The 123,801-nt window shown below is 64.4% G+C and overlaps 3 protein-coding genes, 2 long non-coding RNA genes, 2 other non-coding genes and 1 pseudogene across 13 annotated transcripts; 4 read left to right on the forward strand and 4 right to left on the reverse strand.

Moving 5' to 3' along the window:
• The first annotated feature begins 36,858 nt into the window (after positions 1-36,858).
• LOC109258809 (uncharacterized) lies at positions 36,859-40,206 on the forward strand. Of its 2 annotated transcripts, XR_002076428.2 has the most exons (4): positions 36,859-37,517; positions 37,859-37,948; positions 38,649-38,760; positions 39,473-40,206. It is a non-coding gene; the product is annotated as an uncharacterized LOC109258809 (long non-coding RNA). The 2 variants fall into 2 exon arrangements; XR_008424400.1 differs by having other exon boundaries at positions 37,859-38,760.
• On the forward strand, positions 37,649-37,782 carry LOC128778736 (small nucleolar RNA SNORA17). The gene has a single exon (XR_008424462.1). It is a non-coding gene; the product is annotated as a small nucleolar RNA SNORA17 (small nucleolar RNA).
• On the forward strand, positions 38,821-38,956 carry LOC128778734 (small nucleolar RNA SNORA43). The gene has a single exon (XR_008424460.1). It is a non-coding gene; the product is annotated as a small nucleolar RNA SNORA43 (small nucleolar RNA).
• A 1,243-nt stretch (positions 40,207-41,449) lies between the features above and the next one.
• On the reverse strand, positions 41,450-49,820 carry DIPK1B (divergent protein kinase domain 1B). The gene is given in 8 exon segments (XM_053908534.1): positions 41,450-41,957; positions 41,960-42,302; positions 42,304-42,348; positions 42,947-43,033; positions 43,035-43,124; positions 43,233-43,340; positions 46,097-46,231; positions 49,536-49,820. Coding segments are annotated over 8 exon segments (1,290 nt in total). The 5' UTR covers positions 49,599-49,820; the 3' UTR covers positions 41,450-41,538.
• A 7,816-nt stretch (positions 49,821-57,636) lies between these two features.
• On the reverse strand, positions 57,637-57,822 carry LOC128778762 (U4 spliceosomal RNA; annotated as a pseudogene).
• Positions 57,823-59,746: 1,924 nt separating this feature from the next.
• Positions 59,747-62,602, reverse strand: LOC128778665 (uncharacterized). Of its 2 annotated transcripts, XR_008424402.1 has the most exons (4): positions 62,387-62,602; positions 61,722-62,250; positions 60,070-60,875; positions 59,747-59,930 (listed from the first exon to the last, which is right to left on the reverse strand). It is a non-coding gene; the product is annotated as an uncharacterized LOC128778665 (long non-coding RNA). The 2 variants fall into 2 exon arrangements; XR_008424401.1 differs by lacking the exon at positions 62,387-62,602 and having other exon boundaries at positions 61,722-62,328.
• A 3,044-nt stretch (positions 62,603-65,646) lies between these two features.
• On the forward strand, positions 65,647-78,288 carry AGPAT2 (1-acylglycerol-3-phosphate O-acyltransferase 2). Its single transcript, XM_053908535.1, has 6 exons — positions 65,647-65,981; positions 73,803-73,936; positions 74,349-74,524; positions 75,416-75,511; positions 77,049-77,121; positions 77,942-78,288. Exons 1-6 carry the CDS (start codon positions 65,800-65,802, stop codon positions 78,115-78,117), a joined length of 837 nt encoding a protein of 278 aa, XP_053764510.1. The 5' UTR covers positions 65,647-65,799; the 3' UTR covers positions 78,118-78,288.
• Positions 78,289-79,117: 829 nt separating this feature from the next.
• EGFL7 (EGF like domain multiple 7) lies at positions 79,118-86,617 on the reverse strand. Of its 5 annotated transcripts, none has more exons than XM_019435886.2 (9): positions 86,527-86,617; positions 82,867-82,988; positions 82,631-82,747; positions 81,614-81,729; positions 81,294-81,389; positions 80,990-81,154; positions 80,209-80,273; positions 79,517-79,679; positions 79,118-79,357 (listed from the first exon to the last, which is right to left on the reverse strand). In XM_019435886.2, exons 2-9 carry the CDS (start codon positions 82,944-82,946, stop codon positions 79,335-79,337), a joined length of 825 nt encoding a protein of 274 aa, XP_019291431.2. In that variant the 5' UTR covers positions 82,947-82,988; positions 86,527-86,617; the 3' UTR covers positions 79,118-79,334. The 5 variants fall into 5 exon arrangements, with proteins under 5 accessions (XP_019291431.2, XP_053764514.1, XP_019291434.2 ...); XM_053908539.1 differs by lacking the exon at positions 86,527-86,617 and adding an exon at positions 85,517-85,595; XM_019435889.2 differs by lacking the exon at positions 86,527-86,617 and adding an exon at positions 85,374-85,490.
• Positions 86,618-123,801: the final 37,184 nt, after the last annotated feature.

A 123,801-nucleotide genomic window follows, 5' to 3' on the forward strand; every position in this document is an offset into this window, starting at 1 on the left:
AGACCGTGGCCGCGACGCATCCCGACCCTGGAGACAGTGGGTCAGGTTGTGCACTGGACGCCTCAGGTCTCTAGCTCGCAGGGACCCAAAGGTAACACAGGGAGACCCAGAGACAGCCGGTCCAGCCCGACACCGCTCTGATCTGACCTGTGCGGTCCCATGTCCCCCCGTGTGTGTGTGTGTGTGTGTCTGTGTGTGTGTGTGTCTGTGTGGAAGGAGGGGTCGAGTGTGGATGGCCCACCCGAGCAGGTGCAGGCTGATGAAGGGGTCAGATGCCTGGTGAGCGGGTCAGGCTCACACTCGGTCAAGGCTGGTTGGGAGGGACAGGGTGTGCTGGGGTGGCCCTCTTGTCCCCGATGTTCATCCAGAGCCCTGTAGGTGGATGTCACTGTGTCCCAGGTGCAGGTCTATGCACACTCAGGTCTGTGTCCAATCTGGGAGCCATAGGTGGAGAGGGTGGAAGGACACTGAGGATGGCCGGCCGGGGCTGTGATGTCTCCGGGCCATCCTCGGGTCACTGTCTTTACAGAAATCAACTGATGAAATTGGGAAACGTCTGGCCGAATCCCGATACACAAGCCCTACAGAGTTGTGCGTGTGCCCCGTCGCCCAGGAGGGCCACCCTGGACCCAGGGAGAGAGTGGCTGCAGGGAGGTCTTGGGAAGCAGAGCCTGGAGATGACCTGGGAAGGCCTCCTTCACCACCCTGGCCCCTCCACAGGGTCCTGGTTCACCGGTCCTGGGATCAGGACCCGGAGCCCCCGGAGCCAGAGCCTGAGGGTGAGAAGGCTGGGGTGGGAGATGTGTGTTCACGGGGTCCGGGCGGTGCTGGGCCACCCAGGGAGGAGCCCCCGGGGGCTGGTGTGGGGCCAGGAGCAGAGACTGAGAGCCCGGGCTGCGGCCTGCAGGGGGGCAGAGGTTCTGGTGTGGGTTCCTGGCCGCGGCTTCTCGGGGAGGCTCTGGGGTGAGTTGTGTGTCTGCAAAGGCCCTTGGAGAGGCCGTCGCTGGGTGGGTGGGGGGCGGGGGGAACTTCCCTCCTCTCACCCTGAGGCCTTGGAGCCACTGCAACCATCACTCTGTTTCCTTCTCAAGAGTCCGGGGCAGTACCAGAAGCCGGTGCGGCTCCAGAGCCCGACCCAAGGGCATCCGGGTCCTCGGCGTCTCTGCAGGCAGGGGTGGAGTCTGGGGCGACTCCTGCAGGGGCCGGAGAGCCAGCAGGTGACCTGGGACCTGTGCTGGGACAGCGGGCACCTGAACAGTGTCAGCTGGTTCCTGCTTCTGCTCCCGACACCGTTCCTGCCACCGCCCTTGTTCCCGTATGGATTCCGGCCACAAATCAAGGGCCCAAAGGCCTTCGAGGGGTGTTTATTGTATTTCTAATTGTTGCTCCAGTCCCAGTCGCCGATTCCGCCACCAGAATGACTCTTCCTCTTCTCCCTTATCCTTTCTCTCCACTACATTTTAGGTGGTACTTTATTTGTTCATGGTTTGTTTAAAATCCACATTAATCTTCAATAAAAATTTATTTATTTTATATTGTGCAATTCCTGAGCACGGGGTACGCTCACGACTCTGTGAACCACGCCACAGAATTTTGTTGCAGAATATCTCGGTCCCCAAGGGTCACCGTGTACCCGCAGCCCTCACTCCCCATTCGTGTCCCCTCCAGCCCCTGGGAACCCGAGTCTGTTTTCTCTCGGTGTTCCGTTACCTACTCTGGAGGTTTCCTTCAAGTGGAATCTCGCCAGAGATACCTTTGGGTCTGAACCAACTTTTCAGACGAGACAGATTCATTTTTGTACTTTGTGTTCGTTTGAAATAGACTTTTTGTCCTTTGATATTGAAATCACAATGGATTAAAGATTAGGTGGGTTAAAAGAGGCCCCTTCGGTTACAATGGGCACAGTCTCAGGGTGGAGACCCTTGTTTGTGCCATGACACCACAGCCTGACATGAGACTGGACACGGCTGGTCCTCCCGTGGCCCAAACAGAAACCGGGAGATGCAGAAGGCCGGACGGTCACATCACGGAGCGGAGAGCATCCCTCATGACCCAGGGCCCGAACGGTTCACAGGCTTCTGCACCAAATAATGCTCCAAAGCCAGTGTGTTCCCCGGGATGGAGGCCAGACCCGTCCCAGTCCAAGGGGAGGCAGCCCCCATGGGAGCAGGCGTCACAGATGCGGAACGTCCCGGGGAGGGACTCGGGCAAGTGAAACCCAAGGGACGCAGCGCTGGGCACCTTCAGACGGGCAGGTTTCTGGTCTGGGGACCCGCAGCCCAGGTGACAATGTGAGGAAGCACAGGCCCCAGCCGATCCACAGCGAGAAGTGTCACCGGCACCCCTCTTTTGGACAACAGAGCGCAGGCCCCATCCGCGGCCACAGGCGCGGACCCTCCCCCAGCAGGGCTCGTCCCAGGACCAGCGGAGAAACTCTGGTGCAGCGTGTGGGGTGAGGCGGGGGCCAGGTAGGTGCTCTTCCCGAACCAGCTTTCCCCGGGGCTGGGTGCTGGCCACTCAAGTCTCTTCCTCTGCATCCTGTGTCCCCACATCAGAATTTCCAAAGCGCCCCAGCCCTGGAACATGGGCCGTTTGTGAGTTTTCACTCCCAGCTTCCTCAAGGGATCAACTGTGTGCATAAATCTCTCCTTTTTCAGGACACAAGCCGTCAAGTGGACTTTCTGGGTCAAATTTTATATCATTTGTCAGGTACAAGCCTCGGCTTTCAACCTCCACGGTCTCCTGGGCCACTGAGATCCTTGCTTGGGAAAACGGGGGTGCAGAGCCCCGGGACTATGATCTCCAGGAGGGATCGGGCAGGCGAGCTCTGAGTGGAGTGACCAGGGTACCTGGGGTGACCGGCCTACCAAGGACCGTCCTGCCCCCCAGCCCCATACCGGCCCCCACGACGGTGGCAGTTGAGGAAGGCGCGGACCCTCGTGTGGGTAGTTCCACAGCTGGTGCTGGAGCTGCTCTGGCTCGAACGGGGGCTCTAATCCCGGAACTGGCCCCAGGGCTGAAGCCGGAGCCGGCCCCATCTCTGCAGCTGGGGCAAGAGGCGGTGTTGGACGTGGCTCCAGCTCTAGGGAAGGTGCTAGAGCCGCAGGCACCTCCAGAGAGGACCCAGACCTGCTTCTGCAGCCGGATATGGCTCTGGAGCTGAAGCTAGAGCTTCTGCTGTAGACTCTGGCTCTGGCTCTGGCTCCGGAGCGGGTGCTGAAGCGGCTCCAGCTTTGGCCCCGGAAGTGCAGCTGGCCGTGCAGCCAGTGCGAGCGACGCAGCTGGTGCCAGAGTCCCGGGGGTTCCGATCCCGGAACCGCTGCGGGAGCTGTCCATGGTGCTGGAGCTGCTCCGGTTCGGAGCTGGCTCTCGTCGCGGCTGCGATGCCGGACCCGGTGCCGGGGGCCCCGCTTGCATCGCCGGTCCTGGATCTGGCCCTCCGGCTGGTGGGGAAACCGGCGGGGGAGCCGGTCGGAGCCCCGGCGTTGGCTCCACCTGCGGAACCGGCGTCCGGGCGGACGCCGACACCAGAGCCGGCGCTGGAGCGGACACGGGCTCCGGCACGGGAGGCGGTGACGGAGCCGGTGCCAGAGCGGGACGTGGCTGGGATGTCGGTGCCGGAGCTGGTTCTTTGTCCGGAGGTGGCATCGGCTCTGCGTCTACCACTGGTGCCCAAGGCAGCTTTCGCTCTGGAGCTGGCGCAGCAGCTGGCACTTGCGGGGGCTTCTGCTCCGGACCCGGTATGAGAACTGCTGCTGTTGCAGGCTCTGACCCTCAACTCGGTCCGGACTCTAGTTCTGGAGCCGATGCTGGAGCCGATGCTGGAGCCGATGCTGGAGCTGTCTCTTCCTTGCACCCTGGCACCGGCGCTACATGGGCCTTGAACAGCTTCTCTCTCTCAAGTGGGCACTGGAACGACCACCGGGGCTGACACTGCAGTTGGCGAGAGAGCGGCCGCCGTCTCTGGAGGCAGCGCTACAGCCGGCATCGAGCCAGGGCTGGCTGGTGGGAGAACACCGACCCTGACCTTGGACCTGGCACCGCAGCTAAAGGTGGAGCGGCCTCGATCTCGGCAGTTGAATCAGTGCCGGACCTCGAGTTGACTCGAGCTGGGAAGTGGCTTGACCTCGGGCTCTGGAGCCGGTTCTGGCTGTGGTTCTGAGCTGGTGACAGAACCGGCTGTGGCAGTGGCTCAGACGCAGAGGCCGGGGCTCAGACTGACTCTGGGTCTGGAGCTTCGGCGGGAGCTGGCTGGCTCTGCAGGTCTCTCAAGCTCTTGAGCCGGTGCCGGAGCTGGCTCTCGGGTGGGATCTGGCGCTGAAGCCACTTCCGGTGCTGACGCTGGCTGTGGAGACGGTTCCAGCCCTCGAGATGCCTGTAGCTCTAGTCGTGCTGCCGGGAGCGATGAGGACCAGGTCTAGTTCGCTCCTGCCTTGTCCGTTGGTCTGGAATGTACGTCGGTCCGACCCACCCTGCAGAGCTGGCTGGTGCCGGACCTGGCAAGTCGGTTGACGACAGAGCTGCCTCTGTCTCTGCAGCCGGTGATACCGCCGGTGCCTGTGCTGGTTCCAGCCCTTCCGCTGGTCCTGGAGCCGGTGCTGGAGCTGGCCGTGGTTCCGGGGCTCTCACGTGAGCCGATGTTAGAACAACAGCTCTGGACTTGACACTGGATCAGGTGGGAGAGCCGGCCCGCGCTCCCTACCTGCCGCTCTATCTGCTGCTGGGCTTGTGCCGGAGACGCCCCTAACTCCGGATTCGGTACCAAAGAGCTGGCCCTGAAGGCGGTGAGAGCTTTGGAGCCGGGGGTCGAGCCGGCACCGTGGTCGGCACTGGTGACGCAAGAGGATGAAAATTGGCCACGCGAGCGCCTTCCCACGTGCCTTTGCAAAACCAGAAAACGTTCCAGCGCCGCGCAGAGAAGCCCCAGCCCGAGGATCCACCCCAGGGCGTCTTCCTCACCTGTAGACCATATGCGTGAATATCAAATACCTTTCTTTTCTTCCCTTCCTTCTTATCGTGTAACATCTTATCGTGTAACATCGCATAAGATGCATTAATAACGGCTCACTTCACATCATAGGATGTAAGTCACAGGATATCGAAGACAAGCGTGGACGTCCCCTGAGAGCTCAGCATCCTCCTCGGGGAGAGGATGTGTATGGTTTGAACTGTACGTGGGACAGCTGTGCTACGTTACGAGGGAGGATGACTTTCTCACTCTCTTTCTTTGGAGCTTAACCTGGAGAACCTCAACTACCACAGCGCTAAACTGCCTTCCCGTTCCCACTTTAAGAGTCCCTGTCACTTGCGGGCCTTAGAGACCGAGCGCCACGCGGCGTGCAAAGTGCCTCCCCGGTCCAGGCCTCGTGCTGCGTACTGGGCTCTGCGGGCACCTCCCGGGAATGCCGAGAAGTGCGTGGCTGATGCTTTCCTGGCTGAGGACACAGGTGACCCCCCAAGCCCTCTTACCTGGAAGAGGCCACGTTGTGGGCTCAGAGCTGCCGCTCGCGAGACCGGCCGGAAACACCGTCAGCACCCAGACTCCCGGAAGAGAAAAGCGGGCCTCCCGACGCGAGGCCTCAGAAAACAAGCCAGAAACGGTCTTTTCGGAACGTGGACTTCCACAAAGGAAGTCAGTACAGAAGACGCTGTATTCCCTCTGACATGCGTCTCGGGTGAGCAGGGGTTTTTGCCTCCTTGTCATTACCCGTTAGGACACATGCTTGATATGCTCTGTTTCCCATACAGTCGTCTCCATTGATGCTAAACATTCTCACTCTATAGTCGGAACAGAGAAGAGGAAATTATGGCATACGCATGCCAGAGGCAGCCACCACCTGGAAGATTATCGTTACTATTTTGATGTCTAGTTGTCCCTTGTGGGGCGTGTCATCTGAAGGGGCCCACCCCCAGGCACACAGCGGCCCGAATGAGCATAACCAGGACCAAAGAGCTCCCATCCGGATCCTGATGAGCTTCCAGAGAAGTTCTGTGTGTTTGTGTGAGGGAGAAAGACAGAAGAAGAGGGAAAGCGACACGACTTCGTGGTTTTCAAGCTGCTGTAACATCCGATCGCCACTAAGTACAGAAAACGCTTGACAGCATCCAACACCATTTCGTGATACGAACGCTCAAAGCAGAAACAGAAGGGAACTTCTGTTCCCCAAATATCATATCTCCTTTGCAAGTGGGATCTTAAAAACAGAGCTCAAAGAACTCACAGACAGAGCGATCACACTGGTGGTTGCGAGAGGCAGGGGCTAAGGGATGAGCGAACCGGGGAAGGTGGGCGAAAGGTACAAGCTGCCGGTGATAAAATAAATAAGTCTAGGGACGTGATGTGCAGCGTGGTCACTGTAGTTAATACTGCATTGCACGTGTGGAAACTGCAAAGGGGTAAATCTGAAAAGTCTCTGTGACAAGAAAACATGTGCAACTACGTGTGCAGATGGACATAACGGGACCTGCTGCGTGATCACTCGGCCATACACACAGCTACCCAATCATCGAGGTACATACGGAACTGACTGAATGCCACGCGTCCGTTCAACAAAATCGGGGGCGCCCGGGGGGCCCAGTCGGTTGAGCGGCCGACTTCAGCTCAGCTCACGATCTCACAGTTCGTGGGTTCGAGCCCCGCATCGGGCTCTGTGCTGATGGCTCAGAGCCGGAGCTGCTTCGGATTCCCTGTCTCCCTCTCTCTCTGCCCCTCCCCCACCTGCACTCTGTCTTTCTCTCTCTCTCTCAAAAAGAAACACTACAAGTAGGTGAACTGAAAGACAGCATCCCGAAAGCTAGAAGGCACCCTACTGAATGGGACAATGAATCGGCTAAGGACATATATCCTAAGAGACTCGCATGTGGAATGTATATTAAATCTTACAACTCAACAGGAAGAAACTACGCATCCAATTTAAAAATGGGAAATGCAGGGGTGCCTGGGTGGCTCAGTCGGTTGAGCGTCAGACTTCAGCTCAGGTCATGATCTCATGATTTGAAGAACATGATCAGGCTTGAGACCGACTGAACTCCCGGTCCATGCCGCACTCACGGTGAACCTCGACAGCATCAGCTGCATTAAAGGAGCCTTCGGAAACCAGCACATCTGCGTTATTCTGTGTATAGAAAAGGCCCAACACAGCCTCCCTAGCTACAGCTGGGCACCTGCTACCAGGTCATTACAGGAAAAATGACCTCAGGTGTGTCCCTGCCCCCAGGCGCCCCGAGGGGGTCGAGGGCAGTGGTGGCGGACGGTGCTCCCCTTGGTGCCGAGGATGCGCCCTCACACCTGCTGGATGACGGGGGTCCCCGATCCTCCATGGAGGGACGGAGGTCTCCAGCCGGTCCCTTCATACACAAACAAGGACAGTGCAAGACAAAGGCCTGGGGACAGGCAAAGGATCCCCGGTCCCCCGGGGCAGCTGGGCAGTCGAAGGGCACCCAGACCTGCCCCAGCACCGGAAAGTCCTAAGTGGACTCTGGGCACCGGCTGAGCCCCGTGCAAGGGCTGCAAACTGTGGGCGGGCACGGGTTGCCCTGCAACAGGTTGCGCACACCCAGTGCGCACGACGAGGCCCCACAGTGGCCGGAGGAACCCTTCCAACACCCCCACGGACGTGCGCCATGCGGGACCAGGAGGGGCGGAGTCTCCGGGGCGGGGTGCGCGCCCTCCCGGCTGGGTCCCAGGACTCGGCTAAGTGAGGACAGAGGCCCGCGACCTGAGCCAGAGCCTCCCTTCCCCTGCCCCAGGCCTGCGTCTCCTCCCCTGCCCTGGTTGGAGGGCCCCAGTCCTGCCCCAGTGTCCCCACCCCTGCCTCCGGCATCCCCACCCCCTGCCTCCTGCTACCCTCCAGCCCTGCTGAGAGCCCACACTGCCCCCAGGCTGGGTGAGCGATGTGGTTCCACCTCAGGCCCTCGGGGACAGTGGGGAAACAAGCCAGGAAAGGCGGGCACTGGCCCAGGGCAGCTGTAGGAAACACCTGTGCGCTCACTCCTCTGTCCCGGCTGTTGCTGGCCATGTGAAATTCTGGAACGAAAGGTTGGGCCAGTTTCAGGTGGAATACAAAATGTAGACACTGCGGGGAGGGCTGAGACCCAAGAAACACAGCAGGTTTCCGGGGGAGATGTGCGTCCCCCAACATCCCCGCCCCCGCCAGGCGGCCCTGCCGCCCCAGACCCTGCACGCCAGCCACGGGGTCTCCCGCCGGGGTGCTGGCCGGGGTCCAGCGTCTGCCAAGACCCTCATTGTAGAGGATCTCGTTTCAGAAAATCTAGAACAGGGTGTTATGCAGACATCGTGTGTGATACCTTGTTCCAGTTACTGGCATATTTCCTACAGGATGTTAGAAATGAGAAAAAGAACAGTGATGGGCCCGGAGACACCCCATAATCCCACCGCTGACCTCCACCTCCCCTGGCTCCCAGGTGGGTCCTGGGCGTTTGAGTCGGCATCAGACTGGGAAAAGGGTGCTTGGCTTTCCGCGGCATCGCCCTCGGACGCCCCAGTGTCGGGGCTCCAGGGACTGACCGGCTAGAGGTCACCTGCTTAGCCCCCACGCGTGTCCAGACGGGCAGGCTGCAGGCCCCGGGCGCTTCTCCCTGCCCCTCCGCGTCAGCTCTGTGCTTGCCCCTGCCCCTCGCCTGGGGGCCGTGTGGACTCCGCTCCCTCCCGCTACTCCCTCTGCTGCAGGCCGGCGGCCACCACGTCCCCAGCCGGAGAGGGAGGGCCGACGAGAACACCCGCAAGCGAAGTATTTCTGACGTCTATGCCCGGCTCGAGCGGCACCCGCTCCGGTCAGCCCCAGGCGCACACACCCCGTCCCGTTCCCTGCTGGATTCTCAGCCCTCAAACTGTGCCGGGTGAGGACTAACACTTCACATCTCGCTGACTCACTGGGACCGTCCCCGAGCCGCATGACGCGGGCCCCGCTGTTCACAACGACAGATGGGAGCCGCAGCCTCGTGTGCATTCATTCATCCCTGCACGCGTCAGCACCCGTGTCTGTCTGCTGCTGTGTGCAGGCACCCGCACACGATGGTGAAGCCCAGACACCACCCTGCCCTCGAGCTCACAGCCTAAGCGGTGGGACGGCGTCTCCCCCACAGTCAGCTGCTGGGGGCCACAGAGGCAGAGCACCCCACCCTCCCCGACCTGCAGTGACCCCCGACTCCGGGCCCGACATCCGGCGCCCTGCGTGAGCTGGTCCAGACGCCCTCCCCTGTGGGCAGTCCTCACCCCACTCCGGCCTCCCGAGGGCCTTCCTCCCCCAGGGAGCCCACGGAGCCCCGGCCCCTCAGAGGCCCCTGCCGCCACCGCCCCTCCCATGGCCCCCACCCAGGACGTCCTCATCTCCAGGGTTGGAGCCTCCTCAGGCTCCCGTGCGAGCTCAGGCTTTGGGTCAGATTGTCCGGGGGGCTAACCCACAATAGGGCCATGTCCCAGCCCTGTGGCCCACAAGCTCACGTGGTGGGGGTCAGAGCCTCATTTTCTTCGTTGAAAATGGGGTCCGTGACTCCCATCTCAGGAAGCTGAGCAGGAGGCACGGGGGTCACCTGGCTGGGGGAGCCCCAACCCAGGACAAGACCTGTGATGGTCAGGGCAGGGCTCCATGAGGGTGAAGACTGAGTCCCTTGTTCCCGTTCACGGCTGGCCCTGGTCACTCAGAGCTGAGTGCCCTTGATCCCGGGGCCGCAGTTCATGTATAAGAAGGGGTGAAGTCAGTGAGCACCCCGGGGTGTCCCTAGCAACTCTAACGACCCCCAACACTCAGACATCCCCACGATGTGCCCCCTCCTTCCTGGGCTCCCTCCCACCCCTCTGACCCGGCCAGGGCTGCAGCCAGGGACAGGCTGCCCCTTGTGTCCCGGGTTGTGGCAGGAAGACCGTGGGAGGAGGTGGAGAGAAGGAGGGGGAGGCGGGAGGTGACAGGCCGATCCTCTCCTTGCCCGTACTTGGTGTCCACCGTCTCCTCCAGGCCCCCTGCCCCGGCCGTGCACCCAGCTGGACCCTGGGGGGGAGCGTGGGGTCTGTGACAGCTGGGACGGTATAGGGACATTCGGCGACCCTCGTGTACCCGCGTGTCCAACCCACCCGGCCCTCAAGTCTGCAGCCCACTGGCTGGGGTGAGGCTGATCCGAGGGCTCACAGGATTTGGGGTTACAGGGCAGCGGTCTGGAGGCAGGGTGCACACGGGATCAGTGGCACGGAGCCCCCCGGGGAGGGCACACAGCCGTGCCAGGCCGAGGACACGAGACCCAGCTGCCCTTTGCTAGGGAGGCCTGTGTGCCTGGCACATCTCCTCTCCATCCACCCAGGAGGAGAGCCTGGGCCCTGTCCACGCTGACGTCACTCCACGCCCAGCCTCAGGGCCAGGTGGGAGACTGAGGCCAGGGACCGGCCCAGGATACGTGAGGTGGGCAGAGTCCAAGCAGTGGGGGTCTCCGTCCTAAACCAAACTCAGTCCTCCCCTGGGGATCACCCTGGGAATGAGACCCCTGAGATCCCATCGGATCCCTATCAACCCCATACGAGGTGGGGCTGTTATATCTGGATGTCCCCAGACCGTACAGGCAAGCACACGCACACACACACAAACACACACACACAGACACACACACACAGACACACACACAGGCACACACGCACACTGACCACCCGGCAGCGGCTCAAGGGGAGTACACCCTGGAGGGGGGAGGTGACACCGGGGCAAGAAGAAGGGGACTGAAGGCAGCTCTGCCACGGGGCAGGGGCGCCCAGTGGGCTGGCAGCATGACCAGGGCTCATACGTGGGGTGGGGAGACGTGCCAGTCTGATGACCAGCCGGGTCTCCAGGGTACCCAGGGGGCTGCCTGGGCTGGGAACTTCCCCGGGGCACCCGGAGAAGACGGGGTCTGGGGTCCTGTGTCCACCACCAGCCTAGAGCTAGAAGGAGACACCCCCCTACTGGGAGGGGGCTACGGGACAGGCCTCAGCTTACTCCTTTGTAAATTGGGCTGCATAGACGTGGTGTCCCAAGGGTCCCACAGGCTTGTCTGCTGGCCCTGGACCTCCACCCCTGCCCCAAGATGCTCCTGGTCCTGGGAAAATGCTTTCTCCTCCCTCAAGGTCCTTCTGAGCAGAGGGCAGCCTGAGGGCTTGGAGGACCAAGGACCTGGGTTTGCAGCACATGGCCAAGCAGCGGACCCTGGTGTGGGGACCGAGGTCAAGACCCTCCTTGTCGGAGCCCCGGGGCCTCATTAGGAAGGGCTTCCAGAGGCAGTGCCCTGGCTGGGGTGAGGAAGCCTTTGGAGTGAACGGGGCACCGGGACGGGAGAGGTGGAACAGGGGACAAGGCAGGCTCCTGAAGTCCTCACATCGCCCCTGGAGCCCGCAGGTCCTGCCCCTGTGCCCCCCTAGGGCCAGGGAGGGCTGCTGCCTTGACTACACCCAAACAAAGGTGTGTGTTTTGTTTTCTGGTTTCCCTGCCTGGGGCTGTCATGCCGGTGCTGACCACCAGGGGGCAGGCTGTGTCCACTGCGCTCACTGAAGCCTCGGGAGCCCGAAGGGACCCTCAGGGGTCAAGCTGGGCGTCCCCTGCCCCCAACCCAACATGTACCTCTTACTATTAGTCTGCATGTCCACAGCGTGAGCTGCTCAGAGGCAGGTAGGGACTCTGAGATCCTCTCTGGACGCATTCAGCCCCTGTGCCTCTCACCCTGAGCAGGGGCTGTTGGGCCCCGGGGGTCGGAGTCAAAGGTCCCGCGAGGTCCCAGCCCTCCAGGAGCTCACAGCCGAGTGGGAGGTCGGTCAAAGCACAAGAGCAAATCCGTGTGAAAGGAAAGACTAAGCGGCCAAGCTGGACCGGGAGCCCTGGCCTCCAAACTCCGTCCTCGACCTCCCTACCACCCAGATCCTCCCGCTTGATCCCTTGCTGTGACCTCCGCCTGAGATCCCGGAGGAGGCCCGGAAATGTCTCCCAGGAAGGAGGGGCTACGTGGTCGAGCATGTCTTAGAACCCTGGAAGGAGCAGGAACAGGGCTCCCCAGACCTTCATCTCCAAGGGCAGGTGGAGGCAGGGCCTCTAGCCCAGTGAGTGCACGCACCTCCCATTTGTTACCGGAGGGCAGAACCTTCTGTCTGGAGCAAGGGCCAGCGTTTTCCCGGGAGCCCAGCAGACGGCTCTGGAGAGCTCAGGGTAGACCCAGACATCCGTGTCAGGCCCCGCGGGGCCTCGGTACCGGGACTGGGCGACAACAGGAGACGTGTCTCTGTGGACAGATGCCAGGTCTCAGGCCACCTGCCACGGGCTCTGCCCTCGAAGTTCTGGGTGACCTTGGACAAAACCTCGGTGTTCCCTGCTATAAAAAGAAGCGATGGGTTCCTCATGGGCTCGTCAAGCTGTGCTTCTGGGATTGGAGGTCGGGCCTCTAGGGGTCGTGGACGTTCGGGGAGTCCATGCCTCATCCCGGTGTCACCCTGAGCAGCTCTGTCCTGTGTTTGCCACACAGGGCTTCTGCCTTAGGTACCGTCGGGACAACATAGGCCCGCCCCCATATAGCTGAGGTTTAAAACCGTAAGGGCAGGTGAGCCCTGGGCCAAGCCTGTCCCTCCGGGTCTCTGCTCCTCTGTTCCTTGTTGTCCTGTGCGCTCAGGGGGGACCAGTGGGTATGCAGTCTGGTTGCTCAGTCTACGGGAGTCCAGCTGAACCTGCAGGTCATTCTTTCACCAAATCCCATCGTCCCGCACTCGCTAAGTCCAGGCCTCGACCCACAGCCCCCATCCTGTCCCTGATCCCACGCTGGTCATGGGGATCAAATCGGCAAGCTCTTCTGAGACCAGCAGGCCGGGACCCCAGGAGCAGACCCAGGGAGAGGAGAGGGCTGCCCCTGCATCCGGCAGAGGAGCTGAGGGTGGGGCAAGGGGCCCAGACCCACATGTGAACGAGGGCACGTTCGGAGGGGCCTGTGTGCCCAGCAGGCTCACCCTGGGCTGGAGAGAAGGCCTTGCCCTTTGGAGAAGGCTGGGAGGGACGAAGGTCCAGCCTCCCTCATCCACTGTGCGGGTTGGGGCCGCCTTGCCGTTCAGGCTCCACAGGCTGGGACCTGGGGCAGGTGGTCTGGACCTTCTGGACTCGTGCTTCCTTGCAGGCACATGTGCAGAGGCCTCCCTCCCAGACTCGCCAGAGGGGACACAGCGCAGGAAGATTCAGACCCTGCAAAGGAAGATGCCACGTGGGGGATCCTGTAGAGTTGTGTTCATTGATGAGGTCACAGTGCTCGGCACACGGCAGGCACGTGAGTTCCCCAGCTGAATTAGGGAAGGAGGAAGGGAAGGAGGGAGGGAGGGAAACCATAGAAGTGGGGTCCACACCAGGTCAGGTCAGAGGTCCCGTCAGAGGGCGTCACAACTCGGGCCCTGGAAGGGGGCACGGGACACGTCCTTCTGTCCCTCCAGCGCTGACCTGCCTCCACGTGGGACCTGTTGACCTCCTGGATCGTCTCCACCTCCTCCGCAAACAACGCTGAGTGTTCCCAGAAGGGGGACAGCGGGCAGGGGCCAAGGAGGGGCTTCCGGAATCCAGTGCCCTGGGGGACTCTGGGACAGCCTTCCAGGTGGCCCTTTATGTCCTCCAGGCACCAGGCCACGATTCCACCTCATGTCTCAGGGAATGCGCCCACCCATCTAGAAGGCCCGTTACGTCCACAAATCACAGATGGGGACACCGAGGCTAATAGCACAGCCTGGGTCACTAGTAAGACGAGCTGGGTCAGGAAGCCCATCTCCTTGACTTTGGATTGTCCTTCCTGGAGGCCTGCATCTTGGCGTCCTGGGGCTCAGGGTCCCTCCTCCTGGGGGATCTCACCACCCGCCGAAAGCCCCCCCTCACTGATCTCAGGGGAGCAGAGCTGACCAACCTGCCTGGGGCCCCACATGGGGCTGGGGAAGGGTCGACTCCGGGCTCTGGGGACTCTCCCAGTATTGGGCCAGCCGGTCCCCTGCAGGACAAGGACTTCTCGCTGAGGATCGGCTGGGGCCTCGGCTTCCTCACGTGGACACCTAGGCTGCCGGTCCCCAGACCAGAAACCTGCCCGTCTGAAGGCCACCAGCGCTGCCTCCCTCGGGTCTCACTTGCCCGAGTCCCACCCCGGGACGTCCCGCATCTCTGACGCCTGCTCCCATGGGGGTCGCCTCCCCTTGGACTGGGACGGGTCTGGCCTCCATCCCGGGGAACGCACTGATTTGGAGCATTATTTGGCCCAGAGGCCTGTGAACCTTTCTGGCCCTGGGTCGTGAGGGATGCTCTCCCCACTGTGGTGTGACCGTCCAGCCTTCTGCATCTCCCGGTTTCTGTCTGGCCCACGGGAGGACTAGCCGTGTCCTGTCTCGTGTCAGGCTGTGGTGTCACGGCACAAACAGGGGTCTCCACCCCGAGACTGTGCCCATTGTAACCGAAGGGGCCTCTTTTAACCCACCTAATCTTTAATCCATTGTGATTTCAAGGTCAAAGGAGAAAACGTCTATTTCAAATGACCACAAAGTACGAAAATGAATCTGTCCCATATGAAAAGTCGGTGCAGACCCAAAGTATCTCTGGCGAGATTCCACTTGAAGGAAGCCTCCAGAGTAGGTAACGGAACACGGAGAGAAAGCAGACTGGGGGTTCCCAGGGGCTGGCGGGGGCACGAATGGGGAATGAGGTTTCCGGGTACACGGTGACCTTTGGGGACCGAATTATTCTGCAACAATATTCTGTGGCGTGGTTCACAGAATCGTGAGCATGCCCAGCGCTCAGGAATTGCACAACGTAAAACAAATAAAATTTTTATTGAAGATTAATGTGGATTTTAAACAAACCACGAACAAATAAAGTACCACCTGAAAAGTAGAGGAGAGAAAGGATAAGGGAGAAGAGGAAGAGTCATTCTGGTGGGGGGGCGGAGACTGGGACTGGAGCAAGAATTAGAAATACAATAAACACCCTTTGTAGGCCTTCGGGCCCTTGATTTGTGGCCGGAATCCATACGGGAACAAGGGCGGTGGCAGGAACGGTGTCGGGAGCAGAAGCAGGAACCAGCTGACTCTGTTCAGGTGCCCGCTGTCCCAGCACAGGTCCCAGGTCACCTGCTGGCTCTCCGGCCCCTGCAGGAGTCGCCCCAGACTCCACCCCTGCCTGCAGAGACGCCGAGGACCCCGATGCCGTTGGGCCGGGCACTGGAGCCACACCGGCTTCTGGTCCTGCCCCGGACTCTTGAGAAGGAAACAGAGTGATGGTTGCAGCGGCTCCAAGGCCTCAGGGTGAGAGGAGGGATGGTCCCCCCCTCCACCCAGCGCCGGCCTCTCCAGGGGCCTGTGCAGAGACACAACTCACCCCAGAGCCTCCCCGAGAAGCCGCGGCCAGGAACCCACACCAGAACCTCTGCCCCCCTGCAGGCCACAGTCCAGGGCTCTCAGTCTCTGCTCCTGGCCCCACACCAGCCCCTGGGGGCTCCTCCCTGGGTGGCCCAGCACCGCCCGGACCCCGTGAACACACATCTGCCACCCCAGCCTTCTCACCCTCGGGCTCTGGCTCCGGGGGCTCCGGGTCCTGATCCCAGGACCGGTGAACCAGGACCCTGTGGAGGGGCCAGGGCGGTGAAGGAGGCCTTTCCAGGCCAACTCTAGGCCCTGCTTCCAGAGACCTCCGTGCAGCCACTCTCTCCCCGGGTCCAGGGTGGCCCTCCTGGGCGACGGGGCACATGCACAACTCTGTAGGGCGGGTGAATCGGGATTCCGCCAATCGTTTCCCGATTTCATCGGTTGATTTCTGTAAAGACAGTGACCCGCGGACGGCCCGGAGACATCACAGCCCCGCCCGGCCATCCTCAGTGTCCTTCCGACCTCTCTCCCCGCTGCTCCCAGATCGGACACAGACCTGAATGTGCACAGACCTGCTCCTGGGACACAGTGCCCCATGGCCCCACTGCCTCCAGCCTTTCTCTTCTTTCCCCCGTATTACCCACCCCTCCCAGTGTGGACTCCCCTCTGATCCCCAGCTGGGCAGTCAGTGTCAGCGTGTGTGTGTGTTTCTGTGCGTGTGAGCCTTTCTGGAGATGCCCAGAGGTCACAGCCTCACACGGACGGGGTGGATAGGGAAGCACAAGCCTCTCAGGGGCTCTCATTCCCAGGGGGAATGCCATGTGGGGGTAGAGGCTGGCCTAGGACTGGAGACCAGCCCTGCTCCTTGGACCATGCAACCTCGCATGTCCTGGGCCAGTCCTTGCCTCTCCTGACCTCAGTGTCCCCACTGTCCCTGAGGATCAGATGGGGAAGTGCATCAGCATGCACCTGCACCTGGCAAGCTGCGGTGACCCCGACTCCTTACCTGACATCCGGAGCCTCCTGAGAACTGGTCCAGATGCCCTCCCCAGTGTGTTCCCCTCCCCCCTCCCTAGTGTTTTCCTCCCCCAGGGAGCCCACCATCCCTGGCCCCTCAGAGCCCCCTGCTACCACTGCCTCACTTCATGGCTCTTCTTGTTCCCCGAGCACAGAAGGGACCTAAGGCTGTGAGTGGTCCAGGGAAGCCAGGTCAGCGTGATGCTGGGCGCCCGGCCTGGCAAAAGGAGGGGTCCTGGACACAGCTGCAGTGTAGGGCTGGCCTGGGATGCCAGCTGAGGTAGAAATTGCCTGGAAGCCTCATCCACTCCTGTCTGTAGTTGCTTATCTACCCAACAACCCAGACCTGGACAGTGGCCCTGTGGATGTCTGGTGTCCACAACAGGTAGAAGGTTCCTCTGGGTAACTAGAAAAGAGATCAAAGGCAACCTAAATATCTTAGATCGAAAGAAATTATAACGATAAAGGAAACAGAGGAGCCCTCGAGAAAATCGGTGAAAACAACATTCTTTCTTCTAGAGATTTACAAAATTGACAGAATAGACAAAAACTGAACAATTTCGTACCAAGAAATTGGCTGAGACGAAACGCATCAATTCTGAGACACACACAAACTACCAGAACTGACTCCAGAAGAAATGGAAACCGCGAGCAGACCTGGAATAAGTGCAGAGACTGAAGCGGTACCAAGAGCTTTCCAACAAAGCCAACCCCAGAGCCTGACGCTCTCACTGGTGCTTTGGCCCACGCCGTTCAAGAAGGATCCATTGTTGCAGGATGAGCTTTGACAAAATCTACAACCTTTCATGACAAGTGCTGCCAATGAAATAGAAATAGGAGATTGCATTATGACAAAGGGTATTTAGGAAAAAACTCACATGTGTGTCATTCTCAGTGGTTAAACACTGACCGTTTTCCCCTTATGATGGTGAATAAGGGAAGGATGCCCTCTTCCAACACCTCATTTCAACAGCGTAATGGAAGTTTGGTCACAGCTACTACACCAGATGGATAATTTAAAAGTTCTCGAATGGACAAGAAGGAAAATACGTGTATATATTCCATGACCTTACGGGCAAAATATCATGGAATAAAAACATTCTGTGTGAGATTATAATACTTTCACCAAGCTATGGGCAGAGAAGTCCAACACATATGGATCAATGGAATCCAACTGGGAATCAATGAATAAATCCGTACGGGTATGGTCACTTGTTTACGAACATGGGTGCCAAGACCGTTCCGTGCGGTAAAAACGGAGTATTCGCAAACGGTGTTGGGAAACCAGATTCCACACAGAAAAGCGTGAACTCAGAACATTACCTGAGACCACGGAAAACAATGATCTCCAGGGGCACCTGGGTGCTTCAGGCAGTGAGTGGGTCATCCGACGTCAGCCCAGGTCATACCTCACAGTTCAGGAGTTTGAGCCTTGTAGCTGGCTCGTTGCCATCATCATGGACCCCGCTTCGGATCCTCTGTCCTCCCCCCAACCGCCGCTTGCCCACTCATGCTCTCCCTCTCAAATATAAGGAAAACATTTTCTCAAGGGCAAAAATCTTAACGCCCCAGAAATCAATAAAGAGCACTTAGAGGGTAATCTTCATTCCCTTGGGTTTGGCAGTCGTGTCTCTAATGTAGCACCGGAGGCAAGGCAACCAAGGAGAAAAGAGACACACGGGACTTCATCATTGCCAAAACGTTTTGTGAATGACTGACAATCTCAAACGAATGTAAAGAAAACCCAAAGAATGGTAGGAAATGTTGGCACACCGTAATTCTGATAAGGGTATTGCATCTGGAATATACAAAGAAAAGGAAAAGCGACCCGACACCACACCACCACAGTAACACCCCTTCCCACACCCACAAGGAGGGGCTCTACTGAATACACCGACATCACACCTGTTGGGGAGGATTTCGAGAACTCGGAACCCGCTTACGTAGCCGAGGGAGACGTAAAACGGTGGAGCCTCTGTAGCAGAACGTTTGGCACGTTCTCGAAGAGTCAGGCGTACGCGTATCATTTCACCCAAGTTGTCTATCGTATAACCAGAAGAATCGAGTTCGGGTGCTCTAACGAAAGCCTGTACGTAAATATTCATAGCAGCACCATTCACAATAACCCTTTATTCGTTCGGGCACAAAGGACTGAAGTGTGGATACGGGCTACAGTGTGATGAACTCGGTGTTTGTTTCGAGAGAGAGAGAGAACGTACACACGGTGTGAGGGGCAGAGGGAGAGGGAGAGAGACTCTGAAGCGGGGTCCACGCCCAGCACAGAGCCCGTCTCTGGGTTCCACCTCGTGACCCTGAGATCATGACCTGCGCTGCAGTCAAGAGTCTGATGTGTAAGCAACTGAGCCTCCCAGGCGCCCCCGACGTAGGTGAACTAGAAAACGTTATACTAAGTGGCAGAAACCAGACACAAAATACCACACGCTGTAGGATCCCACCCGTGTGAAAAACTCATAATGAGAAGTAAAGAAATAGTGACGGGAGCCACGTCGCTGGTTGCCGGGGAGCACGGGGGGTCGGCAAGAGCAAGCGCCTGACCCCTCGGCGGGGACCGGTTTTCTGCCTGGGGTGATGCGGATGTTCTGGAACTAGACAGTGGTGATGGCGCCCGGCAGAGGAAGCGTAGTTAAGGTCAGGGACTTGTACCATGTTAAATGTTTAAAACGAGAAAGTCGAGGGGCACCTGGGTGGCTCCGTCAGTGAAACGTCCGACCTCGGCTCAGATCATGATCTCACGGTTCGTGAGTTCGAGCCCCGCGTCGGGCTCTGTGCTGACAGCGTGGAGCCTGGAGCCTGTTTCAGATTCTGTGTCTCCCTCCCTCTCTGCCCCTCCCCTGCTCGCACTCTGTGTCTCTCTCTGTCTCAAAACTAGACGTTCAAAAAATTAAAGCGAGAAAGTCCATTTTATATTACATTTAAGACATGAATACACGTACTCGTGAAAAGAAACAAACCAAGAAAAGAGAAAGAATGCCTTCCCGGGTGAGGACGGGAAGACTCCGGTCTGGAGCTGGCACTGGCCGTGTCTCGTAAGCGGTGCCGAGGCAGGCGGGAGCCGGGTCTGGCTCTGGAGCTGGTGCTGGCGGGGGTCTCGCCGTGTCGAGGGCACCGGCTCCGCGTCAGGAGGGGATGCGAGAGCGAATGCGGGGCCGGCTCTAGTCTGGGCCTTTGGCCGGCTCTGTCTCCGCGAACGTGTCAGAGCGGGTCACGGCCCTGGAGCTGGGAGCCCAGCCGACACCGGGGCGGGTGACAGAGCGTCTCTGTCTCTGGAGTCTCCGGGCAGTGACCTGGGACCTGTGCGGGGACAGCGGGCACCTGAGCAGAGTCAGCTGGGTCCTGCTTCTGCTCCCGACACCGTTCCTGCCACCGCCCTTGCTCCCGCATGGATGCCGGCCACAAATCAAGGGCCCGAAGGCCTACAAAGGGTGTTTATTGTATTTCTAATTCTTGCTCCAGTCCCAGTCTCCGCCCCCCCCACCAGAATGACTCTTCCTCTTCTCCCTTATCCTTTCTCTCCTCTACTTTTCAGGTGGTACTTTATTTGTTCGTGGTTTGTTTAAAATCCACATTAATCTTCAATAAAAATTGTATTTGTTTTACGTTGTGCAATTCCTGAGCACTGGGCACGCTCACGACGCTGTGAACCACGCCACAGAATATTGTTGCAGAATAATTCGGTCCCCAAAGGTCACCGTGTACCCGGAGACCTCACTCCCCATTCATACCCCCGCCAGCCCCTGGGAACCCCCAGTCTGCTTTCTCTCCGTGTTCCGTTACCTACTCTGGAGGTTTCCTTCAAGTGGAATCTCACAAGAGATACCTTTGGGTCTGCACCGACTTTTCATATGGGACAGATTCATTTTCGTACTTTGTGGTCGTTTGAAATAGACTTTTTCTCCTTTGACCTTGAAATCACAATGGATTAAAGATTAGGTGGGTTAAAAGAGGCCCCTTCAGTGACAATGGGCACAGTCTCGGGGTGGAGACCCCTGTCTGTGCCGTGACACCACAGCCTGACACGAGACAGGACACGGCTGGTCCTCCCGTGGCCCAGACAGAAACCGGGAGATGCGGAAGGCTGGACGGTCACACCACAGAGGGGAGAGCATCCCTCACGACCCAGGGCCAGAAGGTTCACAGGCCTCTGGGCCAAATAATGCGCCAAAGCCAGTGCGTTCCCCGGGACAGAGGCCAGACCCGTCCCAGTCCAAGGGGAGGTGACCCTCACGGGAGCAGGCATCAGAGATGCGGGCATCCCGGGGAGGGACTCGGGCAAGTGATACCCGAGGGAGGCAGCGGTGGTCACCTTCAGACAGGCAGGTTTCTGGTCTGGGGACCGGCAGCCCAGGTGACAACGTGAGGAAGCAGAGGTCCCCAGAGACATGTTTGACAGGCTCCCGTCTCCGGGAGAGAGTCCTCAGGCAGAGAGGAGGGACCGGGGGTTCCAGGGGGACGCTGCCAGCCTGCCGGGAACCAGCCCCTCCGGCTGCAGGTGCACCCAGGTGTCGGAGGGGAACTGAACGGGACAGCAGTGCGTGGCCGGCCTCGCTTTCCCCATCCAAGGCCAACGTCCTCTGCAGCCCTTGCCACTCCGCCCCTCGTCTCAAAGCAAAGTGGTCTCTTCACTCAGGTTCCCTGGTGCCCGTTCAGGACAAGGATGTCTCCCGGCAAGAAAGAGGAGAGCCGGCGGGGCTCACCCAGCCCGGGGACCCTGGCAGACAAGCCGGCACTGGGCCTGTGGGCCACGGCCCTCTCCTGCCCCCACCGGCACCGTCTGCCCTCTGTCCGTTGACCCCCACCTCCCAGGAGACGAATCCAGCCCGAAGACCGCCTCGGGGTTGGCCTGGGAAGAGCTGGGTGGAAGGACAGGTGAGGGGAGACACAAGGGGTGTTCTCGACTCCCAAATCTGATGACCCAAGTCTGGGAGGTGAGAGGAAGATGGGAGGAAATGCAGGCTGTGCATTTGCACGTCTTCCTAACAGGAGAGGTGGGTGGGTGACGCAGGGACTCGGGCAGAGACCTGACGCCTTCAAGGGAGCCGGGAGGAGGATCCGAGAGAACCAGAGCAAACCCACAAAAGCACAGGGGCGGCGGGAGGTGCCGCAGACATACGTGTGCAGGTCCTCCAGGGCCCCCACCCTTTGCTCTACGTGTGTGTGTGTGTGTGTGTGTATGTGTGTGTGTGTACGATGGTTAAAAACCTTGGTGAATATGGCTTACGTGTCTTCTTAGGGTGAGGAGGGCCATGGGACGGCGCTCCCCCTTGCTGGCTGTGGCCCAGAGCCCCTGGGTGGGGTTCGGGGCTCGCTTGTGGGATCCAGGTGCGTGCACACAGCGGGGAGCAGACAGGGTGCTGAGGGCAGGCAAGGACGCATCCACAAAGGAACAAGGACAGAAGCGGTTTCTGCTCTGGGGGGTGGGGCAGAAGCTGTTAGGATCTTGTGCTTGGATTTGGGGAACTGCGGCTGGCAAGGCACAGCTGTCCCGGTGACGCTCCCTCAGGGCGCCCGAGTCCACCTGCCCCTGGGGGAGCACCTGCGACCCTCCGCTCTGCCTGAGGGCTCTGTCCTGCCCCAGGGGCGCCTCCTCTCCTGCCAGCCGGGGCCAGCCTGCCACCTGGGAGCGCAGGTACCCCGAATGCCCTGGGGACAGGGCCAGTCCGGGTAGGACACCGTCTCCCAGCGGACTCGAGCGCCAGGCCGCCACGGTGCTCCCCCTCCTCCTCCGGGCTGCGTGGGTCCAAGTCCTCCTCTGCTCAGGGACCACCCTCTGTCCAGGCTCCACACGCTGGCACTTGGGGCAGGTCGTCTGGACCTTCTGGACTCGTGCTTCCTTGTCGGGAACGTGAGCAGAGGCCTCCCTCCCCGACTCGCCAGAGGGGACACGGCCAGGAACATTCAGACCCTGCAAAGGAAGATGCCACGTGGGGGACCTATCGGGTCGTGCTCACTGAAGAGGTCACGGTGCTCAGCACACAGCAGGGACCTGAGTTCCCCAGCTGACTTAGGGAAGGAGGAAGGGAAGGAGGGAGGGAGGGAAACCATAGAAGTGGGGTCCACACCAGGTCAGGTCAGAGGTCCGGTCAGAGGGCGTCACAGCTCGGGCCCTGGAAGGGGGCACGGGACACGTCCTTCTGTCCCTCCAGCGCTGACCTTCCTCCACGTGGGCCCTGCTGACCTCCTGGATCATGTCTACCTCCTCTGCAAACAACGCTGAGTGTTCTCAGAAGGGGGAGAGCAGGCAGGGGCCAAGGACGGGCTTCCGGAATCCTGTGCCCTGGGGGACTCTGGGACAGCCTTCCAGGTGGCCCTTTATGTCCTCCAGGCACCAGGCCACGATTCCACCTCATCTCTCAGGGAATGCGACAACCCATCTAGAAGGCCCGTTACGTTCCCATGTCACAGATGGGGACACCGAGGCTAATAGCACGGCCTGGGTCACTGGTAAGATGACCTGGGTCAGGAAGCCCATCTCCTTGACTTTGGATTGTCCTACCCGCAGGCGTGCATCTTGGCGTCCTGGGGCTCGGGGTCCCTCTTCTTGGGGGACCCCACCACCCGCTTAGGGCCCCCCCCCCCGAACTCAGGGGAGCAGAGATGACCACCCTGCCTGGGGCCCCACATGGGGCTGGGGAAGGGCCGACTCCGGGCTCTGGGGACTCTCCCAGTATTGGGCCAGCCGGTCCCCTGCAGGACAAGGACTTCTCGCTGGGGATCGGCTGGGGCCTCTGCTTCCTCACGTGGACACCTAGGCTGCCGGTCCCCAGACCAGAAACCTGCCCCTCTGAAGGCCACCAGCGCTGCCTCCCTCGGGTCTCACTTGCCCGAGTCCCACCCCGGGACGCCCCACATCTCTGACGCCTGCTCCCATGGGGGTCACCTCCCCTTGGACTGGGACGGGTCTGGCCTCCATCCCGGGGAACGCACTGGCTTTGGCGCATTATTTGGCCCAGAGGCCTGTGAACCTTCTGGCCCTGGGTCGTGAGGGATGCTCTCCCCTCTGTGGTGTGACCGTCCAGCCTTATGCATCTCCCGGTTTCTGTTTGGGCCACGGGAGGACTAGCCGTGTCCTGTCTCGTGTCAGGCTGTGGTGTCACGGCACAGACAGGGGTCTCCACCCCAAGACCATGCCCATTGTCACCGAAGGGGCCTCTTTTTTCCTACCTAATACTTAATCCATTGTGAATTCAAGGTCAAAGGAGAAAAAGTCTGTTTCAAACCGCCACAAAGTACAAAAATGAATCTGTCTCGTCTGAAAAGTCAGTGCAGACCCAAAGGTATCTCTTGTGAGATTCCACTTGAAGGAAACCTCCAGAGTAGGTAACGGAACACGGAGAGAAAGCAGACTGGGGGTTCCCAGAGGCTGGCGGGGGACGAATGGGGAGTGAGGGTTCGGGGTACACGGTGACCCTTGGGGACCGAGATGTTCTGCAGCAAAATTCTGTGGCGTGGTTCACAGCGTTGTGAGCGTACCCAGTGCTCAGGAATTGCACAATGTAAAATAAATAAAACTTTTTATTGAAGATTAATATAGATTATAACTAATGAACAAATAAAGTAACAGCTAAAAAGTAGAAGAGAAAAAGGATAAGGGAGAAGAGGAAGAGATATTCTGGTGGGGGGTCGGGGTCAGGGATTGGAGAATAAATTTGAAATAAAACATAACACAAATAAAGTAAAATAAACACCCCGTGTAGGCCTTCAGGCCCTTGATTTCTGACTGGCATCCATATGGGAGCAAGGGCGGGGACAGGGGCAGGGAGAAGGGCATTGACAGGGGCGGGGGAATGGGCGGGGAGAAGGGCATTGGCAGGAACAGTGTTGGGAGCAGAAGCAGGAACAGTGGAAACAGGAGAAGCAGGAGCAGAAGCAGGACCCAGCTGACTCTGTTCAGGTGCCCGCTGTCCCTGCACAGGTTCCAGGTCACCTGCTGGCTCTCCGGCCCCTGCAGGAGTCGCCCCAGACTCCACCCCTGCCTGCAGAGCCCCCGAGGACCCCGATGCTGTTGGGCCGGGCTCTGGAGCCACACCGGCTTCTGCTCCTGCCCCGGACTCTTGAGAAGGAAACAGAGTGATGGTTGCAGCGGCTCCAAGGCCTCAGCATGAGAGGAGGGAAGGTCCCCCCCCACCCAGTGCCGGACTCTCCAGGGGCCTTTGCAGAGACACAACTCACCCCAGAGCCTCCCCGAGAAGCCACGGCCAGGAACCCACACCAGGACCTCTGCCCCCTTGCAGTCCACAGCCCGGGGCTCTCCGTCTCTGCTCCCGGCCCCACACCAGCCCCCGGGGGCTCCTCCCTGGGAGGCCCAGCACCGCCCAGCCCCGTGCATCCCATCCCCCACCCCCAGCCTTCTCACCCTCAGGCTCTGGCTCCGGGGGCTCCGGGTCCTGATCCCAGGACCCGTGAACCAGGACCATGTCGGGGGGCCTGGGCGGTGAAAGAGGCCTTCCCAGGCCATCTCCAGGCTCTGCTTCCCAAGACCTCCGTGTGGCCACTCTCTCCCCCGGTCCAGGGTGGCCCTCCTGGGCGACAGGGCACACGCACAAATCTGTAGGACAGGTGAATCGGGATTCCGACAGTCGCCTCCCGATTTCATCGGTTGATTTCTGTAAAGACAGTGACCCGCGGATGGCCCGGAGACATCACAGCCCCACCCGGCCATCCTCAGTGTCCTTCCACCCTCTCTCCCCGCTGCTCCCAGATCGGACACAGACCTGAGTGTGCACAGCCCTGCGCCTGGGACACAGTGACATCCACCTACAGGGCTCTGGATGAACCTTGGGGACAAGAGGGCCACCCCAGCACACCCTGTCCCTGCCTTCCAGCCTTGACCGGGTGTGAGCCTGACCCGCCCACCAGGCATCTGACCCCTTCATCAGCCTGCACCTGCTCAGGTGGGCCCTCCACACACGACCCCTCCTTCCACACAGACACACACAGACACAGACACACACACACACACACACACACACACACACACACGGGAGGGGACCTGGGGCCGCACAGGTCAGATCAGAGCACTGTTGGGATGGACTGGCTGTCTCTGGGTCTCCCTGTGTTACCTTTGGGTCCCTGCGAGCTAGAGACCTGAGGCGTCCTGTGCACGACCTGACCCACTGTCTCAAGGGTCGGGAAGCGTCACGGCCACAGGCTCCCCTGAGCCGGCAGCCACGGGACATGGGCACACAACAGGAGAACATGTTCGTCAGGCACAGATGTCCCAACGAATGAGCCCAGTCAGGCGCTGTCTCCAGAAGGTGGGTGCCTGGTGACCCGGGTTGTGAGTTCAATTGGGCTCTGTGACCAGAGGGGTGAGGTCACTTCCTGGGGCCCCCTTACCCAGCTTCCTGCTCCTACAAGAGCCCCTCCCAGGCTGCAAAGGGCTCCCCTCCACCCCATGCCCTGTCCCTGCAGTGACACCAACACAGCCCAGACACGTCCCCCGCGAGGCCTGGTGCGGCCGGTGCCACGGCTTTGGGGCCACAGAGCTGGGTTCAGACCTGGGTTTTCCTCCTGACCTGTGCTGGGGCCCTGCACAGACCCTGTGCCTCCCGGGGCCCCCCGGTCTCCCCGTCTGCACAGTGAGGTCCTTGTGGCATCTACTTGTAGGGGCGCCATCAGGGAGCCACCTGTAGACACGTCCCGTGCCTGCTATCCCAAGAGGCTCGTGGGCACACGTGGCCGTGGAAGGATGAGGAAGGGGTGGGCCTGGCACAGAACACACTCACGCGGGCCTGGGTCTGCTCCGGGTCCAGACACAGCCACCCCTCCTGCCTGGGTCCCGGGCCCCGCGGAAGGTGGAGGTGAACTCGTTCAGACCCTGTGCCCTCCGGACACGCACTCCAGGGGCTCATTGCATTTGGGCTCGGGTCCCGTTGCCTGGTCTGGGCCTAGGTGCTGGGCGGTCCCCACTGTGGCTCCCAGCCTTCCCGATTCCTGGTCCCACATCCCTCTGTCACCCCCTCCCCTCCCGGGTGGACGGCCTGTGTGACCGGGTTTAAGGATTAGTATATAATGACTGGGTGTCATTTCCGGGCCAATTCATGGAATTTCTGGTTTCCTCTCTCCTGGGTCCATTCTCTGTCTCTGCCTCGGACTCTGTCTCTCTCTGTGTGTCTCGCAGGAACAGGGCCTTTGGGCTCCAGGGTCCAGGTGACAACCCTCAGAAGCCTCCCTTGTGGCCCGTGTCGCTCCCCTGGCCCGGTGCTCAGGTCCCTCACGAGGCCTCCTCGCCCCAGCCAGGGCTCTGCCTGGGGAACCACTTCCTAATGAGGACCCAATGCTCCAACAAGGAGGGTCTTGACCTCGGTCCCCACACCAGGGTCCGCTGCTCGGCCACGTGATGCACACACAGGTCCTCCGTCCTCCAAGCCCCCATGCTGCCCTCCGCTCTGAAGGACCTTGAGGGAGTAGGAAGCATTTTCCCAGGAGGGGAGAACAGAGGGCCAGGGATGAAGATCCCAGGACACAGAGTCGTCTATGAGCCTGTGGAACACTTGAGACACTGTCTACGCAGCCCAGTTTAGGAGGAGTTCTGTGCTGTAGCCCCATCCACACCTCCTAGCTCCATGGGCTCAGCGTCGTGGACACAGGACCCCAGACCCAATTCTACCCTAGTTCCTGTCAATCCCCCCAGACACTTGTGGACCCCCTGACCCTCAGCCGGCACATGTCCCCTCCCTATGTGGTGGGTCCCGGGCTATTGCCAGGAATCCTGATGTCCCTGCCCCATGGCCCCGCTGCCTCCAGCCTTTCTCTTCTTTCCCCCTATTACCCACGCCCTCCCAGTGTGGACTCCCCTCTGATCCCCAGCTGGGCAGTCAGTGTCAGCGTGTGTGTGTGTTTCTGTGCGTGTGAGCCTTTCTGGAGATGTCCAGAGGTCACAGCCTCACACCGATGGGGTGGATAGGGACCCCCGAGCATCTCAGGGGCTCTCATTCCCAGGGAGAACCCCATGTGGGGGCAGAGGCTGGCCTAGGATTGGAGACCAGCCCTGCTCCTTGGATCCTGCACACCTCACTTGTCCTAGGCCAGTCCTTGCCTCTCCTGACCTCAGTGTTCCCCCTGTCCCTGAGGGTCAGATGGCGAAGTGCATCAGCGTGGCCGTGGTCCAGGCTCGCCCCCAGGGGTAGGTGGAGGGGAGGTGCCCTGGGTACACAGGCCTCCCTCCCCAAGGCCAGCCGGGTCTGTGTCATGGCCAGGTATGCCCAGGGACCGGCACTCAACACCTGTGGATGATCCAGAGGTGACGCTGACGTGCATGAATCCAATCGCTCCCCGTCTGGCTGGTCCCCCATGTTCCCACCTCCGCCAACTACTCTGGAACCCCAACCTTCCTGAGCCCCAGAACCATGCCCTCCCCATCCAGGCAGGCCTCAGGGTGCGAGGCCAGGTGGGTTGGACATCTGGGGACACGATGGCCAGTGACTACACCCACCCCACCCAGCTGGCCTGGACCGCAGACTCCACCCCAGGGTCCAGGTGCTTGGACCCTGGGGCATGGCTGGGCCAGGGCTCCTGGAGGCAGCAGTGGAGGCCGACTCAGGGCAGGGAGAAGTCGGTCCTCCCCTTGCCCTTCTCCTTTCCTCCTTCTGCCTTGTCTTCCTGGCAGGACCTTGGACAGAGGTCCATCCTGTGCCTGGCTGCAGCCCTGGGCGGAGTCAGAGGGTGGGAAGAGGCCCTTGGAGGCCAGGGGCCACCTCCAGGATGACCAAGTGTCAGGGGGCTACTGTAACTGGCCATCCCCCGGGCACTCAGTGATTTCAGCCCTTTGTATACATGAGCCGCGACCCCGGGACCGGGTCCCGGCCCCCTCTTCATCCCACGAGGCCCGCATCCTCCCCAGCCGAGGCCCAGTCGGTGGCCGGCTCTCCCTGCAGCCCCAAGAACTCCGCGGCTCCAGAGGCTCTACATCTTTCGCGGCTGGAGCCCGAGCAGCCATCAGGGGCCTGGATCCGGGCCCTGGAGCCCCTCAGGGAGGACAGGTGAGACCGGGCAGGAGCCAGGAGAGGGCCGAGTGGAGGCTCCTCGAGGTCATGGCCTCCTGCTCAGCCCAGACCCAGGTGTGTGCTGACCCCTAGGGCACCTGGACCCCAGCTGCCGGGCAGGCTCGGGGACAGAGCCCACAATGTGGCTCCTGGTAGCTCACAGGTGTCCCTGTGCCCTGTAGCTACACCTGTCCTACCAGCTGGACTCCCTCCTGCTCGGCCAGCAATGTCTGTGGCCAAAAGGAACAGGCCACCGTCAAGGTCTGGGAAGAATGAGTGGCCAGGCAGAAGGGGAAGACTCGCCCTCGGCTCGGGGGCTCCCTGCCGGGCTGGCGGGGGCTCCGGAGGTGGTTTTCCAGCTCTCTGCTGACCAGCCCTGTGCCCAGAAACACCTGCCTCCCTTCTCTGGGCCTCACTCTCCTGCTCTGTGAAATGGGTGATGCAGACTGACCCCTCCCATGGCAGGAACAAGGTGGGACCCCAGGGCCCGGGCTGTCCTCCCGGTCCTTCCCAGAGACTCCAGGGCCTGCGCTGTCCTCCCAGCCCCTCCCAGAGACCACAGGGCCCGGGCTGTCTTTCCAGTCCCCCCCAGAGACCCCAGGGCTCAAGCTGTCTTCCCAGTCTCTCCCGGAGACCCCAGGGCCCGGGCTGTCCTCCCAGTTCCCCCCAGAGACCCCAGGGCCCGGGCTGTCCTCCCGGTCCTTCCCAGAGACATCGGGCTTCAGCTCAGCTTCAACCGCCACACGCCCCGGGGCAGCCTTGGGCCCTCACGAGCTCTGTCTCTCAGGGTCCGCAAGCACAGCTCCTCACTGCCCCTGACCCCCCAGCCGGCGGGCGACACCGCATCACCGGTGCCGGCCTGGACGTGACGATCAGCAGCTTGGACGAGAGCATCCACCGAGCTGGCAGGGGGCGCGTCCCTTGGTCCCCTCTCTGAGACCTCTCCGGGTACAGACCTCACTTGAACAACGCCTCTGACAGGAGACCATCTCTGGACCTGTCGGGGAATCCAGCCCCGGGGGGAGATGACGACCTGCTCTGCTCTACAGAGGGGGAGACTGAGGCAGCATCGTCCTCCCAGGCCGGTGCCTGGGAATCCACGCTTGCCTGGGGGCAAATACCAAGCCCGCGAGCTCCCTCCACATCTAGGATGCCGTGGCTCTGACGACACTGCCTGGTCAGGTCCCCTGCGCCTGGCAAGCTGCGGTGACCCCCGACTCCTTACCTGACGTCCGGAGCCCCGAGTGAACTGGGCCAGATGCCCTCCCCGGGGTGTTCCCCTCCCCCCTCCCTAGTGTTTTCCTCCCCCAGGGAGCCCACCATCCCTGCCCCTCGAGCCCCCTGCTCCCACCGCCCCGCTCCATGGCTCCCGTCCAGAACACCCTCACCTCTAAGGCTGGCTTCAGAGGTCACCTCCTCGGGGTCCTGCCAAAGCCCAGGCTTCGGGTCAGAGTGACCCGGGCTCACACCCAGAGCGGGGCCACGTCAGAGTCCTGTGACACACAAGCTGTATGCCAGCTTCTGGGACCTCGGTGCTCTTTTTGCAGATGGGGTTGGCGGCTCCCACCTCCGCTGGGTGTGTGGGGGATGAAAGCAGGGAGGTGAAGATTTCCGAAGTGGGGGAGCTTGTGGGGGGAGGGGCTCTCGGGAAGGCAGGGGAGGGGATGGGGAGGAGGGAAAGGCGGCCTGACCTCCCCCCTTAGACTGGTGTCCCCCTCCCCCTCCTCCTGGCTCAGCCACGCGCCCGCATGAACAGTGGAGTGGAGTGTGGGGGCCAGGTCAGCAGGGTGGGGGTCTGTCTCGTTTCCCTCTTGCCCCCGTGTCTCCATACCCGCTGCGTCCAGCCGCCCTGCCTGGGTGGAATGGCCGTGGGCCCAGGCCTAAGAGGATATGAGGGTCACTGAGCGGGCGTCGGAGATCGGATACGTGCGACCCCAGGTGTCGTGGGCTCCTGCCGCGAGGTGGTCCCGTGCGCGCAGTCCCGTGGTCCCGGTGCACCTGCTCAGGCTCCACCTGCCTCGACCTTTGGTGGGAGCACCTCCCCGCCCCCGAGGCTCCCGCGCCACATCCTGCCCAAAGGTGGGAGCCAGGGGCCACTCTAGCCGGACTGGTGAAGCCCCTCCTCCAAGCGCTCATGGAACAGTCAGGAAACTGAGGCAGGAGAGGCAGGCACTGGCCGGGGACCCAGCAGGTGAGCAGAGCCTAGAGGGGCTGGGGGAGGTTTCGGGTCCTAGGCCAGGGCTTCACTTTCCCAGGGGGTTTTCGAGGGAATGAGAGCCTCTAAGATCCTGGAGGACCACTGAAGCCATCCCGTGTGGGGTCCTTTCCTCTGGGCATCCCCGAGTGGGCACAGGTCCACGCAGTTGCATGAAAACACAGTCCCCCGTCCCCCAGTAACTAACCACCCGCGTGGGGGTCAAAGGATGAGTGGACCCTGGAGGTGACAGGGGTCGGGGGAGACAAGAGGTGTGGGGCGGGGACCTTGTCTCCAGGGAACATGCCCATGAGGGGAGCCACAGCAGGCCGATGGCCAGGGGATCCCCAGATACCCCCGTGTGTATCACAGGCACCCCCATTCTAGAGAAGCACCCCAATCAGCTCCCGTGGTTGGAGACCTTCGAATGCGCGACGTGTTCTCATGCTGTGTCCTGATATCTTGAGGCTGTGGTCTCAGGAAAGCCCACAGGGAGAGCCTTTTCCCACCTGCAGACGGTGGGTCAGGTCTCACCCCCGAAGGCTGTGGTCATGTGCTCGGAGGGACGCAAAGGTGACACCGGGAGGCCCAGGACTGGCCGGTCTAGCCTGACATGGCTCTGATCCGACTGGTGAGTCGCACGAGCCTCCCTGTGTCTGTGAGTGTGTGTGAGGTCGTGTGTGTTTGTAGGGATGGGACGTGGGGGGGAAGCCACCAGAGCAGGAGCAGGCCGATGGGAGGGTCATGTCCACACCCCAGGTCAAGGGTGACAGGGAGGGACAGGGCGAGTTGTGTAGAGCTACAGGACACAGGGACACATTCTGGTGTCCGTCCCCGAGCCCGGCCGGAAGCTGGGGTCCAGGTGCCCTAGGGGTCGGAACACACCAGGGTCTGGGCTGAGCAGGAGGCCATGACCTCAAGGAGACTCCACTCGGCCCTCTCGTGTGTTCCGTGCCAGGCGCACCCCTTCCTCATCCTTCCACGGCCACGTGTGCCCACGAGCCTCTTGGGATAGCAGGCACGGGACGTGTCTACAGGTGTCTCCCTGATGGCGCCCCTACAAGTAGATGCACAAGGACCCCACTGTGCAGACGGGGAGACCGGGGGGTCCCGGGAGTCACAGGGACTGTGCAGGGTCCCAGCACTGGTCAGGAGGAAATCCCAGGTCTGAACCCAGCTCTGTGGCCCCAAAGCCGTGGCACCGGCCGCTCCAGGCCTCGCGGGGACGTGTCTGGGCTGTGTTGGTGTCACTGTAGGGACAGGGCATGGGGTGGAGGGGAGCCCTTTGCAGCCTGGGAGGGGCTCTTGTAGGAGCAGGAAGCCAGGTAAGGGGGCCCCAGGAAGTGACCTCACCTCCCTGGTAACAGAGCCCAACAGAACTCGGAACCCGGGTCACCAGGCACCCACGTTCTGGAGACAGCGCCGGACTGGGCTCATTCGTTGGGACACCTTCGCCTGACGAACATGTTCTCCTGTTGTGTGCCCCTGTCCCGTGGCTGCCGGCTCAGGGGAGCCCCTGGCCGCGAAGCTTCCCGACCCTGGAGACAGTGGGTCAGGTCGTGCACAGGACGCCTCAGGTCTCTAGCTCGCAAGGACCCAAAGGTAACACTGGGAGACTCAGAGACAGCCAGTCTAGCCCGACACCGCACTGATCTGACCTGTGCAGCCCACATCCCCTCCCGTGTGTGTGTGTGTGTGTGTGTGTGTGTGTGTGTGTGTGTCTGTGTGGAAGGAGGGGTCGTGTGTGGAAGGCCCACCTGAGCAGGGGCAGACTGATGAAGGGGTCAGATGCCTGGTGGGCGGGTCAGGCTCACATCCCCGTCAAGGCTGGAATGGAGGGACAGGGTGTGCTGGGGTGGCCCTCTTGTCCCCAAGGTTCATCCCGAGCCCTGCTGGTGGATGTCACTGTGTCCCAGGGGCAGGTCTGTGCACATTCAGGTCTGTGTCCAATCTGGGAGCCACAGGTGGAGAGGGTGGAAGGACACTGAGGATGGCTGGGCGGGGCTGTGATGTCTCCGGGCCGTCCGCGGGTCACTGTCTTTACAGAAATCAACCGATGAAATCGGGAAACGTCTGGCCGAATCCCATTATACCTGCCGTAGAGAGTTGTGCGTGTGCCCCGTCGCCCAGGAGGGCCACCCTGGACCCAGGGAGAGAGTGGCCGCACAGAGGTCTTGGGAAGCAGAGCCTGGAGATGACCTGGGAAGGCCTCCTTCACCGCCCCAGTCCCCAGACAGGGTCCCGGTTCACGGGTCCTGGGATCAGGACCCAGAGCCCCCGGAGCCAGAGCCTGAGGGTGAGAAGGCTGGGGTGGGAGATGTGTGTTCATGGGACCAGGGCGGTGCTGGGCCACCCAGGGAGGAGCCCCCGGGGGCTGGTGTGGGGTCAGGAGCAGAGACTGAGAGCCCGGGCTGCGGACTGCAGGGGGCAGAGGTCCTGGTGTGGGTTTCTGGCCGTGGCTTCTCGGGGAGGCTCTGGGGTGAGTTGTGTCTCTGCAAAGGCCCCTGGAGAGTCTGGCACTGGGTGGGGGGGGACCTTCCCTCCTCTCATGCTGAGGCCTTGGAGCCGCTGCAACCATCACTCTGTTTCCTTCTCAAGAGTCCGGGGCAGGAGCAGAAGCCGGTGTGGCTCCAGAGCCCGGCCCAACAGCATCGGGGTCCTCGGCGTCTCTGCAGGCAGGGGTGGAGTCTGGGGCGACTCCTGCAGGGGCCGGAGAGCCAGCAGGTGACCTGGGACCTGTGCTGGGACAGCGGGCACCTGAGCAGAGTCAGCTGGGTCCTGCTTCTGCTCTTGCCTCTGCTGCTTTCACAGTTCCCGCTGCTGCTCCCAACTCTGTTCCTGTCACTGCCCTTCTCCCCGCCCCTCCCAATGCCCTTCTCCCCACTCCTGCCCCCACCCCTGTCACTGCCCTTCTCCCCACTCCTGCCCCCGCCCCTGCCACTGCCCTTGCTCCCACATGGATGCCAGCCACAAATGAAGGGCCTGAAGGCTCTCACGGGGTGTTTCTTCTATATCTAATTGTTGTTCCATTCCCGGACCATGACCCCCCACCAGAATGTCTCTTCCTCTTCTACCTTATCCTTTCTCTCCTCTTCTATTTAGCTGTTACTTTATTTGTTCATTGTTTCCTTATAATCCACATTAATCTTCAATAAAAATTTATTTATTTTACGTTGTGCAATTCCTGAGCACGGGGTACACTCACGACGCTGTGAACCACGCCACAGAATATTGTTGCAGAAAATCTCGGTCCCCAAGGGTCACCGTGTACCCCGAGCCCTCACTCCCCATTCGTGCCCCCGCCAGCCCCTGGGAACCCCCAGTCTGCTTTCTCTCCGTGTTCTGTTACCTACTCTGGAGGTTTCCTTCAAGTGGAATCTCGCCAGAGATACCTTTGGGTCTGAAGCAACTTTTCAGACGAGAAAGATTCATTTTCGTACTTTGTGTTCGTTTGAAATAGACTCTTTCTCCTTTGATATTGAAATCGCAATGGATTAAAGATTAGGTGGGAATATGGAGGCCCCTTCGGTGACAATGGTCTTGGGATGGAGACCCCTGTGCATGCTGTGACACTACAGTCTGACGCCAGCCAGGACAGGGCCGGTCCTCCCGTGGCCCAATCACAAACTGGGAGATGCATAAGGCTGGACGGTCACAACACAGACGGGAGAGCATCCCTCACGACCCAGGGCCAGAAGGTCCACAGGTCTCTGTGCCAAATAATGCACCAAAGCCAGTGTGTTCCCCGGGATGGAGGCCAGACCCGTCCCAGTCCAAGGGAGGCGACCCCCATGGGAGCAGGCATCAGAGATGCGGGGCATCCCGGGGAGGGACTCGGGCAATTGAAACCCAAGGGAGGCAGCGGTGGTCACCTTCAGAGGGGCAGGTTTCTGGTCTGGGGACCGGCAGCCCAGGTGACACGTGAGGAAGCAGAGGCCCCAGCCGATCCCCAGCGAGAAGTGTGACAGGCTCCCCTCTCTGGGACAACAGAGCGCAGCTCCCATCCACGCCGCAGGCGCAGACCCTCCCCCAGCAGGGCTGGTCCCAGGATCAGCAGAGAAACCCTGGCGCAGTTTCTCAAAGGTGTTGTTTTGGGGGTGTTCATCATAGCAGTGGTGAACATAAGGGATTGGGAACAGTGATGGGACCCTTGGTTCTGGTCCACGTTGGGGAGAGAAATGAGTTGAGCAGTAGAGTGGGTGTGAGGTCTCTACGTGCGGAGTGGGAGACCTAGGGGTCATCTCCTGTCAGACCCATTGTCTGTGTCCAGGATGTGACCTGCCAGCCCAAAGCCAGCTCCACCAGCAAAGGCCCTCCAGCCTTTTCCTGGGGCTGCAGAGACCGGAGTGAGTGAAGAGAAGCCTCACTGCCGGGGGTCCCCTCCCAGCCAGGCTGCTGGACGCAGCGAGCACCTGAGCTGGATACGGGGACGCAGGGGAGCCTCCTTCTGGCATCGGCGGCCCAGACCCGCCGTTCCGTGGTCCCAGTCCCGGCTCCACCGTTGCGAACCGGGCGGCCTGGGCAAGGTTGTTAACCCTGGGGCCTCGGTTATCGTCCGACTGTGGACAGGACACTCCCCGTGCATCCGCTCGGATGGGCTGTGACCATTCCAGAAGGCAAAACAGATGTAAAGCTGGATGGGATCTGGCCCGTTTGGGGACCGAGGGGGCTCCACGGCTCGCCTTCCTCGCATCTGCCCAAGAGGCTCTCAGGCCACAGCACCGATCAGGCAGTTGACGTGAACCTGACTACATGGGAGACAGAAACGCAGCCCTCAGTGCAGCTGCCACAGGAAGTGTGCCGCTGAGCAGGGGACCGGTGGGGAGGGGGGTGCAAGGATGGCCCTGCCCCCTCCAGGCGGGTGGTAGGAGCTGCCTTCTGGTGCTTGGAGGAAGTGACATGCCGCTTCCCTTTCGGCCAGTGTGGGGTCCCGGTCATCCTGTGTGGGGTGTTCTCGGTGGGCAGGAACAAACCCAGGGCTTCCCCTACTCTTGAGGTATGTCTTCAGCTTCCTGAGCTCAAGCTCTGAGCAGGGACCCTCCCTGGAACCGGGGGGACCATGGGTGCCAAGCTCTGGGATGTGGCAAGGCCTGCTGGCACTCCCCCTGATCCCCAGATGCTGTTTGAGAAGGTGGCACCCTGCCACCACCTGGGCTCCATCCGGTCCCAGTGGGACAAAAAGGGAAACGGGCAGCTGGCTCCCACGGTCAGTGCCACGGTCACCCAGGTCAACAGCGTGGCCTGCTGCTTCGAAGACCAGAGTGTGACGGCCGGGCACAGGGCCGGGGTGCTGGAGCACTGGATCCGAGTGGCCAGAGCGTAAGAAACTCCTCTTTTCCTCAGAGTTAGGCCTCCAGCTAGAGTTGGCTGGTCCCTCCCACTGGGACGGAGCCTCCCGCAGGCTGTTAGGTAAATGGGGAGCGGGGAGGGTGTACTTCCTTCCCCAAAGCAGCCCAGAGCTGCCCAGAGCTGCCCAGAGCGCTCACAGCCAAATCGAGCTTGCGGCAAAAATGGACATGCCTGGGGCGGGCCAGGTCTGGGGGCACCCTGGGACTCCCCACTCTGCCCCCAGGGCACGGTAGCATTCTTCGTGGATCTGTCCTCAGTCCCCAGCAGTAACTTACCCTGACTTGACCCCGGCTCCACAGGCCACGCCCCATCGGCCCCAGTTAGCGGTAATTTGTTAGCTGGGGAGAAGCACCAGGAGGCTAATGAATCCCTGGAGGGTCCTTCCCGACCCGACCCCAGAAGCTTCCAGGTGCAGGAGGAAGCAGAGGGGCGCTGCCTGGTGCCCTAGCGGCCCCGCCCCGCTCGGCGAGAGGCCGAGCCCAGGAGACCCCCGCCGAGGGGGTGAAGGCGGCGCTCCCCGCAGGGGATCCTCCTGAGGGCCACCCCCCGCCGCCCGGCAGAGGCTCAGCCTAGCCTCGCAGAGAGGAGGCCCCAGGTTCGGGGCCGCTCTCGGGGTGCGGGACAGGTGCTTTGCACGGATCGATTCCTGCAATCCTGCCCCCCCCACGGGACGTAGGTCACCGGATCTCCGTTTCGCAGGCTCGCACTCTCCAGGAGGAGGACCCGGGGCTGCCGCCCGCAGCGGACCGAGCCGGGGGCGCCGGCAGAGAGTGGGAGCTCCAGCCGGTGGGGCCTGGCTGTCTCTGGGGACGGCTCCCGGGGAGCGACAGGCGGCAGCAGAGGCCGGAAGACTCCGCTAGGGGGCGCTGCGGCGGCGTGCTGGGGACGGCGCGGTTTGGCCCTCGCGGGCCGCCGTACGCACTATAAAAGGCGCACCGCGCGTGCGCGCGTCCTTTCCGGGCGGTGGCGGCGTCTCCGCGTGGTGCGCGCGGCCTGGTTCCCGGAGCCCCGGGCGCCCGCCGCCCCGTCAGGGCCTCGCCAGCCGTGACCCGAGCTGCGGCCATGCGTCCCCGGTGCCGGGCCGGCCGCGGGAGGGACGGCGGGCCCCGGGCCAGGCGCCGGGCGGGTCCGGACCTTGCTGAGCGCCCGCCGCCCTCCCTCGCGGGTTGAGACCCGTAGAAAGTGGCCTCCCGCCTCTGGCCACGCGTTGTTTTTGCTTTAAAAAGCGGGTCGGCTGCCCCTCATTCCCTGGTCGGGTGTGGCCGAAAGGCGGCTTCCGAAGCGCGGTGGTGTGAATGCCGCTGCTTAGCCGGGGGCCCGGTGGGAACAGGCATTCCTAGACCTGGTCCGCGGGCTCCATACGCGGCCAGCCAGTGACCTTAGTTTTCCACACTCGAGTTAGGCGGGGGACCGGGGAGGGGGACGGTAAATGGGTTTTGGGGGTTCCTGGCCACGCGTAGGCCTGGTGGCAGGGTCTCTGGACGCCGAATGCAAGCGGAACAGCCCACGAGAAGTGGCTCCTTGTGGGTTCGCTGGGGTTTTAGAAAGGGCTGCTTTCCTTTTTCTCTAGGGAGTTTGCTAGAGACCGAGCACCTGGGAGGGCGTCCTGGGGTCTCAGGTGAGTCGACACGGAGGCGCTGGAACAAGGCCGCCCCGACGTGTGATGTGGTTTTCTGATCGGGGCCAGTCCACCGTCCGCGTGGTCAGGGGAATAACCCTTGAGTTGCTGGTGTTCCCGGCACAGAGCTCACTGCCCCCAGAGGCGTTGCAGGTGTGGCTGCGTTTGTGTCACATTTGTGTCATTCGGCGGCAGAGAGAAGGGAGGCTTGTCTACGCCCAGCGTTCGGGCTGCAGAACGTCTGGATGATTAATAGTCTGACAGCGGACGGGGAGCTAGATCGTAGATGTGCTTCCTGGCACCCTGGAGCCTCGTGTGAAAGCCCTTCCGTTGTGTCGCAGCTCTTGGGTGGCCTCGGTTGGTGAGGCGGTCCGGCCTTTGACAGCAGGAGGTAGGAGTGGGTCGCCGACAAGCAGGGATGAGCAGAAGAGGTGAGTGGATTTCAGGTAGGCTGACCTGCTGAAGGGCTGAGGGTTTCCCATCCCAGGGGATGAAAACAATGAAGGCACCTGAAGTTTCCTTCGGGGGAGACCGAGCACCGGCACCTAACCGTTAACCTGCTTCAAATGACTCTGGGTCAGAGCGTCAGCGTGCTCTGCCTCTTGAAGCAAGTTGGATGCGCTGCGCAGCCAGAAACTCAAGCGGTCAAGTTGCAGGGTTCTGACAATGCGGAGACCGTGGCACGGGCCGGCCATCCTGGCTTTCTCCAGTTTTAGGAATTACAGGGCACTGCTTCCTGGCCCGTCCCCTGGTTTGTGGCTTTCTGGTCCGTTGGTTAGTAGCTTGCGGGGGGCGGGGGGGGGAGTGGGGGCGGGCAGCAACCCCTCAGGAAGGAAGGCCCTCCGGCTGCACTGCGGTCCCCCCGGCTACATCGGGCACTAAGGCGCCAGTGCGGGCTGCCCGTTGGTGCTCCTAAAGGTGACCGCAGAAAAGTTAAAAAGGATCACCTCGTCCGTAGCAGCCGGGGTTGTAAACACGAGTGACGGGCAGGACGAGAGACCGCTCGAAAGTGCCTCCGTGCCACGCGCCTCGCCAGACGGCTGTCACAGTCCTGCAGAGGTAGAGGCTGGTGTCTGACTTGGTAACGGTAATAATGGCGGCCAACTTTACACGGTGATTTTTGGGGGTCAGGGTATTTGTTCCTTAATCCAGGAAGGAAGGGGACTGCCAGCCTGTGCACGTGGGCCAGAATAACACCGTCACCGTCCAGACCGAGGTGGAGAGGAGACGCTGGCCCCACCAGGTGAGGTGTTACCCCCCCCGCCTCCTCGCTGGGGGTCGGGGGGGGGGTGGCTGTGCCCCTCAGACGCCGGGCCTCCCGGCACCACAGACACAGCTTCTCTGCTGCACCTGTGATGTTGGGGCAAAGAGGAAGCGGCTATTTCTACGCTCAGTGCTCAGAACCGTGGGCACTAAGAATGGTTTGTAGCCGAACATGCCTCCGGGCTTCTAGCCGGGAACGCCGAGCAGGGCACCAGCCGCCTTGCTCTTCGGGTTCTCGTGTGTAAGATGACCCTCGTCATGGGGGGGGGGGGGGGGCGCATGGAGGTGAGCATGTGGCCAGCCTTTGGACCACTGGGACTGACCAGGAGAGGGCCTCCCTCTTGGAAGCGATCGTTCTGTAGGTCTGTCTGGGGAGGGCTTTCTGGAGGCCTTTGGGCGTGTGTGTTTTGCACTCCCGGCTGCTACGAGTGGCTGGGGCTTCTAAGCCCTGCGCCCCCACACCCTGCTCTAAGGACCCTTGAGACCGCAGAGCAGGAGGCGGGCCTGGAGGGCGGGTGGGGGAACACGAGAGGGCCACACCTGGCTTTGTCCTGCCAAGGAGACGCCGCAGTGCCACCTAGAACCCTACGCGTGACCCTCCAGACCAGCGCGCTGGCGAGTGGAGGGGGGCGGTCTTGGTAAACGGCACTCGGGTAGCGGTTGTGACGAGGGCTGTCCTGCCTTGTTTTCAGGTGGAGAGCCCAGCCGGCCCAGCCAGGCGAGATCCAGGCCGTCCGCTCAGGGTGAGACGCTCCCTGATACGAAGCAGAGAAGTAGCAAGGTATTTTGCATTGCTTTCTGAAACGCTTGTGCAGAGTGTTGGCGTGTTGGAAAGCGGTGCTGTGTTGTGGGTCTGCGGGGCGAGGCGGGGAGTGTTGAACTGTTAATTGAGCCCCCTCTGACTGCAAAAACTCCAAGAAAAGTAAACGTGATTGAGAGCAGAGACAAGGGGTCAAGATCCATCGGGGGGCCAGGGCCTCCACTTTTGATGCAGTGATTGTTGGCAGAGCAGCCTCGCCTCTGCTTTCAGAGGAGGAGCCCCCGCTCGGAGGCCGCCCCGCGCGGGGGTCTCGGGTCCTCATTCTTCCTCCCCGGCCACTGCGTCCCTCGGGGAGCAAAGGCTTCGGCAGCAGAGGTTTCGAACTGCCCGGAGTCCGTGATTCTAAACTGCTGCTTGTGCCGCGTGCGGACTGTTTCCCCCGCACACGAGGGAGGAAAGTCCGGACGGGGAGAAGTTATTTCAACTAAGGTAGGACGGGTGCTAAGAACTAACACTGAAAACGCGGTAGGACGGCCGGAATTGGGAACGGTTTTAAGCAAACGGTGGTGAAGTAAGCTGAAGGATTTAATGCTTTTATGTTTCAATAAAACTGTTGCTCTGTTGGCAAAACTCGAGACTAAATCGGTCTTGAATAAGCCGTCTTGACTTGGCTTCTCCTCAGTCTGCTTAGCGGAGGCCCCGTGGCGACGGGGTGGGTGGGCGCACGCACCGGTGGGTATGGGGGTGGGGCGGCTTTGCTCCGCTGAGCTGCCACCTGGTTGTTTGACCGGGTGACATTTAGAGAAGGGCGTGGGCTGGGGTGTCCGCCCCAAGTTCCTGAGTCACTTCCCAGGCAGGGTTTTAAATAACCCCTTGGAGTTCAGCCTGCAAAAGCCCACGGCCTCGGGAGTTGTCCCCAGTGACCTGGGGCAGGGAGGTGTGCTTACCCCAGCCCGCCAAGTCAGTCCCCAATTACTGTGTAGAGGTCTTGAAGCCGTGACCCCAGGACGAGAGAGGGAGCCACCTGCTCGCACCCTGGGGCTGGCTCCTGCCCCTTCTGTGGGGCAGGTGGCAGCCTGCAGATTCTCCGTTCCTTGCACAGGCCTGGGCTCCTCAACAGTGGGGACCCCGAGGGGCGGGGAGTGGTGCCAGGCTCCTGCAGCTTCTCTTTGGGGAGGGGCAGGGAAAATGCTAGACTCTCCCAGATAGCGGGTTTTCCACGTTGGGGTTCACTGAAATCCACCAAATTCCTCCAGTGTGTTCTGTGAGCCTGGCACCGCAGGAGGGGTGGTCTGGAGCCAGAAAATGGGCTGCTCGCCAGTAGCCGTGCAGAGCTGGGCTCCACGCTTCTTCCCAGAGCACCTTTGCCATTGCGCCGTAACCTCAGCAGTCTCGGTCCCATCCCCACCGCTCCTGCCCCCACCGCCACCCCCCCCCAGGATGTGGCTGGGCTCTAGGAGACCCCAGCGCGATGCCCACTGAGGCCTTTTCCCACAGCTAGGCCCTGGGGGCCACGTGTCTTCCATCCGCAGCCCCCCACTTCTGAGCCGGGTGGCTGACAGCCGGTCTAGGGTCCAGGGTGAAGGACTCCGGGGCACTCACAGAAAAGCTGTTTATTTACATCACGAGTCCTTAAAGGTAACAAAACCTTGGGAGGGTCCTTCAGCCCCTGGTGGTCAGGCTCCGGGTACTCCCGTCCTGCTCCCCCCGCCCCCACCCCGGCCTCCGGTCCAGCTCAACAGCCCCTCTGTCTGGTCGTGGGGTCTGGAGAGCTGGGAAGGCGGGGGGTGGGGGAAGGGCTCCACACCACCTCCCGGGCTTCTGTGCAGACCGGCCGCTTGGCCAGGCCCCCTCCCCGCCTCGGTCCTGGCCCGGGCCTCTTCTCAGTCCTGGCCCGGGCCTCTTCTCGGCAGGCAGAGCTGGCCCGGCAGGGTGAAGAGCGGGGAGTGGCTCGCTAGGGCCCCGGGCGCCCCCTGGTGGGCGGGGAGGGCGGCGCCATCAGGAGTACTTGGTGTTGGAGATCTCCTTCCAGAGCAGGGTCTTGAGGTGGCTCAGCACCAGGGAGTGGTGCGCCTCCACCTGGCTGGCCAGCCCGCTCAGCGTGGTGCAGGTGCGCAGCTGCTTGCCCAGCTCCTCGCGCAGGTCGGCGGGGGCGCCGGGCAGCAGGTAGTCCCGCAGCAGCTCGCACACCTTGGCCAGGTTGGGCTGGATGAGGTCGCCCTTGCACTGGCGCATGAGCTTGTCGCAAGGGGCCCTGCAGTCCCGGCCGTACGTGCAGTCCGCGCTGTGCTCGCAGTGGCGGCCCCGCAGGAAGCGGCGCACGGCGGCCTCGGGCGCCACCTGCTGCAGGTCGGCCATCTTGAAGTCGTACTTGGCCGTGTAGCCCACGTTGGCCAGCGTGGTCTCGCACATGTAAAGGTCCCGTAGGCCCCGTGGAAAAGCTCCTCCACGAACTCCAGGAGCCCGATGGCGATCTTGGCCCTCCAGGGCCACGCGGGCCCCAGCCACTGCTGGAGGGCCGTGTGCAGGGCGGAGGGCAGCAGCGGGCGCAGGAGGGGCGGGAGAGCGGCCCCGTGCCAGGAGCCGTGTGGGACGCCCTCGGTGACATAGAGGTCCCCACAGGAGCCCAGCAGCCTGGAGGCGTGGTCCTCCTGCAGGGACAGCAGCAGCAGAAACTCGTTCCGCTGCAGCAGGGCCCACACCGACTTGGCCTCCGCCAGGGACACCCTGCTGTCCTTGTTGAAGTCCGCCATGAGCAGGACCGCGCCCGACCAGCGCCGGCAGGGACGGCAGGTCCCCCAGGTTCGCCTGACATCGGAGACCAAGGGAGAGGGAAACCGAGTCATTTTGGGGCCCGCGGGCTTGACCTCATGGTGGGTTTCTAGGCTGGCAGGACGCCAGCCTTGACCTACTTGGTTCAGCCCCTGGGACCCGGTGCATCGGCCAGCTTGGGAGAGCCCGTCCAAGCGCACACAAGCAGGAGGGGACGGCCCAGGGATGTGGGAAGACCTCTCACCACCTCCTGGGAGCCCTCCCTGGCCACTGGCACACCTTCATTTCTCCAGGAGCTGTTCCTGGGGCTTTCTGGTCTCCACTGGTGCTCAGGGAGCTTGGGAGTGGGCACCTCGGCACACAGGTGAGAGGTGTGCTGGGCCGGCGGCTTCTCATCTGCTCCCACCCACCCCCACCTTCCATGCACACACAGCTCCCTGCTCCCCCCACAGATGCCCCGGGCCAGGGAAGGGGTCCTCTGCACCCAGGGGGTGGCACCTGAGCAAGCGTCTGCTTGCAGCCGAGGTTAGCCAGACCCCTGTCTGGTGGGTGCGGCCCTGACCCAGCCTGCCTCCTGCCCTGTGCACACATTCCTGGGGTCAACTCCACACCCAACTCGCAGGAGCCAACTGACCTTGAGAAAACTGAGGGTCATCTCTCGGAACTCCTTAATCGAGGTGCCCCGTGTGGGCTTGTCAAACAGTACCAGCTCCTGCCGGGGGGGCCGCGTCCGACCTGGCCTTGGAGTCGAGGCCCTCGTCGATGCCACACTTGATGGTCACCTCCTTGCCCTGCCACAGCCCGCTGTATACCTGGGTGGGGCCAGAGGAGCCCTCTGTGCGGACGTCGGGGTGGGGGGGGGGGGGGATGACAGCGGAGGGCCTGCCCCACACCCGACCCTGCGACCCCGCTGGGCTTACCTGCCGGCCGGGAACAGAGGAGAGGCAGGCCCTCCACTCCACCTTGTGCAAGTTGCACAAGTCCTGGCAGATGGAGCCGGAGATGATGCCCTTGCGGTACTGGTCACACTGCGGGTGGGGACAGCAGGGAGCGGCCTGAGGAGGCGGGGCCCCTCCCCAGGCCGAGTCCTCACTCCATTCTCCACGTGGGGCACCCCGGGTGGGCAGCTCGAGGCCCCACCACACCTGCCAGGTGCCCCCTGGTTCTCAAGCCACACCCCCTCTGGGAGGGCACCACCACTGCAGCCTCCGGCCACACCTGAGGCTCAGCGGAGGGCCCAGGCACCGCCCGGAGCAGCTGGCAAGGGCCTCTGCTCACCGCGGCCTGAGAGCTGCCCCCCGCCACCCAGCCCCCCACCTGCCAGGTCTGGGAGTCTGCTGCTCCTTGGCGTGGGCCCCGCCTCTGCCCCGAGGGCGGCGTACAGGGAGCCTGGGGGCCAGCTGGGGGCACTGGCGCGGCCCCTCCCCGTGTCCGTCACCCGGGGCTTAGCCAGACCCACAGCCAGTCAGCCGCTCGCAGCGATGACCAGGTTGGGCCCCCTCCTTTGCGGCCCCCTGAAGCCCGGGGGTCTGGGCTGACCCTGAGGAGGGTGGGAAAGCTCAGCGGTGACGGAGCGCGGCCCTTCCCCCCCCCCCCCCCCCCCCCCCCCCCCCCCCCCCGGCGGGAGGTGCGGCCATCTGGAGCACTGGAGCTTGTGGGGTGCATTCCTGGAAGTGCCTCACCGTTGCCATGGAGCCCAGGCCCTTGCCGAGCCGGGCTTGGAGGAAGGAGAGCGAGGCGCCCAAAGTGCGGGGGGGGGGGGGGGGGGGGGGGGGGGGGCGGGGAGGGCGGGCAGGCCCGGGGACAAAACCCAGAGGCCGCGGCTCAGCTCGGGGAGCCGGGAAGGAGGGTCCGTGCCGCGGCGCCACGCAAACGATGCCGTCATCAAGACGGCAAAAGGAAAGTAAGAAGATCCCATTCGCCCACCTCGTAGGGACGCCCCTCCGCCACGAGGGGTGTGACCCCCAGAACCCCACGGAACTGCAGAGCCTTGGAGGTGGGTGGGCGGGGGCGCACTGCCCTCTGGGCCCCGGGAGGGGCTCCCACAGAGGCTGAGGGGGCAGCGTGTCGCCTCGCCTCCCAGCCTGCTTCCCACCTGCACACGGGCCGCGGCAGGGGCTCAAGGCTAGTACCGACCAGACAGCCAGAGGCCGCGGAGAACCTGACCCGAACTCCTGCCCGTGGCCCTGCCGCGTGGTCGTGCACACGCTGTGGGGCCTGTGCGAGACAGAAGATACCCCCACGAGGCAGAAACGTCCTCATGGACTGAGGGCCAGGCGCTCAGCAGCCGAGAGACCCTGGGGGAGGGTGGGGGGATGGAGGAGCTACAGTCCCCCTTGTTGGGAGAGGGGCAGTCCCCTGCTGGTCCCCCAGCGGACCCTCTAGCTGGCTGCTCCCTGTACCCTAGGCCAGATCCCCAACCCTCACCTCCTGCCCGATCTCCCTGCCCCACCCACCACCCTCACCCCAGCCACCCTGCATCCCCCCACAGCCCTCCACAACCCTCACCACAGGCCTCCCAGGGCCCCAGGTCGCCTGCCCTGCACCTGGCTCCCCGGGCCCATCCTGGCCCTCCCCAGCCCCACCGAGCTGTCCACACAGCAGGGCCTCTCCCCACCCAGAGCCCCCCCCCCCCCCCCGTCTGCACTTGTGTGTCCCTGGACCCCCTGGACCGTGAGGGCAGAGCCCTGTGTCTGGTGCCCAGCTCAGGCCTGGCTCCTGGAGGCCACCGAGAACAGGCAGGAAATGGGAAAGCCGTTCCCCCAGCTTGGACACCGTGTCCTCGGGGCCCGGTGTTGGCCTGTCCTGAGGAGGTGCTTAACCAACACTCTTGAAAACCCCATCACATGGGTTCTGCCACCTCCGGACCCCCCACTCCCTCCCCCACTGCCACGTCTTCCCAGTTGGGGCCCCTGGGGGCTCTGGGCCAGAGCTGGCCTGCCTGAGCCCTCCCGTGGCCAGCTTCAGCCCCACACAGGACCCCCCCCCCCCCCCCCGCCGGAGACAAGGCCCCCTTCATCTTCCAGGCTGCCCGGCTGCGGTGGGGCAGGTGCAGAGCCCCGAGTTCCTGATGCTCCAGGGTGGGTCCTGCAGGCCCATCGAGGGGGCGGCAGTACCCTGGCCACCCCGCTCGCCAGGGGCTCCAGACTGCCCGGGAGAAGGCCAGGCAGGGTGCCGAGGGGGGTCAGAAGAGCCTGGGGCTTGTCGGTGCCCGTGGGCTGGCGCGGCCCCTACCTCCCGCCCGAGTCACCGAGTGTCCACAGAAGCAGGACGTGAGCTAGGCGTGCACACACGAGTCTGCGTGCCTTCACGTGTATGAGCACACGCAAGCTCGTCACGCCCCTCCCCTCCCACGCACACCCACAAACATACACGCTCATGAGTGGCTCACACACGTCACGTTCCCTGAGGCCACAGGCAAGGCAGTGACCGCCCCCCCCCCCCCACCACCACCACCACGGGAGGCTCTGAGGACCATGCCTCACAGCCTCCCTTAGCAAGGGGCCCTCGAGGCCACCCACACTGTCCATCCCAGTCTCCCTGCTGAAAGGCCTCCCCCCAGACCTCTGTGAACGCGCCCAGCCGCCAGCCCGTGCCGTCCTGCACCCCTGCACTGGCGTCCCCACGGTCCCCCCCCTCCCCGCCACCCCGTCTCTTCCGCAGCCAGCCAGAGACGGCTTTGCATGGCGCTCCTGGGCCCACCTGAAAGCCCACCCTGCTGGCGTCTTGAGGGTCCAGGGCATGCCGCCCCCGGCCCCGCACCAGCCCACGAGGCGACACTTACGATAACCACCTGGCAGACGTGCCCGCGGCAGAGCTCCGCGTAGGTCGAGTAGTGCACATACACCAGCCAGCTGCCCACAAAGATGCCCAGCCACACCAGGAAGACGTACTTGACCCGGAGGCCCGGGAGCCGGCCCTGGGGGGAGAGAGGAAGCGCCACGTTCGGGGTGCGTTTACCTCCCCCTCCACGGACCCCGGCCGACCCCACCCCCCACCCCCGGGGCCAGCACCCTGCCCGGCTCTGGCTTCCAAAGCTGCCCACCGCCCGGGGGCACTCCCTACGTCTCTCCTCCCAGTCTCCCTCCGCCCTCGGTGCACCCACTCCGGGCTGGGGGCCGCTGCCCGGTGCTCCCAGACTTTTAAATCACGCAGGCAGGCAAAAACAAATTTCAAACCGAAGGGACACCTAGAGGAGGCAAGTCTACTTTGACGAATAAAGACCTTTTTTGACAAATTCTCTCCCGTCTTGCCCTCATTTCATGACGACGTTGTAACCTCTGCACAAGGTCGAGGTGGAAAATCACCACCCGTGCACCCTGTCCTCTGACCGGTGGGCAGTTCAGCTGGGCCAGGGCCAGCACGGGGGACGGGGCTGGGGGGCGCTGGCACAGGGGGCGGGGTCTCAGCAGCCCCCACCCGGGGAGCCTGGAAGGGACACGACCTCGCACACCCACGAGAACGGCCGCATTGTCCCGAGGGCCAGAGAGAGACACAACCCAAGGGTCGACCGACCGGTGAGGGGGGAAACAAAACAGGGTCCGTCCACACCGTGGAACGTCATCCGCTCTTTAAAAGGCAGGGAATCCCAACACAGGCTACAACACGGATGAACCTTGAGATCACTGTCCTCAGATGAGCCTGTCACAGAAGGACAAGTCCTACAGGATCCACTCACAGGAGGCCCTGGAGAAGTCAGATCCACAGGTGTGGCGGGGAGGGGAGGGTCTGTGTATAGCGGGGCAGAGTCCAGTCTGGGAAGATGAACACGTTCTGGGGACAGACGGGGGGACGGCTGTACAACCGCGTGAATGTGCCTGACGCCCCTGAACTGTGCCCTCAAAAATGGTTAAGATACTAAACTTCACATGGTGTGTATTTTCCCACAGTAAACAATAAATAAGATAAATAGCCCCTGCCCCCACTGCCAGAGGCCCTGTCCCAGATGTCTGGGGTGGGCGGGGGACAGATGTCTGGGGTGTGGGGGTTCAGCCCCCTCTGCCAGGTTTCCCCAGCTGATGAACAGAATCGCAGGACATGAGGGCCCCAGACCCTTGCACAAGCAGGTGGGCTGAGGGTTCGGTGTCCCACCCAGCTCCCAAACCCCTGGGTTCCAGGGACACCACCTCCCAGCCCCACCCCCTGCCCTGGCAGATCACAGGCCTCCCAGACCACCGTCCTAGAGCAGCCAACGGAGGGGATGGGGTTACCAATGTCTCAGTCGGGGCGGGGGGGGGGGGGGGGTGAACCCCAGAGAAAAGGGCTGGGACCCAGGGGGCCAGGAGAGCAGGAGGGCCCAGAGCTTCAGGTCCCCGTGCCCCTCCCCCCCCACCTCCCTCCAGCCACACTACGTGCCCCAGGGCGGCAGCTCCAGTCCTCTTAGTCTGGGGTCCCGGCTAGCTGAAGGCTGGGGCTGGCGCTGAGAGACAGGGCCACCGGCTCTCCAGTGAGGACAGGGTGGGGGCCTCACCTCCCGATTCCCTGGCTCCCGCCCTGGGAGGGGCTGCGGCAGGAGGGCCCCGGGGAGCTCCAGGGGCCGCTGAGGGGCAGCAAGGACCAGGGAAGAACAGGAAGGCTTGGGCCTCAGCCCTCCTTGTCCCTGCCACCACATCTGCTTCCGTCACATTTGTTCAAAATGAAAAACAGGAAAGCAGAGAAACAGTGGATGGGGGGCCGGGAGCTGGGGGGGGTGTCGCTGTGGCAGGACAAGGTCAGAAGACTTCCGGCCGGCGGCGCACAATGCCGTGAGGTGGTGGGAGCGGGGCCTTGGGTGGGCATTCAGCTCCCAGAGGGCCCTGAAGGCTGGCGGCAGGGGTCAGAGGTTGATGGGTAGGAGGAGGGCAGGCCGGAGCAGCGCTGGGCCTGGGGGGACCCGGGGCGGACCCAGGCACACGGGGTGACCGCGGGCCCAGGAGCCTGCCTGCAGGGCCCAGCACAGAGAGCTCCTCAGCCCTGCCAGACTCCCTCCACGCTCTCCCAGTATGCGGTCCCCACGCACCGGGTCCTGGATGGGTGACATGGGTCCTTCCTCTAGGAGCCGTGCCTGCCCTCCAAGCGTCCCGTCTCCCACCAGCGAGTGAGCCCCTGGGGCAGGACAGGCTTACTCTTGGGCGAGTCCCATGCAGCTCCCCGATCCCACCTGGCCTCAGTTCCTAATCAAGCCACTTGGGGAGTAAGGAGAATCACTCAGGGGTCAGTAACAGCCACGTCACCCATGCACCAGCACCCCACGCGCACCATGGCACCAACCCTTACCTCTAGCCCAGAAGGATGTTTCACGGACAGGGAGACTGAGGCTCTGAATGTGGCCCCTTAATAGCAGGTGGGCGGGGCTGGCTCCAACCCCTGGGAACCAGACCATCCCAGTACCTAGGTCAAGCTCTGGGCCTCCTCTGCAGCAACCTGGTCAAGGCCCCTCCCTCAGGATGGGGTGGGGGGGCGGGGAGGGCACACCCCACTTCCCAGGCCTGGGGGTGCGCCCTCAGACCCCTCAGCTCCCATCTTGCCCAGGGCTGGGTGGAGACCAGGATGCACCCTGAGGCCCAGGTGGGCAGGGAGGGCGTCCCCCACAGACACAAAACCAGAATGTTTCCTGACTCCCAGGCTTCTTCCCGGAGGGGACGGGAGGACAGCCAGGCCGGAGCCAAGGGCGCACCACGGCAGGGACCCTCTTGCCCCAGGACGGCCTGCAGAGGCCAGGGAGGTGTGGGCTGCTCCGAACAGGGCTGCGGAGGGCAGGTGCATTTCGGTCTCGGGGGTGGGCCTGGCCCCGACCACCCAAAGCAGCGGTGACAGGCTTCCCACCGAGGTTCCCAAGGCAGCCTGCGCTTCCCCCCGCAGACAGCGGGCCCCCTGGCGGGGACGGAGACTCGTCCAAGGTCATGGTGGGGTCAGGGCACACCCCTGAGGTCAAGCCGGCTGGGAGACGACCCACGGGGAGGTTACGTCCTTCTGACGGCGTTTCTGCGGGTCCCAAGTTTTCCACAACAGGAAAACCAACCTCACCTCTTCCAAGTGAGGGGCCGGCGCGGACTCGGCGCGGTTTCCGGGCCTCTGGGAAGGGGGGTGGGGGAGGGGTCCCGCCCGTGGGGGAGGGGCTTCTGCGGCCCCGCGGGCCGGGGCGGCCACCCCGCAGCCCCCGCCGGCCCGCGACGTCCCGACCCCAGCCCCTCCCAGCCCGCGGGCGGCACGGAGGCCGGGGGAGGGGGGTGGGGGGCGCCTACCTGCAGGCCCTTGGAGAAGGGGCAGAAGAGCGCCAGGTGCGCCAGGCGCCGCAGCCGCCGCATGGTGGGCCCCCCGCGGGCGCGGGCCCGGCTCGGCTCGGCCTCAGCCCCGCGGGCCGGCCCGCAACGGCCGCCCTCCGCCGCCGCCTCCCCGCGCGCCCGCGCCCGCGCCCGCGCCCGCGTCCACGTCCACGTCCACGCGAGGGCGCACTCCGCCGGTCGGCCCGGGCGGGGCCGCGAGCGCGAGCGCGGGCGCGGGCGCGGGCGAGGGGCGGGGGCGGGGGCGCGGGAGGAGGAGGGGAGGGGCGCCGGGAGAGAGCCGCGGGCGGGGGGAGGAGGGGAGGAGCGCCGGGGAGCGGCGGGGAGGGGAGGGGGCTAGCGGGGGAGGGGCGGATGGCGGAGGGGGCACCCGCGGCCCCGCCCCGGCCCCGCACCCCCGGGCTTTGGCGGCGGGGCTGTCACCGCGAGCCGGCACCGCGAGCTGCGGCGGCCCCGCCGGGCGGAGGGACGAGGCGGCCGCCGGCAGGGCGCCCTGGGGAGGGTCGGACGCGTGGGGGCGCGGAGGGGGCGTCCGGCGCCAGCCACCCGGCGGGCCTGGACGAGGGGTGGACGGACGCAGTGCGAGCCTTGGCCCGCTTCTTCCATTTTTCAGGGAACGCGGTGAGTGCGCCCTTCTCTGTGCGCGGTTCCGCCGGGGTGTCTGCGTGCAGCCCCGCAGCGCCCCCACCAGCGGGCCCCCTCCCTTCGAGCCCCCGCAGCCCCGGCCCTGATCGCCGCCCCCGCGGCCCATAAACGGAAGAGGGCAGGGACAGCCTTGGGGTCTGGCGTGTCGCCGGCAGAAGCCAGAAATTCACTGAGCGCCCGTGTGCCCGCGGAGCCGCGCGCCCGCACCGGTGCCGGGCTCGGTCGGCGCTCCCCGCGGACGTGGGGGGCGGGGGGCAGGGGCGGGGGCCCGGCTGCCTTCAACGTCGCCTTGGGTTTTGTGAGAGGGTGCGTTTTCCCTTCCCGCGTGGAGGAGGCTGGCAGAGATGTGAGCCCGGACTCCGCCGGGCTGGGGTCAGCGGGGCGTCGCCCCGGGTCCTGGTCCTCGCGGCACCTGCTGGCGGGAGCGGGAGCTCTGGCCGCGCTGGCGAGCGCGCCGCGGTGTCTCTTTGTGGCTGGACCCGCATTTCCCTGTCGACTGACGATGCCGAACATTTTTTTCTCACGAGCTTCTTAACCACCCGTATGGCTTCCCTGCTAAAACGTGTATGTTTTTAAATGTATTTTTCCCTATTGTCTTTTTTACTGTGTTGTTTCCTTGTCATTGAGCTTTGAGAGTCCTTGGTATCATCGTTGCTGCTACGTTATCAAACAGGTGATTTGCAAAGATTTTCTCCCCGTCTGTGGCTTGTCTTCTGTTTCCCTTGAGTGTCTTTCAAAGAGCGCAAGATCCCAAAAAAAGGAAATTAAGTAACATAAAAGAGCGCAAGCTCCTGAGGTCGACGAAGTCCAAGTGACCCATTTTTTCCTCCTGTGGTTTGTGCATTTCACGTCTGTCACATCGAAGAAATCTTTGCCTAACTGAGCAGTGCAAACATGGGGGTTTTCTTCTAGAGGTTTTGCAACAGCTGTGTCTGCCGCTTACCGCCCCCCCCCCCCAGTCGCCGGGGTCCAGAACCACGTGACCTTCCTTCTGGCAGATCTGGCCGCCTTCATCCCATCACGTGGGCACCTCATCCTCCCAGAGCCTCAGGAGACGGGCAGCCTCAGGGCAGTGAGATGTTGTGACAGAGAGCCCGCAGCCCTGTTACTTTATTACGGCATATTGCTACAGCCATCCAACTTTTAGTTACTGTTTCTCTGTTTCAGCCCCTGATTTACGAATGAAACTTTAACATAGGTCTGTACGTGTAAGGTTCAGTACCATCCACATCCACTGGGGGGTCTTGGGATGTATCCCCTATGGATGGGGGTGAGGGGGAGTTACTGTATTAAGTTTTACATGTACGTCAGTGCTAGCATTAGAGCTAACTTTTGTACGTGGTGCAGGAGATAGATCCAGGGAGTAGTTTGGTTTTTGGTTCTGTGTTTTGGGGTTTTTCTTTGTTGGGCTTTTTTGCACATGGCTATCTAGTTGTTCGAACACATTTGTTGAAAAGATGAACTCCTGCGTGGTTTTGCAGTGGAGTGCTCCCAGTGAGACACAGTGCACGGCTGTCCCCGGCACCCTGGAGGCTGGTGTTCCAGAAAATCGCAGCGAGCAGATCGCCAGCAATTTCTGCAGGCACCCAGTGTCCTCAACCAGGTTATCCTTGGGTCTAGGGCCTGGACAGTCGCGCTGGGGGGTCCAGGTTGTTCGACCAGAATCAACTTTGCGTCCCATGGGTCCCCCGGCCGGCCAGAGGGTGCCCTGGGAGGAAAGACAAAGCATCCTGCTCAGGAGGGTCAGGGTAGAATACTGAATATCCGAAGAAGACCTATGCGGCCCCACCCCCACCGTTTCGTCCTGGTCATTACCCAGGAGGGGATCAAGCAGACGTGTGCCTGTCTGGGGGCAGCCCTGGTGCTCAGGCCGGAAGAGGGCACAGAGGTGGAGCCAGAAATCCTCATAAGCGAACCCTGGGGAAGGGTCAGCAACACCACGGCAGGACGCGTGGAGGGCCCAGCCACCTCGAGCCCCGGCCCACCACGGGGCGTCCTTTGTGATGAAAGAACCACCTTGCAGATTGCAGGCGAAACCCACGACCCCTCAGCTCCTTGGCTTGGAGAATCAGCGCAGGGGTGAGGTCAGAGGCGAGATGCATAGCCCGAGGGAGGGTCCAAGTCTGATGGAGTCATTTGCCAGGAGCTAGGGTCGCCCGCCCAGGCGGTGTCCGCCTACCCCGCCCCCCCCATCGGTGAGCCAGCCCTGGGCGGGAGTCGGGTCTGGTGTGCGGTGACCAGGTCTGCGTCAGTGCAAAGTCCCGTGTGTTGCATCCCATCGGTGACACGGGGTGTCGCCGTGATGGATCCCCGTGGCAACGGCGGCCCGTGGCCGACTGGGAAGCGCCGGCTGCTTCGCAGATGAGTTCTGGTGGGTGGGGTGAGAGAGCAGGCGCCCGCCGTGAGCGAGCACAAGTGGCCTCACACGGTCAGCAGCTGTCATTTATTCCTACAGTCCACGGCACCCAGAAGGGGCGTCATTAATCTGTAATTTTGCAAAAGAGCAAAAAAACACCAGAACACCCTGCAAACCATATTGGTTTCCTAGGGCATAACTGCCTGCTGTAACAAAGTATCACAGACGGACCCGCTGAAGACAAAGGAATCGATTCGGCCACGGCTGTGGAGACCGGAAGTCTGAAACGGGGGCGGGGGGGGGCGGGGGGCATCCCTGGGGAGGCTCTGGGGGAGGGTCCTTCCTGCTTCTCCCGCATCCTTGGTGCTTCTTGGCCTGTGGCTGCATCGCCGCCGTCCCTCCCCTGCATTGTCACATGGCCGTCCCCCTGTGTGTCCCCTCTCTGTCTTTGCGTCTTCACACCTGGCCTTCAAAGACTCTATTTCCAAATAGGCCACATTCTGAGGTTCCAAGTGGATATGAGTCTGAGGGGACACTATCCAACTCACTACACAGACCGAGTAGTTACATCGTCTACATCACAGGCCCAAGAATTCGTGAAGCATAACAGGTTTCACCAAGGGACCCTGAAATAAAAGTGGCTTAATCAGGAGAAAAGTTTATTTATCTCTCATATTGTGCTCAGAGGGTAAGCATCCAAGGGCTGAGAACCCCTGTTGTCAGGAACTTAAACTCCTGCCTTCTGTGCTGCAGTCCTCAAGACATGGTTTCTGTCTTGTGGTCAAAAATGGCTGCCGCAGCTCCAGCCATCACCTCCACACTCCAGCACGGAGGAAGAGCAAAGAAGTGAAAAGCATGCCTCTCCCTTTAAGGACCTGGAAATAACCTATCACTTCTGTTCAAGTGCCTGTAAGCTTAGTCACATGACCTTATTTGCTGCAAAGATGGCTGGGAAACGTCGTCTTCCTCTGGATAGTCACACGTCTGACTAAAACTCCCGGGTGCTGGTACCCCGTAGTCTTGAGCGCAAGTATGTCACAGGGAAAATGGTTCCGGGGAAGACTGCCCTTCCAGGGATAACCCATCCCACTGCCCTGGGCCCCGCTGACCTTTGGACCGAGGTCAGGGGCCACGTCGTCCCCTTCAGGTGGGTGTTCTGGGAGGGGTGAGAATGAGGAGCCCAGCACGTGGTGGGGACCCAGGCCAGGCCCGGGGAGGGTGATGTCTGGGACCTCCAGGATGAGGGACGGGGGCGGCCGGGCAGAAGTGCGGTCCCAGCGGAGGAACAGAGTATGCAGAGGCCCAGAGGCAACGGACAGGTATGAAACAGCAGGTGTGAGGTTGGAGGTCTCAGCTGGCACGGGGTCCTGAGGGCCCTTGACGAGGGCTCTGGATGTGGAACTTCAGCCCGGAGGGCCCAGGATCACCGTGGACGGGGCACAGACCAACGGCCAGTGAGTGCGTGGCCCAGAGGGCTCGCTCCCACTGGGATAAGGGGAGGGGGGAAGGGGCTCGTCTGGGGGGCCACCTCCCCAGCAGGGGTGGGGGCTCCAGGCACGCAGGGAGGAGGGTCACTTTCTCAGTGGGGGGGGGCTTCTGGAAAGGGGAGGAAGCTTGGGAGTCCTCAGGGCCCCAGGGCGACCCCTCCAGGTGGGGGGGGTGGGGGAAGGGGCTCGTCTGGGGGGCCACCTCCCCAGCAGGGGGGGGCTCCAGGCACGCAGGGAGGAGGGTCACTTTCTCAGTGGGGGGGGGGGGCTTCTGGAGAGGGGAGGAAGTTTGGGAGTCCTCAGGGCCCCAGGGCGACCCCTCCAGGTGTGGGGGGTGGGGGGGGGGGCGGGGCAGGATGGTTTGGATACCGGCAGGAGCTCAGGGCCACCTCTCCAGGCGCGGGCCATCTCTGTCTGCAGGGGATGGGGGCCAGGGGCAGGAGTTATCCGGGCCCCAGCCCGATCCCCGCGGTGTCCTCTCCTCTTGCAAGGGCAGCGGCTGGGAGCAGGGCCCGTCCAGGTGATCCGGGGCGATCTCCCCTCGAGATCCTCGAGCACCTCTGCCAAGATCACAAAGGTCACACTCGGGTTCCAGGTGGACATAACTGCCGCGTGGGGGCACCGCTCAACCCGCTACAACCACAAAAGCAAATCGCAAAGCCGTCCGTGTGCAACGATACCGTGTTTGTGACTAACAGACGTGCGTGCCTCCGTGTGCGTGGGCGGCGAGCCCGTGGTGTGCGTGCGGCCGCACCCGCGTAACGCGTGCGTGTTTGTGTTTGGAAGCAGGCTGGTTAACCGCGCTCCCCTTGGGGGATGGGCTGGGAGAAGGAGGGGGCCCCTGTCCGCTTTGTAATGACCCGTATGTATTTCGGCATTTTTAAGTGACCAAAAGTTGGCTTTATTCCTTAGGAAGGGGGCGCGAGGGAGGTAGGAAGTCCCGGCCCCTGGCTCGGGTGACTCTCTCCCGGCCCAGGGGGCAGCTAGAAGCCCAGGGCGGGGGCCTGGGTCCAGCTCTGTCCCGCAGGGGCACCGGCCTCCCGGCCTGACTCTGGCAGAGAGGGCCACCGGGAACCCGCAGAGAACCACGTGGCCGCGACAGACCGACCCAGAATAAGCATGGCTGTGGCTGTCCCCACGGTGATGATTTTGGGGGTGCCACAGGGGGATACTTTGGCAAACCTCCCTGTGATTTTCTGGGACTTTTTTAAGGGGCGCGTGTGTATGTGTGTGTGTAAACCTCCCGTGTGTAGTTAGCTCATCTTTAGCCAACTGTACCTGTGACCGCTTTTCGTAAAAGGGGGGAAGCCTTACTGTGGCCCGAATCCCGTCCCCAGCTCCACAGCTTGAGCTCTAACCCCCCAGGTGATGCTGCTGGGGGGGGGGCTGGGGGTGACGGGGTTAGTGCCCCCGGTTCTCTCCCCGTCTCTGTCTCCCCACCTCTCCCCACAGGTGCGCGCACCCAGAGAAGGCGGCCGTCTGCAAGCCCGGGGAGTTCTCACCAGGAGCCGACCCTGACCTCCAGCGTCCTGGCTCCGGAACCCGGAGAAGCAGGCGCCTGTCGTGTCAGCCGCGAGTGCTGTTTGCACGCGCGTGTGTGGATGGAGTGCGGTTCAGCCCCCCCCCACCGCTGTTGTGTGCACCTGCACGTCCCCCCCCCCCCCCCCCCCACTGCTCCCTGACCTGCTTCTCTCAGTAGAACCAGAGTCCTCAGTCCCATTCTCGGGGACCCGCAGTTGGCAGTGAAGTCCGAAATGCTGTGTGTTCGTTCTGATGCTACATCACAGAGATGGTCTAACCGTCGTGGTAAAGACAGGCTTCTCTTGGGCCCCAGAAAGACTGGTTTTCCTCAGCGCCTTGGACTTCCCGAGGGGCACCTCCGCGGCCCCTGGGTCCTGGGGCAGACCTCCTCCGGGACCCTGGGGCACACGCTTCTCCGTTAGAACGGACCAAGCTCGGGTCTGAGAGCCCAGGGCCCCCGCGCCATTTCCAGGGTGACACAATGTTCTGTTGCCTGAAGGCGCCCTGATTTACGTAACCCGTTGCCTCCTGGTGGGTGTTTAGGGTTGTCTGACCTTTCTCCTTCCTGCATCAAGGCTGGGTGAGTGGACTTCTGGCTGAATCTGTGCCCCATTCCTTAATGATTAACTTTCGCCCCGGTACCTGCAGGTCAAAGGCTTTAGGTGTTTCCCATGATAAATGCTCGGCAGGGCCCCGCCTGGCCACCTAACTATGAAAACTCCGAGGGTGCCATCCTGGTGGAGGGGGCGGTTAGCCCGCTGCTTCTCCCTCCGGGTGGCACGGTCCTCTGGGGCCAAGGACTGACCTTATTCTGTGAGCCGCCCCTCAGCCCACCGTTCCTGCAGTCCCAGAAGGCACCTGCTCTTGCCTGCCTCGCGCTTTGTGAACGCTGTCCCCTGCCAGGACTCCCATGCAGCTCCCCCCTCCCCGCCCAGGCAACCCCTTTTGGATGGGTCCCACCGTACAGAGGCCCCCCTCCCTGTCTGACAGGCCACCGGGCCCCCTGAATGCTGGGACTCCCCGTCAGATCCTGACCCCCACACCCAATCCATGTCGGGCTCTCCCCTGGACCCCCCACTCCCTGCACCCAGGGCCAAGTCTGCCTCTGCCTGGGACCTGGCGACCTCTGCATCCCTGGAGAAGCTCCTGCAAGACCAGCAGGGGGTCGGGATGCGGGCAGGGGTGGGGCGGGGAGTGGAGGGAGGGACAGAGATAGCCACGGCGGGGCAGGCTGGTGGCTGTGACCACCACTCATGACACCCAAGACGCTGTGGGCAGTGGCATCAGAGGGTGGCTGAAGGCTGAGACGTGGAATCAGAAAGAAGGTTCCGGGCCTACAGCGAGTGGCTCTGAGGGGTTGCTCACCCCCTCGGAGACCCAGGTCGGCCATCCGTTAGGCGCCGAGGAATCATCCCCCACGTAGAGCCCCCGTGAGAGTCGTGAAGGGACTGTGGCGTGCGGCAGGGACCCGGAGACCCAGAAGGTTCCAGGGTTTGGTGCTACAGTAAGAAAGTTCTGCCCTGGGTCTGACCTCAGTGTCTCCCGCCGTGGTTTTATTCCCACGTGGCCATGGTGGCCAGGCCCCCAGGGGGCCCCCAGAGACCCCACCTCCTGGCACAGTGGGGGTGTTGGCATATACCTTGCTGTCTCAGACCCCTCGCCCTGGGGAAGCCGCCACCCAGGCAGTGAGGACACTGAAGCAGCCTGGCCAGGCAGGCGGTCAGTGTGGCCCGGAGCCCAGGCGTCCTGCCCGCGGCCAGCAGCAGCTGGCGGCCTGTGAATCCCCCAGCCCCAGTCAAGTCTTCGAAGGACCCTGAGCCTGGCTGACGTTTTGGCACAAGGTCACAGGGACCCTCAGCCGTAATCGCATCACCGGGCTTCTCCTGAATCTCTGACCGTGGGTCTGTTCGCTGTCTTAGCCTGCTGTATCTTGGGGTGCGAGAGGACCCCGAGGAGAGGGTTCCTGGGGGGTGGAGGACACAGGACACTTTTGGAATTGGATGCGTCTTCTGTGGGGAGAATATTCTGAGACAAAAACAAGTAACAAAGAATCCAAAAGGCATTGTTTTCCAAAGTCGGCTCCATGCCCAGCGTGGGGCTCCAACTCATGCCCCTGAGGTCAAGAGTCGGATGTTCCACTGACCCGAGCCAGCCTGGTGCCCCGGGGAAAGTCTTCAATTAGCAATAATCGTGCCCCGGATAAACCTCCTTGGCTACAATGCTGCCCCTGCACAAAGCTCCAGTTTAAGGAGAATTGCTCAGGGGCACCTGGGGGGCTTCGTCTGTTGAGCATTGAGCGACCGACTCTTGATTTTGGCTCAGGTCGTGATCTCGCGGTCTGTGGGTTCAAGCCCTGCGTCGGGCTCTGTGCTGATGGCTCGGAGCCTGGAGCCTGCTTCGGATTCTGTGTCTCCCTCTCTCTCTGCCCTTCCCCCACTCCCACTCTCTCTCTCCCTCTCTCAAAAATAAATAAACATTAAAAAAAATTTTTTTAAAAACCTAGCAGAACTTTATTCTCAGTGTTCTGAGGCTGGAAGTCCAGAATGCAGGTGTGGGCAGGGCCGTGCTCACCCTCGGGTGCTCTCGGGGAGGGTGCTTCCTGCCTCCTTCGGCTCCTGCTGTCTCCGGGCTCTCCTGGGCTGTGGCCCCCTCGCTCGAGTCCCGTGGCCTCACCCTGTGTCTGCCTGTCTGTCCTCTGTGCCTCTCCTATGAGGATGGTGATCACTGGCTTTAGGGAACCCCCCCCCAGATAATCCAGGGTGACCCGCTCATGTCAGGATCCGTAATTCAAGACATCTGCAGAGACCCCTTTTTCCAAATAAGGTCCCATTCCCAGGCACCGGGGTGAGGATGTGGACACGGCTTTTTGGGCGGCCGCCGTCCTCCACTGCTGGACGCAGGAGCCCCTGCCGCTGAGCTCACATGACTCCCAGGAGCTTCCCCGCCTCTGAGGAACAAACTGGGCTCTGTCGGGGCAGGTGCAAGGAGAGCCCCGAGGGCAGGGGCCCTGGCTCCCGCCCGCACAGCTGCGGTCTCTCCCAGCATCCCTGATTTAGAGGGACAGGATTCCCACCGAGGAAGGTCAAGAGAACATGAATTCAACTCACTCGTGCTCCCGCCTCACCTCGTGCCGCTGTGGGGCGGGGGCAGATATTCTCTGAGTCACTGTTCAACGAGGAAATGGTGTCGATGTTACAACCTGTTCGGGGCAGACACGAGGTGCGGCAGTCCTTGTAAAGGAGACTGTACCCCCACTTTCACTTACATTTCCTCCCCTGCAGCCCCCGCCCCCCCACCGGCAGGATTCCAGGACTCCCAAAACCATGTCCCAAGCCAAACACACAGGCAGACTTTGAGCTGGTCGTGTTGGGATGGGAGTGGGGAAGGAAGGGCCCCTGCGGCCGGGGGTGACCCGCTGCCTTTTTGGTTTCTTTGTTTTACTTTTTCTTTATTTTTCGCTCATCTATTATTTATTTTGAGAGACCGAGAGGGCACACGTGAGAAGGAGGGGGACGGGGGCAGAGGGAGGGAGAAGGAGAGGATCCCAAGGAGGCCCCACACTGTCAGCCCAGAGCCCAACGCGGGGCTGGAACCCACCCCCCCGCGAGATCATGACCCGAGCGGAATCCAACAGACGGATGCTCGACCGACTGAACCACCCCGGTACCCCAAACCCACTGCCTTTTTAATTATTACTGTTCCTGGTTCAAGATACACAGAACGTAGGACTTGTCCTCTTAACTGTTGTCAAGGGCACAGTTGGGAGGCGTCTGGCGCATTCACGCTGTCGGGCAGCCGTCCCCTCCGTGACTCCCCACCTTCCCAGACTGAGCTCTGTCCCGCCACACACGGGAAGCCGTGCACGCGCATCGGAGCGCAGGATCATAAAAGAGCACGGAAAGGCCCCTCCGCAGTCTCGTCCCGACAGAGCCGCGAGTGCCGGCAACCCACCCGCCAAGCACCGTCTGGGGGCCTCCGGGCGGGCCACCAGGGCGGGCACCAGCCAGAGCCCACCCTGCTTGCAGCCCGGGGGGTGGGGGGAGGGGGTGACTGGGCAGCGCGGCGGGCCGCTCGGGTTGATCCCCGGGTGTGTGCTTTTCCTGCGGGGGCGTGGCCTCTCGGAGCTCCTCCCCCTGGCCCTGGCCCCGCCTTCCGGCCTGCCTCCGCCCTCCCGGGGTCCGTCCGCTAGAGGGCAGCGCTGCCCGGCGCTTGGCAGAGGCCCGGCTGGCTGGCGGGCGGAGGCCGAGGACGCCCGAGAACGCCCGAGAACCCAGGGGCGGGCGCAGGGGCTGCGGCTCCAGTCTGGGGGAGGGGTCGCCAGATAAAACACCGGGCGCCCGGTTCGACCTGAATTTCAGAAAGACAACGTTTTTTAGTAGAGATATGTTCCAAATATGACACGGGACATACTTGGGCTGAGAAAGTAGTCCCTGTTTATCTGAAATCCAACTCCTACAGCGTCCCGTGCTAGACCTGGTGACCCTACCTCCGGGGACCGCACCGACAGCAGCCCGCAAGCAGAGGGAGCCAGGGCGGGGCTGCAGCTCTGGTTCCAAGCTCATCAGCTCAGTGACTGTGTCCGGATGGGCCACCGGGAGGCCACACCTGCCCTGAGCGGTGACTCAGGTGGATGTTGGCAGTCGTCCCGGCTGGCATCCAGGCAGAGGCAGGGTGAGGTGGGGCTGAACTGGGGGACCTTGCCTCTCTCTGACCTCTCACTCGAGGCGGCAGGATTCAGGACTCATTGGTCCAGGCCTCCAGGTGGTGAAGTGTGCGGTGGCTGGAGGTCAAAGGCCAGATCCGGTTGTTCTGGAAAGGTCAGCTGCAGTTGTAATTAGCGTTCTGACACTCTCCGGGCCTGCATACTGTGCCGCGTGGTCCCGAGCAGTGTCTGCTTCTCTCTTCACCCAGAGTCCTCTCCACCGGCCAGGCTTCCGCCTCCACCATGGCCCCTGTGCTCCCGCAGGAGTTTCCTTGGTTATATTTACACCATGAATTCACCTGGACTTTAACTGGGTTCACGAACGGAGCTAGGGGCTCTGACTCACTTTCCACCCCTCGAGGGCTAGAACCCCGCCCCCTTATCTGAGCAAGTGCGCCTGCGCGGGCAGAGACAGCGGTCGGACCCCCAGCCTCGTGGGGCGGGGTCTCCACGGAGAAACTGGAGAGCCGAGGGACAGACGGCGGTACCTGAGGCCTGCGTGCAGGTCAGCGGTGCTCGGTCCATGTCCGCGACCGTTGCGTTCTCGTGTCTGGATACCCGCGGGGCCATCGCTGTGCTGGCCACTCTGCCTGCACGGGCACACATCGACCGCTCCTGCCAGCCGCCCTGACCTCCAGAGCTCCTTGGTGTCTTTCTATGGACAGTGTCCCCGATTGTCCCCCGTCTGGTATTCCGTGAGCTGACAGGCTCCACTCAGCACACGCGCTCTCCCTCTGGGCTCCTGAGGGAGGATTCCTCTATCCCGTCATCCCCTCACTGCCTCATTCATTCATTTGTTCACTAAAAACCGGTGAGGTGGGGGGCAGGGGCGGGGTGCTGCCGCTCTCAAGCCCCGGGGATGGAAGGGGCAGCTGCACAGAGAGGCTGAGGCGCTGGGGGGCCTGGTGTGGCGCAGAGGTCGGGGGGCCCTGGCCACCCCGGGCACATGGCTCTGGGACCGAGGCACCGGCAGGGGGACCCACGGAAGGTGAGGCCCCATCTCCCGGGCCCCGCTGGGCCCGGACCGTCGGTGGCCCACAGGCGGAAGAGCTGCCAGCCAGTGACGCTGGGTGGAACTCAGGCCCAGGTCTCTGCAGAGCTGGGCCCCTGCCTCCAAACTGGTGAGTCTAAGTCTCCAGATTGGGTGCGCGAGGTGCCTCCGGCATGGCTCGGGAGACAGACACCCGCCTGGCCACAGTCCGGTGGAGGGGAGCAGACCCCCTGACTTCAGGGCGGCGGGAATTCAGCATACTTCCCGAAAGGGTGCACAGGGCCTGGTGGGCAGGGCACAGCCTTCCTCTCTCCCGCTCCCGGTCCCCCGGGCCTTCCCTCAGGCCTCCTTGCAACCTACCTCACTGACCCCCAGCCCGTGCCAGAGGCAGGATGCCGGCCTTCAGAATGGAGGGCCCCCCCCCAGCCCCCCGCCCCTTCTCTACCGCTCGTTGGCTCCTCTCTCCCCAGCACTGAGAGGGCAACAGAGCGGGCCAGGGCTCCTCCAAGGCTCCTTGGCCCCGAGACGCAGCCCCGCAGCCAGCAGCCAAAGCCAGGAGCGGGCGGGGCAGGGCAGAGGGCAGCGGGTGGGCCGGCCTGGGGTGTGCTGGGGCAGCTGATGGAGTCTGGATGCCAGCTGGGCCAAGGGTGAGCTGACCAGAAGGCAGCCTGTCCGAGGAGGAGAGGCCTGCAGGCCTGGTGTCTCACACGCGGCCTCACGGGCCCCCGGGCGCCCATCCTGGCCCACGGTGCACAGATCAGGAAACCGAGGAAGGAAGGGCTGGTCCCAAGTCATCTGGGGGCCACGGGGGCCACCTGGGTCTGGCTCTGGGCTCCGTGTTGCTGGCCGGGGTCCCGGGGATGCCTTCTTGGGTCCCTGTGTGCCTGTGTGTCCGGGGAGGGGGCCGGGCGAGGCCACCTGCGAGGACTCATCTGAGACCCGAGGCTCTGGCGGCTGGTGGAGCTTCACGTGGGCTGCTGACCCGAGCGCAGGGGTCAGACGCGCGTGTCACGGCTGCGGGGGCCGCGTGGGGGCTGCCACGTGGGGGGCCCAGCCCTGGCTCCTCGTGGGGCCTCCTCTCCCCTGCACTGTCCAGCGGTGTCCCCCTACCTCTCCACCTTTCCCTCTGTCCCCTTTTGTCCCTTCACGTCCCAGCCAGAAATCCCTCTGGGGAGGAGAGGGGTCTCGCTGGCTGTCGCTCTGCGGCTCCCAGACCCTCCTCCCAGCCTGTGACCCAGGCGCTCCAGAAACCACATCCAGATGGTGATTTTGCCCATTGGTGCCTGAGTCCGGGGCCGCACGTCCCAGGCTCCACGTGCCCTGGCCGGCAGCCCTCGCCCTCCCTCCCCGCCTCCCCGCGGCCCTGGCCCTGCCCACTGCAGAGACCTGGGAATTGGGCCCAGAGGCCTCATCTCATCTATTTTTAAGTACAAGCCCATGAAAGATTCACAGGCTGCTTTATTTACAGGTGGCAGGCTGGCATGGTGTGCGCGAGAGGCCTGAAAACATGTCGGCCTAGGCGAGCTCAGCCTGAGCGCCCCGGGGCAGCCCGGCCTGGCTTGTGCAGGCCCCCCGGGCCCCCCTCCCCGATGCCAGCCGGGCCCCCTGGGACCGCCCCCGCCTCATGCGGGCCGGGCTCCCCAGGCTACTTCCCTTCTTCCCATCCCGCCAGAGGCCCGGCTCCCTTGGGCCTTCTCCCCAGGAGGTGCCCCCCAGAGGTGACAGGGTGCTCATGGGGGGCTCCGCCACCCACCTCCTGCCCCTGCCCCCCTATGCAACCAGCTGCTCCCTAGCCCGCTTCCCTGATCCTGCGTGATCTCTGAGACACCCCCCTCCTGGGCTTTCGTCCTGCCCCCCCCCCCTTACTTCCCCCCAGGGCAGGTCTCTCCAGACACAAGAGGCAAAGTCAGGAGTGGCCCCTGCTGGGCCAGCCTGGGCCACGTGCTCATTTCATCCCAGCCGTGCTAGGTGGGGTTAGTGTCCCCATTTTACAGACTAGGAAATTGAGGTTCTGGCGCACTGGGTAACTTGGGTGTGAAGCCAAATCTTGGGACTTCGACGGTTAGGTGCCCCACCCCTGTCCCAGCGGCCAAGTGGTGAGGAGGGGTCACACAGTGCTCACTTTATCTTGGCTTCCAGAAGCGGAGAGCCTTGGCCCTTCCCTCCAGGCATGCCACCCAACCCAAGAGAGACACGCAGACCACAGGGCCCCACCCTGCCCCGGAGGAAGGAGGCTGTGGGCGGCCTGGCCTCTGTGGCTCTGCCTGTGGGACCCCGCAGGTCCCCGGGGCCGCCCGCTCCCTCTCCCCCTGCACCAGCACCTGGCGCCCAGTGACGTCCCCTCCCCTTGGCTGCGGGCTCACTCGGGCCTCGGGAGGGGGTGCCAACCCAGCCTTGATTATGTCACCTGGTGTCATGTGCTGTCTGGCTTAGTCCCAGCAAATGCCCAGGAGGGCTCCCAGCTGTTACCCAGCAGGGACCAGGGCGGACTCATGGCCGGGTCACCTGGGCCGCCGCGGGAACTCGGGGCACTTGGCAAGTCAAACCAGAGTGTCCCTGCTCTGGCCATGCTCTGGGGAGGAACCTGAGGGGAGCCCTGCCTGTCCCCACCTACGTGGGAATCACTGATTTTAGAGAACATCTCTTTTCTCAGCATCTCCACCAACCCAGAAGATTCTCTGGGGTTTCACTTTCTGGAAACAAAAAGGTTTTGTTAGCTTTCCAAATAGGACGTTACAGGACTGAGTATGTCTTTCAGCCCCCCCCCCCCCCGGCAGACCTCTCGCCAGCCCCCGCCCCGCTTCCCCTTTCCTATCCGAGGAAGAGCCTTTTCTTTTCTTGCGATGCTTCCCCAGGATGAGACTGGGAAGAAGGTGAAAGTGGGCACCAGCCTCTGTGTCTCGATGAGGACCTGGCACTGGGTCCGGAACCACCACCCCTGGGAGCCGGAAGAAGACGACGGGGCAGCCCCCCCGCGCCCCCCCTCCCCCCCCCAGCACGTGGTAGCCTCCGGGCAGCAGGTGTGGGACACAGCGGCCGGGACCAGTCTCCCTCCCTGTCACTTCCTGGCTGGGCGACCCCTACCTCTGGGAGGCTGTTTTCCACCTGTAAGATGGGGATGCACTTGCCCCGGAGCGCCGGCTCCCTGCCCCACCCCCGGATGCAGGGGACCCTTTCCCACCCAGCTGTGTCCTCTCCTCCTGTCCTGGTGCCGTCTGCCCAGGGGGAGGTGAGTCTTCCAGCCTGTGGACACAGGGAGACGCCAGCCGGGCTGTGGACACTGACACGAAGTGGTGGCCCCTCAGACTGGGAACGAGACGGAACCAGGATTCTCTCCCAGGTACTGACAGGTGTAAGGCGGCTGAAATGCTAGGGCCACCTGGGAATGGGCCACCGCACCCACACAGGGAACCCCACCTCCCTTGGAGCCAGAGCTCCCCATTCATCCTAAGAGCGAAGCTTTCGTATTTTGAGCGAAAACAGGCCAGTTTGGGGGGTGGGTGCCAGGAGACTGTGTCGGTGGCAGGTTGCCTCAGCATCTGAAACACCCAAGGGACCTCTAAGATTGTTCTCCGTGCCCTTGCCAGGCATACGAGTGCGTTCCGGAAATTGCAGGAGACACAGCACCCTGGCCACCCAGGACAGAAGCACGGGAAGGAGACGTGGCCTTACAACCTCAGCCTGCTCTGTGGGACCTGTTGGCCGCCGCAGCGGTCATCTGGGCGCCCAGGCGGGGCCCCTCCCTCTACCCCGAGCCAACGCTAAGGGCACCGATGCCGCCAGGCTGGCTGATCGCTGAGCTGATGTGAACGCAGTCGCCTGATATCTGCTCCTGGCGGCGCACCAACAGTGGGTGAGCGGTGACACACTGTTCCTGGCACGCAAAGCAGACACCCCCCCCCAGCCCCGCCCAGAAACCCGCCCCATCCCTACGGCCTCCGCGGTGCGCCCACCAGGCCCGTAGAAAGAGAACGCCCGACGGCCGGCCAGCCGGGTCTCCCTGCAACTGCCAGAGGGGACCCGAAGGCGCAGATGGCCCAGGCGGCCGTTAGTCACTGGGGCGCGGTTGTTCGGCCACCGGGCCGCCAGGGCCGTGGCGTCCTTGGGTCGCCTTTGGAGCTCCGGTTCCGGGCTAAGGGGCAGCGGGGATGTGGGGGGACACGAGGAGGGGCGGGGCGGCCGGCAGAGCGGGGGTGGGGTGGGGGCCGGGCGGCGGTGTCGGGGTCCAGGCCACCGGGCTGCGCGGCTGCGGGGCTGGGACGGGGGCCGCGCCGCCCGGAGCCGCGCGACCCGGGGGAGTGTGACGGGACGGGGCGGGGCGGGACGGGGCGGGACGGGGCGGGGCGGGGCGGGCGCGCCTCACCTAGCCGCTTCCTGGGCGCGCTCGCTGCCCTCTCCGCCCCGCCCCTGCGCCCTCGCAATAAGAGGCGCGGGCGCGGCGGGAGCCCGCCAGCTGCCGCCAGCCCGCAGGTCGCCTTCGCGCAGGGGAGCCGAGGCGGGCGCCGTCGGGGCGCGGCGGGGCCATGGGGCTCTGGCCGTGGCTGACGGGGGCTCTGCTGCTGCTGCTGCTGCTGGTGCAGCTGAGCCGCTCGGCCCGGTTCTACGCCAAGGTCTCCCTGTACTGCGCGCTCTGCGTGTCGGGGTCCACCCTGGCCGCGGTCATCTGCCTGCTGCGGCACGGCGGCCGGACGGTGGAGAACTTGAGGCAAGGGGGCCGGGGGCTCGGGGGCCGGGGAGGGGGGCTCGGGGACAGCCCCGGGTGGGGCGGAGCGCCGGCCGCCGCCCGCTTCCGCTTCCCTAACTTTCTTCTCTCCTGTCCCTCCTTCCTGCCCCGCCCGCGCCTCTCGGGGCTCCCCGGCGGGCGCGCGGGGGCGCGGGGGGCCCCGCGTCACAACGTCGCCGCGCCCGGGAGCCCTCCCCCGCCCCTCCCCAGCCCCCCCCTCCCCCCGCGCCCGGGGGCGGCCGCCTCGGAGGTCTGGGTCTCCCGCGCCGCCGCGTCCTTCCGCCCCGCCAAGGGCCCGCGGGACGCGGGGGACGCGCCGGGGGACGCCGGGGGGCGGCGGGGGGCGGCGGGGGGCGGCGGGGGGCCGAGCGGCTCCGGGCGCGGAAGGACGCCGGGCCCGCTGGGAGCGGCGCGCTCCTGCTTCACCCGCGGGCTGCGGGGCCGGCCCCGGGGTGGGCTTCGCCGGAGCGCCGTGGAGTCTGCGGCGCCCCTGTCCCCTCCGCACCTCCTCCTGCCTCCGCCCCCTGAACGCACCTGTGCTCCGACACCTCCCCTCCGTTCCCTTCTTCTAAGGTACCAGGCTCCCTGGTGGGAAGGAAGGGTAGCTTGGGCCCCGGGGTCCGGCCTCAAGCCTGGGGAAGGAAGGGAGTGGCGCCTGGAACTTTTCTCTGGACAACTCTGGGAGCCGGGCGGTGCGGTGCTGCGGGCTGGCGGGGTGGGGTGGGGAGGGGAGGTCAGGTGGGGGCCTCTCCGGGCCAGAGGCTAAGGGGGGGGGCAAGGCTGCCTGAGCAGGGGCGTCCTCCTGCCCTGTGGGATCCCAGGCGTGGCTTTTGCTACCATTTCTGTCCGTGGCTTTTGCAACAGCCTCTTGGCTGTGACCTGCCGTGAGGATATTTGGTCTCTGAGGTCCCTGCCCCCTGTGTGGTTACAGGGCAGTTGGTGAGGGTTGCTGGCTTGCTCCCACCTCTGTCCTTGTCCATCCAGGCTGCCGGGGCCGGCCCACACTTTGTGGGTCCTCGGGCCCTGTCTTTCGGGGGTGGTGGCTTCCCGTGGTACCCGGAGTAGGCGAGGACTGGGACTGGAGGGCGCTCAGTGGGTCTCTGGTCCCCCGCCCACCACCACCAGAGCCCAGACAGGCGTCCACGGGAGTGCAGACCCCAGGGACAGCCCGGGGGTGGCCCTTCCGGGCCGTCTTCCCTCGTGGGGAGGGAAGGGCAGGGCCTCCTTTGGGGGTGGGTCCCCAAAGCTGGGCCCCCACCACTCCAGGGCAGGGGTGCCTGAGGCTGCAAACGCCTGTGACGGCCCGGCCCCTTGCAGGGGCCTCCACTGGGCGCAGGAGGAGAGGTGTGGGTTCGGGGACCCACGGGCCGGGGGGCTTCTTGGAGGTGGTGCTGCCTGGCAAGAGCCGGGCCAGGGGATGGCGCCTCTGGTTCTGAGGCGGGGGGAGCCCCGGGCCGAGCTGTCCCGGGGCAAGGGGGGGGGGGGGGCAGGCGGGAGAGCTGGGCCCAGAGCAGGTTTTCAGAAGCGACAGGAGGCAGGGAGGTGGCCCTCCCCTCCCCCCACCTTGTGTCATCAGGTGGCCTCTTTAGAAGCAGCTTTTCTTGTCTTTTAAAAGGACTGACTCAGACTTCAAAGCTGCCTCCCAGGGGTCACATCAGAAGCCACCAGTCTCCTTTCTGACTTGGTGACTGGACCTGGCAGGCTGGTCACACTAGGACTGGGCCTGCCCTTGGCCCCGCCCCCCCCGGCTTGGGTCTGCTCTCCTTAGTCCCAGTGGCCTGAGATTCTGGCCCACTCGGTGTCCTCCTCAGGACTGTAGAGGCTCTGATGGTGGAGGGGGGGGCTTCCTGCTGCCCTCCCCTCCCTAGGGCAGCCCCGGATCCAGGCTCTGCGCGGGGGGGGGCGGGGGCACCCCAGGATACTGCCAGGTAACGGCAGGTGCTGTGTTCTCCCAGGGAGAGACCACAGCCTCCTTCCCCTGGATCGTCAGGTCCCACAGGGGTGGGTCACAGGGATGTGAGCCCCTGGCAATAGTGGGGGCACTGGTGGGGCATGCTGTGAGGAGGAGTTCCCCGAAGGGGCGGGGTGGGGGGGGTTGCCCCAGGACGGGACCCGGGAGGCTGGAGCGGGGGTGCCAGAGGGACGGAGCGCACAGGCTCCCTGCCCCCTCACCGCAGGCCCCCGTGGGGCTGGGACATGCCGCGTCTTCACTCACCAGCTTGTCCTGGACCCCTGAGCACCCTGGGTGCCTGGCTGCTCTGCTCTCCAGCCCCGCCCTGACTTCTGGAAGAGGCCACCTTGCCTGAGGCCACAGCCTCTACTCCCGTCTCCCGTGGGCTGCTGTACCTCCACTGTGGGGACGGGCGTTATCCTGTGCCTCACTTAACTGCTGAGGAGTCCGGGGTGTGACCGACACCTGCAGGTATAAGGCCTGCACAGTGCGGGGGGGCGGGGGAGGTGGCCGCCCAGGGTCCCGGAGTTAGACATGGCGGAACTGGGGTGCCGACCCGCTGGGAATGACTCCCAAGAGCGTGTTTTGTCTTTTCCCTCCGTGCCCACCCAGCTCTGCGGGGCTGGATGCCAGGCTCTGGGCGCTGGAGCCCTGGGAGGGACGGGGGGGGGCAGCCCTGCTCTGCCAAGGAGCTCCCCAGGGAACCTTTGCCTGTTGGACTCAAGTTCACAGGGTGCGGGGAACAGTGATGGGAACAGAAGAGCTGAGGAGACCCCGGCCCGGCTGGGGGGCTGAGACTAAGAACTCCTCCCAGGCCGATTGTGCCCTGTTGGCTGGGGTGGGTGGAGTTATTAGGTCGTCTTCCCCATCCTGGGAGGAGAGGCCCTTAATACACCCATTTGACAGAGAGAAAAATAAAGCTTTTCTGTGCCGCCTGTGTGAGAAGTAGGTTCCGCCGCAGGGTCAGGAGATCCTGGTAAGAGCCGCTTAACCAAGAGGCTTTACTCTTTTGTGCATCGAGGGAGACCAGAGCCGGGCCGCCCAGGTCCACGGAAAGCTTCCGGCCCCTCCGGCCCGTGGCTCCGCCGTTCTCGGGGTCCGGGATGCCGCTGCTGTGGCAGGGCCGCTGGGGGTTGGCCCGCGTGCTTCTGCGTCCATCCGAACTGTCAGGACCCAGGTGGCATAGCTCTTAGCTTCGAGGAGGTGGGGGGTGGGGGCAGTGAGGCACGGTTTGTGCAGCCGATGCGTTGTTTCGGCCGGAGACCGGGGGCTTATTGATGCCAGTCAGGGTTTGAACCCAGAACAGCCCAGCCTCTTAGCCAGCCACTCGGTGGTCCTGCAGGGGTGCACGGAGGGGGGCACGGTGCAGTCAGGAACTCATGTGGCACATGGGCGCTGGCCGGGGGTCCTAGTGTTGCAGGAAGGTCTGCCTTTGTTTTTCTTGGGGTAGGACGGCCAGGGGCAGTGTCCTTCCCTGGATTGCTGCTCGGAGCCCTGGAGACCCTGCCTGGGGACTAAGAGCTTGCCGGCCCCCCCTCCTTCCAGCCCCCTGGTGTGCACCCCATTCCTACACAGCCCCTCCTAACACCTCTGGGCGTCCTGCTGCACAGGCTGGAAACCCCACCCCACCCGGCCCCTGTCCCCTCCTTGTGCTCCGACACGTCGCACACGTGGAAAACATTCCTGCCCTGCCAGGTGGCCTCTCTGGAACCTCCTGTCCCCTGAGCAGATCGATGGCTCCATGCTGCCTTCCTGGCAGGGCTGTCCCCCAGATGAACCCTCCGAGACCTTGCTCTCGGTGGTGGCGGCGGGGGGGGGGGGCGACGGGTGCAAACCCAGAGGGTTAGGCTGCGGGCTGGTGCACCTCCCGCCCCCAAGTCCGGGGCTGGGGGCAAAGGTCAGCAGGCGGCCTGGGGCTGGCCTTGAACTTCCTTCCAGCTGCTGGAGCACAGTGCTGGCTGGGGGGGGGGGGGGGCAGGGGGAGGCTCTCACTCTCATCCCCTTTGGATTCTCACCTGCTTGCGACACCACATTTCACTTTTCAGTTGCTCCCAGGGTCGCAGCCTCCTGGGCTCAAGGTCCACGCCCTTCCCCTTTCACAGGCAGACGTGAATACTTAGTGAGGTCAGGTGCATCGCCCAAAGTCATGGCCAGAGAAGGGAGCCAGGATCCGGATCTGCCTCACCTAGAGCTTGCGAAGGCCCCACGTGTCCTCAGGCTAAGTGCAGAAGGTCTGAGGAGCCTGGGCTCCCCTGGGGCACTGGAAGGATCTGTGGCGTCCTAGTGCTCAGAGGTTCTAGGTGGTTCTGGGTTGGGTAGAGGGCTCCTGAGAAAGATCCAGGAAGGGCCAGGACAGCCCATCTATCTGCCCGACGAACCATCCTGCTCCCGGGGGCCACGCGCCATGAGGTGGAAAGATGGCACCTGTCACCCACCTGGCAGCGGGCACCTACCAGGCCACCTGGGCTCCACCTGGGGAGGTGGGGTCACGGAGTTGGGGGCTAGGGATGGAGAACAGCCCCCAGAGCTGTGCGGCCGAGTCCCCGGGGCCAGCACCAGGGACACCTGGCTCCCAAGAGGGCGGCCCCCCTACGCTCTGCGGCTGGCTGCCGGAAGGGCCCGGTGGGGCTGGGCTCAGGACAATGGCGGCTGCTTTGGGCTGGCCGAGTGGGGACAGCGTCACTTCTGCCTGGGTGGTGTCTACAGAGCCTCAGGGAGGGGAGGGAGGCCTCACAGCAGCTTCTGGAATTCGGTCTTGCAATCCCGAGTCTTCACCCCCGCCTCCTGCTTGCCCTTTGCCTGGCGTCTTCTGCTTGTTTTCCGAAAACCGGGTTAAGAGTGGGTCCCGGCCCACCTGGCGTCCCTGCGCTGTGACCATGGGCAGGCGGCTTCACTGCTGAGCCTGGACTCCCTCCTCCGTGGGGTGGACGTCCCGGGCGTGCCCACCTCGCGGGGCTACTGTCTGAGCCGAACGTGAGGGTTCCCATCAGGCCCTCGGCACAGTGCTTGGCACGTGCGAGGCGTGGGGGAAGGGCGTGCCCACCTGCCACTGCTCTCCGGGGGTGGGGGGAGCCCCGCTTTCTGTCCCTGGAGGCGCGCGGGGGGCACCCGGAAGCGTCCTTGCTTTGCTTCCTTCACGTGGAGAAACTCTTAAACCGTTCACCTCGCTCACCGCTTTTACGGAAAACCTTGGAACGCGACGTGACGTGACATCAGGAGAGGGAGAGGTGGGGGCGCGCTGCCTCCAGAGACTATGCTGTGTCCCCGGGGACGCACCGGTGCCTCCTCCAATCCCAGCGTGCACCTTGCTTTGGCAGCCTGCCCGGGTCACGGCAGCTGCCGAGTGTCGTGGTGCGTGTGTGTGTGTGTGTGTGTGTGTGTGTGTGCGCGCGCGCGCCCAGCACGCTGCCTGAGGTCCGCACACGATATTCCCTGCAGTTCTGGAAAAACCAGTCCGCAGCCAATGCCTTCCAGTAGATACAAAAAGAAATCCTGGCAGAAAAGGGAGAGAAGTCCTGGAGACAGGCAGACGCCGGGGACGGCCACATCTCAGTGGGGGTGTGTCATTGCTACCGAGCTGGACGTTTAAGAACGACTGAGGTGATGAGTTTTATGTCACGTGTATTTTACCTCTATTTTTAAAGAGAGGGAGACAGAGAGATACAAAGGGAGACAGAAGCGGGCGAGTGGCTCTACCAGAGAGAACGCCGTGCATTTGCAGGTGTGGCCCGAGACCCTGTGCGGCGGCGGGAGGCGCCCCGAGTGAGTGGGGGTCTCCCTGGCTGCCCTGCCCAGCGCCCCGCGAATCCACCTCTCCCTGGGGCGGGGGACACCTGGACGGCTGCCGTTTTCTGATTCGGACCACCCTGGAGGGGCGCAGGGCCGGCCTCAGGATCCGATCCCGGGAGAGGCACCCGACTTCCTGGTGGCAATTTCCCATTGCCGGGCAATGCCGACCTGCCCTCCAGGCCTGGCTGTGCCGGCCGCCCGAGGGCTGATGCCGATTCCCCTCTAGATGCAGCCAGGGTTCTGGTTCCCATGTGCTTCGCTCTGACCGCTGGTGAAACGGAGGCTTTTGCCTGTTTACTGGCCATTTCCATCGTTCCTCTTTGCGAAGCACCTGCTCGTGACCCCTCCTTGTCCTCTCGGTCCTCACAGTGACCGAGAAGTGGTCTTTGCAGATGAGAAACTGGGGCCCGTGGAAGGCCAGCAGCTGGCTAGCACAGCCCCGGAGCGGGAAGGGATGTACGGGCAGGCGTGGCCTGAGCTGGCCGAGGCTGGCAGGTCCGGGGAGGGAGGTGGCCTAATCACCTCTCCCAGCAGCCCCACGTTAGCTGCTGCGCCTCCCTGGGGCTCAGTGTCCCCCTCTGCAACACGGGGCAGCTGGGTGAGACACAGCTTGCAGACGCACGGCCAGCCCTGAAGCCTCAGCTCACAGGGGGCCCCGGAGGAGTCGGACCCACAGACACAGGGAGTGGGAGGGAGCGGGGGGAGGGGAGGGTCCGTGTTCAGTGGGACAGAGTTGGGTCTGGGGGGTGAGGTTGTCCTGGGATGTGAATGTGCACGATGCCGCTGGGCTGTGTGTGCTTAACGGCAGTTGAGACAGTACATTTTAGGTCATGTGTGTTTTACGACGATTTAAAAAACCGGAGTCTGGCTTTGAGTCCAGTGCTGAGTCTCTGCTCTCCTGACAGCCATCCCTGGGCCTTGGGCGGTTACTTCACCCTTCTGTATAAAGCGGGAAATCCCTCCCTTCCCATCAAGACCATGGACGGCCTCCGCTAACTCAGGGGCTGGAGGGCGCCCGAACCTTTGGGGAGAAGGAGACACTTCTGGGTCAGGAACCCTTGGGTCCGTGGGGGCACATGTTTAGTCGCCTGCCCCCCCTCCCACCCCCGCAGGGGATGGGAAAGACCCAGGGGCCCTGCAAGGAGTTGACATGACACTGAGCCTCACGCCTTGGGCTCCGTCACCCCAAGGACCCCTGATGGGTCCCTTCCGGGGTACGAGCAAAGCGTCCCAGGCCACTCTGCCTCCCTGTGTTCTCCAAGGCCCGCCAGCACCTGCAGACACATCCCCACAGACATACCCACTCACACCCGCCACATGCTGCTTGGAGGCGGCCCCTGAGGGTCCCCGATGCTCCAGAGCAGCTACCCGCGGGGGCGGGGGCGGGTGGTGTCCCAGGCCTGGGTGCGTCCTGGCTCCCTTCCTCTCTCGCCTGTGCCCTCGGGAAGTTTTTAATGTTTATTTACCTTCCAGAGAGAAAGAGAGAGAGAGAGACAGAGTGTGAGCAGGGAAGGGGCAGAGAGAGGGAGACACAGAATCTGAAGCCACCTCCAGGCTCTGAGCTGTTGGCACAGAGCCCGACGCGGGGCTCGCACCCACGAACCGCGAGATCGCGACCTGAGCCGAAGTCGGACGCTTAACCGACTGAGCCGCCCAGGCACCCCTATAATTATTATTTTTTAAATTTTATAAGTAATCTCTACACCCAACGTGGGGCTCGAACCCACAACCCTGAGGTCAAGAGGGGCACGTTCCGCCGACTGAGCCAGCCAGGCGCCCCTCCACGTTGGGTTTTTAGTCGCTGACACAGCCAGGAACCAGACCCAGGCTGGCCCTGGGGGCTCTCAGCCTCCAGCCTCCTTCCAGCTGAGTCCCCCACTTGGCTGAGCAAGCAGGGGTGTCGGGGTGAGGGCGGGGTCACGCGGGCAGGTCCCTGGACAGCAGATGTGGAAGTGGGCGCCCTCCCCTTTGCCAGACAGAGGGCAAGCCGGGGCTCCGTCTGCCGTGGGGATCTCGGGGCCCCTGCCAGCGGGGCCCTGCTCAATGATGCCGTCTCTCTTTAGCATCATCAGTTGGTTTGTCCGGACCTTCAAGTACATGTTCGGCCTTCGCTTTGACATAAAGGGCCGCCAGAAGCTGGAGGTGGACCACCCGTGTGTCATCATTTCTAACCACCAGAGCATCCTGGACATGATGGGTAAGGCGGGGCCGTGGAGGGGCTGGTGGGAGAGCTGGCCCTTCCCAGCTGCAGGCCCAGCCCGGGACCCTGCCCCGGTCTCTGTGGGGGAGATGCTTCAGGGAGGTAGAGCCCGGGCCCGGATGAGCCGGCGGGCGAGGGGATGCGGACCCGGGCCGGCGGGACCCGTGCCTCCCTGCAGCCACACAAAACTGCATGTGCCTGACGCTGCGCACGGGGCGCTGACGGCTGGGAGTGCCGCTTCGCTCCCTCCCTTTGCAGGCGGGAGGCAGGGGTGGCTAGTGGGAAGGCACGATGGGCCCGGGCCTGTTGGTGGTCGAGGCACGGGGCCGGCGCTCTCCTCCTTGGGAAAGATGGCTGCCAGGCTCTGAGCACGGCCTCCACCTGCCTGGTGTCCCATGGCCACCTGCAGGCCTTATGGAGGCCCTACCCAAGCGCTGCGTGCAGATTGCCAAGCGGGAGCTGCTCTTCATGGGGCCTGTGGGCCTGATCATGTACCTCGGGGGTGTCTTCTTCATCAACCGGCAGCGCTCCAGGACCGCCATGACCGTGATGGCCGACGTGGGCGAGCGCATGGTCAGGGAGAATGTGAGTGTGGGCGGGGTGGCCGCCGGGGACAAGTGCGTGGTCAGGGACAGAGTGAGTGTGGGCTTGATGGCCGCAGGGGGCAAGTGCGTGGTCAGGGACAGAGTGAGTGTGGGCGTGATGGCCACCGGGAACAACTGCGTGGTCAGGGACAGAGTGAGTGTGGGCTTGATGGCCGCCGGGGACAAGTGCGTGGTCAGGGACAGAGTGAGTGTGGGCGTGATGGCCGCCGGGGACAAGTGCGTGGTCAGGGACAGAGTGAGTGTGGGCGTGATGGCCGCCGGGGACAACTGCGTGGTCAGGGACAGAGTGAGTGTGGGCTTGATGGCCGCCGGGGACAAGTGCGTGGTCAGGGACAGAGTGAGTGTGGGCGTGATGGCCGCCGGGGACAACTGCGTGGTCAGGGACAGAGTGAGTCTGGGCGTGATGGCTGCCGTGGACAAGTGCGTGGTCAGGGACAGAGTGAGTGTTGGCGTGATGGCCGCCGTGGACAAGTGCGTGGTCAGGGACAGAGTGAGTGTTGGCGTGATGGCTCCCGTGGGCAATCGCGTGGTCAGGGACAGAGTGAGTGTGGGCGTGATGGCTCCCGTGGACAAGTGCGTGGTCAGGGACAGAGTGAGTGTGGGCGTGATGGCTCCCGTGGACAAGTGTGTGGTCAGGGACAGAGTGAGTGTGGGCGTGATGGCTCCCGTGGACAAGTGCGTGGTCAGGGACAGTGTGAACGTGGGGCTCGGGCCTGCTCGGCACCGCACAGGCTGCCACGTTGTCGTGCAGAACGGCCCGTCGGGAGCAGTGCCTACGCGTTAGCGGCGGTGGTCTCGGCCGAGGAGCGGGGCTCCTTTGGAGGGGACGGGCTGTGAGGTTCCGCTCCAGCCGCCCCTCTCTCCCCTGCAGCTCAAGGTGTGGGTCTACCCTGAGGGCACGAGGAACGACAACGGGGACCTGCTACCTTTCAAGAAGGGTGCCTTCTACCTGGCGATCCAGGCCCAGGTACGCCAGGGCAGCGCCCTCTCCGGGGAGGGGGGCAGGGAAGCGGGTCCCGGTCGGCTTCAGGCCGAAGGCGACTGCCTGGCCACCGCCCCTTGGCACCTGCTTCCTGACCCGTGACGGAGGGCATTTCTTCGGGCCTCTTCACCCACTCTGAGCACTAGGGCTGGTGGCTGATCGGGTCCAGTGGGCAGTGGGACTCACGCTTGTCACCGGGGCGCCCATGCCTGGAGCTCCAGCACCCCCGGGTTGGAGCTGGCCAGGCGAGGGGCCCCCGCAGGGAGGCCGGGGTCGGCGTAGAAGGCAGAGGCGGCGGGCCCGTTTGCTGAGCGCCCGGGAAGGCCGAGTGCTCGTTGGGTCCTGCAGAACCGCTGGCTGGAGTGGGATTTCGGGGGCACCAGCGGGTCCAGAGGGGCAGGGCTGGGCAGAGCCAGAGGCGGGCCTGGAGAGAGCGAGCTGCGAGCTCTGCGCTGGGCCGTTGTGCTCTGCCCCCAGGCGCAGTTTGTCCGAGAGGGGCTTTGGGGTGATGCCGGGAGAACTGGGGGCGCATCTGTCGGTGGGGCAGGGTCTCCTGGTGGGGAACAGGCACCCTGTCCCACGCCCTGTTGGAGGGTGTTTGTGTAGGGGAAAGTCATCGTCTGGGGTCAGGGGAAGGGTGTTCGTGTAGGCGAAAGTCATCGTCTGGGGTCAGGGGAAGGGGCTGTCCTCCTGCCCAGTTGGGGTCTGGGAGGTGGCCGGGCAGGGGTCTGCTCTCCTGATCTCCACCTGTGCCGGCTGGCCTCTGGCGCCCCCTGGTGTCTGGCCCCGAGCACGGCTCGCAGGGGCTCCCAGCTCACACACCGGATGCGCTGGGTGCATGGGGCCAAGGGGCCCGGAGCGCGGCAATGCCTCAGCAAGACTCTTTCAAGCCCTGGACCTGCGGCCCCTCCAGCTGGGAGGTGGAAGGCCCTCCTGCCACATGCCTGGGGCCGATGTCACTTCCCTGGGCTGGTGGCATGGGAGAGAGGGGTGGTGAGAGAGGGGACACTGAGGTGTGGCAGAGCTGGGGGGAAGATGGCCTCAGCCAGGAGGTTGGGCATCTTCCCCTGTCCTCTCCCCTGGTTAGAGCTGCACCGGGATGGGGGAGGGGTGGGCCCAAAGACCTCAGTAACCTCCTGCTAAACTGGACAGGACCCTGACACCCCCCCCCCCCCCGGGCCATCAGGACCGTAGGGGCACCGATGTGTATCATAAGGACGTGTGCCAGCCCAGGAGGCTTCCTGGTGGAAAGGAATGCTTGAGTGAAGATATGTGGGATGCGTTTACGGAACTCTGGGCCACCCAGGGCGCGAAAGGTGTCCCCCGCCCAGGGGTCAGTATGCAGAAGGGCCCTGAGGCAGGTCAGCACGTCTGTCCTGCGGCCATGGCACTCCCAGGACCTCCTCAGGCCGAAGGCAAGCGGGCGGCCAGGCAGGGCTCCCCAGTGGCTCATTCTTGGGGCTCCGGGTGGGCGGGGGTGGGCTCCTGTGTGTCCTCAGGCACCATGGCTTCCTGTCCACAGGTGCCTATCATCCCCGTGGTTTACTCCAGCTTCTCCTCTTTCTACAACTACAAGACGAAGTTCTTCACCTCAGGTAGTGGGCCCCCCCCCCCCCACCGGTCCCCACACTCGGGCATAGCACCCTCGGCCGTAGGACACCCAGAACCCCAGGGGGATAGTTCCCGTCTCTGGGAGATTCCTCTAGGCCAGACCCTGCCCCTCCGTGATCATGTGGTGAGTGGAGAAGGCAGGTGGGAAACTGGAATCCCAGCCACGAGCTGAGGTGGGCAGTAGTGGGCCCATTTCCCAGATGAGGACACGGAGGCTGGCAGAGGGTGGGGTAGGTGCCCGAGTTCACACACACAGGCCCAGGCTGGGCAGCGGCCTCCCAGGTACCCCTGCGCCCACCAGCCAGGGAACTCGGGGCTGCTACCCTTCCTTCCAGACCCTAAGTGTGGGCACCCGGTGCCTGGGTGGGGCCAAAGGTTGAAGGGCAGTGGGGGGAGGAGCCTTGCTGTGTCCCGCCCCCAGATGTGAGACTCCCGACCACCTAAACCATCACGGGGGATGAGAGCGCGATGGCAGGTGTGGGTGCCCGGGAGGGCGCAGAAGTGTTCAGCTTGGCGGAGCTGGTTGGGACGCCTAGAGCCGTCAGAACCTGCAGAGCGTGTACCTTGGAGCTTTGGTTGTGTCACTTATTCTCCGTTAAAAACCAACCATCTGAGACCAGGGTGTCCAGGAAAGAACCCAGCCTGGTGGGGCCTTGGGAGGCTCCAGGGAAGGCCAGTGGGCAGCCGAGGAGCAGGAGGAAGGGGGCGCGGGTGGCGCGGGAGCCAAGAGAGGCCGCGACACGGGCGCCCGGACAGCAGGCGCTGGCGGGGGCCCCCAGGCCACTGATGCCCTCCCCCCAACAGGAACGATCAGGGTGGAGGTGCTGGATGCCGTCCCCACCAGTGGCCTCACCGTCGCTGATGTCCCCAAGCTTATGGATAGCTGCCACCAGGCCATGAGGACCACCTTCCTCCGCATCTCCAAGACACCCCAGGAGAACGGGGCCACTGCAGGGCCTGGTTCCCAGCCCGCCCAGTAGCCGGAGCGGGGAAGGACCTGGGTGCAGGACGGGGCCGACCGGGGGCAGGGCCTGACCGGAGAATGGACCGAGGGACCTCCTCCCCTGCCCCAGCTGCTAAATGTCACTGTGTCCTGCTCCTACGGGGTTCTCCCAGCTTTGGTTTGGCCCCGGATGCAGGCCACTGCTTCCTGCAACGGGCCTCGGATCCAGGCCTCCGATGTCCCCCAGGAGAGTCAGCTGGACCCTCCTCACGGAGCCCACCCTTGGGCCTCCCGGAGGATCTGGGAGCAGGCCTGGGCCCAGACGGGCTGGCGGCCGCAGGGTGGATGGCCGGCGCTGAGACACTTTACCCTCCTGCCTGGGCCTGCGGGGTGCAGAAGCGGGGTGCAGGGCGGGCCCTCCGGGAGAAACGGGACTCTAGGTGGGGGCCAGACGCCCGGTCCTGTGCAACCAGGGCCTCACGGAGAGCCAGAAAGCAGAGGTCCTTGCTCCACTGGCCTTGGGGAGCAGGGCGGCCGCCCGGGCACCGCATTCCGTTTTTTATAAAAGAACTCTCGCAAGCGCCTGGTGACTTGTGATTACTTGGGGGGCGGGCGGGACGCCACAGCCCTCGGCTCCCGAGCGCCTAGCGTGGGAGCCTCTGCCTCCCTGCTCCAGGGGCCAGGCCCACGATTAGCCTGCATTGCTGTCTTCCGTGGGTGGCAGTGTCCACCTAACTGGGCTGTGGGCGTCCCGGGGATCTGGGGAAGGAGGCTGAAGATCTGCTCTTTGCCCCCTGGGGGTAAAGCCAACTTGCCACTTAGAGGCTACTTTCGCCTTCCCGGAAATCACCTGCTCCGGCCCCTGCCGCAGAGGGAGGACCGGGACCCTCTATAGGAGGCTGTAGAGAGGGGCTGTGTGGCTGCAGCCCCCTGCCCTGCCCCACGGCTGCCACCTTTCCCTCCCCCCAGGCAGCAGGCGTCCCCTCCCCCCAGGCAGCTTCAGAATGCCCTCCACGATCCACCAAGGACACAGCGGCTCCTGAACCTTCACTTTATTCTGACACAGATCACAAGGGGCCCCCCGATGTGCTGCCCAGCGACAAAGACCCTCGTACCTTCCCTCCGCCATGGGCCCGCTGGTGGGGGTGCAGAGGTGCCGGCCAGGCGGAGGCTGGATTCATAGCTAGGAGAAACGAATCCCGCCCCACCCAGCACCGTGGTGACTGGCTCTCGGGAGCCAGAGCCGGGAACCCGTCACAGCTCCTTCTTGCAGGAACCTGTGGGCGGGTGAAGGGCTGAGGTCAGAGGTCAGTGCCCCCCACCCCCGCCCCGGGCAGGGCTGCCCCACCCCGCCCTCTGGCCCCAGCCCCCAGAGCCCTCAGGCTCCCAGGGAGCTCCGTGGGTGGGGAGGTGGGCACCGGGACCCCGGCACTCACAGGACCCCAGCTGCTCCTCCAGGAAGGAGATCTGCTCACTCAGGGAGTCGATGCGGTCCAGCTGCTGGAAGGAGTGAGCCAGGAGGCTGCCGGGGTCGGGGAGCCCGTGCTCCAGGGCCCTCGAGGCCAGGCTATGCAGCGGGGCCAGCACCAGCTGCAGCTTCTGTGGGGCAGGCAGAAGGTACCCTCTCTGCTCCGCAGCTGTTAGGGAGCACTGGCCGGTAAGGCCTGCCGACGCCCACACCCAGCTCTGCAGGGCCCTGGGTATTCGCCCGAGGGAGCTTCTGGGCCGGGAGGGCCAGACAGGGGGGCACAGGGGGACACCACATGGGCCAGTCCAGTGACGGTCCCCAAGGCCCAGGGTCCCGGGTCAGGGGATCTAGGAGGGGTGGACCAGAGCTTTCCAGGGGTCATCGAGCCAACGGGCCCATGGAAAGACGGCAGGGACGAGGGTAGGGGTGGACCTGGGCTCGGGCCCTCTGCCTGCCTGAGGGGCCGTGGCCAAGCTTGGTCCCTCCTCCCCTGGGGCTCCCCGGCATCAGCCCGCTGCCCCTGCCAGGCCCCGGCCGTCAGTACCCAGGAGGCCTCCTTCCCCGGACCACCCCCACCGAACCCCGCGACCACTCTGAGGGTCTGAGCTACGTGACGGGAGACAACGGGGGGGCGGGGGGGGGTCCCGGCCCAGGCCTCACCTGTTCCAGCACGTCCACCCTTGACCGAAGCCTCCGCACCTCCTCCTCGACTGTGCCGTCTGGTCCTGGGGAGATCCCGGTGCTGAGTCGGGCAGGCCCAGCCCCACACCCCAGGCTGGCTCCTCACCTCCCCCGGGAGACCTCCCGGCCTCCGCCGAGCGTGGGGCACGGGTCTGGAGACGGGGGCTCAAGCCCCAGCGGTCACAGACCCAGCTGCCGTCGCGAGCCCACCCCTACGGCAGGCGCCCAGGCGGGCCCGCAGACCACCTCCGCACACCTCGGTGCCCCCCGCCCCGGCCCCCACGCTGTGCCAGGGGCCCCGCGGTGCTGAGCGGTCCGAGCCGAGGTCCACACTGCGCTCCTGGTGCCAGGCTGCCGACAGCGCATTATTACTCACGGTACGAGTTTGAAGTGTCACAGCGCGTACCAAAAGTAATAATGTCCCGTCGGCAGCGGAGGTGTGGGTCTCCCGGCTGCCCGGGCAGGGGCCGCGGAGAAGACGCGGGGTGGGGGCCTTCTTCCGCTCTCTCGGCTGAGATGAGGCCCCCTCTCGGCAACCCGTCCCGTGATGCGCCCGGGGGGGACGGCCACCCGCCTTTCCCCTGGGGAAGACCCCCCACTTCTGCCCGGGTCAGGGAGATGGCCTGCCGCCCGGGGCTGGCTGCCCCCACGCTCGCGGGCACAGATCGGCAGGGTGACGCCCAGCCCCCTCTCGGGCCCTCCCCGTCCCACCTCCCAGCACAGCAGCAAGGACGTGGGCGGGGGCAAGGGGGAAGCTTACCTGTTGTGGGGTTCGGGGCTAGCCGGGGGGTCCCTCTCTTGGGCAGGCAGAGGGCACCATCTGCGGACGGGCTGTGCCCCTCCTGACACCGGCACCAGTAACTGCCCGCGGTGTTGATGCAGTGCTGGGGGCAGGGGCCCCGTCCAGTACTGCATTCGTCCACGTCTGCGGGAAGAGGGGTGTGGGCAGGGAGGGGCACCCACACTGAGCCCCCTTAACACCCGCCAGTCGGCAGGCCACCCGGGACACCCAGGGTGGTGTCCACAGGACCCTTCCCCTCTGGAGGGACGGGAGCCAGCCTCACCTGTCTGGCAGGTGTCACCCTGCCATCCTGGAGGGCAGTGACAGTGACCGGGCCGGACACAGCTCCCTCCGTTCTGGCACGGGGGCTGGCATACTGCTGTTGAGGGAGAGGCCTGTCACGGACTGAGGGGGGGCCCCAGGGCCCTGCAGGGGTGGCAGCCGGGGAAGGGGCGCCGTGCAGCAAGGAGGCGCTCCACTCAGGCGAAAGCAACAGGTGCTCTGCCCGGGGTCTGGAAAGGGGGATGGGGTGTGGCACGACCAGGCCGCAGGAGCAGTTGGCTAACTGGCTGACTGGGTGCTGTGGGGCCCTGCACCTCTCACCTGCTCCACAGGCCCTGGGGAGTCCACTGGTCCTCTTCCAGCCGGGGCAGCAAGCGTAGCGAGGCCTGGTGGAGGCCGGCCCGGGGCTGCGACGGTAGGCAGTCCTGTAGATGGTCCTGCGGGGTGTGCGGGGGCAGTGGGGCGTCAGCAGACCCGGGCTGGTCCTCCCAGCTCTTCGCCGGCCTTGCCTCCCTGGGCGCCGGGCCCCTGGATGCTGAGGGTGCCCTCCTGGGCCAGCACCGCTCAAGCCCCCAGTGCAGGAACCACCTGCGGCCTGGGATCCTGGACGCCCAGCCCCGCTCCGAGCAGGCCCAGGAAGGGGTGACTCCCGAGTGGGGCTTTGCCAGCCCCTCCTTGGCCGGCCTGCCCAGTGGCAGGTGCAGGGGACAGAGCCCCACCCCTCACTGGGCGTGCATCTCAGGGTCTCAGCCTGGGCCCCACCCACACTGCCCCCACCTTCTTGGCCAGCTGGGGGTGCGGGGATATCCCACAGGGAGGTCTTTGAGAACCCCCGCAGAAAGCAAAATCTTTTTTAAGGCAAGTTGCCAGCCGAAGACGGGAGACACGCCCCCTCGTGCTGGCCACTGGGATGTCCTGGGTGTGTGGGGGCAGGGTCTCTGTCTGGTGACCACTGGGACTGTCACGGGGAGAGGGGGACCCACTGGGGCTCCGAGGCAGGTGTCGGGGAGGCAGGCATCTCAAGCGGTAAGAACTTGTAGCCGGCCATGCCGGGAGCGGGCGAGCCCCCCTGAAAGCAGAGGGGAGCAGGCAAGATGGGTGACCCCCTCCGGAGATGGGGGGGCGGGCAGGGAGGAGATGATGTCTGAGCTTAACCACAGCCACGGCCCGGGACCAGGACCGGCCTAAGTCGACAGGGACGCCGGCCTCTGCCGTCCACTCAGTGAGTCCTTTGACCCCTCCGGGCCCGGGTTTCCCAGCTTGGGGCGACCCGCCCTCCTGGGCCTCAGGGTTTACGTGTGGCAGATGGGGGCCCTGCCGGGAGCGGGGGGCACTCACCGGTAGGTGCTGCAGGCTCGGTGCCCGTCACAGGTGGTGAGGTAGGGCTGGTACGCCCGCTGCACAAAAGACTCAGACTCGGGGCCCCTGGGAGCCCCGATGGCACACACCCTGCGGCTACGGAGGCGGGGGGAGCAGCGTGTCAGCCCGGGGCTCCCGGAGCCCAGACCCTGGGGAGGGGCCGAGGGCTCCTGTGCCCGCCCCGCCCCCCCGCAGCGGCCAGAGGGCCCACTCACCCAGGCCGGAAGACGTGCTCAGTGCCACCCACTGCCAGCACCAGGAGCCACCCCAGAAGCAGCTCCCTGGAGTCACACATGGCCCGTGCGTCCCAGCGGGTTGGCCTTCTCCTGACGGTGGCCTGGAGCACAAGGCACAACCCCCTAAGTCCCTCTGCGGACCCCTCCTTGAGCCCGTACCTCTGCGGGCGACGGCACCCTGGGTCTGTGACACCCGTCCCGCGCAGCCGCTTCGCCAGCAGGAGAGCCCCAAGGCCAGTGCCAGCCCCGTCCTCCCCCAACCTGTCTCAGCGGGTGAGGCCGGCCCTTTGCCAGTCACAGGGGCCCAGGACCAGAAGCCGGCACCCTCACGGTGGGGGCGGAGGCACGTTGGTCTGGGTGAACCGTGAAGGTGTCTGCGGCTCCAGCAAAGTTCACCTGGGAAGGTGGGGGCCCAGGGGGAGCCTCTGCACCCGTTCTAACGCCCTGGCTAGCGCCCTCCTTGTCCTGGCAGGACAGTACCAATCTCAGTCTGCACACGGGGCGTTAGTGAGCAGAGCTGGAACCCAGCCCAGCTGGCTTGGCCCTCGGGCCCTCAGTGTCCTCATCTGCCAAATGGGGAGCCAGCCGTCGGGGGGGGCAATGAGGGTGCAGGCGCTCGGCATGCGGGAGCCATGCGGGAGCCCTGAGAACGGGGCAGAACCTGCGTATAGGAGGGGGTCACTCCTACACTGGGGTCTGACCGGTCTGGCCCAGGGACCCCAGGACAGCGGGTCGGGGGGCACTGGAGGAGCCCTTCCCACATGCCAGTGGAGCCAGAGGCCATCCCTCTGTGCTGTGGATGGAAGTCAAGGAGGCTGGGAGAGCATTCCTGGGAATGTGAGAAACCCCAGCCCAGAATTACTGGTCTACAACATGCTGAGGGGCGCTGTGCGGTCTGGGGGGTTACCACCTATGTGTGCAGCCAAGCGTCTGGGTAGACGGGGAGCTCCCCGCCCCCATGCTCCAGGCACCCCACCCGAGGCCCCCAAGGGGCTGGGTCCCACCCAGGTGGGCAGCCCCTGGCCCTACGGGGCATTCAGCAGGAAAGCACACAGGAAAAGGCTGAACTTCTGTGGGGGCAGGAGGTAGAATCGGGGTAGGTCGCCCCCTTCTCTGGGACACCACGAGGGTCTCAGAGGCCCCTTCTCTGGCCCTGACAGCTGGTCCCATAAAGAGTGAGGCCTGCAGAGCCCCACCCCGAGGGGAGAGTGCTACCACAGCTGGTCTGCACCGTCGGCTGGGAGTGGGGTCGGCGCTCTGTTCCCCCCTGCGTCACATGGACCCACGTGGGGCGGGGAGGCAGCCGGACGAGAGTCCTTCCTTCCCGCACCCCTGCTCTTGGTCGGTGGCCAAGCGGGGAGGGCAGGGGGAAGCCGAGGTGCTGGGACTTAGTCTGGGGGGCTGTGTGGTGCTTCTCAGCAGTCTGTGGGCAGGGGCACGTCCTGTCAGAGCCAGGGAGGGGGAGCTCGGGAGTGGACCCTGGGGGGGAGCACAGCACACCGTTAGGGGGAGCACTCCTGGAGGTCTAGGCAAGCAGGAGAGGATGGGAGCAGGTGGCATCGGGGAGCAGGCCAGGCCCTGGGAAGGCAGAGGTGGGTCAGAGAGCTGGGCAGGAGCCCACCAGGGGCCCACAGACCCTGTGCCCCCCCGTGCTAGGTGCCTGGTGGGGGGGCGGGGCTCAGTTCTTGCAGATGTAACTGCCCCCCACACACAGCCGCCCCAGCACCTCCCCTGCTCATGCTTTAAAAGAGGAGAGTCAGTGTTTGAAGTCATGTTTCCTCCCGGGCTGGGGGAGGCCGAGGGTGCTGCCTGGCCTGTGCTAGGCTGGCAGAATGTCATTTCCCTTCGCGGTGACAGCCCAGCTGGGGCGGAGGAGCCAGGGCGGGGGTGGCCGCAGCGACTCAGGTTGCGAAGCGATAACGTCCCACCCTCCCGGAGGGTCAGCGTGAGCCCAGCCCACTTCCCTCCCACCTGCCTGCGCGGCATCCCCGCAGCGCCCACCCGGGGGAGGGCTGGGTCCGCAGAGGGAGGGGCCCGACTCGCCGCAAAGCGACGGCCCTGGGTCCCCCTTCCACCGAGAGGGGTGCCCTGGACATTAGGACCCTGGGAGGGCGGAAAGGCGGGGTGACGGGGCACCGGGGAAGCGTCCTCTCAGCCGCCTGCCCCTTGCCTCCCCTCCCCCTGCACGCCGGCCCCGCGGGGGGTGGGGGTGAGGAGGGAGAGACACGGGGTCTGGGGCCCGCGAGGCCCTGAGTCAGGCCCTGGGTCGGGGTGGGGGGCGACGCTCAGGGCCCAGACGCGGGTGAGGGGCTGCGACGCCCCCCGCCCCCCTCGGGCCCCCGCGCGGCCCGGCTCGTCGCCTGTTACCGGCAGGGGGCGCCCTTTCCCGAGGCCGCCGGGCCCATTCTCCGGACCCGGCGCAGGATCCGGGCAGGGCCGGGGGTCGCGTCCCCGCGCGGCAGCCCCGGCGCCCCCGGCCCGCTCACCTCTCGACTCCCCGCGGTCGCTCCGCGTCGCCCCCCAGCTCCGCGCGCGCCAGGGCCCCCGACCTCCCCCGCCCCAGCGCGCAGACCCCGCCCTCGGCGCTCCCCGCGCCCCCCGGCCCGGCGCCCGCTCCCTCCGCACTCACCGCCCGAGCCGGGCGCGCACGCGCCGCCGCCGCCGCCGCCGCCGCCGCCGCGCCGAGGGGCCCCGGCCCCGCCCTCCGCCCCGCCCCGCCCCCGCCCCCGGCACGCCCCGGGTGGGCCCCGAGGCCCCGCGCCCGCCCCCATTGCGCAGATGGGGACACTGAGGCCCGCGGCCAGGGCGCCCCCCACCCCCAACCCCGGGCACGGCGGTGAGTCAGCCCGAACCCGGGGCTTCGGACGCGCACCCGCCGCGGCGCGCCGCCCCTCCCGAGCCCGCTCCGAGGCCCCGCGGCGGAGCGCGCGGCCGCAGGGGACGCAGGACCGCGACGCCAGCCAGCCGGGAGGCCGCGTGGGGAGCCCTCGACCCCGCAGGCTGAGCCCCAGACGCTGGGGATGGCCGTCGCAACGGGGTGGCCAGCTCGCTAGGCACCGGGGCTGATTGAAACTGGCCACTACCCTGCAGCCCCACGCGGGGTGGACATAATGACCCCGGTGGCCCGGAGACCCCGTACTTAGACCGGAGCCCGGCTGGATCCTGAGTGTGACACTAAGCGACCCTCCCAACCAGAGTGCCAGGTTAGGGGGCCTGCGGGACCCCCACTGGGCACCCCCCTCCGTTCAGGACAGTCAGGACCACCCCTGAGTGTTCCTCAGGCCCCCAGGGAGCCCCCGCACCCGAATCCCACCGTCACCAGCGGGGACTCCCGGGCTCCGTTTCTGCGTTTGTAATGAGACTAAGGCAGCCCCAGGGGCAGCAGTGCCCAGTGCAAGACGTGGCTCACGCAGCCGGAACCGGGTGTAGATACGCCCCACCTGGGAGAGCTGGTATTAGTGGGTCATTTCTGTACCACGATTGTCGCGGCCATCATCATGCGCGAGGCGCGGTGGGGGCTGGGGGGAGGTGCTTGAAGCAGAGCCCGGGCCCTGGTCACCTAAGTGCACGTGTGTGTGGAACACATTCCCAGGCACAGCCAGACCCCTGCTGCTGCCCAGAAGCTTGCTGTGGGCTCACCTGGAGGAGGGGGCTCCGTCATCCCCTGGGCTCGCGTGGCAGCCGCTCTTCCGGGTGGCGGGGGCTGCCCGTGCTTCCCTCCTGCTGAGGTCTGCAGGTCAGAGACATAGCGTGGGTTGGCGCACAACCTTGGTCACCCCGATGTCTGGGGGCTGGGAAGGGGGCCAGACTCCTTGCCCCTGTGGGGCCTCAGCCTGCATTTGCCCTAACAGACTCTACCCCCGTGATGGCTGAAGCCAGATGCGTCTTTCCAGTTCTGCCTGTGCTCCCACCATCAGCCTAGAGACAGACCGGCCTTGGGTCCCCGCGGGCAGGCTGCTGGGGGAGGGTCCTGCAAACTCCTGGGCGCGGCGAGGGCTCCTTGCAGAGCCAGTGGCTGTGGGGTGTCTGAGCATGGCCCACTCTGGGGGGGCTAAAGGAAGGGAGGGACCCCACGTGCCTGAACAGAAGCCCCCAGAACAAGAGGGCCCCGGAAGCCTCTGGCAGGTAGTCTGAGGGCAGTGGGGGCAGCTGCCGCTGGGATATAGAGGGTGACAGAGGGGTCCTGCTGCGGAAGGACTTCAGGTCTCCCGGCCCCCATACCCAAGCCGGCAGCCCTCGCTCAGACCCAAGCGGTAAAGAGTTAAGAGCCAGGCCTGGGGAGGCCTTCCCTGCCCTGTCCCCTGCCCCCATCCTGTCCCTGACCCTTTGGCCCCTGCAGCCTGGCTGGGTCCTCTGGTCCTCACTCTGCTGGTAACCCGGGCTGAGGCCTCGTTCTCTGCTTCTTCCTCTGAGAAATGGGGGTTCGTCAGACACACTGCTGATGGGGCCGTGGGACAACAGAGCGGCCAAAGCCAGAGGGGCCTCCACGTGGGCTGAGGTCTTTGGGTGGGGACTCGGGCCCTCTGGGTGGAGGGGGTAGAGGAAAAACAGGCCCCCCTCAGCCTCTCTCTGCCTGAGGCCCCCCAGCCCTGCTCCTGAAGCCAGCCCGGCAGGAAGCGGGGGGCTCCTTCTGGTCCCATGTTCACTTTTGCTTTGGGGCTCCTCCCTGTGAGCCCAGTGCCCCCTCCGCCTCCCCTCCCAGACCTGCCTCGGGAGTGCCTGCCCACCTCTGAGGATGCCCCCGGGCCCCCAGGCTCCCTGAGAGGAGGGCTGAGCCAGTCTCAGGGGCGGGGGGCTTTTCCAGGACAGCAGAGTCAGCCAGAAGGAGGGTGTGTGGAGGGTGGGGGGCACAGGCCACCTTTGGCTTCTCCTTTCAGGGGTCACAGCAGAGGCTCGGCTACCCAGGGCCAAGGGTTCAAGCCGGGGCCCCAGAGTCCATCTAGACTGGGCCACCCAGTAGCGGGCGCCCTCGGCCCAGGGGCCCGGGTGCCCTCCGTGCGTTGGGAATGGCACCGATCGGGAAGAAACGAGGTGGCGGCTGAAGCTCAGAGGTGACACGGGTGCACGCCAGCCGACGGCTGCTGTGGTCAGCGGGGCCCGCTCCCTGCCCCCCCCCCACCGACGTCACCCCTGCCGTACCTGATATTGCCCAGGCCCGGGCTTGGCCGTGGCCACCATCGCTGCCTCCGGGGGCCAGAGGTGGACCCCAGCCCTGTCCTGCCGCCCCGAGGCACCTCGGGAGGCCGCCCGCCTGGCCTGCCCCCTGGAGCTTCCCTCTCGGCTCTGCGGGCAGCCGTCAGGGCAGGGAGGCTCCTCCCGGGCAAGGAAGGGCGGCTTTTTATGCACCGTCCCGTGTAAATCAGGATTGGGATGGGCCCTTCCCGGCCGGACTTCCTGTGTGTGTTCCCCGCTGATAACAGGGAGCTGTCAGCGAATAAACAGGAGGCCCAGGGGCGGGCGGGGGCCGTCAAGGGGGTGGCCTGGCCGAACTGTGGGCAGGGGTGGGGGAGTCGTCCCCCGGGACCTCTAACTCTGAAGCAGCCGGAGACCAGCCTCAGGCCCGGCTGGCGACCCTGGGACCCACTGGTCCCTGTGTGTGGCAGAGGACCTGGCTGGGAAGGCCCTGGGCCCAGCCACCTGGTGGGACCACAGGCCACGTTCCTGCAGCTCTGCAGAAGGGACTGTTTGTTCTGTGCCCCTGGACTCTCCCCTAGGGCGTGTACCCGCACCCCCAGATGTGCGTGTCACAGGGTGGGAGGCAGGGCCCACAGCCCCGGGCGGGGGCACCCAGCCAGAAGAGACCTGGGGACGGGCAAGGTAGGCCGGTAGTCAGAGAGCAGCCCATGCGATGTGTCCCGGGGACCCAGCGTGGCTCGGTAGGAGTGACAGGGAGGGACAGTCATCAGCTCGAAGCCTTCTCCAGGAAAGCCACCCCAAGGGGCAGTGAGCCCCCAGTCCTGGAGCTGTGCCAGCACGGGGCCTCTCTTGGGGGCAGGGAAAGCGTGTCCCCTGGCCCTCCTGCCTCCTTCGGCCTCCAGAAGGCTGAGGGGTGGGAGCGGTGAGGGTGGAAATGGAGGAATGCAGGAGCCTTTGGGCGGCCAAAGGGGGTGCTTCCTCGGTTTGGCCAGGGGGTTCAGCCCCCAGCCCCCCGGAATGACCCTGTTTCCTCATTTAGGTGGTGCTGGGGACCCACAGATTGGGCATCAGTTGCTGTGATCGGGGTGCGTGGGTGCCCAAGGCGGGGCTGGGCAGCCGCTGAGGACACACCCAGACCACACAGTTGGCAGAGGGTCCCTGATCACGCAGGGCCACTCCAAACCCTCGCTGTCCTGGGGGTTCGAGCCTTGCTCCAGGGTCGGCCACTTCCCGCCCGCAGCCTGGAACACCCTCATTTCTCTGGCCTTGAGCGCCTCTGCTGGCCCTTACCTCCCTCCGGCCCCACCCAGCTGGATGTCCTGGCCAAGAGGGGCAGGTGGAGGGCAGCTTGGAAAATTCCCCCAGAGCGACCGGCCTCCTCCCCACCCCCACGGTTGGGGCAGGGTCCGCTGCAGCCACAGGACTGGGGGGCCTTTCTCGGTGGTGCCCCCCCTCCCGCCCCGAGGCTGGAGCTGGCAGCCGAAACCCTCCTCCCTGTCCCCCCACCCGCCCGCGCCGTCCCTCCCCCACATTCGCCCCATATTCAGCAATGGCTGAATGTACTCTACAGAGCGTGAGAGAGGCGCCCCCGCGGCCCACCGCACCCAGACCCCCACCCGGAGATGTGCTCCAAGCCCCTGGGTGGGAGACCAGCAGACATCAGGGTTGGCTGCATCCGGCCCCGTTTTGTGTACATATGGGGAAACTGAGACCCAGGGGAGGGAGACTTGCGCCAGGTGAACAGTGGGACAGAGCAGGGCCGGAACGGGGCAGGACTGGTCGGCTCCTTCCTTCTGCCTTTCTTTTCTCCACGACTGCCTCCCCGCTCCCTCAGGGGGTCAGCCCCCCACCCTCAGACCTTCCCTGTCAGTGCGGGGAGTGGGGGGTGGGGGTGGGGGGCGAGAGGGGGGTGCTGACTTTGGGTGTAGCTAATTAGCCAATTATGGGAATGGTTAATGGCTCAGCTTTCCCTTTAAAGCTTGGGCTTGTTAGGGAACTTTCTGGAAGGATGCCGCAGAGCACAGAAGTACAATACAAACATGGGGAGAGGAAAGAAAGCCGGGCTCCCTGGCCCCTGGGTGCCAGCCAGGGTGGGGCCCAGGCTCTGCCTGCTGCCCACCTGTTCTGTAGCCCCCACTGCCCTGCCTCCAGCCCCTCCCTGAGCTGAGATCGGAACCGGTCTAAGGAAAGGAGGCCTTGGGTCCAGGCGCTAAGGGCCCAGGTTCGCCCTGACTTGTCATGTAAACCCCGCCGTGCCCTCCACTCTCAGGATCCCGGAGCCTCAGGGGCAGACACAGGAGGAGGGCTGGGGTCCTGCCCTAACACGGCCCGTTAGGGACGGGAAGGAAGGAGACGGGTGTGGGGGAACTCCAGGAGGCCCCGGGGGGCCTGGAGAGGGGCGAGGCGTGCCTTCTGCCCCACGGCCGCCCCGGAGTGATGGATGGGTGGAAGGAGGCCTCCTGGAGGGGTGGGCTGGGGCTCCCTCCACCCCCACCCCCACCCGGCCTCTCCTCCCACCCCCGATGCCACCCGTGGAGACTCACGAAACACACAGCCTGTCCTCACGGAGTCATCTTTGAGAGGAGTCACTGTTCCTGTGCCCCAGGCCCATATCCCCTGAGAGCAGCGTGGGTCCCGGGCAGACCTAGCCAGCTCAGAGACCTGGGCCTGGAGCCTGGCCGGCTTCCGGCATGGCATCCAAGGCTGGAGAAAGCTTGCTTTCCATTGCTGGAGACTCTGGGCCTCAGTTTCCCCCACCCACCCCAGGCACAGCAGAGCTGGATCCTTGCAGCTGCCTCCCAGTCTGCCTGAAAGTTCTGAAGTTGGTTGGAAAGGGGTCTTGCTGCCTTACCTTCCCTGAGCGTGCCGGTCAGGCAGTGGGGCGTGGCATAGGTCAGCCAGGAGCTCCCAGGACCCCTCACCACCGAGCTTTCGGTCTCTGCAGCCCCCGGAGAGGGTAGACCGAGCCCCCAGCAGAGGCCGGCTCAGGCGGCTTGAGGCCGAGGGGCACCGGGCGAGGCGTGTGACCAGGGCTGCAGGAAGGAGGGACGAGAGCGCAGAGCAGAGGAGAGATGGGCCTTCCTGTTTACCCCCGGAGCAGCCTCTGGCCTCGGGATAGGGTGACTCTGTCACCACGGCGGGGTCCAGCTTCTCGCCAGATGTGCCGAGCCTTCACCAAGGGATGCGCGGAGCCCGGTGACCTGTCTGTCCCCGGTGGGGGCTGGGCACCCCCAGGCCGGGTGAGCCGTCGATGCCTGAGCTGGGCAAGGTCTCGAAGGGAACCCGACGTTTTCTAGGGAGCCTGGGGTCTTCAGTGCTCCGTCCTCCACCCCACTGCCCACGGGCCCCCGCTCGGCCTGCCTGCTGGAACCCCCCCCGTGCCAGGCACCGTGCACGGCACTCACGAAATAGCCTTCAGATGATGCATCGGAGGCAGCCGGGGGCAGCCAGTGGGAAATGAAAGCCCTGGTCGTGGGGCCCAGGGGGGCCTGAGCAGCGGGACACCCTTGGGGGACGCTTGGTCCCTTCTCCCTGCCCCCCGGGGCCCCACTTCCTGGGGACTGCCCACGCCGTCACGATACCCTTCCTGCGGCCCGTCCACCACTGCTCAGGCCGGAGGCCCAGGATGCCACCTTTGCCCCGTCCTTCGTTCCCATAGACCCCCACGGGCTGTGCCTTCAGAACACGTCCCTCCTGCCACTGCCCCATTCTGGTCCAGGCCACCATGCTTCTTACCTGGGTGACCTCCTCCTCGGCCCACGGGGTAGCCCTGTCCCCCACCCCGGTTTTTAGGGAGCTTTGTGAAGGGTGACATCAGATCGTGTGACGTCCTGTAAAGCACAACAGAAGGCTTCCCAGCACACTCGGACCAGGTCTGATCCCTCACTCGTGTCCCGATGCCCCTCCCTGAGCGCCAGCTCCATGCTGCCGAGCGGGACCTCATTTGTGCCGCTCACACGGGGACGGAGCTGGCCCCCTAGCAGGTGCGCAAAGGGCAGGGAGAGGCCATGCGGGCCACCCATCACAAGCCCACCCAGACGCCCCCCCCCCCCGGCTGCTGCACACGTGCGTCCTCACAGAAAGATGCGCACCACGGGGAGCACGGGCAGCCAGCACCCCTCCAAGAGAGGCCCCGAGTCCGCCCCAGGCGCCCACGGCGTGGTTCCGCCTGCTTTCATGGAGTTTCAAGTCCACGGTGCTGCACGGTGCCCGAGTGGTGTTGGCCTCTCCCGCTCCGTGGCACGTCTGTGGGCGGCTGGTGCTGCTGTGTGGCCGGTGCGGCGGTGTGCCCACCCTCTGGGCAGCTCCGTGTTCCGCAGGGAGAACAGAGCAGGCCACGCACACCGCCGGCCCTGGATCTTACCCGTGGTGCTGCTTTGGTGGTCTCTGTGCCCGCCTTCCGGCGTGGCTCCCGGGCGCCTGTCCCTGGGACTGTCTTGGGGGACCCGCTGGTCCGGGGAGACCTGTAACACCAGGGACTGCCCAGCAGAACTCCTGGTCACTCCCCCAGTGCCAGGGTACCCGATGCCTCATGCCCTCTTGGCACACTCTGATGGTTTTGCTGTGGTATCGCTGGATTATTATTCCTTTAACGGAGGGAGAAAGACTCATCCTGTAGTGGAGACACCGAGGCAGGGTGAAAGCCAGGCACAGGACTCTCGGGGAGCAGCACAGCCCCCAGGGTGCCGAGCTCCGGGCTTCGGCGGGCCCAGCAGTCTGCAAGCTGCGGGCACGGTGGACGTCCCAGGGCACTGAGTGGGTCTAGGCGGTGGAGAGAGAAGGGGCCGCCCGCTGGGGAGCGGGAGTGGGCTTAGGGGTCCCCCTGTGCAACTTCTGCTGTGGCTGTGCTCTGTGTTCCCGCTGCCAGGAGCCTCCAGGAAACACCCACCTCCGTAGTGCAAGGGCTGTTGGCCAGGTGGGGGTCCAGGTGCTGACCATGGCCACGAGGTGGGCACTAGATCCTGCCTGGAGGCTCACAGGGCGGGCATTTGTGGTCAGGGCCCAACTGCCAGAGCCTCTTGCTGAGCAGGGAGAGCCCCTGGCAGAATCCAAGACCCCTCCCGCCTCCCCCCAGTACTGCGGCCAGGCCCTCGAGGGTCACCTTCGGGGTGCTTGGCCCCCTGGCCAGGGTTTGTCCCAGTGCGGGCTCCTCTGGGCCCTGGGGGCAGCCCCCACCCCCTTGGGGCTCCCTCCTTCGTGGGGGCTGAGGAAGGGGGCTTGCCCCGGACCCCCACCCCCGGCCTGGCTCCCCGGACGGAAGCCCCACTCGCAGTCGGCCTGCAATTTGCGAAGCCCGGCGGATGGGGCGGCCGTTAACGCCGAGAGGAAAAAACACTTTATCTCCCGGGACGGAAAGGGAAGCTCCTGAGAAGGGGGGCAGGTTGATGGAGGTGGGTGACCGTTCAGCCCTGCCTGAGGGGGCCATCCTGTCCCCGCCCTGCCCACCAGGGAGAGAGGGAGCCAGGCCCTCTGAAGCCGACGAGAAGGACAACTGAGGCCCTTTGGCACCACGCCGCGTGCACGTGGGTCCTCGTGGGCTCTCACGCCTGCCCTGCCAGCTCCGGGCCGGGATCCGACCCCCTTTATGGAGGAATGACCTCTCGGGGCCACAGAGACTGGCGCGGGAAAAGCCTGACCTCTGACCCAGAGCTGAAGCTCTCCCGGGGCGTGGGCAGGCAGGGGTGTAGGGGCCGTGAGGGACAGATGAGCCGGTCTCTGTCCCCAGGCAGGCTCCTGGTACGTCATCTGTGACTGCCTATTGTCCCAGCGGCCAGGGGAAGCTGAGGCTGCTAGGAGGGGCATCAGAGTCCCCTCCCCAGGGACACCGTGACACCTTCGGGGTTGTCACGGGCGCCAGTGAAGGCAAGGGCATTAGAAGCCGGAAGGCTTCCCTGCCTCAGTTTCCCCATGTGTCAGATCAGAGTGTGGAGGGTCTGGGGGCCCTTGGGGGGGGGGGATCCAGAGGCCTCCGAACTCCACCAAGTTGGGTGGTTTGTGCTGGGCCTTCCCAGGGTGGGGGGAGGAGGGGTCGGCAGCTTCCACCAGGTCCCCAGGGGGCCCGTGACCCCAAGTGCGGAGTCCGTGTGGGTGGCCTCGAAGCGTCTCCAGCATCCCCCGTCCACGACCTCAGCTCCAAAGGTGCCTGTGAGTATCATTATTTTTCAATATCCTTAAAAACGTAAAGAGAGAAAGGAAAGAGGCCAGAAATCTCTGCTTCCTCTCAGCCAGGAAACAGGAAGTGAGTGTGCGGGCAGATTGCGAGCCAGGCTGCAGGAACAATGGGGCCCCCCCGAGGGAAAGGGGAACTGCGTCAAGCAAGCAGCCAGGGTGGGGGGCCCGCCTGACCTCTCCCAGCCGTGTGGGGGCCCCGCGTAAATTTAGTCTGGGTCTTTCCTGATGAAAAGCTCCAGTGCCCTGCTGCTGGGGGGAGGGGGCGCGAGGCCCACTGTGGCCCCCGGGCGTCGGGGCTCCTGGCCCCTTAGGGTCCATCCAGCTGTGCCCTCCTCTCCCCTATGGGTAAACCGAGGTCCAGGGGGGAAGAGCCTGGCCTGGGGGCCGTGCGGTGTGGGGAAGGCACACCAGCGCCTGTGTGGTCAGGGCTGCTGGTCGTCCCCGGAGGGGCCCCAGGCCCAGAACGCGAGGAGAAATGCCTCCCCTCACGCCCCCTGCCTCAACGTACCACCTCGCGCCCTGCCGTTAAGGGAAAACACGCCTGGCGGAGGCGGAGGGAGGGCAGCAGCGAACGGGCGCCGTGCCAGGCCTGGCTCTGGGCCCCTGGCGGTGCGATCTCAGGCCGGGTCCAGGGGGGCCGTGACTCCTCAGCCCCACGGGTCAGCGTGGCGTCTCTGGCGCGGGCCCACGGAGCCGTAAGTCGCACGGCGCACGGCGCCCTCTCTCCAACGGTGCAAGTCCGCGGAGCGTCGTCTGGTGACAACGCCCAGCGGCCGCCATCACGGCCGATCTCAGAGCCCTTCCCTTGCTTCGAAAGCAGCCTGGAGCTTTGAGCGGTCGCCCCCGGAGCCCTCCCGTCCCGTCCCCGCTGTGCCTTCCGTGTCCAGACGTGCCCGTTCTGGAGTTTCACACGAGTGGGATCCCATGCTGTGTGGCCCTTGCGTCGGGCTTCTCAGCACGTGCCAGGCTCGTGGGTTCCGTGGCGCGTGTCCGTGCCGCCCGGTGTGGGTCTGCCTCGTCCTGTCTGTTCCTCAGCCGGCAGACGTCGGGTCGTTTCTACCCTCTGGCTGTCGTGAACCCTGCGAACGCCCGCCCAGATTTTTCCGTGGACGCGGACGCTCACTTCTCTCAGGTACAGACCTGGGCGTGGGGTCATGGGATCGGGTGGTGGCTCTGTGCCCCCTTCTGCCCCCTTCTGCCTCTGTGATCACACTCCTCTGCCCAGCCCCAGGAAGGCCAGAGGAGCCACTGAGGTCCTACGGGGACCCTGGGACGGCATAGGAAGGGCACCTATGGCGTGGAGCTCGTGGCCTCCTCCGGGCCGGCTCGAAGCTCAGCCCCAGAAGGCTCTCTCGGGACGTCACTCGGCCTGTGGGCTGTCGCCTTTCTGCAGACGTGGAGCCGGGAGTCAAAGGGACCCCCCAGGATGCTGTCCCAGACCCGGCCCTGGAGCCCCTTGGAGATGCAGGTGTTCCGGATTCTTGGGGTCCAGGCCAGTCCTGGGCAAGCCCCCATCCTTTCCAGTGTCCTCGGGCCATAATGGTAATGATCAGACGCCCCAAGCTAAATCTTAGGGTTCCCCTTTGACCTCCACTGTGCCAGGAGTGGATTGGGGTCCAGAGAGGCAAGCGCCCCTCGAGGCCATCTGGCACACGGCAGAGCTGGGCTTAGAGTCCAGGCCCCCTGAGGCCTCCACGTGGCCGGCACCCGCTCGCTGCCTCCCAAGCGCGTTCTAGGATCAGAGTGCTCCCTGGTGAGCAGGCACCCCGTGCCTGGGTTCCCGGTGTCCTTGACCCCCTGCATGTTCTCCACCAACACCCACCACTGTTCCAGGGTCACTCGCCCCCGGGCATGACCTTGGGAAGGTGGCCCGGTGTCCTTCCCTGGGAAGGGAGGGGATTGGAGTCAGGCCTCCCTCCAGCCTGGCGATCGTGGTGGCAGCTTGTGAGCAGGTACCAGGTGTGGGGGCCGCCCTGAGTCTGAGAGGTCGGTGGCACTGCTTCAGACCGCCATCCTGGCCCCGAGGACGCCAGCCAGACCCTCAGCCAGGATGCCCTGCAGCCCGTGGTGGCCCCCCACCCCCACCCCCGGGCCCGCCTGGGGATCGCAGCTTCCTGAGCCAACCCCGTTCTGCACAATAGCCGGAAACGCCTTGCTCGGGCTGTGGTCCAGGCGGCCATGTGTGGCCCTGGGAGGGCTGGGAAGGCTGCTTTGCGTGAGCGCCAAGCCCCCCTGGTGGCCCTGAGAGCCCCGCCGGCCTGTTGTCTCTGGGCGGACCATGGCCACCTCCCCACGGAAGGCTGGGCTGGCGGGGTGTTCGGGACGTGGGCCACAGCTGGCCATCATGCCCAAGGCACACCCCGCTCTGTGGTCAGGAAGGGACGCCCCACTCCCACCGTGGCCCAGCCAGGAGGCTCCGCCAGGTTCGTAGGGTGAAGCGTAGAGGGCTCAGGGCTGTAGTCTGTGCCGATGTCCACGGGATCTTAGTGGGTCAGACTCAGGGGGTACAGGAGTGCCCCGAACCTCGCCCCACTCAGCTCCCCACCCCACCCCCCACTTTAAAGGACCAGTATCCAGAAGGGAGGGGAGCACCTTCCTCACTGGGCTGATGCCCGGAGTCGTGGTCCAGCCGGGCCCAGCGCCCCTGCGGGAGGACACAGGTCAGGGACAAGGCTTCTGCCCCGGGAGGCTGAGAGGACGTGATCCCTCCAGGGGCGGAGAAGCCAGCTGGCCTGTGGCTGGGAGGGGACAGGAAGGTCTCTCTGGGCCACGCGTCACCGACTGGGATTGTATTTTGCCGCTCCAAAATGGAAATAGATGTTTTCTGTGTATCGTCAGGGCCGTGAAGTGATACGTGCTGGTTTTGAAAGAGCCGGTGGATCGGAAGCACGAAAGCCGACGAGAAAGCGGTGCGTCTCGCGTCCCACCGCCTGGCGTTTGCAGGGCTCCTGTGTGCCCGCGACGCCCCGCCGTCCACAGGGGCGAGGGTGCACGGGCCTGCACAGAGCGGCTCCCGCCAGGCCAGCGCGTCCTCGAGGTCAAGCGTGCTGGGGGCTGAGTTACGTTCAACACTTACAATAGGACACGTACACTTCCCACAAGACTATTTTTTACCGCGCTTTTGGGTTCATGGCAATATTGAGAGGAAAGCACCGCGTTTGCCCGTGGGCCCCTGCCCTCACGGCGGGCTCCCTGCCAGACACCCCACCAGGTGCTGCACTTGTCGCGGACCCACACGGACGCGTCGTCGTCACGCAGAGCCCGGAGTGTGCACGGGGCCGTCCGTCCCGTGGGTTTGGCACGCACCTGCCGTTCCGTCTCCCACGCGGTGTGCTCGCCGCCCTACCGTCCCGAGCACACAGTTTCGTGTCCGTGCCGTGTGCGGGCCCAGGACGGGTGCCCACCCGCCGCCAAGTGGGATTCCGCGGTACGGTGACCGCGGTTTGTAACAGAAGTGGCTCACTTACGGTGTCCCCAAGAGTAAACACGGAAATACCACGCGGCACAGCCTGTCCGCTCCTGGGTCCGCGCAGGAAGGCGCTGACGGCGGGCACTGGAAGACGGATGGTCGGACACCTGCCGCCCGTGGCTACGGTTCACGACAGCCACCTGTGCGCCCACCGATGTGCGGGTTGGCGAGGTGGCATTGCCACACCACAGGATATTGTTCAGGCACAAAACGGCCTGAAGCGCCCACACGCACCGCCACGTGGATGGGCCTCAACGACGTGCACGTAGGAAGGGCGTTGGTGCGTTGGTGCGGGTGGGGGGCCGGGGGCCGGGCGGCCCGCTTGCTGGGTGCGGAGCCTCAGGCTGGCAAGACGATGCATTTTGGGGGCCAGATGCCCGTAGGGGCCGCACAGCGGTGTGAGTGCAACCAATGCGGCCAACCTGTGTCGTGTACGCGCTCCCACGACTTGAGAGAATTCATAATGGAACGTGCCAGGGGCGCCCGGGGGGCTCAGCCGGTTACGTGTCCGACTTCGGCTCAGGTCATGATCTCGAAGTCTGTGGGTTCGAGCCCCGCGTCGGGCTCTGGGCTGACAGCTGGGAGCCTGGAGCCTGCTTCCGATTCTGTGTCTCCCTCTCTCTCTCTCTCTCTGCTCCTCCCCCGCTCGCACTCTGTCGCTCTCTCTCTCAAAAATAAATAAACATTAAAAAAATTTTTAATGGAATATACCAGCCCCCAGGCTCGTACACTCTCACAGTGAGCTGCTAGGCACATGGACTTCATCTCGATGAAGCTGGAAACGAAAAGAATCACCTGCAGGCGGGTGGGGCCCTGTAGGAGCCTCAGAGCGGCTGCCCGCCGGGCCGTGCCGATGGCCTGAGAGGTATCCGGAGACTGGCTCTCACCCCACGAGACACGGGGGGCATATTTGGGGGGACCCCAGCCCAGGAGGGCGCATCTCCTGGGCCCAGGCCCTCTGTCCCACGCTCCCGGGGGGGCCTGGTGTGGCCCCCGCCCTCCCGGCTCGGTCTGCAGCGCCCTCCGCGGCCCAGTGCCCACCCTCGTGCCCTTTCCCCAGCCAGGGGCAGCTCCCGGAGCTGGGAGAGATCACTTCTGGGGCCCGAGGTCCTCCACAGCCCGTTTACCAGACCTGCTGTGCGGCCAAGGGTTGTGGTCACTGTGGGCAGTGGGGCATGGCTAACAGTCCCCTCTGCCCGTTGTCAGACTCATGATGACGAGGTCATTTTAGGTCAGATGGCAGGTAGAGTGGCTTGGGAGCTGGGTCCCCGGGGGTCAGCACAAAGGCTGAGCCAGGCCCGAGCTTCCCTGGGACCTCAAGCGGGGACACGGGCAGCCTCTGCTCCTGGGGGCCTCCTGGATAGGCCTGAACCACAGGAACACTGTGCACAGAGGCGCTGGGAGGGGTGGGGACCCACTCCCCTGCTCCTTGAGAGCTGAGAGAGAGCACTGGCCCCAGGGCCGGGGAGCCGGGCAGGAAGGAAGCCTCGGTGGCCGTGGCCAGCTTGGTCCCGGTTGGGCCAGGAGCCCTTGCCACCCGGGGCCCCAAACTCCCCCAGGCCTCTGAGCACAGGGGCAGAGAGGAGGCGGAGGGGGAGGCAGAGGGGGAGGGGGAGGAGGGCCACCACCGGGCCCTGGTCCTCCCGCCCCAGCAGGAAAGGCTGACCGGGGCCGGGGACAAAAGGCGGACGTGCGGCTGGCCATGTGGGCCCTTATCAGGCCCGCACCCGCCGGGCCGCAGGGTCTCTGCGGAAACGCTCCTCTCTGCCCGCCTTCCTGCCTGCGCCCGGCCACCCCGCCAGGCGCTGTGCAGGGGCGAGGGGAGGCTGGCAGGGGTGAGGCGGTGGGGGCAGCCGGCGCAGGCCCCCTGGCCTCCGGGGCTCCGGACGGAGATTGGAGGAAGTGTGAGCATTCTTCTCTCTGCCTGCCGCGTGCTGTGACGTGACAGCTAATGTTCTCCCCGTCTGGCAGGCGCCCCGGGCCATCGAAAGGCCCTGCAGTCCCGAGACTGTGGCCGACCAGGTCCTTGCTCGTGCTCGGGCCCCGCTGGGACTGTGCGGCCCGGGGCGGGGTGGGGGGGGGGGGATGAGCACAGGCAGGTGGGGCTTCCCCGGGGGTCACCACACACTGCAGCCCACCACACTCCCCTGGGATCTGCACGCTGTGTTTTCTCGGCAAAAAGCGTGTCCTGATGAACAGATTCGAGGAGGTCGCTGCTGCAGGCAGCGGGGGACGGGGCTTGGCGGTGTTCCCACCAGGACCCACGGTCGGCGTGGGGGTGGGGGTACAGGGGGCCTTGTCCTGCGGACCCTTCTCACCACCCCTGGGGGCGGGCGCTGTGGGCTCTGTGGTGCCACAGCCTGAGTGTCCCGGCCACGCCAGCCTCCTGCCCCTGCCGTCCAGCCCCGGCCCAGGCCCCCGCTGCCCCCTGGTGGACACGGGGCAGGTTGAGGCCGAGCTGGTGGCGGTCATCGCTCACAGCACCCCGCCCACCCCAGCGCGGGCCTGCAGGACATCAGGCTGGGGAGAATGGGGGACCCAGACCAGCCAGGTCACTGGTCCTTCATGATCGGCTTCTGGGACCTTCTGCCCACCGAGTGTGGCACGAAATCTGCGGGAGGGCTGCCGCACTCTGAGGAGGGGGGCCGGGCCCAGCCTTCAGAGCCATCCCCAGAGCTTCAGCTGCGCAGGCCTCCCAGCGAGACCCCAGCATTTGTCCCGTTGCCCACAAAACCCACAAGACCCTCTCCCACCCCACCACTGCCCGGGAGGACACAGGAGCAGGCGGGGTTGGGGGGCGCTTCGGGGAGGACACTGCTGGTCCTCTGGGGCTCGTCAGGACCAGGCGAACAACTGTCACCATCTCCCCAGCATGTTAAACCCAGAGTTGGGTGTGACTGCACCCCCCGCCCTCCCCGGCACCGGACCCTGGGTTGGAGGGTTGCTCCGCCCCTCCCCCACACACCCAATGGCCCCAGGTCCCGGGCTCCAGGCCCCAGGCGGCGGCTAAGTCAGTCTGGAGCCTCAGGCTTCCCTTCTGTGAAATGGGCAAGAGTCTCTCCTGGGTGCCTCTGTGGCCGGGCTGAGGCCTTGTCTTCAGACAAGGCATGTAAACCTGTAACCGTGTAAGCCGAGCTCGGTTAATTACTTCCATTTCCAGAATGAACAGACCAGCGTACAGAGAAGTTTCTCAGTTCTGGTGCCTGGGGAACCTGACCTTAGGGTCAGGGGCCTGGCAGCGGGGACTTTTCGAGCTCCTGGAGGGTGCCAGGGTGAGGCCAGGGTAGAGAGTCCCCGTCCCGGTGGGACCTGACAAGGTATGGTCCACCGCCACGGGGAGCAGAGTCCGGTGGCCACTGCCCGGGGCCTCCGTGGTCACGCAGGCTGCCCCGATGACACGGGCCACTTGAAGGCACCCAGAGCCCGCGGCAGGGTCCCCCATTTCCGCATAGGGCAGGAAGGGCTCCAGGAGAGCCCCCAGATGCTTACATGTCTCTGATCCCAGGCTTCTCCTGGGTGGAGAGGGGCTGATCAGTCACTCGAGGCATGGGAACAGGGAGAGACTGGTCTTGGGGCTCAGGTCCTGGCTCTGCTATGGGATGTGACCTCTGTGCCCTCACCCAGGATCAGGCCATGCCATGGGCAGCATTAGGCCAGTGTCTGGCTGTGAGAGTCCCTCCTGGTGGTCCCGGCTGGGGCCTGTGACCCACGGAGCAGAGAGGGAGGGCCCCGGCCCAGGATTCGGCTGCTGCAGCGGTCAGCTAGGTCCCCGAGGATTGCCGGGCCCAGGGGGCCTGATTCCCCATCCCATGAGGCCAGGGCATCAGCTCCAGTGGTGCTGGCCTCAGCCACGCGCTGAGCTGGCGGATGGGGTTGCACGGGGCCCAGGACGGGCCCAGCACTTGTGTCCAGAGCACGTCCGCACTCGGGACCCGTCTGGCTGGACGCCTTGCTGCTGACCCGAGAGGTCAGAGGAAGTCCCTGGTGTTTTCCAGCCTCCCTTGCTGATACCATCCATCTGGGCCGCTCCGGGGAGCACCCAGGGTGTCCCCGGGAGCCCTGTGTCCTGCCCCCTGCCGTCTGCTCACCTCTGTGACCACACCCCTGGGGAAGCATCAGGGGCTTACGTGACATCTGGCTCCCATCTCCATGCTGGGGGGCTCACTGGGAGCAGGGGTCTCAGCCCACACCCCAGACACAGGGCCTGGCACTCAGGGACACCGAGGCCTTCCTGCCCTGTGTTGACACTCAGGGTGGCCCGTCCATTCCTGTCCCTCCGGGCCCGGAGGAAGGGTGGGGGGCAGGGACGGCTCTGAGCGGAGCCTGGGAGGGACCCCTTCCCGGTTTTCATCCTGGTAGTCCCCACGGGCCCTGCTGCTCCTCCCACAGTAATCTGCGAGGAGCGGGTGGGCGGGGCCCCATGCCGTTCACCCGCTGACCACCGGGCGGCGGTGTTCCACCGCGTGGGCCAGGCTGGAACCTGCCCTGGCCTGGTGGGTACAGCCAGCACCACCCCAACCCTGGACCGGGCTTTGGGCAGGCCTGGGACCCCGAGTGTGGGAAACGTATGGCCAGGCACATTTCCTTGCCAACCTGTGCAACTGTCCAGGGCAGCCCTGTGTGTTGCTGCTTCCCAAATGTGCTTAAAGGATGGACAGGGGTCCAGAAAGCCAAGTTCAGTTCCTTGTATTTGCGAGAACCCTCCCTTTGCACGTGGGCCACCCCCTCTCCACCGCGAAGGGCCAGGGCCCCCTCCCAGGGAGCTCACCTGAGAGGCTTCCCGGAGCCGTGCCACACCCCCTGCCTGAGGTCCCGCCACCTGCAAGCGTCCCAGCTGGCTGGATCTCAGCGTCTTGGGAGCGCGTCAGCCCCAGGGCCCATGGGGGAGCCGGGGGTGGCTGGGGCTCCACGGCTCTGGGCCCCCGGGGCCTCTGGCGCTGGCCCTGGTAGCTGCCCTCCTCTGTCCACTCGCTCTGTGACAGCACTCAGGGTCTGCTGTCCATCACACGGGGGCCACGCTGGGCCGTGCCCGGTCACAGGGGACACGGCAGGAGCAGGAAGGGCAGAAGGCTGGACCCGGCATCTTCATGGCTCCCCCAGGTGCCCGGCCAACGCCGGCCAAATGCTTCCAGGGGATGCAGTTTGCTGCCGGGCGGGAGATTCCACCCCGACAGGTCGTGTCCCTTCCAGGGGGACTGGCTCTAAGTTTCCGGGACTCGCAGGTGGAAAACCCACGGGGGCGTTCCCGAGGTGACGGGGAAAAGAAGTCCCGGGATCACAGGTGAGCCTCGGGCTTCGGGGTGACGGCTGCAGAGGGGACAGGGGGACCAAGGCCCCAGGAGGCAGGCTTTGGGGAACAAAATGGCTTTGAGCGACGAGCGGCGAAGGAAGCCTTACCGCCATCCTGGCTCCCGGTCGGCGAACCCGGATCGAAATTTGGGAGACCGGCCATCTTGAGGCTGTTGCCACCGGCGAGCTAGGTCAAGGTCACGGAGCCCTCCCTGTCTGCTGCAGCAGTGACGTCCGGACCCCGGGCTGTGGCCGCGGCACGCGGCGATCTCCCCCCACAGAGCTGAGGTGTCCCTGCAACGTTGGTGGTGAGACAGACGTGACACAGCAGTTGCCGTCTTAGCTGCTTCTGAGGGCGTGATTCAGGGGCGTCGGGCAGCCGCCCCCTCCCCCTCCGTCCGTCCCCAGAACGCGTCTGTCTTCCCAGACTGGACTCTGCCCCGTTACACACGGACCCCCCCCCCCAGGCTCCCCCTGGTCCCACCGGCCCCCTCCCTTCCCCCCGCCCCCTCCCCGCATCTGGAATTTTCTTTCCCTCTCCCTCCTTTACTGTGCTGAACGATACAGAGCATCACGTCCACCATCCCAGCGTTTGACGCGTGCAGTTCAGGGGCGCCCCGCGAGTGGCCGCCCTCCGTCCCGGGACCGCTCGTCGGGCAGATAGGAGCCCCCGGCCCCCAGCTCCCCTCTCTGTGTCCGTGGGTCCGGCCGCCCCAGGGTCGCAGGTGAGTGGATCCTACGGCGTTCGTCCCTGGCGTCTGGCCGTTCTCACGGAGCGCGTGTCCTCTGGGGGCATCCGCGCCCGAGCTACGGCTGAGGGGGGTCCACGCCGGGTCCACGGCGGGTCGACCACGCTTGCTTCTCCGTTTGCCATTGACGGGCATCTGGGTTGTTTCCACCTCTTGGCTGCTGTGGGCGCGACTGTTCACTCAGGTGTCCAACACCTTGCTTTTAATACTTCTGGGTGCACGTCAGGGAGCGGAATTGCTGGGTCCCGTGGTGATTGCGGTTTTTCTTTTCTGGGGAAGCTGCAGGCGATTTCCCGCATCCTCTACGCCGTCGCCAGCACCTACCTCCGGGGGTTTGACGGTGCGAAGTGGTCCCACCTGACACTGAACCCACGGAAACCCGCGACAGCCCACCCTGCGCCCCCCTCCGCTGCCCCGCTGTGACGCCCGCGTCCACTCTGGCGGGCTGGGGCCACGGCCGCTTCAGCACACGCCTGCCCGCCCGCTTCCTCACGTGCCCGGTCAGCTTCGCTTGGATGCCCGATATCTGGCCAGACAGGGTTCTGGCTGCTTCTGTGAGAGTTTTCTGGCTGAGATCAGCGTGTAAATCAGCAGATGAGTAGACGCCCTCCCTGATGTGGGTGGGCGTCACCGCATCAGTGGATGTGTCCTGAGCAGGAGAGAACGCCTCCGGCCTGACTGCCTTCGGCCTTGAAATGAAACCTCGTTTCTCGTTCCTGCCGACTCACCTGCAGACCCGGGGACTTGTCAGCCTTCGTAGGTGCATGAACCCCTTATAATACATTTCTGTTTCTCGGGAGAACCCTGACTGACACAGTAATGGCCCTGGAGGAGTCGGACCCACAGACACGGGGGGGTGTGGGGGGGGGCTGGGGGAGGGGAGGGACCCACAGATACAGGGACGGGGTAGGGTGGGGACTTGGGGAGGGGAGGGACCCACAGACATGGGGTGGGGGAGTGGATGCTGGGGGAAAGGAGGCACCCACAGATACAGGGACGGGGTGAGGTGGGGACTGGGGGAGGGGAGGGACCCACAGACATAGGGGGGGTGGGGACTGGGGGAGGGCCCGAGTGTAATGGGACAGAGTCCCGTCTGGGAAGATGAACACGTTCTGGGGACGGACGGGGGGGATGGCCGCATGACAGCGTGAATGCCCTCGACGCCCCTAACCTGCGCCCTTAAAAGCAGTTAAGACGGTCAATGTTACGTCATGTGTATTTCACCACAATTAGAAATGGTAATTTTTTAAAAACTTAAGTAGAGACACAGAAGGCATCCCCCCGGGGAGAACGGGGACCCCCTACCACGGAGGGTGACCACGTGGGCCCACGCAGGCACCAAACGGACGCAGGACACTTCCAGGGCGACCCACGAGGACAGTTTTCAAAACAGACCCGAACCCTGTCCTGAGCGTCTCCAGAAAGGAAGATGAGCCCTCGGCATCCCCAGCGGAATTTCATCTTGACGTTTTTCCATCTGTGAGGAGCAGGGTGTGGGTTTCAGGAAGGTGCCCCCTTCGCCGCCACCCCTGCGCGCCCCGCGTGGCCGCAGCCTGCGCTGTCAGCGTGTAAGTGGACTTTCTTAAGAATTGGTTCGGACTCACGCCAGAGCGTCGAAGACGGTCCAGCCCCCGCACGCCCCCCCCCCCCCCAGCGCCCCCGCAACTGTGCGGGGCGTTGGCTGAGACCGAGGACTGGACGCTGATACGTTGTCATCACTCTAAGTTGGAACTTGATTCGGATCTTCTCCGTTTTTACCTGCATCCTCCTCTGTCCCAGGGTCCCCCCCAGAACCCCCACTGCAGGCAGCCGCTCCGGGCGGGGACGGAGTCCCTTGGTGTTGACCACCTTGTCGGTTCCGGGAAGGTCGGGCCAGGCGGTTCGCAGAACGGCCCTCAGCTGGGATCTGTCTGATGTGTTCCTCGTGCCGGGACCGGGTTGGGGGTATGGGAGACCCCGGAGCCGAGGTGCCCTCGTCGCCCTGCCGTGTCGGGGGCACACTGGGCATCGTCCCTGGACACGAGGTCGGGGTGCGGGTGTGCCAGTCGCGGTTGGGGACTCGCGCTTCTAGGCCCTCTCGCCGGCAGAGCGGGGAGCTGGATGTGCACGGACGCCCGCAGGACCCCTGCGTTTACACGCGGCCGATGTGAGTGCGCTGTGGTGACCCTTCGCGACACGGGTCATGCCAGCACCCCCCTCCCCCGCTCCAACAGAGACAACAGTGTCAGGATCCCGTGCAGTGGCTCCCGAGCCGCTACCCTGTCGTCCCGCGGGGCAGTCCTGGGCGCTCATCCCCATTAAGGTCCTTTTTGGTGCCGAGTCCGTCCCCTGAGCGGCCGTGGTGCGTGTGCCGAGCTGCTCACCTGCCGACGGACATTTCGGGGGCTTCTGTGCCTTGGCTTCCCGGAACATTCTCGCACAGGCCGTCGGTGACTGTGGGAGGCCGATTCTAGCGCCGGCCCTTGAACCCTCCATCCTGAGCGCGGTGGGGGTTACTCCTATCATCAAGTTGCATCACGGGGACAGAGGAGGTCGTCCGGGTGAGAATAATCTCATCACACGGTTTCCTTACGAGCAGAGGGTTTTCTCTGCAGGCGGGGAGGGGAGCCAGAGAAGAGCTCTGTGCTGCTTTAAATACAGAGGGTGCATCAGCCGCGGAACGAGGGTGGCCTGTAGGAGCACAGCAGCAACCAGCAAGGAAGCGGGGGCCTGGGTCCTAAAAGCAAAGGCCGGCTTTGGTCACAACCTGAACGCGCGTGGAAGCCGACTGTTCCCCGAGCCTCCGGGTAAGCCCGGCCCGGCTGGCCTTGGATGGCGCCCTTGTGAGTCCGGTGCCACACGGGACTTAGGACCCACAGACCCGTGAGCTAAGCAGCGGGTACTGCTTTCAGCCGCCAAGCCCGTGGCGATTTGCTACGCCGAAGCAGGTAAGCGATGCAGCGACGTGGTTTCGTTTCTCTGGGACGCATGCCGGGGAGCTGAGCCGCTCGGGGTTTGGGGCAGGCCCACTGGGGCAGACCCTCAGTTCTTACCGAACTCAGTAAGAGTCTCCCAAGGAGTCCGTGAGTGGGTGTGTCATTTTAGGCTCCCGCCGGCAAAATCTGTGCGCTCCGGAGCTCACCCTCCTTACCGCGAGGCGGCCTTGCCAGCCTGTGGATTTCAGCTCCGCCACCGGGCGCGTGCTGGGACCCCACCGTGAGTTAATTTGCATTACCCCCATGACCACCCGTGTCCGGCACCTTCCGTGAGTCACCGGCCATTTGCACCTCTCTTCTTGTGAAACGCCCACTCAGATATTTTGCTCGCTTCAAAAAATTGGGTTGTCTGGTTTTTATTATCTTAGAAATACAGAGTTTTCTAATCTCTCTCTCTAACATCTGAGGCCTTCCTACCTTCAGTAAAGTTTTCCATTTGAAATTCTTCTCTGGTTGTTGTTTTTTATATATATATATATATATATATATATAATTTTAGTTCCTATGTATGTGATGTTTTGGTCGCTGTAAAATATAAAATGTTGTAAAATGTCACTTTCCGGGACGCCTGGGTGGCTCAGTCGGTTAAGCGTCCGACTCTTGATTTCAGCTCAGGTCATGATCTCGCGGTTCGTGGGTTCGAGCCCCGCGTTGGGCTGTGTGCTGACCGCTCGGAGCCTGGAGCCTGCTTTGGAATCTGTGTCTCCCTCTCTCTCTCTGCCCCTCCCTTGCTGTGCTCTCTCTCTCTCTCTCTGTCTCTCAAAAATAAATAAATGTAAAAATAAAAACAATGTTTGTTAAACTACATCAAGGGGCACCTGGGTGGCTCAGTCGGTTAAGCGTCCGACTTTGGCTCAGGTCATGATCTCACGGTCTGTGAGTTCGAGCCCCGCGTCGGGCTCTGTGCTGACTGCTCAAGCCTGGAGTCTGCTTCGGATTCTGTGCCTCCCTCTCTGTGCCTCCCTCTCTCTGCCCAACCCACTCTCATTCTGTTTCTGTCTCTCTCAAAAATAAACAAACAAACAAACAAAAATCTCAAATAAAGGTGTGCCTGGGTGGCTCAGTCGGTTAAGCTCAGTTAAGTCCGACTTTGGCTCAGGTCATGATCTCCCAGTCCGTGAGTTCGAGCCCCGCGTCAGGCTCTGTGCTGACTGCTCAGAGCCTGGAGCCCACTTCGGATCCTGTGCCTCCCTCTCTCTCTGCCCCACACATTCTCTCTCCCTCAAAATAAACAAATAAATAAACTTAAACAAAAATGAATTAAAGGCCGCATCCCAATGCGTCGTGTAATTGATTTCTCTGAACCGACCCTTTACTCCTCAACCCTACAAAATTTTCTTATTAGTTCCAGCAGCTGTCTCTGTCTTTTGAGGGAGGGTCTGCATACGGCACCACGTCTTTTGATTCTTACCGTGAGTGGTGCCGCGTTTCGTCAAATGTCTTTGCTCATCCGTCAATTACATCACAGGGATTTTCTTGGTTATCAATAGAGTGGTTACTTTCATCGGTTTTCTGTATCTTTTATTTGTTTTAATGTTTTTATTATTTATTTTTGAGAGACAGAGTGTGAGCACGAGAGGGGCAGAGAGAGAGGGAGACACAGACTCTGAAGCAGACTCCAGGCCCCGAGCTGTCAGCACAGAGCCCGGCGCGGGGCTCGAACCCACAGACCATGAAATCATGACCTGAGCCAAAGTTGGATGCTCAACCGACTGGGCCACCCAGGCACCGCTCATCGGTTTTAGAATGTTGAACCAGCCTCGCATTCCCTGGATAAACTCCTCCCGGTCAAAGTGTAGAACCGTTTTTATAGATTGGTCAATTCGATTTACCAATACTTTGTTAAAAGATTTTTTTTTTTTTTAATTTTTTTTCAACGTTTTTTATTTATTTTTGGGACAGAGAGAGACAGAGCATGAACGGGGGAGGGGCAGAGAGAGAGGGAGACACAGAATCGGAAACAGGCTCCAGGCTCCGAGCCATCAGCCCAGAGCCTGACGCGGGGCTCGAACTCACAGACCGCGAGATCGTGGCCTGGCTGAAGTCGGACGCTTAACCGACTGCGCCACCCAGGCGCCCCTGTTAGAAGATTTTTGTGTCCATGTATATGAAAGACATTGGCCTACAATTTTCTTTTCTTGTGGTGTCTTGTCTGATTTTGGTCTTGGGATATGGTGGCCTCACTGAATTTTATTTTCTGTTACGGTCGGTGTAGAATCGATGTTTCTTCCATGAATGTTTGGTCGCATTCACCGGCGAAGCCATCTGGACGAGTTTTCTTTGAGGCGAGATTTTAAATGATGAATGGGATCTCTTTAATAGATATGAGGCTGTTCTGATTATCCTGGGTCCCCAGGAGGGGCAGGTCTGCGCTCTGTCCGGGGTCCTGACTCTGGACCAGGCTTTGTCTGGGGAGAGGGTCCTGGGTCCCCTTCCTCCTGCAGTGGGGCTGCGGGGGCAGCCAGACGTGGAATCCAGGGTTCCCAGTCCCTGCCTCAGACTGTCTGAGCAAGGGGTCCCTGTCTCACCAGGCTCTGCCGTCATCCAGACCTTGGGGTTCCCATAACCCACATGGCCTCCACCCCCAGGGCACCCTTTGCAGGTTCTCTGGGATTGGGCAGCTGAAGCTGAGCTGCCCATAGTCAGGGGTTTGTGGTGGGGAAGTAGAGTATGGGTGGGCAGTGCGGCCCAGGAACAGCCGTGTGTGCATGTGTGTGTGTGTGTGTGTGTGTATGTGTGTGTGCCTAAGGCTCCTCAAACTATCCACGTCTCACAGGATTCCTCTGATCCCTCTTATCTGGGCCCCTCCCCTCCTGAGCCACCTCCTCATCTCAGCCCCTCCCCGCCTGACCCCCTCCCCTCCGGTCCCCTCTCCTCCTTGAACCCCTCCTCTCCCCAGCCCCCACATGGCTATCAAGGGTTGAGGAGAAGGAGCCCCCGCAGTGTCAACTTGGCCCGCCAGGTGGCGTCTGGAGCTTGGGGAACAGATCCTGTGGGCAGGTGCAGGGCTTGCGATGGGGAGGGCTCTGCAGGAAGAGACTGTTCCTCTGGGCGGAGGGCTGAGCCCCAAGAGCTATCTGAAGTGTGGGGGCGCTGCCAGGCCTCGCTGAGCTGTTTTCACGACCCACAGTCTTACTAAAAATCACCCTCGGGGGAGGGGCTGGGGGCTGGGAGGGACAAGCCTGAGGGCAAGGACCCAGGGTGCACCTGCCAGGTGAGAGGCAGACACCAGAGCACGGGGACCTCCCCCTGGTCTGGGGGAGGGGGGCAGTGGGACCCGCCCAGGCAGGGCGGAGCTGGAGAGATGATGGGCAGAGAGGGGAGTCTGGGGGCTTAGGGCTTAGGAGGGGCAGAGCAGGTGGGGATCCCAGTCTTCCGTGGCCAGTGGCTGGGAGCTTTGTCCCTGGGGAGGGAGATAGGGCTGGGGCTCTGGGGAGGAGGCCAGGCCTGAGGGAGCCAACACTCTCCCTCCTCCCTGCGGTGCTCAGGCCCCTGGTCGGGTGGGGTGAATTGGGGGTTTGGGGAGCCCTGAGGAGGAAGGGCCTCGCAGGCTAAGGAGTGCTTCTGTCTTGCAAAGGTGGGCGGGGGGGTGGGGTATGCCAGCCCCGGTCCCCCCAAATTAGAGCGAGCAGCATAGGGTCAGCAGGGCCTTTGTTTGCCCAGAAAAAAGCTGCTGGAAAGCTTTTGAGGGCCGGACCCGGGGTGGTCCAGTCTGTGCTTAGGATCGGGGCTGCCTGGGAAACACGGGTGCGGAGTAGGGAGCTGGCTGGAGCAGTGCCTGGGCTAGCCCCGGGGTCCCCCCAACAGGATGCAGGGAACCCCCAGAACAGACAGCCCTGAAGCAGGCACAGCCCCTCCCCACCTGCCCAGCTCCCCTAAGCACATCTCAGTGAGCACAAGGAGCCCCCCCTCCTCACCACCCCCGTCCGTCTGGGGTCTCCGGCCCTCTCCCACCTGTGTCCCTCTCCCCTGCAGGTGCAAAGCCAAGGACAGGGGAGACCGGGGGAGCCCTAGTTTTCTCTTCTGTGAAATGGGTTGCTAGTTCCAGGCCAGGCTGTGCAGGGCCTGGCTTCTCCTGGTAACTATTCGGGTCGGGGGCTCTCCTGCAGCCTCCAGGCCTGGTCAGTCCTTGCCTCGGGGTCCTCAAGGGGCTGCTGGGTGCCGGTGCTCCCCTGGGTCCCCGAGGGAGGCGGGGCAGGCGAGGGAACGTGGGAAAGAGACCGGCAGGTGCTGCCTGCGCCTGATTGATGGCAGTTTGGCCAAAGGAGCCAGAGGGGGGAGGGGGGGAGGGGGGAGGGGAGGGCCTTGCATGCGGGGGAGGGGCGGGCTGCTGGGCCTTGGGAGGCAAGCCCCAGGAGGGGAGGGCGGAGGGCAGGCAGAGCTCTGCAGCTGGGAGGCCTCAGTGCAGGGGGGGGTACGGCGAGGCGCCCTGCCCCTACCCTCACCCCATCTTCCTCCTGGAATGCTGGGCGAAGGCCCTTCAGCCCAGATAACCGCCGCCTCCCCCACCGCGGGCCCGGTTCCTCCCGTGAGCCATCGGGAGCCTCTCCGAAGCCCCTCTGGCCCAACTGTTCATTGTGCAGGTGTAGAAAGTGAGGCTTGGGGCTAAGCCAGCCTCCTGATCTCCCCTCACCGGCAGCCAGCCCCTTTCCTGCGGGGACCCCTGCCTCACCCCCAACACCTGCGGAAGCATCCGCCCCCGACTTCGGGTTGTGACCTGGGCCCCCCACCCTCACTCCCCCGCCCCACCTGTCCAGCGCCTCCTGCTTAACCCCCTGGGTCCCCTGCGTCCCCCCCCTCCCTCAAGCAATCCCAGCCCCGGGAGAAGGTGGCTCCCCGAGAGGCCCCACCCGGAGCCACTCTCCTCCCTCGCGGCTCCTCTCCAATCTGGGTCTTGCTTCTGCTGTCACACCTTCTGAGCTGCTTCCCTGACCCCCAGCCCAGGTGCCCCCCCCCGCTCTGCGCCCCCAAGTCCCCAAGACCAAGGACCGGGGCCCAAGAGACTTTCAGGGGCTCACGGTCATGTTTTAGTGTCTTTCAAAATCGGGAGAAAAAAATATGAAGCCTTTTAGGACAAGAAAACGCTTTCGCATATGACATTAATATATTTATTCTGAGACCAACGCAGCCATAAAGTCCTCATTTTCACTATTTCACTATTTTTGGTTTTCGCCGACGCAGGGGTGCGCCCGGGTCTCGCTGTAGCCTGGCCCTGAGCTGCCCAGCCCCCACGCTGGCCACGCCGGCTCCCTTGCCTGGGACCGGCCCGCTTGCCCAGACCTGTGAGCCTGGCCCAGGCCCCACGCGGCGCCAGCTGTGACGGGGGTGTGGGGGCCCCCCTGGCCCTCCGAGGTCCTGAGCACAGGCGGGTCCCCTGACTCACTCCTTGGCTCCCTTAACGCTAAAGCCTGTGAGCCGGCCCCAGGGCTCCATCGGCCTCGAGGAGCGACAGGCAGACGCCCGTCCCTGGGGGCACTGAGAGGGCTCCCTATGCTGCTGGTACCAGGAGGGCTTTGAAGCCACCCAGAGGCCACATAAACTGGGTGATGATGATTAAGGCCCAGTAAACCCAGAAGGAAAAGCAGCTGTGGAGTGGCTGGGGGCTGGCCTGCTGAGGGTGCCTCGGGGAGAGGGCATGGGCTCGGGGCCGGGGCAGCCTGTGGGGGTGAGGTGGCGAGCGTCTCCCGGGCTCAGTCTCCCCACACTCACGTGGTGTGGGGCCCGTAAGGACTCCACTTAACAGCCGGGACACTGAGGCTGCACAGGTTACACACCGCCCAAGCTCGCAGAACCTTCCAGTGCCTTACCCCCCAGAGTACGCTGCCTAGAGCACGGAGCCCTGGATGGGCACCGGCCTGGGCTGGACCCGGCCTCCTCCAGGGACCTCTCTGCCCCGGCCCTAGACAGTGCTGGTGGCAGCACGGGGCGGGGGGGGGGGGGGGGTAGTGGGGGTGGGGGGGCCGGGACCTGACGGCCGGCCCAGGCCCCGGATGCTCCAAGGGGATTTTCCCACCGTCCAGGTGCCAGCTGGGACGGCGTGGGGTGTGGCCACTTCTCAGGGCTTTCCTATGAGAAAGAGCCCCTCCAGCCGCGCCCTCGTGGTCCATCGCTATGGGAAGCCAACCTTGGAGCTGGGGAATGTCAACACTCAGGAACACCACCTGGCATCTGGTGCCCGTGGGGGATCCCCCCCAAGCTGAGACGCCCCTTGCTATTTGTAACACTGCTGGGAGAGACTGAGCAAATATTGTCAGCCTCTCCCTACACCCCCTGTGACCTCTGCCGTGTTTGAACTCTCGATGGGCAAACAGGCAGCGATAAGGCACAGAGATCAGGGCCGCGAATACACAGCTTCTCCCCTGCCGCCCCCCCCCACCCCCCCAAGCGCAGGATTCCCAGTCTGGACCCTGGGAGGTCCAGGGAGCCGAAGCTGGTGGCCGAGAGGACCTAAGAGCCCGGGCTGACCCCCGGGGACCGGGCCAGGCTCAGACTCCCCAGCCCGCTGGTCTCTGGTTGCACCTCCCTCCCCTGAAGGCAGCCCGTCCACTCAGGGCAGCCCCTGCCCCCACAGCAGGTGTCTGTGCAGGACGGGGCCGAGGTCTGTCTCCGGCAAGCAGCTGACTGTCCGGGCTTCGGGCTTTGGGTCAGACCGACTTGGGTCACGTGACGTGCACATCCGCAAACCACCGACCCTGTCTAGCCAGGTTCCCCTTCCGAAAAGCCAGGCGGGCACTCTCCACCCCCCTGCCAGGAAGATACACAGAGAGTACTTAGCAAACAGTGGGTCCCGGGGGGGGGGGGGCCCAAGCCTCTCACCTCCTCGCTCCCCAGCCCCCGCTCCCTCTGGACTCTGGTCTGCCCCCTGCACTCCACTCTAGCTGGTCTGAGTCCCCTTTGAAAGTGCAGGACCAGGAGGGGACATAGCACCCAGCAGACTAGACTGTCGCCTTCTGGACTCTGGGGCTTGGCCTCTGCTAATGCAGCCCAGGGTGGTCTCGGTCTGGGGGTGAGGACGCAAACAGCCCGGAAGGGGGTGAAGGTGCAGTCTGAGACCCGCAAGGATGAAGCCGGGACTCTGTTCGGAGCCAGGGTCAGTCTGCACCCGGGAACGGGGGGCCTGGTAGGAGTCAGGGTTCACTCCACAGCTGGGACTGGAGATCAGTCCATGACCGAGGTCGGGGCTCAGTCTGTGGTCGGGGTGATGAGTCAAGTTGTGACTGGGGTCAGGGATCAGCCCGTGGCTACGGTCAAGGGTCAGTGTGTCCCTGGGGTGACGACTCAGTATGTGGCTGGGATCGGGGCTCAGCCCGGGATCCGCCGGTGTCTGCCCCCAGGGGCTCACGCCGAGTTGCCGTAGGGCCCTTCGCTTCCTCTTTGGATCAGAGCGTTCCTGGCCGGGGCCCAGCAGCTGAGTCCCGGGGGGCAGGCTTATTCCTGCTAGTCACATTCCCACGCCTGCCCCGGGGGGTGCCGGAGAGCAGTGGGGTGTCATGGGGCCGCCTCCCGGGGGACCTGCGTCTCACCCTCCCAGACTCTGACGACAGCCGAGACTCTTGCAGAAGCAGCTTTGAGCCTGTGGGGTCCCCTTTCCCAGAGGCCCGTGTCCCGGTGCCCACCTTCCTGCCCGGTGAGGCGGGCGGGCGAGACGGAACACTCACTGTGCCAAGTCTGCCCAGCCAGGGGTGCCTGGAAGCTTCCGCTGGCCTGGGTCCCCGCTAGCCCTGCAGGGGCGGTGCCCAGAGAGGAGCCACAGACCGGCCCTGGGACCTGGTGGGGTGCACAGAGACCCACGTGCTGGCCTGACCTCAAATGAAATGGGTTTGCTCAGGGATCACGGTCTGTCACCAGAGGGATCGGCTGCTCCTGAAGGACTGGCTGGTGACGGGCGCAGGGGCCCCATTGGCAGGGGAAGCCCCCAGGCTCTGGCCGGATGGATCCCACATCTCAGCCCGGGGCTGCGTGAGGCCCAGGGATCAGAGGCCACAGGCCTCTGTGCCCCCAGCTCATCCCAGGGGGGCCCTTAGGAATGCTTCACTTTATGTCCCAAAAGGGCACAGCCAGGACACCAGGAGGATGAGGACCTTAAGCACGTGGTTTTCTTGTGGGAGGCTCCCCGCAGCGCCACGGTGGCCGGTCCCAGCCTCCCACCCTCCGGAGCGGAAATCTGAGGTCAGCAAGGTGACCGCACCGCAGCTCTGACGAGGTGCCGAGCCCGGTGCGCGCATCACCCCACGTAGGCGTCCCGACCGGCCTCGATCAACGATCCTCAGTTTCAAAGGGGAGAAACTGAGGGCCAGCGAGGGGCAGGGCCTTGGCCCAGGTGCCTGGATCCAATCTAAGGAGGATGGGAACGTCTCTCCCCCCTGCCGGCTCGTGTCCCCTGCCCTCGCCGGCAGGGGCGGGTGCCAGGGCGAGCCGGGCGGGCCGGGACGCGTGCCCGCGTGGGCCGGCCTGGGCAGCTGCTCAGCCGGTGTTGCAAACCTACCCCCCCCCGTCCCAGGCCGCGTCTGGACTTGCGTTGGCCCCTGCCCCCGGGGCCCAGAGGAAAGCCTCGCCCACCTTCCCGGGATCAGGCGGACAAGTCCCGGCCTGGCGGGCTCCCCGCTGCCAGCTCCGAGCGTGAGAAAATACTGAGCTGAGGCGGGTGGTGTGGCAGGTGGCCGGGCTGTGACTACCAGCAGGTCCCCACCCTCCCTGTGCCCAGGGGAGGCCAGCCCCAGCCCCGGCCCTTCCAGGATCCGGCCTGCGGGCCGCTGCCATCGCGGCCCCTCCTGGCCCGGCCCCCGGCTGCAGCTGCCCCCGCCCCCGCCCCCGCCCTGAGAAGCTGCGCTCAGCAGGTGTTCGGTGCCGTCTCCACCAGGAGCCTGAAGCGGGCAATTTGGCCCCGTCTGGCCAAGGTCTGCAGAGAGGCCAGTCGCCAGAGCATTTCCTCCCTGGCCAGGGTCCCCGAAGTCGAAGCTGGGCTGGCCCCTGGGGACAGGTGTGCAGGCCTAAGGGGCGCCCCTCGAGAGGTCCCTGCTCCCCAACACGAGGGGAAGAGAGAGGGCCGTCAGCTCCTCGGTGGTCCCTCGGGGCCCAGGGGCACCGAGGTCCAGTCTCTGTGTCCTGAGTGGCGCCGGGTCCTTTTGGCATCCCTGGTTTGCTGGAGGCAGGGAGGGAGAAAGGAAGAGGGGGCCCGGAGCCAGGAGGGTGTGACCTGCGGGTGTGCACCTCCCTGAACGCTGACCCCTGAGGGGGCATGAGCCAGTGGGGGGATAGGAGTGCCGCTCTCGGAGCTCTCTGCCAGCCGCAGAGGGCCCTGCCCGGGCATGTGCCCGCTCTCCGAACTCTGAGCTGCCTGGGAGGATGGGCCGGGCAGACCCGAGAGCCCGGCGGCGTCAGCGAGCACGGCCGCCCCATAGTGGGACCCCGGTGGAGGGCGTGCCATGTCCCCTAGGCCTCAAACGTCTCAAGAGCCCAGTTAGGCCCCACAGAGGCCCCTCAGGACTCCCGCAACCCTGGGAGACACATGGGCTCTGCCCAGGAACCCCAGGGGGCTCCCTGGAAGAGGCGGTCCAGGCCCTGCGTGAGGGGAGTGGGGGCCGAGGGCAGAGATGTAGCTGGGAGTCAGGGCAGGGTTTGCACCTGTGTGTGGGTGGGCACGGCCCAGGTTGGGGTCATGGGGACACCTAGGCCCCTGCACAGAAAGTCTCGGCTCTGTTCCCACAGGACGGTGGCAGGGGGCCTCAGGGACCCAGGGCAGGGGCTGAAGGAGGGGAACCCCTCCATCAGTGCGTGGTCCTCCGCCCTTGGACTGTGCTGGGCCCTGCCCAGAGGCCCCCCTGGACCTGGGTGCTCCTCACCCCGGTCCCGGGGTCAGGGGGGAGAGATGTCTCACCCGGGACCAGGCAGCACAATGTGACCGAAGCCCAGGAGAGGCGGCAGAAGCAGTGGGGGAGCAGAGCCGGCAGGGCCTACGTGCAGGGAAACTGAGACCAGGGGAGAGCCATGGTGGGTGGGGCCGGGACAGAGGAGCCCTTCGGATGAGCAGGGGAGCAGGCAGCAGGGGGTGGGGGTTGCCGCGCCGGGTCTGAGCCGCTCTAGAAAGCACTTTAGGAAGATGTCTCATGTAGGCGGGGCCGCCAGTCCTGTTAGCAGTGCGCAACCTGCACAATCACACAGGGCGACCCTGCCAGGTTCGGCGGGGAGAGCAGCACCTGGCCAGCACACCTGGCCCCGGTGTGGAGGGACGGCTCCCCTCCTCCACTGAGCCCACCTGTGGGGACCCTGCCCAGCAGCCCCCCCGCCCCCGCAGGGAGGGGGCCCAGGGCTTGGTTATCTCCGGTCTCCTCTGTTCCTTCTCCATCTGCAAGTGGAGGAAGGAAGGCCCCTGTCAGCGGTCCCACCCGCGATGGACAGGTCTGGAAACAGGAAGCCAGGGGCACCAGGCCGCCTGTCTCTCCGCCCAGGAGGAGCAGGAAGGGGCAGCGAGGCTGGGCCTCTGGTCAGAAAGTCCTGGGGGCCCCTGACTCGCATTCACCCACCCACACCTGCCGCTTCTCCCCAGCTCTGATCTCACCTGTCCTGGAGAAGCTTCCTGGACATGCCCGGGCAGAACCCGGTGCACCCGGGGTCCCTCTCCCATGGGCCCCACCTGAAAGCCTGTTCCCAGGAGACAAACGCGTGGGTCCCGAATGTGGGGGGCCGGTGCCGGAGAAGGCAGGGAAGCCACAGGCTGCCCCCCTCACCCGAGGCTGGGGGCGCCCGCCCGAGGCGTCTAGATGGCGAGGTTCTTGGGCAGATGTCTGATTCGCAGGTGGTGAGACTGAGGTGTAGGAGTGGGGCTGCTTCAGACCCAGATCCCTTCTTTCACACCCTACCCCCCGGTGGGACCCAGCCTTTGTGGGGCCCGGGGGGCCTCAGGGCAGGGGGTCCGTGCGACCAGTGCCTTTTCCTGGGAGGCAGGCTAGGACAGTGCGCACTGAGTCTCCCCCGAGAGCGCACGGGTCTCCCTGAGGTCTTGTCCCCACCGGCTGCCCTTCCCAGGGAGACGAGCCTGGGACGTCGGGGGGGGGGGGCATGTTGGGGCCTGAATTCGATTTGGGGGTTTCTGCCACAGCACACATTCCAGGGTAGCGGGAGCGGCAGCGGGGTGGGTGGAGGTGGGGGCCCTGCGGGCCTTCTGCGTGGGAAGAGGGGCTTTCTGGGATCCTCCCCTGGGAGTCGGGCAGGCCCCGCTCCGCTCTCTCGAAGCCCAGGCCAGGCCCCCGGGGCTCCGGGCGGGCGTGTGACAGGCGTCGCCTTCCCCCTCCGCGGGGCACAAGTCCCACGCTGGCCTTGGCACGGACGAGACCCTGCCTCGGGCACCGGCTCGAGCCAGCGGTCCGGGCAGAGCTGCTCGGCGGGAGCGCCCGTGGGGGCGGCGCCGTGGGAGCGCGATGTCCCCAGTCCCCCGCAGCTCCCTCCCGGACGGAGCACCGGCCAGGCCTGTGGACGGTGTGGCCAGAGCAGCGATGGCCGGTGCCAGGGTCGCGGAGGAGGGCTCCCCAGGCAGGCGGCCAGATGCCACGCTCCGGGCTGGGCCCTGCTCTCTGCCCCACAAGCCCTCGCTCTGCTGCCGCCCTGGCCTCCCAGCGCCCTCAGCCCTTCTAGCGGCCCGGCCTCGCCTCTGCGTTCCCAGCCTATCTCTGCTCTGGACAGCTATCTCCGGCCGGGTGCGGCTGCCCTAGATAGCGGGCATCGGGCGGGCCGGGAACGCCTGGGGCACCCCGCCCCAGTGCCCAAGCTGGGCCGAGTGAGGTCACGCAGCGGCCCCTGGTGACCGGCTGGCCTGGGGGCTCTGGGCTCTGTGTCCAGCACCCCGTCAGGGAGCCTGGATAACTAGGTCTCAAACAGCCCCTCCCAACCCCAGGCCCAACCTAGCCTGGGCCCAGGGGGGCCTCGGGTGCTAGTCCGCAGCCCCTGCACCCCCTCTCCAGGGCTGTCCTCTGGAGGGACCGTCACTCCTGGGGGCACAGGGGGTATCCAGGCAGCAAGGGCAACGTGACCGGGGCAGGCCTCCCTCAGAGGGGGGACGGTGGTCGCACGTGTGGGTGGGGGATGGCCTGGCCCCCGGGAGCCCGGCGTGGGGGGGCGCTGAAGCTGGGGCGGGCACGGGCCTCCGCGGCCAGCAGAGCCAAAGACGCTGGGATCCCGTTGGCCGGCCCAGGCCACAGCCGGGTGGGGGGTGACCCGTGGCCGCAGCTCGCCTCCTGGGTGACCCCTGGGCCCGCTCGTTGCGTGAGGCACCACAGGCAGCCGGTTTTCCGGCCCCCATTCATTTCACAAGCTCCCGAGATCACAGACACGAAGGACCGAATTGCACCGGGCCCCACTTCCTCTTTGCTTCGCCGTCGCCGTCGGCCTTACGGGAAGTGAGCAGAGACCGGCTCTCCCGGCCGGGGCCTCGTCGGGGTGCAGACCTCTGACGGCCCGGTGTCACGAGCCCTTGGCGAGTCCCCGAAGCTGCCTCCCGGACTCCGCGAGACAGGCCAGGGGTGGTGCCTGGCACCAGCCAGCCTTGGTCCGCCCAGGGCTCGGCCTCTAGGTTGCCGGCCGTCACCGGGATACGATGACTCCGGGGTCCGTTTTGCAAATGGCGTAACAGAGGCGCACGGGGGGGAAGAGCCTCTTCTGCCGTCTTGTCCAGGGGCACATCTGCTCCTTTCTATAAAAATCGCATGCAGCAAAAAGACAGGCCTCTTTTCTCATCTCACAGGGGAGGAAACTAGGGTCCACAAGGAGACGTCCAGCCTCCAGGGGCCCCCGAAATTCTTCCTCCTCCTCCAGGAAGCCCTCTTGGACCACACCACCTAGAAGGGGTCTCAGCCTCCCTAGAAGGGGACCCCTGCCCTACCTGCTGCTACCCTCGGCTCACAGCCACGCTGGGCCTCGCCCCACCCAGCAGTAGCCCCTCGGGGGCAGTTTGGGGACAGCAGGCTCTTCCTCGCCTTTCTCCGCTGGACTCGGTGCACATCAGGCCCTCCCTATATACTTGCCGATCCCCTCGGTTTCTTCACCCGCAGAAGGGGTGAGGGTGCTCACGTTGTTGGGTCAGCGTGCAGGGGGAGGGCTCTGGCCTGGGAGCTCCCCGAGGGGAGGGTCACCCGGTGAGGACCGGCTGCTGAAGCAGGACAGACGGTACTGTGTGGGGGCTTCCTGCTGGCAGCTCAAGGTGCCTCATTGCAGAGCAGCCAGGCCGTACCTGCTCAGGGTAGACGGACGGGCAGACGCGGAGGCGGGAAGAGGGGAAACAGAGGTCCCGCCGCTGGCACGGCCGCCCCCCGCCCCTGCCCCCCGGCCGCCCGGGACGGTTCCCACAGAGCCAGGCCGCCCTGGACGCGGCCGCCTTTCTTCCTCCCATTTTACAGCGGGTCCTACGCATCTTGCCCGACAATAAACCTGAGTTCACAGCATCTTTTCCTTTGAAAGAATGAATCCCCGTTCCGACCAGACCCTCTCCCACGCCTCTCCCGCAGTAATTAGCCGGGCAGACTAGCACCCCACTCTCGCCCTCGCCCCCCCCACCCCCGCCCGGGAGTTCCCATCCCGGGCCCCTGGCAGGGGGGGCCGGGGCAGCCACAGAAGTGTGTTGCCTCGGGCTGGGCAGGCCTGGGCCCCCGTGTCCTTTCTCCCGTTTCGGCTGGCGGCTGGCCGGGAGTTGACTGCCCTGCAATGCGGTGCTCTACCCAGCCCTTCCTGGCTGGCTCTGCACCTGTCTCCAGCCCTCGCGGGTTCGCTCCCGCTCGGCCCCATCCAGGGAGCAGCCGAGCACCGGGGCCAGGCTCAGACGCCAGCTGTTTTGGGGAGACCCCTGATAACCCCTAATCCGGCAAATGCTCCTGATAGGGGAGCCTCCTCTTGTCCACAATCCCCTTTATGAACAGCTGCCCCCAGCTCACAGGTGAGGCTCTCGGGACCAGAGAGGCAGACTCGCGGAAGGTCACCCAGCCGCACGGGGCCTCCTCTCCCGAGGTCCCTTTGTCACTCACGGTCTCCGCGAGGCACCGAGACTCACACCAAAGTCCCACGGCTCCAACCAGCCCCCACCCCCCCCCCCCCACCGCGAAGCTCGCCGACAGCCAGCACCGGGGCCGGGGGCTCGTTCCTGAACCCCGCAGCTCGTCCACACGGCAGCCCCAGCACAGACCCACCCGGAGCCGGCTCCCTGTGGGCTGACTCCACCAGTGGGGCTGCCTCTCCCAGCGACCCCAGCCCCGAACCCTGGGCTCGTCGAGTCCTCGAGCCAGCTGCCCCGCCTCCTTCCTCGGGGGCTCAGGAACCACTGTCCTGGCACCTTCAGCTCCTAAACCCTCCCAGAGGAGACCGGCTCTGGACCCGCTCCGGTCCCCGCGCCTGCCTGAGATACTGGCCGTTCCTTCTGCACCAGCAGCTCGCCTGGTGAGGGCCCCGTTCCAGAAGAGCCCGCAGACCCACAGGCACGGGCGGACGTGTCCGCTCTCCGCCTCGGGTGCTGTCCTGGGCTCAGAGCCCCACGCTCCATCACTCTGGCCTCCCTCCTCAGGGACCGTGTCTCCCGGGCCTGCCTGGGTCCGGTGGGGGGGGGGGGGGGAGCGCGGGGACACGGCCAGATCCAAATCCTGTCACTCTCCCCGCTCCTCTGCACCCTCATGGTGGCCCAGAGCTCTCGCCCTCACCCCCGACAGCCCTGAGGGTCTCCCCATGCCACCCTCTCTGGCCACCGCTTAAATCCAACCACGGTGACAAATCCCCATCGGGACAGGGCAGGATGGAGTCCAGGCTACTGCAGGCAGGAGGGGGCCCGAGCCCTCGGCTCCTAATCCCACACCCTGGCCACCGCCCAACAGCCAGGAGTTGGGTCCAGAGCCCCCCCACTCGTCGCCCTGCGGGGAGCAGAATGTTTGCACAGCTGGAAACACAGGAGCTGGCCTGCGACCCGGCCCTGCTTCAGTCTTAATTGGTCTTTCTGGAGGCAGGCGCGGGAGGAGGGCCTGAGCCGAGGAAATCGGCTCCATCGGGAAGGATAACTCAGCTGGGGAGGAAGGGAGGGGGCTCTGGAATTTGCCATCGGCTGGGGGTCGGGGAGGACTCACTTCCCTGGCCTTCAGGAACATGGTGGGGGGAGAGCCAAGCCCCTCGACATTTTCCCACCGCCATCCCCTCTGGAGGGAGAGCCAAGGCCAGGCATGTGATGGAGAAATTCTTGCCCCGGTGGGTGGGGTGGGGGGGGGGTGCTGAGAGGATGCAGGGGTTGCCAGGCGCCCCACACCCCAGGCTGGGGCTCTGGAAAGCGGGGTGGAGGGGTGTGCTCCCGGGACACCGGGAGGATGTGCAGACCCCCGCCCTGCGGCCAGGTTCGGGACACGGGGATGCCCGGGCTGGTGAGGCAAGCAGGGGTCAGCCTTGTGGAGGGACCCCTCGGACCGATGGGCCTCAGTCTCCCCGGGCACACTGAGGCTGCCCGGAGCCAAAGGACACGTTCCCGGGAGCGGGAGAGACTGGGCAAGGTCCCGAGGTAGGGCCGGAGGAGGGTGCTCAGGGGAAGCTTGGCCGCAGGACAGGAGTGGAGGGGCCTCGAGTGCCGGGAAAGCGGGGCCCTGGGCTGCTCTGGTCGCCGGAGCTGAAGAAGGCCTGGGCTCCGCTGCGGTGGTCCCCGAATTTCAGCCTGGGAAGCAGTCTAGCTCAGCCACTGGGCCTCTCTTCTGGGCTTTGTCTGCTCTGACCTCAGTGCTCCCCACCAGCTGGTCCCCTTGGGAAGGCCCTTCCTCCCACATCCCCCCAGGGGTCCCCGGGGCCCTCTCCTGCCCCCAGGGCCTGCCGCTCCCGCAGATCAACCCGCTGCTGCCTGGCGAGCCCGCCTACGAGGAGCTCCCGGGTGCAGGAGGCTCTCGGTCAACTCTGAGGTCAAGTGTGAACGGCCTCTCACTCTACGGTCCAAATCGAGGCCTAGTTGTCAGCTGGCTGGACAGGAGGCGGCCACTTCCTGGGCTGGCTGGTGACTCACAGTCCCGTTTCTGGGAAAACTCCCCCCGCCCCCCAACCAGATCCGGATGGCGTGGAGCTCGGCCGAGCCGGGGCTAGCTGTGGGAAGTGTGGTTATAATTAGGGGCCGGGGGCCAGGGGAGCAGAAGGGGGGCCCAGGGGTGTGACGAGATGCCCGCCAGGAGGCCTCCTGCCCTCCTGGGCCGCTGGGCTGTGCTCTCTGAGCCTCCAGGCTCCAAAGGGACCTTTGGAGTCAAGCTCTTACGCTCAGAGTTTGGCTGGAGCCCTGGAAGAAGCTGGTCTCAAGGCCTCAGGCTGAGGCCGCGCTGCCCTGGACCTCCCCAGCTCTGCACACTGGCCCTTCCTACTGAGCCAGGGTCCCAGGCCGTCCCCAGGAGGACCACATGAGGTTCCGCCCGAGCCCCTCCCGGGCCCTTCTAGTGATAAAAACACTGCCACCCGGGGGCTCGGGCCCTGCACGCAGCCTCGCTGACACCCGGGATAGCCCATGGGACCGGCAGCCCTGGGATCCCACGGCTCAGAGGGGCCGAGAAGCAGCAGGGCCAGGCTCCGGCCAGATCTGAGTGTCCAGAGGAAGCAGGCCACTCCTAGATGGGGCGGGGATGCGGGGTCCCTCCCCACGAGGCTTCCAGGCCACAGTCCAAATGCCGTTTGCTCAGCAGGTCCCTGGAAAAACATCCTTCTGGGAAGGCTCTGAGAAGGGCAGGAGGGGAGGAGGCCTCTGGCCAGGTCGGGAGCAGGGCCCGGGCCTCCCGCGGCAAACCGGAGCCCGGCCCTGGGCCGACCCCCAAATGCCGGCCCATTTGGCCTCCCACGGCCCCCCCACCCTAGCCCACCGTAGGGACCACGGTGGCAACGAAGAGGACAGACGCCCGCCCCCGTGGGAGGTCCCGGGACCCTCGCGCGTCTTTGCCGTTGTTTTAACAGCTTTATCGAGATGGAGTTCACGTGGCATACGATTTCCCCACTTAAAGTGCTCGAGTCAACGATTGCGGTGCGTTCACAAACACGGGCAGGCATCACCGCAATCAATTTTGGAGCATTTTCTTCGGCTCAAGGAGAAATCCGAGTCCTCTGGCTGTCTCCCCCCGCCCCCGCCCTAAGGAACCCCCGAGCTACTCTC

Source organism: Panthera pardus, unplaced genomic scaffold (genome assembly GCF_024362965.1).
Source record: "Panthera pardus isolate Hobbes unplaced genomic scaffold, ASM2436296v1 HiC_scaffold_20, whole genome shotgun sequence".
NCBI lineage: Eukaryota > Metazoa > Chordata > Mammalia > Carnivora > Felidae > Panthera > Panthera pardus.

Bases quoted from the DNA above. Each gene is read 5' to 3' on its own strand.
- AGPAT2 (XM_053908535.1), top strand. From the start codon at position 65,800: ATGGGGCTCTGGCCGTGGCTGACGGGGGCTCTGCTGCTGCTGCTGCTG. The intron at 73,937-74,348 runs GTAAGGCGGGGC...GGCCACCTGCAG, and splicing joins GAGCATCCTGGACATGATGG to GCCTTATGGAGGCCCTACCC. The intron at 75,512-77,048 runs GTACGCCAGGGC...TCCTGTCCACAG, and splicing joins ACCTGGCGATCCAGGCCCAG to GTGCCTATCATCCCCGTGGT.
- EGFL7 (XM_019435886.2), bottom strand. From the start codon at position 82,946: ATGTGTGACTCCAGGGAGCTGCTTCTGGGGTGGCTCCTGGTGCTGGCA. The intron at 81,390-81,613 runs GTGAGAGGTGCA...CTCCCTCAACAG, and splicing joins CCCCAGGGCCTGTGGAGCAG to CAGTATGCCAGCCCCCGTGC. The intron at 81,155-81,293 runs GTGAGGCTGGCT...CTCTTCCCGCAG, and splicing joins GGGTGACACCTGCCAGACAG to ACGTGGACGAATGCAGTACT.